The sequence below is a fragment of the Vombatus ursinus genome, unplaced genomic scaffold (assembly GCF_900497805.2).
Source record: "Vombatus ursinus unplaced genomic scaffold, bare-nosed wombat genome assembly UNPS02014807.1, whole genome shotgun sequence".
Taxonomy (NCBI): Eukaryota; Metazoa; Chordata; class Mammalia; order Diprotodontia; family Vombatidae; genus Vombatus; species Vombatus ursinus.
Genome location: NW_020954585.1, coordinates 37,299,711 through 37,420,757, shown reverse-complemented (window position 1 = coordinate 37,420,757; position 121,047 = coordinate 37,299,711). Strand labels below are relative to the sequence as shown.

Here is a 121,047-nt window from a genome sequence, read left to right as displayed (position 1 = left end):
GGAAAGTGATTTGCCCAGGATCACAGAGGTGGTAACAATCAGAGCTGTTATTACAACCCAGACCCTCTGACTTCAAAAGCAAAACCCTTTCCTCTATATTGCCACTATGTGCTGCCTTTCTTCCTATTCATAAAATTAAAACTAGGCACCTTTACTTTTCCTTGAATCATGTTGTTTAGGAAATTTGCGCATTTTGTTCTTGATCTTCACATTTCCCCAAATTATTATTTAATCAGACAATTGCAAAGAGGGAGAAAAATCAAGATATTCCTTTTGACTAGATGAACCACTTTTGCTTATCATTAAATTTATGTTCCACAGAAAGAGGGTTAATTTTTATTATATTTCCTCCAATGAAGCTGTAGAAAATACACATAAAGGAATATGTCAAAATAAATATGAAAAAGGTGACTGCCAAATCCTTTGTTAATTATACATTTTCCCTATCTTACCCTGACACACCATGAAGACCTTTCCCATCAACTAATGATATCAGTGCCTTCATCCATAAAATATACAAATCTAAATATAATAATGTAAGATAACTCATAATTTTTTTAACCATTTTATGATGTCTTCAAAAGGAAAGGTAGAAATTAGTGTCTTTGGTGAGAAAAGGTCCCAAGTATGAAGCCCAGAATAATAAAGCAGCTAGGTGGCACAATCAATAGCATGTCAAGCCTATAGTTAGGAAGACCAGATTTCAAATCACAGACACTTACTAGGTATGTAACCTTAGCCTCTGTTCACTCATCTGTTAAATGGAGCTATGAAAAGCTTCTTTCTCCCAGTGTTGTTGTGAATAAATGAGATAATATATGTAAAACACAATACAGTGCCTGGCACATAGTAAACATTATATAAATGTTAGCTGTTTATTATTACAGTTACATGTATGCACTTACATAGAATTTTAAAATTTGCAAAGCACTTTACATATGCTATTTTTCACGATCTTTGGGTGGGGGGCAGCCTGTGAATTATGTGCTATTATCCTCATTTTACAGGTGATGAAACTGAGAAGTTCAGTGAAGAATTCAAGAAATAGAATTGGGTGATTTGTTAATGGTAATGCGCAAAACAGCATATTAGTCAGAATTCCAACTTAGATCTTCTTGACCCCTAAGCTAGCACTCAATCTATAGCACTACCTTGCTACTTAGAATGATCCAATGTAGCCACATAAGACAGAAATTTTATAGGAAAAAAAACTTTTACAGGTAGGTAATAAGAGGCATGTTGTGTTAGACAAAATAAATTATTTTAATAATACCTTACTGTCCTTCATATATAAAGATGTTATCTCTGGCATATTTAATGAATTTTGAAATGCTTTTCTAATAGTGGTAATAGGTTTGCTGTAAGCATTAATAGTGAAAAAGGCCTCATTTTTTAGATGACTACCTCAATTTTGAAGTACAATGATCGCAGAACCAAATGTCTTCTATACCAGAAACAGATAGCAGAATTCTGCGCTCATGGGGTTCCATAAACAAGAAGTGCACCAGTAGCAACTGCTGCTTGAATCATATATGCTCAGCATCAATGAATGATTTATGGGGTTTTTTTAAGTTTTATTGATGCCTTTTGTTTTTCTGTCATTTCTACATCTAACCAGATACTTTTAAATGAAGCAACAACTCCTAAACACCCCAGAGTGTTTACAAAATTGCTTTTTTGAAAAAATAGCTAACGCATATAGGAGCAACAGCGTGTGATAGGCTTGAAACTAGGAAGAATTGAGTTCAGACAGCACATGCGCACACGTGCACGCATACACACACATACACACACAAGCACACACAATTAACTATATGATCCTGAACAAATCACTTAACCTCTCTGCATCTAAAGCTATGGCCCAAGACTTATCTACAAAGATGTAAATAAGTTGTGTTTTGAGTTGTTGGAGGGAATTCACTAAACTGACAAAATCATTGATGGTATCTGTATTCACATAAGTTACTAATGTCCCACCACACAAACACAGAACAGAACAGGTGTTTATTATTCCCTTCTTGATTTTGAAGTAAAATGAGTGAACTGAAAGTGAAAATGAAGAATGACAAATGACAAAGAGTTGTTCAAGAAACAATTATTAAGCAATTATTACTGGGCACAGTGCTAAGCACTGGGGATATAAAGAAAAAGCAAAGTTCTTAGTTTTTGAAAACGTTCTGAAGAATAATACCCTTGATATTGATATCCATGCTAGGTTGTCAGTATCATATTATGTGTCCCCAGGCAACTGGGGTGGGGGATGATCTTAGAACGTGGTACTGTCTGCCCTGGATGAATGCTTCATCAAAATGAACCAGAAATGAAGGTTAATATTTAGTTATCTAGACCTGGAAAAAATATATAACTCTCTGTGCAAAAACTTCTCAGGCTTATTAATACTTTGAAAATGAGTTTGCTTACCAATAATTTGAGGTAATCATTTTGAATGACTGTGAGGAACTGAAAATTCCAGAGAATAAGCCTCAACAAACATTAAAACTTAGTTTAAAAATAATTTATATACTGGGAATCCAAAAAATTTCAGTGCACATTTTTAAATTTCTGGATTGCTCCATACCCCTCACGACACATGGAAGTCCCCAGTGGCTCCATTGGTCAGCGCTGGAATTCATCTTGACCAAAAGGATGAATTGTTGAATGCAGCTAATTATGAGCTGACCTAGCTGGACCCCAGAGCCAAGAACTGCTTGAAGAACAAACTGCCTGAGGAACTATTTCTGTTATTTCTTTGGGCACTCCCTGTTGCTACACCTGAGGACTGCTATTCCAGAGAATGTTCACACCTGCAGCTGCACTGTTCCAAGAATTGTACCCCAGTCTTCCTGCTCTGGTATTCTATAAGAACCCCATGTCCAACCCCCTCCTCAGGCAATCAAGTACTTTGATGCTGTGCGGTGGCCCCAAATTGCACTTTCCTTGCTTCCATTAAAGATCCTACTTTTCGTTACTTTGGTACTCTTCTTTATTTTAGGTTGACATTTGCAAAGCACCTTACAAATATTACCTTATTCTATCCTCACAACAACCCTGGAAGAAAACTCTTGTTATTATTATTATTGCAGATTAGGAAACTAAAGCACACAGAGGTTAAGTGACTTGCCCAGGGTCACACAGGAATTTAAGTGTTTTAGGCAAGGTTTGTCCTCAGGTCTAAGTGACTCTAAGTTCACGTGCTTTATCTTGTTTGCTACCAAGTTGCTTTTCATGAGGGAGTTCCTGAATTTGCAGTGGTGTGTTTGCATCCAGGGTGAGGTGGGACCCTGAGGGCTTCCCAGACTCTACGTGAGGTCCCTCACAACCATCATCACCACCGCTGAATTTGCCTCAGGGTCTAGAAGTCCAGGTTACTTTCAGTCATTAATATGCTTGTAATTTACTTCAGCATCTAAAAGTGAACTTGCACACAAAATCAAATGGTCTGAATCACTTCCCAATTAAATTCCTTAAGGCACCTAACTGTTCACTTAACATTCAGAGCTCTTCTTGTAGTTTTCACCCTTCAGGGACAGTCTAACAACTCATTTAGAAAGAGCAATTGGCTGCCTTTGCGCACAAAGGTTTGTCTTCTGTCCAACAATTTTTCAGACCAATGTGCAATGATCACTACTATTATCTACATTCTGCATTGCCTAGTGAAATATATCAATTTGGTGAATGACATAGTCATTGGAAACGTAATATTCTGGAAGTGACTCTTTAGATAATGTGCCAAAAAGTTTTAGGAATTTAATTTGTGTGTAGAGTAGAGCTCGCAAAAGCCTATATACTTACCATTCAAGGTTTGTTTTGTTTCTAAAGTAGCTGAAGGCAGGGTGGAAATAATAAAGCATAAACCCAGATGTGGGTGGAAACATCTTTTCAGTTCAGTGCTTCCTTCAGATCATATTTCCTAATCCTGAAGGCAGTTTATAGTAACACTGTATGACTCCACTTTCTTAACTCATAATCATCAAGATTTAAAGTGAACACTCATAAAAAAAAGTAAGTACCCATTAAAAATGCTTGTATTAGGTGTAAAAGAAGTGAGTAAATGTGGTTCCATAACCTGCTTCTTGTAAGTGTTCATATTTATTTCAATTTTACCTGCTTTGAGAATTCATTTTTAATATCTTAATAGCTTGACATTTATCTCTTCAATGTTAGCATTTTGTGGCTTTACAAATGCCTTATTTCTCAATTCTAAATGGAAACTAAGATAATACTGAAAACTATATGCAATGTGGTTGATGCAAGAAAATATTAGAAATCAAGATTAATAAGAGTTAAACTGCTGTAGTGATATAGAAAGGAAACTAGACTGAGTTAAATGAATTGGGGCAAGTCACTTAACTGATAGAGCATATGAGTCTCCCCATTTTAAAGCTAAGGTAATACATGTCAAACTCCCATAGACTGACAGATAAATAAACTAATAGATGTGAATGTGCTCAGGAAATACGAAGAATGTTGTAAATGTAAGGTGGCATTGATGAGTAATGTCTGACCATGTCACCTCCCCTATCTCCCCTTTACTCAATAAACTCCAGTGGCTCCCTATCTTCCCCAAGATCAATTATTTAGTCCTCTGTTTAGTGTTCCATGGCCTTCATATCTTTACCCCACAACCTGTCCTTAAAAAAAAAAGACACTCCATCTTCAGACTCCTCCTCCAGACTCTTTGTATGTGTATTCCAAGCTCCTAGAACAATACTTGGCAAAAAATGGTGCTTAATAAAAAATTGTGGAGTGATTGGTTAATTAATAATGAAGAATTTGTGTTGCTAGAATCTATTATTATTTATTATGTCCCTTTGAAAAACTCAGCAAAATTATGCCATTAGCAGGCTTCGCAATGCTTTAACAAATATTAAATATAACAACATGCAATACTAAAAGTATAATAGTTAAAAAAGAGTAAAATTCAATGCAAACATATAATGCAAACACCTTTGTGTGTCAGATTTTTCAAAGCTGACATTCAACATTATGCCTCAGTTTTTGTTTTGTTTTGTTTTTAATCTACAATGATGTGTTATGCTCATGTATCAAGTAGAAGTTAGCTAGTGAACTTTCCATGCTCCAATAACATATAGGCACAACTATCTGCCCCTAATATTGCTCTATATTGTTTATTTAAATTCCTGCTGAAAGTTGTTGACTCAGAATAAGATGAAAATGAATCTGTACCCTTGAGTCTCAGATTGGAGATGTGAAAGAATGAATCTTTTTGGTTTTTGGTTTTATTTTGTTTTGGGGTTTTTCTTTTTTAATGGGCCATGCAGGTGACACCATGGAATGACAGATAGTTAGAAATCTGGAAAACAAGAATTGTCAGTGTAATTCAACTCAGCTAGAATGCAGAAGAGAAGAATCTGAAATGATATTCTGATCTAAAATTACTTATTAAGTGAAGGAGAGGCAGAGTTTGAGCATAGAGGTTGGAAGATCAGCTAAGTGCTAGTCTAAAACCTGCTTCTAAAAAGCAAATGGAGGAAAGTTGTTCTCAAGACATGCCCAACTTCCAGCATACACAGATAGCTTCACTTTCCAGTTTAATGAGCCTGATAGTTGAAGATTTGATGGAAATTATCTTTAAGTTTCCCCAAGGATTTAAAATAACCCTAGCAACACTGAAACTACCTGATAACTAGTAAAGGAACCCAGCCAAGGTGAACCACAGATATGAGAGTAAAGAAATAGGGATGTATAGACATGGGGCTTATTTGGGGGATCTAGTTTCTATTTTGATAAAATGCAAAAAGGAATAAAATGTACAAATGAACCAAAATGAATGAGTATTGAAAAGCAACAAACACTTATTTAGCACCAAGTATGTGTAAAGTCATTACTCTACTAGGTTCTTGGGAAATACAAACAGGAAATTTTTTAAAAATCAGCAGGAAGATCAAAATCAAATATTAAGAATATGAAATAAAGTTAAATTCAGATTTAAATAGAATGTCTTTGGGGAAGGAGAGGAGAGAAAAAGAAGAGGAGGGAATGTTCATGGATTTCTGTTTTTATTATTTAAATCATTTAGGATGGGCCACTGATGAAAGTTTTACCACTAGCAAAAGGAAATCAATTATGAATGTTTTAGGAATTCTGAATACTCTTTGCTGTTAAGTCATTGGGACACTACAATTCCCAGAATGGCATTATGTCATGCTCCCTGCCTATCTACCTATTCCACATATGTGACATTTTCTGATATTTTCCCATTCATTTTCTGGAAATCTTTGCAAATATGTTTCAGAATGATTGAGAAATTGGATTTGACCACTTTTTGGATCCTATCCAACACTTATCTATATAGTTGTTCTGACATGACTTGGGTGCATAGTTCAAGTCACATCAAATACCATGCAATGTCATAAAACCCTCTTTTTCTACGTAGAAAAGAATTGGCTTTGTTTATTTCTCCTGGCCATTTCAGAACAATATTTTTCTGATATGCTATGGGTTTTTTTCCTTTTTATTTGTTTTAGATGGAAAGTTTTTTCTCATATATAAGACATCAACATGTTAGGGTTTATGGCCAAATCAGTCCTGTAAATTATCTCCATGTATAAAACTTTGAAAATTTTCTCATTAAAGAGTGAACCAGTTTCCTTCCATCACATAAAGGATTATTTAGAATTATATTAAATTTGTGATCCATGAAAGGCATATGCAATAATTCATATTGTACCTTATTTTTCCTGTGGCTAAATGACTTCTTGTATATAATCCAGGCAGAATTCTTGAACATTTTTAGGTCACTGGACAGTTTTCTAAATTTGGGAAGAGGAATTGATTATATTTGGTTATGTTGATTTTAAAGTGAAATAGCAGAATTTGTAGCATTTTAGAGCTGGAAGGGAACTTGGAAATTGGAGAATATCAGAACTAAAAGAGACCTTAGAAATCCTGTAATTTTATGCCTTTATTTTATAGCTAAGGAAGCTGAGACCCAGAAAGGTTGTGACTTGTCCAACATTATACAGTTAGGTAGAGGCAGAGTCAATAGTTTGAATTTACAGCCACAGTGAGAAAAGGTACACATAAACCTAATATGATAAGGGGAAAATTGAACCGGGACTCTTACAGGCTTCCTGCCACAGTATATGGCGCATATTTTTAAATTTGGAGATTGGTCCATCCACCTCACTACACACAGACCAGACCATGTCCAATTCTTATGGCAAGTATTTTGAATTATGAATAAAATAGATGATTTGTCAAGTAGATAAGATAATGTTATTATGGGATTCAACCAGAGTTTTGCCCCCAAGAAATGTAACAAAGATGCCTGGATATAGAGCAAGAGAATTGACAAAAGCCAGAACACTTTAAACATTTAAAAATAAAGACCTCATTGTATGAATAAGATATTAAATGATTATATAGATAATCTCTTTTACATTTACATATATTAAGCCTGTAAACATACTTTTGGTCATATGATGACAAATTTTGTAATTATAAATATTATAAATTCTAGTACATAGAATTTAGCAATTTCCTATTTCCAACTTTGGAGAAAATTTGTGAAAGAATCTTTCTTATGATAGCCCAAATCCACCTATGTTTCTTCTTCCCACTGCCCATATTGTAATAAATTATTTTAGGATAAGAAACTTAATATCATAAGAGACTTTGGTGAGATCATATAGCCTAACTACCTCATAATGCAAATAGTGAAAAAGAGTCTCAAAGAGTTAAGTGAGCTGCCCAAAAGTTCCCCACAGATTATAAATGATATAAGTGGGATTTTAATTCAGATCCTCTTTCTTTAAATTCAGTATTCTTCCTGCTGAATCACACTGCCTTCCCTAATTTCATCCTTTTTATTTAGCTTAACATTAACAATAATAACGTAAGATAACCATGTGAAAAATTCCTATGAATCACTAATAATAAATGCAAATCAAGATTACTCTGAGGTTTCATCTTACATGTAGAAAACTCGTTTAAAAATGACAAAAATAAAATAAGAATAATCAGTCTTGGAGAAGGAAATGTCAAACCACTCTAGTGACTTTGCCAAGAAAACCCAAAATGGGATCATGAAGAGTCAGAAAGGACTCAAAACAACTCAACAACAACTGTGGAAGCAATGTAGAAAAAGTTGCACAGTAATGCATTGTTGTTGTCATTGTGCATTGTTCCAATAACTCTTAAAAAGAATTTGTATTTATGCTAAGAAAGTGACTAAAATACCCATGACTTTTGACTCAGAGATTCTACTGCTAGGTACATCACACAAGACGATCAAAGACAGACAAATCCCATAAATACCAAAATATTTATAATAACTTTTTTTGTCCTAAAAAAGAACTGGAAATAAAATAGATGCCTACTGATTGGGAAATAGCTCAATAAATTATGGCACATGAATATAATGAAATATTACTGTGAAGCAAGAAATGTCAAATATGGTGAATAGAGAAGCACAGAATTATATGAACTGATGCAAGGTAACATAAGCAAAATCAAGAAGACAATATGCACAACAAATTCACCAATAAAAAAGAAAACAACTACAACAATATAGTCAAAGTTGGACAGTGTGTCATTATACTGAGCAAGCTTAGCCTCAAAGAAGAGATAGAGGGTGAAAGTGGACCTCATTCTCCTGGGTCTTTGGAGATAAAATACAAAATAATAATGGTAGATTTGATTGATGTATTGGTTAGTTTTTCTGAACTGCTTTTTTTCTCATTCTTTTTTATTCTGTGTTATAAGGAATGCCTCTCTAGGTAGGGGAGGAGAAATATATATTGAAGGTGACAAGAATAATAAAACCTAATGACAATAAAAACCTAATTATAATAATATTAATGCCTTATATGTATGTAATACTTTATGGTTGTGAAGCTATTTGATATAAATTTTATATCATTTGATTTTATAAATTCAACATTTATCAAGCACCTACTCTACACAAGGCATCATGTTAGGAGGTAAGGGCACAAAAATAAAATACAGCACAGTTTAGGGCTTCAAGATTTTATAACAACTATCCAATGAATTAGGTAGCTGATGCAAATTTTGATATCTCCAATTTGTAGATGAGGAAACTAAGGCTCCAAGAAATTATCTTGCTGCTCAGAATATTTAAAATTCTATAAAAAGACTAAACAAAACCATATAGGATAGTTTCATGATTATAATATTAATAATAGTATTAATAAGTAGCATTTATATAGCACTTTAAGGATTACAGAGAACTTTCAAGATTTTATCTCATTTTATCTTCACAAAAACCTGGGAGGAGGTGCTATAATTATCCTCATTACATAGATGAGGAAACTGAGGCAGAATAGCTTAAGTGACTTGCCTAGAGTCACTCAGGTAGTAAGTATCAGAGTCTGGATTTGAACTCAGGTCTTTCTGACTCCACCTTCAAGCTCTATCCACTGTACTACCTCATTGTAAACCATATCTGAGATTTTCAGAGACTTGTGACAAAAACAGTAGAACTTAATGGAAAATTTGACATATAAGATCCAGGAGAAATATAAGGTAAATATTAAAGAACAATTATCAGGGACTCAATAAGGTCAAACTGTTTACTTCTTGTATGTGAAAATGTTATCAGTACTCTTCTGACTGTCATCATTATTTGGGTATTTGAAAGAAAGGCTTAGACTGAACTATGAATAATGAGGTGATTCTTTTAAAAAAACTGTATAGGCAGAGACAAAAAGGAGTAATTATCTCATACAAATGAAGCATAAAAGGAAGAATTGATGCAGAAGATGCTGGTAGAAGGGAGGGCTGGTAGTGCTAGAACCTTATTCTCATTGGGAATGGGTTAAAGAGGGAACAACATATATGTCTAGAAGGGTATAAAAGTCTTCTAAATTCAGAAAGAAATAAGAGGGCAAGGGGATAGTGTGAGGGGACTCCTAGAGGGGTGGGTAATTTAAGGAATAGGAGGGCAAGGTAGCTGGTAGAAGTAAAGCAGAGGAGTAAGGAGGGATAGGGTAAACAGGGTGTTCTTTACCCAAGAGAACCAAAGCAAATAGATCTGTAGGAATGAAGATCTCCCTGACCCCAGGGAGCTCTTCTCACTATGCCAATTGCAAAATAAGGTGTTACTACCTAATGGCCAAAGTGCTTTACTTGAGGCCATGACTCTGAAGGTTATGGCTGTCACAATTATGTTTTAGCCCATTCTCACCCTACAACCCCAATCTGAGCTATCACAATATCATCCTGTTCTAGGTGTGATTCCAGACGCATCTTATAGTAAACCCTTTTTTGATCTCTAGAGGTGCTGGCTTCTTTCTGGTTTGGGCACCAGCCCCTTTGCCTCACAAATTGAAACCTTTGTCTGGGGAGCCAGGTTTCTCATCAACTTTATTCATATTTCCTTGCGTACTTTTCTTAAAAATCAACCAAGCAACTGCCAAGCATTTAATAATTATTTACTGTGTATTACACACTGTGCTAAGTGCTGGAATACAGAGAAACAATGTGGAAAGAGGTCTAGACTTGGAGATAGCATATCTGGATTCAAATTCCAGGTGTCCATTTACTACCTCTATGATCTTGGTTAAGTCATTTAGACTCTGCATAATCTCATTTGTTCTGGTCCAAGCTCTGCCATTTCTATTTCAATTCAATTCAGCAAGCATCCATCAAGCAAATATACTGAAACCATCCTCCAGCATGCAGAACCAGCATTCCAATTGACCATGAGGGAAATTGGGAGATAGGTCAGAGATGACTTACTCTTTGAGAGTCCCCGGAGTGGCTGCTGAGCCATAAGAGTTGATGAACTCAGGTGCCACAGCAGGTGAAATAAGAGGTAGCTTCTGGCTGGGGACCTCTTTCATGCAGGTCTCGAGGTGATAAGATTTTATTTCAATGACTAATGGCACAGAACAGACCTTCTCTACCCTGAAAAAAAAAATGGTTGTCAAGCATCACATCTCCCCACAGGGAATGTCAATTCAATTAACTAGGCTTGTACTCAGCCCAAAGCTATTTTTTTCCTCTCTTGAATGTTTTCTTCCTTTACCATTGAATTTGTGAGCAATGACAGGTCTTACTCAAGTACCAGGGAAATAGTGACTAAGTAGGGCAAGAAGGGACAGGAACCAAGAGAAGAATTGTTATTGGAGAAAGGTCATTAGAAAAATCAATTATGGCTGTTTGATCTAACAATACCAACAGAGAAGAAATGTAACATAGCTCATTAGCCGTCTTGCTAAAAAGCAATTATATATCCCACTGAGACTTGTCTATCAACAATCTGTTTGAAGCAGCTAAGATACTGAATACTATTTAAATTATTCTGTGAATGTACGCTGGGATTCTCTTTGCCTAAAGGTAGATAGGCACTATGGTTGATAGAGCCCTGGGCCTGGAGTCATAAAGACCTAAATTAAAATCCAGACTCAGAAACTAGCTACCCTGTGCAGGTCATTTAGCTGCTATCTCCTTCAGTTTCCTCAATTGTAAAATGTGTGTCATAATAATATCTACTTGTGAGGAAGCAACCTCAGAAGTCATTTAGTCCAGCATGACCTTAGACAAGAATTTCTCCAACATCCTAAGCAAATGTTATACAGCCTTTCCTTGATGACTTCCAGTTATAGACAGGTCATGGTCTCCAAAGGCAGCTCCTTTTATTCTTGCACACCTATAATTTTTTGGAAGTTTTTCCTTATATCAAGCTATGATTTGCCTCTCTGTTACTAAGGGCTTCTTATAGAATTTAGACCTTGAAACTCAGAACTTATCAGAAATAGATGAATATTTACAAAAATATTAATTACCCAGGTTAACAAAAGAAGAGAAAACTATTTAAATAACCTAACAAGAGAAAAAGAAATGGCACAAACCAGAAATGAACTCCCTTAAATGGTAAAAAAAAATTTCTAAGACCAAAGAGATTTACTAGTGAATTCTGTCAAACATTCACAAACAATTAAGTCTAACACTGCATGTATTGTTTACAAAAATGAGAAAAGAAAGTACCCATCTAGGGGCAGCTAGGTGGTGCAGTGGATAGAGCTCCATTCTTAGAGTCAGGAGAACCTGAGCTCAAATTCAGCCTCAGACACTTGATACTTATTAGCTGTGTGACCCTGGGCAAGTCACTTAACCCCGAGTGCCTCACCAAAAAATGGAAATATATATATACATATATATATATGCATATGTACATATATACATATATATGTATATATATAAAGAAAGAACTCTTTTAATTTCTTTCTACAATAGAAAACATGACTTTGTTACCCAACCCAGTGAGAGGCAATATCCCTAATATTCCTATATCCCAATATCCCTAATAAAAATTTTTAAATAAAATATTAGCAAGTAGGATACAACAACATATTAGAATGATTTACACTATGGTCAGGTTGGATTTATACAAGAAATATAAGGTTGGTTCAACATAAGGAAGACTATAAATATAATAAAACATGTTAATAACATAAATTATAAAACTGATTATATCAACAGATATTTAAAAGATTTTTATAAATAACTTTATTAAAAAATACTAGAAATAATAGGAATAAATTGTTTTATTAATAAAACAATTTTATTTTAAATAAAATTCAATATAGTAATGTTATTTTAATAATATACTATTCATCTAAATATAAGAGCTAATATAACATGTAGTGGGGGAAATTAAAATCTTTTTCAATCAGAGCAGGGGTAAAGCAAGGATGTCAATCATTATTATAACTATTTTACATAGTGCTAGAAATGCTAGTTATAGCAATTAGACAAAAAAAATAGTTGAGGAATAAGCATTAGCAGAGAAGACACAAAATTATCTGGTTTTGCAGATGGTAACAATAGTATACTTGACAAACCCCAGAAAATCAACCCCCAAAAGAGAATAATTAATAACCAATAAAATTACAAGATAAATCCACATAAGTCATCAGCATTCTTATATATAACCAATGGAACCGAGCAAGAAGAATTAAAAAGAGAAATTCCATTTAACAACAAAAGCTATAAAATATTTGGGAGTGTATCTACCAAGATTCCCCCAGGGACTACATGAATCTAACTAAAAACATTCCTTGCACAAGTAAAGACAGACCTAAATAATTGGAGAAATATTAATTGGTCATGGTTAAGGTGAGCTAATATAATAAAAATAACACCACCACCTAAGTCAATTAAGTTATTCAGTGCTATACCAAGCAGATTCCTAAAAGAATATTTTTGGTACTTAGAAAAATAATAATTTAATTCACATGAAGGAATAAAGGGTTATGAATTTCAAGAATAGTAATGGGAAAAAGTGTGAGGGAAAGAGGTCCATCAGTACCAATCTCTAACTGTACTGTAAAGCACTTATCATTAGAGAGATATAGTACCGGTTTAACAAAAGGACGGGGGGGACGGGGAGGGGAGGTGGGTTGAACACTGGAACAGATTAAACATACAACATGCAGAAGCAGACAAGCACAGAAGCCTACTGTTGAATAAGCGCAAACACCCTAGTTACTGAGAGAAAGGCTCACTATTTGACAAAAACTGCTGGGAAACTGTACAGCAGTTTGGCAGAAATGAAGTTCAGACCAACATATCACACTATCACCAGGATGACCTCCAAATGGATAAATGTCTTAATCATAAATAAATTGGAAGAGCAAGAAAGAAATTATCCTTTAAATCTATGGATAAGGGAAGAACTCACAAATAAATGATAGAGAGGATCACATAAAAGAAAATGAACAATTTTGATTATTTTTAAATATTTTTTAAGTTTTAAAATTTTGCAAAATAAATCTAATAAAGTTAAAAACATAAGGGAAATGGGTAATTGGGGAAAATCTTTCCAGTGTTTCTCTGATAAAAATCTCATATCTGAGATATATGAAGAACTTGTTCAAGTTTAGAAGACTAAGAATCATCCTCAATAGAATGAACAGCTGTTTTTCAAAGGCAGAAATTCAGGCTATCAACAATCATTTAAAATTGTTCTAAATCACTAATAATCAGAAATAAGCAAATTAAGGTAACTGAGGTTCTGAGTCACATCCATCAGATTAGCAAAGATGACAAAAAAAGAAAAATGTTGGAAGGTGTGTGGGATAAGAGGTATATTAATTCAATATCAGTGAAGCTCTAAACTGGTCTAATCATTCTGGAAAGTACTTTGGAACTATGCAAAAAAAAAGTTATTATACTGTGCATACACTTTAGTTCAGGTACACTACATCTAAGCCTACACAGAGGGGGAAAAAGAGGGAAAGGATGTACAAAAATACTTGTAGCAGTTCTTCTCATGCTTCTCAAAAATTTGAAAGTAAGGCTACATCCTCATCTTGGGGATGGGCTAAACAAATTATGGTATATGAAAATAATAGAATATTGTTGTGCCATAAGAAATTATGAAATGAACAGTTTCGTAGGAAACTAGGAACTTTGTGGACTAATGCAGAGTAAAGTGAACAGAGCTAGAACAATTTATGCAATGCAAACAGAGAAAAACAGCTGTGACTTTAGAACTCTAACACGTTGGTAAGACATAGGCCCAGAAGAATGAATAAATGAATAATAATAACTAGCATTTATGTGATGCTTTAAGACCTGCAAAGTGCTTTAAAAATATTATCTCATTGTATCCTCACAACAATCTTGGAAGGTACGTGCTATTAGGATCCCTATTTTAAGATGAAGAAACTGAGGCAGGCATCCATTAAATGAATTGCCCTAGTGAGTAAGTTTCTGAGGCTGAATTTGAACTGAGGTCTTCCTGATACCATTTCTCTTGCTCTATCCACTATGCCACCTAGTTGGTTATTAAAAGATGAAATACACCAACCATCTCCTATTGGAGTGTCAATTATTTTAAAATATAATAAGAACATATTTTCAGATTTGGCCAATGTGAGATTTTGTTTTGTGGGCCTCTGCAGCTTTATATTGTGGACTTTCTTTTTCTTTTCTTTTCTTCTTCTTCTTTTTTTTTTTAATATTCTCAGTGAGGAATGGAGGGAGGTATAATGGGCAGGACAGAATAATAAAAGAAAATGACTATACAAGACAACATTCTCCAAGAGAAGGATAGGGATATACATAAGGAAATTTTGGGTGACAAAATCAAAATTTATCAATAAAATTTATTTTATGAAAAAGAATTCAGAGCATGAAGGGACATAGGATTTAGTTCAACCCCTTCACTTTAGAGATGAAGAAAGTGAATTTTTCTGCCCTCCTCCCCCAAATCCCATAATTTCCTCTCCAGCAACCATTTTCTTGTTATTCGTGAGAATCAGAGAGCCTGACATAGTGGTACACACTTGTACCATCTTGCTAAGGAGGCTGAAGCTGGTGTATCCCTTGACTTCAGGAGTTCTGAACTTCAGTAGGACTAAAGTCAGTCAATAGTTGGTTCACACTAAATCTGGCACCAATATTGTGAGTTCCCAAGAGCAGAGGGCCACCAGACTGCCCAAGGAGGGGTGACCCATCCCAGGTCAAATAAACAGAATAGGTTAAAACTTCTGGGGGCAGCTAGGTGGTGCAGTGGATAGAGCACTGGTCTTAGAGTCAGGAGGACCTGAATTCAAATCCGGCCTCAGACACATAACATATAACACTCTGTGTGACTCTGGGCCAGTCACTTAACCCCAATTGCCTCACAAAATTTTTAAAAAAAAAAGATATAATTTCTTCCCCTCTCTGTCTCCTCTGCTCTGCTGGCAGCTCTTCAGCTTTACCCCTCACCCCCTGAGAATGTGCTCCTGGGTCAAGTTCATCTCTACCCCTTGTGATAAGCAGCTCTCAGCTGCTGAGTAGACTGTTATCTACAGTGATGCTAACACAGCCAGAGGTTCGGACAGATGAGAACCTCAGCATGTTGGCAGCATCAGGTCCCTTGACCTCACTTGGCCCCAAATATGGATTCCAAACTAACACCATCTCAAGGGACATTGACACAGCAGCCAAGTTCATCAGGGTTGGGGCTGTCACTGTTGGGATGGCTGGCTCTGAAGCTGGGATTGAGACTGTGCTTGGAAGTCTCGTCATTGGTTATGCCAGGAAACCCTCTCTGAAGCAGCAGCTCTTTTCCTATACCATCCTAGGCTTTGCCCTTTCTGAAGCCATGGGGGTTCTTTTGCCTGATGGTGGCCTTCCTCATCCTCTTCGACATGTGATGGAGTCATTTCTATTCCCCCAATGTTTCTGAACGTTCCTCCTCCTCATCCTGGTCCTTCTATGTCTCTTCCAACCTGTGTATATCTCCCCCTCCATATTACCAGGCAGCCCTGGGGAAAGTCATGGGTCAGGGTTTGACAGAGGGAAGACAAATAAATACTGTATTAATTTTAAAAAAATGCACTAATCAATACTTAGGATCAAACCATGAATAGCGACTGAACTGTCAGCCTAGGTAAGATAGAGAGATCCAGTCTAAAAAAAAAATAGAACATCAGGTACAAGAAAAAATGTCCTTCCATTGGTTCTTAATAATAACAGTACGTATTAACATTTACACAGTGGTGCAATGAATGAGCACTGAGCCTGGAGTCAGAGTTGTTGTTTGTTGTTGTTGTTGTTGTTCAGTCATTTCAGTCATGCCCAACCTGAGCTCAAATGTGGCTGCAATTACTTCCTAGCTTTTCCTGGTCCCAGTAGAATCTCTTAGCTGATGAAATCTGTTCATTCAAATCACCATTGCCTGGAAAATAAGGAACTACTCGTTACTCTTTGAGGAGGGCCTCATCTTTTGTTGTTGCTGTTGTCATTGTGTGTGTGTATGTATGTTTGCTTTTACAAGACTCCAATGTAAAACAGGCCTTCTTTTCCCCTTTCTTTTTCTGTAATGACCACAGTCAATGAAATAGAGCTGAATCCTCAGCAATGGGTACTGAACCAAGGGGATTAGAGCAAAAGTCTCTCTGTGAAGGAATTCTAAGGCATTGAAGACATTGCTTCTTTCCAGTAGATTATATAGGCATCATCATGAAAGCTTGCCAACACTCATTTGACATTCAGTGTAAGACTCATAGGGCCTAATCTTGCGTTGGCCTCAATGAAATGCATGAAGTTCTGTATCTCGCTTTTCCTCTAAAGCTAAGCAAAAACTTCACAAGCACAGAATGTTTCTTCACAAATAGACACAATTCCATAAAAAGTAAAAATATCTGCTGTTATTCAGGGCACTTATTTGACTTCCTAGATCCTCACTATTACCTTCATTGTATAAATCCAATTGAGGTTCCATCACATTTGGTTCGCCCATAAGGGGTTCTTCACTTTCTCACAGAAAATCCTTTCTGCCAATTGAGGGAAAAAGAAAGGTCTTAACTGGACCCCAAATGCTAGAAACTCAGCAGTCTATGCCTATTGCAATGTATTAAATCAATTAAATTTAAAAGAAAAAAGTCTTGAGGAAATACAATCTTTTTCATGAAATGATTTACCTTCTAAGAAAACGTTTCTCCTTGTAGCCACTAGAGGGAACCATTGATTCACCAGCACAAATTGAAAAGGAACTAAAACAACATAGAATGTGCTTCATACCATTCTTCCAACACTCAAACAAAAAGTTCTTGTTCCTCATTCTAATGCAAATGAAATATTGAATTCCATCTTTTATTTTATTCTCTTGAATATGTTTATTCTTTGAAAGAATATGTTCTTCATTCAAACTGATTTGCTCTGATACTCTTGTGTAAAGAACTTTGAATTCCCTTATTTGGTTCTCTTTGCTTACTCTGTAATGACCATAGTCAATGAAATAGAGCTGAACCCTCAGCAATGGATACTGAATCATGAGGATTAGAGCAAAAGTCTCTCTGTGAAGGAATATTCCAAGGCACTGAAGACATTGCTTCTTTCTGGTAGACTACATAGGTATCATCATGAAAGCTTGCCAACCCTTGTTTAAAAAGCCACCTTTTGACATCCCAGTATAAGACTCCTAGGGTCCAATGTTGCCTTGGCCTCAATGGAAATGAATGGGATTTCAGTATGCTGCTTTCTTCTAAAGCTCAGCAAAAGCTTTACAAGCACAAGATGTTTCTTCACTAATGGACACAATTCCGTAGAAAGCTAGAATATCTGTTGTTATTCAGGGCGCCTATTTTACTTTCTGGATCCTATTCTCATTGTATCTGTCCAATTGAGGTTCCATCAGATTTGGTCTGCCCAAAAAGGGTTCTTCACTTCCAATAAATTTTCTACCAAAGAAAATTTTTTCTGCCCATTGATGGAAAGAAAAAAGAATTAACTGGATTGAAAAGGATAGAAACTCCACAGTATAGGCCTATTGCAATGTATTCAATCAATGAAATAAAATAAGTCTTAAGGAAATAACAATCTTTTTCAATCAGTAATTTACTAAGAAAATGTTTCTCCTCTTAGTCACTAGAGAGAGCCATTGATCCACCAGCACAAAGCAAAAAGGGACTAAGCAGCAAATGTGCTTCATACCATTCTTCCTCCTAACGCTAGTCTTAAACACAAACTTCTAGTTCCTCATTCCATTGCAAATGAAACATTGAATTCAATGACTTTTACTTTATTCTGTCTTGAATATGCTTATCCTTTGAAAGAATGTGTTCTTTATACAAATCAATCTATTTACTCTAGCTCTGTTTAGTAAAGAACGTTGAACACCCTCTTTGGATCTCTTTCCTTCACAGTCAATGGAATAGAGTTGAATCCTCCGCAATGAGTATTGAACAATAGGGATTAGAGCAAAAGTCCCTTTGTGAAAGAATACTCCAAGGCACTGAAGACATTGCTTCATTCCAGTATATTATATAAGGATATTTGTGAAAGCTTTCCAATGCCGTTTTAAAAGGCTGGTTGTGATATCCAGTGTAAGACTCATGGAGTCCAAGGTTGCATTGGCCTCAACATAAATGTATGAAGTTCAGTATCTCGCTTTCTTCTAAAGCTAAGCAAAAGCTTTACAAGCGCAGAATGTTTCCTTACAAATGGACACAATTCCACAGAAAGCTAGAGCATCTACTGTCAGTCAGGGCACTTATCTACTTCCTAGTTCCTCGCTATTCTCTTCATTGTATCAAGTCAGTTAAGGTTCCGTCCAATTTGATTTGCCCAACAAGGGCTCTTCTCTTTTAGTAAATGTTCTACCAAAGAAAATCTTGTCTGCCAATTGATGTAAGGAGAAAATTCTGAACTGAACCACAAATACTTGAAACTCCAAAGTCTAGACCTATTGCAATGTATTCAATTCAATGAAAGAAAACAAGTCTTAAGGAAATACCATCTTTCCCACTCAGTGATTTATCACCTAAGAAAAAGTTTTCCCTTGTAGCCAGTAGAGATAGTCATTAATTGACAAGCACAAATTGAAAAGGAACTCAAAATATAGCACTATGCTTCGTACCATTCTTCCTACTAACACTAGTCTTAAACATCAAGTTCTTGTTTCTCATTACAAAGCTAATGAAACATTGAATTCAATGACTTTTACTTTATTCTGTCTTGAATATGCTTATCCTTTGAAAGAAGTATTCTTCATTCAAATTTATCAAATTGAATTGCTTTGGTTCAATTTATTAAAGAACCCTGAACCTCCTCTGGATCTCTTTGCTTTCTCTCTAATGGAATAGAGCTGAATCCTAAGTGATCCATATTGAACCGTGGGGATTAGAGCAAAAATCCCTTGGTGAAGGAATATTCCAAGGCATTGAAGACATAGCTTCATTCCAGTAGATTTGGGCTATCTTTCAACTTCCAATGTTGCCTTGGCCTCAATGGAAATGAGTGGTAATTCAGTATCTTGCTTTGCTCTAAAGCTAGGCAAAAACTTTACAAAAACAGAATGTTTCCTTACAAACGGACACAATTCCACAACAAGTTAGAACATCTGATGACATTCAGGGCATTTATTTGACTTCCTAAATTCTCACTATTCTCTTCATTATAACAATCCTGTTAAGGTTCCATGAAATTTCATTGGTGTAAAAAGGGTTCTTCTCTTTCAGTTAATGTTCTACCAAAGAAAATTCCTTTGGCCAATTGAGGGAAAGAGAAAAAGTCTTAAAAAAAAGAGAGAAAAGTCTTAACTGGACCTAAAAAGGAAGAATCTCCACAGTCTAGGCCTATTGCAATGTATTGAATCCAATGAAACAAAACAAGTCTTAAGGAAATATAGTCTTTCCCATTCAATGGCTTACCTTCTAAGAAAAGATTTCACTTGTTGCAACAATATATAGTCATTGATTCCCCAGCACAAATTGAAAAGGCCCTCAAATAACATAGGATGTGCCTCATAACATTCTTCCTCCTAATACTAATCCTAAAGATCAAATTCTTGTTCCTCATACCAATGGAAATGAAACATTAAATTCAATTACTTTTACTTTATTCTTTTTTTAACTATGTTTATCCTTTAAAAGAATGTGTTCTTCATTCAAACTGATTTGTTTACTCTGGCTCTACTGGTAAAGAATTATGAAAGCCCTTGTTTAGATCACTTTGCTTTCTCTGTAATGACCTCAGTCAATGGAATAGAGCTGAATGCTAAGTAATCAGTACTGAAACGTGTGGATTAGCACAAAAGTCCCTTTGTGAAGGAATGTTCCAAGACATTGAAGACCTTGATTCTTTCTAGTAGATTACATAAGGATCTTCTTGACAGCTTTCCAACACTATTTTGAAAGGCTGCCTTGTGAGATTGTAAGATTCATAGGGTCCAATGTTGCCTTGGTCTCAATATAAATTAATTGGAACTCATTTTCTTGCTTTCCTCTAAAGCCAAGCAAAAGCTTTACAAGTGGTGAATATTTCCTTACAAATGGACATAATTCCACAGAAAGTTAGAACACCTACTGTCAGTCAGGGTACTTATTTGACTTCCTAGATCCTCACTATTGTCATCAAATGATCAAGTCAACTAAGGTTGTATTAGATTTGGTTGATCCAACAAGAGTTCTTCTTTTTAGTAAATGTTCTACCAAAGAAAACTCTTTCCATCATTTGATGAAAAGAGAAAAATTTTAACTGGACCCCAAATACCTGAAACTCCACAATTGAGGCCCATTACAATGTATTCAATCCAATGAAACAAAACAGGTCTTGAGGAAATAGAATCTTTCCCATTCAATGGTTTGCTTTCTAAAAGGTTTCCCCTTGTAGTCAATAGAGATAGCGATTGGTTCACCAGCACAAACTGAAAATGGAGGCAAACACATAGGATGTGCTTCACAACATTCTTTCTCCTAAAACTAGTCTTACACATCAAGTCATTGTTCGCCATTCCAATGCAAATGAAACATTGAATTCTGTGTTTTTACTTTATTCTATATTGAATATACTTATTCTTTGAAAGAATGTGTTCTTCATTCCTACAGATCTATTTGGTTTGATTCTCTTGCGTAAAGAACTTTGAATGCCCTTGTTTGGATCTTATTCTTTCTCTGTAATGACCACAGTCCATGGAATAGAGCTGAATCCTCAACAATGAGTACTGAACCATGGGGATTAGGGCAAAAGTCCCTTTGTGAAGGAATATTCCAAAGCACTGAAGATATTGCTTCACTTCAGTAGATTATATAGGAATCTTCTTGAAAGCTTTCCAACACTGTTTTGAATGACTGCCTTTTGAAATCCAGTGTAAGACTCATAGGGCCCAATGTTGCCTTGGTCTCAATGTAAATGCATGAAGTTCAGTATCTTGCTTTCTTCTGAAGTTAGGCAACAGCTTTACAAGCAGAGAATGTTTCCTTACAAATGGAGAACATGTCACACATACATGTGCTGTCATTTAGGGTACTTATTTGACTTCCCAGACCTAGACCCTCATTAATCTCTTCATTTGATCAAATCTATTAAGGTTCCATTAGATTTGGTTGTCCCAAAAAGGGTTCTTATCTTTCAGTAAATGTTCTACCAAAGAAAATCCTTTTTGTCAATTGAGGGAGAGAGAATAGTCTTAACTGGACCTCAAATGCTAGAAACTTCATAGTCTAGACCTATTGCAATGTATTGACTCCAATGAAAAGCCTAAACTATGAAAATTTTTAGCATTTGGGTTCTCTTAAGACTTTTCTCTTTCCTTTATTGGCAGAAAAGATTTTCTTGGGTGGAACATTTACTGAATCAGAAGAATCCTTTTATAGGCAAACAAAATCTAATGGACCTTGAATAACCTTGATACAATGAAGATAATAGTGGGAATCTAGAAAATCAAGTAAGTGCCCTGAATGAAAGCAGATATTCTGCCTTTCTGCGGAATTTTGTATATTTATAAGGAAACATTTTCTCCCAGTAAAGCTTTCTGCTAGCTTTAGAGGAAGGCAAGATACTGAACTCCCATTCATGTACATTAAAGTCAAGAAAACATTGTGCCATAGGAGTCTTACCCTAGATATCTAAATGAAGCTTTAAAACCATTAGAAACATTTCAAGAAGATCCTTACATAACCTACTGGAACCAAGCAATGTTTTCAGAGCTTTGGAATATTCCTTCAGAAAGTGATATTCCTATAATCCCCATGCTTCAGTACCAAATGCTTGGGCTTCAGCTCTATTCTGTACACAAACTTTCAAGGTTCTATAGCCAATAGAAACAAATAGCAAATCAACAAGTTTTAGTGAAAAATGCATTCTGTAAAAGGATAAGTATATTTAAAATGGAATAAGTAATAAACATTGAATTCAATGTTTCATTTGTATTGGAATGAGGAACAACCAGTGGAATTTTAAGACTGGTGTTAGGAGGAAGAATGCCATGGGGCACTTTCTATTTTGTTGGAGTATTGTTTTAATTTGTGTTGATTTATCATTTCTTATAAGATATACCACTGAATGGAAAAGATTTTATTTCATTGAGACCTGTTTTATTTTGTTGGTTTCAATACATTACAATAGGCCTAGATTGTGCCAGTTTTGAGCATTTTGAGTACAGTTAAGATATTTCTCTTCTCCTTAATTGGCAGTAAGGATTTCTTTGGTAGAATATTTGGTGAAAGAGAAGAACCCTTTCTTAGGCAAATAAAATCTAATGGAAGCTTTATAAGATTGATACAATGAAGATAATAAAAAAAGATTTAGAAAATGAAATAACTGCCCAGAATGACAGCAGATGTTCTGTCTTTCTGTGGAATAGTGTCCATTTATAAGGAAACATTCTCTCCCTATAAAGCCATCATTTAACTTTAGAAGAAGGCAGCTCCCATTCATTTACATTGAGGCCAAGGCAACATTGAGTTACATGAGTCTTAACACAGCATGTGCAAACACAGCCTTTCAGATGAATATAGAAAAGCTTTCAAGATGATCCCTATATAATTTAGTATAACCAAACAATATCTTCAGTGCCTTGGAATATTCCTACACAAAGGGACTTTTGCTCTAATCTCCATGGTTTGGTACAGTTTGCTTGGAATTCAGTTCTATTCCATGGACTTGATGGGGTTATGTGCCCATCATTCAGTTTCAGAAGCTGAGACCTTTGCCCCTTTTTGCTAAAAGGAATTTGGCTCCCATTTGTAGAAAAACCTTAAACTTTTAGATTCCTTATAGACGCCCTTTATCTCCCTTCCAAAGCCTTAACCTCCAGCCTTTTGATCTTATTCAGATGCGCCTTCCTCCTTAGCCCTAAAAGAATCTGGCTCCCCTTTGTCTCAACTTGTAGATTCCTTATAGACTCCCCTTATCTCCCTTTTAAAGCTTTAGCCTTACCTTCTAATCTTATTCAAATGCACCTTTTCCCCTAGCCCTAAAAAGAAGTTTGTCTATCCCTCCAGAAAACCCTCAAACTTGTAGGTTCCTTATCTACTCTCTTTATCTCCCTTTGAAAGCAAACCTCTACCTTTCAGTTCCCTTCATTATCTATTCTCATTGTTTATTCAAATCTCTCAGACCTTCCAAACAGAATTCTCACCTAAACCCTTTTCCCAACCAACCCCCCTTCCTCTGGCCACCCAAGGTTACTTTAGTGTATTTAAGATCCACCTTAGCCCCCATTTAGATGCTGAGATTTTCTCATGCCCAAAAGGCTGAGACTCTCATGCCTGCTCCTCCCTACAGGCATTACTAATCTTCGGGTTCCTTGGGAGTCTGGCCTATATGTTTTATCTCTAATAAACTTTTTCTCTGGCTGGAAGAAGATTTGAGTTGAATTCTTTCAGGCAGTGCCTTGCGCCACAATCTTGGGGTGCTTCTGTGCATCTAGGAGCACCGCAAACCTCTACACATCTTCAGACTGTGGTCATTGCAGACAAAGTAAAGACTTCTTCACAGGGGGTTCAAGGTTCTTTACCCAATAGAAAAATAGCAAATGAATCAATTTTAATGAAGAACACATTCTTTAAAAGGATAAGCATATTCAAAATGGAATAAAGTAATTGACATTGAATTCAATTTTTCAGTTGCATTGGAATGAGGAACAAAAACTTGACATTTAAGACTTATGTCAGGAGGAAGAAAGTTATGGGGCACTTACTATTTTGTTGGAGTATCTTTTCAATTTGTTCTGATGAATCAATGAATATTTATTGCCAATATAAGAGGAAGCCATTTCTTATAAGATACACCATTGAATGGCAAAGACTGTATTTCCATCTAGACTTCTTTTGTTTTGTTGGATTCAATACATTACAATGGGCCTAGATTAATACAGTTTTAAGCATTTTGGGTCCAGTTAAGACTTTTCTCTTTCCCTTAATTGGCAGTAAATATATCCTTTGGTACAACATTCACTGAAAGAGAACCTTTTCATGGGCAAATAAAATCTAATGGAACTTTAATAGGTCTGGTACAATGAAGATAATACTGAGGATCTAGAAAGTCAAGTAAGTGGCCTGAATGACAGCAGATGTGGTTTTTTTTCCTGTGGATTAGTGTCCATTTTTAAGGAAATATTCTCTCTCTGTAACGCCATAATCTAGCTTTAGAAGAAGGCAAGATATTGAACTCCCAAGGGAACAAAGGGCCATATCAGGTGTTTTTTTGGGGGGGGGGAGGGTGTTGGTATTTTTTTAATTCTGAACTTATGAAATAAAACAAGCATTTCCATAACAAAGTGAAATTTTTTTTAAAAAAGATGATTGCACCTGAAACTGCAGATCTATTGCATATATCTTGCTATTCTTTTTAAATATACAACAAAGTTATCATGTAACTTTCTTTTTTCCCTTCTCCTCTCCAACTTAGAGCTACCATTAAACACAAATATGTGTGTATACATACATACATACGTACATATATATATATTATATATATACATACACATATATGTCAGTTCTTGCTCTGGATGCAAACAGCATCTTCCTTCATAGGACCTTTGCAGTTAATTTGGGTATTTATAATAGAATTGATGTGGTCTATAGGTTAGGGGTCCTGGCACCCCAAAAATCAAGATACCTGGGTCCTGCCCAAAAGAATTCGACCCAAGCCTTCCTGTAGCCAAAAGCAAAGTTTATTGAAGATTCGCTATATTAGCTAGACTCTTAAGGAATCTGAGCATCTCTGGGCTATTGGCTAGATTGTAAAATCTGAGCATCTTAATGGAGACAAGATGGACCTTATATACAGAAAGACTGTGGGAGAGTGGCCAAGTAGTCCATGAGGAAATAGAATTCTCAAGGGTGGGAAATGGAGCCTAGGTGGGACCAAGGGTGGGAAGTGGCCTGGGGCCATAGGGAGGCAAGACAATAGAGGGGAGATTGAGTGTAGCCACAATGAAAGACCAGTTGATGGGACCATAGCCCCCAGAGATTTGGCCATGTGGGAAAGTTCAGAGTCCATAAGGTAATAGAATTAACAAGGGTGGGAAATGTTCTGGGGCCAGAGTTTTTCCTTTCTGGGGCTCAGATTCCAACTCCATCAGAATGACTTAGTCACTCAAAGTTTTTCTTAAAACAATATTGCCATTACTGTATGCTATGTTTTCCTGGTTCTGCTCATTTTGTTTTTCATTATTTTGTGCATGTCTTTCCATGTTTTTTTTTTCTAACATTATTGAGCTCATCATTTCTTTTTGTTTTTAGCTCACCAAATAATTTTTAATTAAGATTTAATTTATTCACCTATTGTTTTGGGGAACAAATTATTAAGGAAACCAATGTACATAAGCACTCATACCCTGTGTGTATGGCTTAGTGACACCTGATCTGCTTTTGATACTTTTTTGGGGGGGGTGCCAGGGGGGAAGCTTCGTGACTGTATTTCAACACTCCAAGAAAAATTTCCTGAGGTCAGACTTTTTGTAAACTGTTAGGAGAAAATGAGCAGCTAATAGCGACTACAAGGAAGCATGAAGAATAAGAGTAATGATCCTTAAGAAATTATGGCCAAATCTGGTCATGGCTTTGTACACCAGATGTGAAGTTAGCAACTGATCTGAGCAGAGCAAAATGGAGCACTGGACATGATGGCAGATTTTACTGGAGAAAGAAGGGTAGCACATGGCTGATGTTTGGGTAGTATCAGGTAGCCCTTTCATATGCCAGATTATAGTGGAATTTCTAGACAACAAAACAAGTATACCTCTATCTTATCCTACTTGGTTACTTCTTCCTCCAGTTTAATAGTTTTGATTAGTTTGGTCCCAGCTCCTGTTGAAGTAGTCATGCATATATTTGTTTTACAGTGGTTTCTTTCCTTAGAGTGTGGGAGCTTAGAAGAAGAAAGGGAGAACTGTTAATGAGTCTTAAGCCTTACGGTAGTCCAAGTGGGCAAGAGAGATTTCCATGAGAGATTGCTGCTTCTCTTTTTTTGCAGGCCTTTTAGGAGAGATCCAGATGTCATCAACAGCTTTTAATGCTACTGGGATATTTGGGGAATGAATGAAAGGAAAAAGGATGATTTCTCTAAAACCTTATGATTACTGGTTAGGCAATGGAGAATATGGCTTGTGGTACAAGTTACTGGCTAAGCTAGTTCCCTTTCCTATAACCTCTTGCAGGGAGTGGGAGGTGGGGGTTGAATATTTGTAGCAGACAAACCAGACATCAGCTGGGTAAGGCTTCTGCAGCTACCAATGGGTTCTAATCTACTGATTAAGAATCCCTGATTTAGACTCTCAGAGGATTTCATAATCACTGATTCAAGGCAGGTGGTATGACTGCAAAGTGGTTCCAAATGCAGGCCAAGGACCATGATGTGACTTAGTTTCCCTTTATAGCTCCAAAACTTAATAATGTAAGATTTTTGGCTTCAAATTATTCCATTTATTCCTTAATTCAGATTTGGTGCTGCTGGAAGCAAAAATATAATTGATAGAGTCATAGGAGAGGTCCCACATCTGTGTCTGGGTCAAACAGAATGTCTCAGCAGCTACCTGGTACTCCTGAGAAAGGTGTGTTGCAAAAACACCCTTATTCTCAGTACAAATTACAGAAGGGTGGGCTATGCCATACCAGAATCCAAAGTGATGCTGATCATACAAAAGTACTGTCTGACTTTTGATGTTTGAAGTTAAACAGAGTTCTAATGGTATACGGTGCTGTTTAACAAACTCCACCAGATTCAGTGACCCTCCTACACACGAACTAAGAAATGTCCCATGGCCAATTCGGTCAGGCGGCAGCCCCAGGAGGACTTGGGTTTCTTTTTCTTGGTTTGGAATCTCTGAAAGATACAATGCCAGTTTCAGACCTGCTTTTTTTGCTTCCAAAAGAGGTTCCAAAAAGTCTTTCCCATGTCCTGCAGAGGGGTCTCCACTCAAGTCAAGGCCAAGGACAGTATCCTCAAAGGAAAGGATGAATTTTTTGGCAAGTTTAATAGTCTCTTTCGCTACTGAAGGTCCACCTCTTCTGTCTATTGCTATTAAATATCTCACCTCAATATCCAAATTTTCTTGTTTAGACTGTTTTATGCCTTCTAGAACAGCTTCCACATATGACTTTTTGGTCATACCTGCTGCATTTTCTTCTCTAGGTGTACTCCTCAGTTCTAGATACTTGACACCATCAACAGCAAATTCTTTAATAACATCTTTTGTGACTATTAATCTATCTTCAGGGCTAGTGTTAATCTGATGAATGAACTGAAACACCTGGAAACATTCTTGTAAAGTTCTTTTCTTTCCTTTATCAATCATAGTCATCTGATCATGAATTTTAAGGTCTGGCTTTTTGGCTATTAGCTTCTTCATAGTAGCAGAACTAATAGATCCATTCAAGTGCTCATAAAGTTCCACTTTGGGTAATTCCAAGTAAAAATTATTCTTCTGTGGCTGCTGCTGCTCTTTCATTGCCATCATGATTCTTATGGAAAAAAGGTCTTCCTTCAAGCAAAAGAAATATGTCCGCAGATTCCAAACACTGCTACTCTTGTTGTGAACCGCAAAGTATAATTCTATTCAGCATGTTCTATAGTCTGGAACCTCTCTTGAGTAGGCTTGCTTCCATAAATTCTTCCACTCTCAAAAACTTCACATCTTTACAAATAAAATGAGGAGAAATCGCTTTTTCCTCTTACTTCGAAAGATACAAGAAAAAGGTTTATGCCACATGGCCGGCGTCCGAGCTCATCATTTCTTAAGGCAGAGTAATATTCCATCATTAACATATACCACAATTTGTTTAGCCAATCCCTAATTGATAGGCATCCCACAATTTCCAGGTCTTTGCTACCACAAAGAGAGCTACTATAAATATTTTAGAACACATAGGTTCCTTTCCTTTTTCCCAAATCATTTTGGTGAACAGACCTAATAGTGGTCTTGCTGGGCCAAAGGGTATAGGCAGTTCAATAACTCTTTGAACATAATTCCAGATCCCTCTCTAATATGGTTGAATCAGCTCACAGATCTACCAACAATGAATTAAGGTCCCAATTTTTCCACATCTCCTCCAATATTTGTCACTTTCCCCTTATATCATTTTAGCCACTCTGACAGATGTAAAATGACATCTTAATGTTGTTTTAATTTGTATTTCTCTATTCAGTAATGATTTAGAGCATTTTTTCATATGACTAAAATTGTTTTGATTTCTTCATTGGAAAACTGACTTCATATCTTTTGATCATTTGTCAATTGGGGAATGCCTTGTATTCTTATGGATTTGACAAAATTCTTTATATATCTGAGTAGCAAAGGATGGCCCAAACCATGCAGTCAGTTGAGGGGGCCTAGGTGAAGGTTGGGTTTGGGGGGGACAGGATGGAGCCAAGCCAGATGGAAAAGAAGATTTTGTAGCTTAGTGAGTCTCAGCACAGCAAGGACCATTCGCTGTTCAAGGTCCCTTTTCTTCACAAGAGCCACAGCGGAGGCTGATGACAATGATGAACCAAGATACTTTGACACCATCTTGCAGGCATCCTCCTTTTGGCAAACGACCTCATGGAGAACAAATCCATCTAGAAATGGGAGCAAAGAGGGAGTTGTTGAACATGCTGAGAAAAACTCTTAAAGGAAGTGAAAGTAAAGAATTGGGTATAGCACATGATGTACCATCTTTGGTTCTATTTGGAGATGTGTCTGGCTGCCTAACTATTCATACAAAGAAATGCAGATATTTTTCACCCAGAATCAAATAACTATTACACAAATTTATTTATTCACATCACTTTAAATAAGATCATGAAATGTACTAAAGCTCATTCTGTGAATTTTAAGAATAATTAGAAGAAGAAACCATCAGTTAAATTTGGAGAAGTTAAATACTTCACTGTACGGGTTCCAAGATGTCAAGATTATGAAAGGAATATGATGTATTTGGAACTTAGGTAATTTGATGTTTTGAAAGCATCCCCTGTACTGTTGGGAAATTTTAGCTTACATCTTTATGAAGTAATTCAGAAAGTATGCTTCAATGAATAATTTTATATCCGTGTTTATATCCATGGATATAAGCTATCCATGTTTATGCATATTCCCCTACCTATAGAAGGAACAGACCCTCTAACAAATATTATCACACTGCAGTTAATAGATTATCCAGCATTCCTATCACCAGACTTGAATGCTATAGTTGGGACTCAACAAAAACAAAGTCATTCACCATCTCCCTTATGTTTTAAAAAACTTCAGAAACAATCTTGAGACTGGCTTGACAGAACAAAGAAAGAACATAGAAATTGAAAACGTGGGAAGAAAAATCTAATTATTTAGACTGAATTCTTCACATGAAATCAGAAACAAAAGAATTTCCTGATTCTAAGGACACAATGGCAATGATGTCCCATTTATAAAGCATGATCCTCCACTCCTAGCAAGTTTCTCTCAGTCATCATAATTCTCATTTAAAAAGCAAGAGGATAGGGGCAGCTAGGTGGAGCAGTAGATAGAGCTCTGGCCTTGGAATCAGGAGGACCTAAGTTCAAATCCAGCCTCAGACACATGACACTAGCTGTGTGACCCTGGGCAAGTCACTTAACGTCAGTTGCCTCACCAAAAGGGAAAAAAAAATGTAAGCTTGGGTAAGCTAGGTGACACACCAGCCTTAGAGTGAAGAGGACCTGAGTTCATATCCAGCCTCAGACACTAACTAGCTGGGCATGGGCAAGTCACTCAACCCTGATTGCCTTCAAAACAAAAACAAAATTCTGTGAAATAAAAAGCAAGATGATAAACGTTTCCCATCTGAGGCTTGCCTGTTTCCTTTTCTACTGCCTACCCAACCAGGATGATTCTATTCCCAAGTCCAGAAGTAGAACAAAATAGTCTCTCCACTTCCCCCAACTATCCCTGAAGCCAAGCACACAACTTTTTTGAGTTGCCTGTGAAAACACCTAAAATTAAGAAAAGCCTGTCACTGGTAGAAATAGAAGTAGAGTCTCCAGATTTATGTTTGGTTATTCAAAAAAATGCTGAAACAAAAAATGAAAGCCTTCCTCCTAAGGAAAGTACCCCTTTACCTCCTGTTTCATTAAAGGAGAAAGGTATTTCTGTAGAATCTATAGATGGAAGAAATGATAAACTAATATGTGAAAACACTGAACCTGAAGGAGTCAGTAAAACAAATCACATACTCAACTTCACCAGAAATAAAGCCAAAACAGAGCCATACTAGCCTAGAAGGAATAAATTAAAGTCAATCAGAAACAAAGTTGAAAAGTATCATTTTAAGCTCAGATAGAAGAAAGAAAAGCACAGATGAATCTGGATTAGAAACAAAAAGGCAAATTTTAAAGCAAGAAAGCAAAAGGACAAAGCTCTATCATCTTTGACATTATTCTTTTAATATTTCACATGAAACTATAGAATTACCCTGAAATGCAAATGTAATTAAAAAAAAAAGATGAGATTGAAGAACATATTAGCTTAGGTGAAGAAAAAGAAAAGCACAAAGGAAAGGAAAAGTATGAGGAAGGAGTATATAAGAATGAAACAGATGACGAAGAGAATAAACATCCCCCAGAGGGCACCAGATATCACAGCATACAGGGAACTTGGACTTGGAGGAGACCCTGTAGACACCAGCCAGGACTCTTCAGAAACTAAAAAGGAAGATTTACATTTGTCCTCATTTAAGCATCTTGAAAAAGCAAAAGCAAGAGTAAAGTCTGATTTAGGAAGAGGACCAGATGATAACCAATATACACTTTAAAAATATCTACATTTTGGGCAGCTAGGTGGTGCAGTGGATAGAGCACTGGCCCTGGAGTCAGGAGGACCTGAGTTCAAATTTGACCTCAGACACTTGACACTTACTAGCTGTATGACCCTAGGCAAGTCATTTAACCCCGATTGCCTAGTCCCCCCCCAAAAAATATATATGTATATATATTTATACATATATAAATATATATATATGTATATGTATACACACACATACATACATTTGCAAGACCAAATACCATTCCAGAGTTTAAAAAATGATTGAAAGAAAGCTTTGGGAAATTTACAAACTCACAGGTGGTTTTAGCAGGCTTATTTCATATAAATGTTAAAAACCTAGGTCTAGAGGAATATAATCAGAAAAAAGACCTAAAAGATCTTGAAAAAGTTCAATCATTAGTGATATTCTACAGTTGTTAAACAGTTCACATGTGAAATGCAAGTATAAGGATGCTTATTAAGCACATCGTGAATCTCCTCTGAATGAAATGTGCATAGGTTAGTTCTCTTATTTAGCAGCTCACTACAAAATTTCATCTTGTTAGTGTCATTGTTTTCACTAGAAATAAACATTTATGATACATATTTTATAAAAGGGAAATATGAGACCTTTATCTGAGGAAAAATCTATACAAAAATTTTTTCCCAGTTTTCTGTTTTCCTTCTGATCTTGGCTACATTGGCTTTATTTGTATAAAATCTTTTTAATTTAATGTAATCAAAATTATCCATTTTACATCTCACAACATTCTCTGTTATGTATTCATAAATTGTTCACCTATCCATAAGTCTGATAGGTAATATGTTCCATGTTCTTCCATTTTTCTTTTTTTTCTGTTTTATTTATTTATTTTTAGTTTCCAACACTCGCTTTTACAAGATTTTGAGTTCTAAATTTTCTCCCCTTCCTCCTCTCCCCCTCCCCAAGATGGCATGCAATATGATATAGGGTATAAATGTATGATCATATTAAACATATTTCCACATTAGTCATGTTGGGAAAGAAGAATCAGAACAAAAGAGAAAAAACATGAGAAAGAAAAAAACAAAAAACAACAAAAGAAAGAGGAAATAGTATGCTTCAATCTGCATTCAGATTCCATAGTTCTTTCTCTGGGTGTATATAGCATCTTCCATCATTAGTCTTTTGGAATTCTCTTAGATTCATTACTGAGAAGGGCTAAGTCTAACAAAGTCAGTCATAGCACAATGTAGCTGTTGCTGTGTACCGTGTTCTCCTGGTTCTGCTCACTTCACTCAGCATCAGTTCATGCAAGTCTTTCCAGGTTTTTCTGAAATCCAACTGCTCACCATTTCTTATGAAACAATAGTATTCCATTACATTCATATACACTTGTTCAGCTATTCCCCAATTGATAGGCATCCTTTCAATTTCCAATTCTTGACCACCACAAAAAGAGCTGCTATGAATATTTTTGTACATGTGAGTCCTTTTCCTTTTTTTGTTACCTCTTTGGGATACAGACCTAGTAGTGCTATGAGGAAAGATGGTATGGAACACTTTGTGATTTGTTGGAGGACTTTTTCAATTTGTCCTGATTATTAAATGAATATTCATTGTGGATACAGGGGGAAACCATTTATTATGAGATAAGCTATTCAGTAGGTAAGATTGTAGTTCAACAAGACTTATTTTCTTTCTTTGAATTCAAAGGATTACAATGAGACTCAACTCTGCCAGTTGTGAGTATTTCCAAACCAATTGCTTTTTTTCTCTCTCTCTCTCTCTCCATTAATTGGCAAGGAAGATTTTCTTTGGGTAGAATATTTACTGAAGGAGAAAGACTCTTTCCTGGGCAAAAATATCCTAATAGAACCTTAATGAAATTGATGATTTGTTGACAATGGCAGGATATGTGAAGTCAAATAAATGCCCTGAATCACAGTTTCTCTATTACTCCATGGAGTCATTTCCATTGACTCCTGTCAAAGAGAACATTTTTTCCTTGTAAAGTCCAGTTTTACAGGGAAGTAAGATACAGAACCACCATTTATTTTCATTGAACCAAAAGAATATTGGGGCAGGTGAGTCTTACCCTGTATGACACAATACAGTCTTAAAGAACAGTGTTGGAAAGCTTTCAAGAAGATCTCTATAGGGGCAGCAATGTGGTGCAGTGGATAGGGCACTGGCCCTTAAGTCAGAAGGACCTGAGTTCAAATCCTGCCTCAGACTACACACTTGATACTTACTAGCTGTGTGACCCTGGACAAGTCACTTAACCCCAATAGCCAAAAAAAAAAAGAAAGAAAGAAAGAAAAAGAAAATCTCTGTGTAGTCTACTGGAATCAAGCAATGGCTTAAGTGTCTTGGCACATTCCTTGACATAGGAACTTTTACTATAATCTTTCAGTATTTGTGTTATTGTCGTTGAGTCATTTCAGTTATGTCTGACTCTTCATGACCCCATTTTTGAGTTATTTTTGGCAAAGATACTGGAGTTATTTGCCATTTCCTTCTCCAGATAATTTGACAGATAAGGAGGAAACTGAGGCAAAAAGAGTTAAGTGACTTACCCAGGAACACACAGATAGTAAGTGTCTGAGACTGGATTTGAATTCCAGAAAATAAGTCTTCCTGATTTTAGGTCCATCACTTTATCTTGTTGCACCACCTAGCTCCATTGCTTGTGTCTCAACTCAATTCAATGGACTGTGGTCATTACATAGAAAGCAAGGAGGGGCAGAGCCAAGATCATGGAGAAAAGGCAGGAGGTTGCCTGAGATTTTCTAAATTTTCCTCAAAACAACATTAAATCAAGCCTCAAAACAAATTCTAGAGAGACAGAACCCACAAAAGGATAGGAAGAAACAATTCTCCTGACCAAGATAACTTAGAAGGACTGCAGGAAATTCCTGTCTCACTTTCGTAAAAAAAAAAAAAAAAAAGGAGCATAGCCCAGCACAGGCAAATCAGAGGGAGGTCTCCAACCCCAGCATAGGTCAGCATTTGAGGACTCATGGTCCTGACTTGACAAGTCAGTGGCATAGCAGGCCAGCTGTGAGGCCTCCAGCCCCAGCACAGTAGATTAGTCACTAGCCCTGGATCCCCCAGCACAATTGGCAAGCTGCCAGCCCTGGAAGCCCCATGCAGCAAGCCAGTGACCAGGCCCTCAGCCCCCAGTGCAAGAAGTTTGGCACAGTGCCTCCTGAATGCCAGGAACAGAGCTCAACTTTAAAAGTCATGAAATAGGCTGGAAAAATTAGCAAAAAACAAACCCAAAAAAGCCCTGACCATAGAAAGCTACTATGGCAACAGGGAAGATCAAAACACAAACTCAAAAGAGGACAACAATGTCAAAATATATACATCTGAAGCCTCAAAGAGAAATATGAATTGGTCTCAAACCCAAAAAGTTCTCCTGAAAGAGATCAAAAAGGATTTTAAAAATCAGAGAGAAAGAAGAAACCTGGGCAGGGGGAGGAGAGAAATGGGAGTTATGCAAGAGAATCATGGAAAAAAAGAGTCAACAGCTTGGTAAAGGAAGCACAACAAATGAAAAACAATGTACAAAAATTCACTGAAGAAAACAACTCCTTAAAAAGTAGGATTGGCCAAAAGGAAAAGGAGGTACAAAAGCTAAATCTTAAAGAAAATAATTTCTTAAAAATTGGAATGGGGCAAGTGGAAGCTAATGACCCTTTGAGACATCAAGAATCAATCTTTAAAAAAAAAAGAAAATAGAAGAAAATGTAAAATTGGAAAAGTAAATGACCTGGAAAATAGATTCATGAGAGATCATTTAAGAAATATTGGACTACCTGAAAGCCATGATCAATACAAAAGAGCCTGGACAGCATGTTTCAATAAATTATCATTTACCCTGATAACCTAAAACCAGAGGATAAAAGAGTAATTGAAAGAATCCTTTGCCTTGATCACCTCCTGAAAGAGATCCCAAAATGAATACTCCAAGGAATATTACAGCCAAATTTCAGAACCCTTAGGCCAAGGAGAAAATACTGTAAGCAGCCAGAAAGAAAGAATTTAAATTCAAGGAGTCACAGTTAGGATTACATAAGATTTAGCAGCTTCTACATGAAAGGATCTGAGGGCTTAGAATATGATATTCTAGAAGGCAAAGGAGATTGGATTTCAACCAGGAATCAACTACTCCGCAAAACTAAGCATAATCTTTCAGAAGGAAAAAATGGATAGTCAATGAAATAGGGGACTTTCAAACATTCCTGATGAAAAATCAGAGCTAAACAGAAAAATGTGATTTTCAAATACAAGACTCAAGAGAAGCATAAAAAGGTAAAACAGGAAGAAAAAAAATAAGTTATTCAATAAACTCTAACTGTTTACATCCCTACATGGGAAGATGATATTTAGAACTCTTAAAACTGTATTCCCAGATTATTAGAATCAGAGCCAAGATGGCAGAGAAAAGCCAGCAACTTGCCTGAGCTCTCCCCAATTTTCCTCAAAACAACATTAAATCAAGCCTCTAAATAAATTCTGGAGTGACAGAACTCACAAAAAGATGAGGTGAAACAATTTTCCAACTGAATAACTTAGAAGGACTGCAGGAAATGTCTGTCTCAGTAGGGCAAAAGGGGAATGAAGTCCAGCACAGGTGGAATCTAGACAACCTAGTGAGAGACTCTTAGTCACAGCACAGATCAGCAACCAAGGCCCCATGGTCCTGGCTCACCAGGCCATCAGCAGGCCAGTTTTGAGGCCTCCACCCCTAAGGTAGCAGACAAACTGTCAGCCCCAGGACCTCCAGCACAACAGTCCAGACTAAACTGGGCCATCAAAACACAGTGGGCAAGATGCCAGCCCTGGAGACCCCAGTGCAGAAAGCCAGCGGCCAGGCTCCTGGCCCTCAGTGCAAAAAAGTGTCCCTCCTATTCCCCAGGAGCAGAGCTCAACTTTAAAATTCATAAAATTAGCTGAAAATGGGGGGGGGGGGAGGGGGGAAGAGCCTTGACCATAGAAAGCTGCTATAGCAACAGGGAAGATCAAAACACAAACTCAGAAGGGTACAATGTCAAAATGCCTGTATGTGAAGTCTCAAAGAGGAATATGAATTGGTCTCAAGCCCAGAAAGTCCTCTTGGAAGAGCCTAAAAAGGATTTTAAAAATCAAATAAGAAAGGTAGAAGAAAAATTGGGAAAATAAATGAGTTATGCAAGAGAATCATGAAAGAGTAGTCAACAGTTTGGTGAAGGAAGCACAAAAATTGACTGAAGAAAACAACTCCTTAAAAAGTAAAATTGGCCAAATGGAAAAGGAGGTACAAAGACTAACTGAAAAAAATAATTCCTTAAAAACTAGAATTGGGCAAGTGGAACCTAATGACTCTATGAGCCATCAAAAATCAGTCCAACAAAATCAAAAGAATGAAAAAGAAATAGAAGAAAATGTAAAATACCTCATTGGAAAAACAATTGACCTAGAAAATAGATCCAGGAGAGAAATTTTAAAAATTATTTGACTACTGGAAAGACATGATAAAAAAAAAAAGAGGCTGGACAGCATCTTTCAAGGAATTATCAAGGAAAACTGATTTGCTAGATTTGCTAGAACCACAGAGTAAAATAATGATTGAAAGAGTCCACCAATCACCTCCTGAAAGAGATCTGAAAATGAAAACTCTAAGGAATAGTATAGCCAAATTCCAGAATTATCAGATCAAAGGGAAAATGCTGCAAATAGCCAGAAAGAAACAATTCAAATATCAAGGAGCCACAGTCAGGATTACATAGAATTTATCAGCTTCTATATTAAAGGATCTAAGGGCTTAGAATATGATATTCCAGAAGGCAGAGGATCCTGGATTACTGTCAAGAATCAACTACTCAGCAAAACTGAGCATAATCTTTCAAGGGAAAAAATTAACATTCAATAAAATATGGGACTTTCAAGCTTTTCTGATGAAAAGACCAAAGCTGAACAGAAAATTTGATTTTCATATATAAGACTCAAGAAAAGCATAAAAAGATAAACAGCAAAGAAAAACAAACATGTTATTTTATGGTTAAACTGTTTGCATCCATACACAGGAGGATGATATGCGTAACTCTTAAGAACTGTATCTCTATTTTGGGCAGTTACAAGGAGTATACAAAGACAGAGTGTGTGGGTATAAGTTGACCTTGATATGATGATATAAAAAAAATTAAAGGGTGAAAAAAAGTATTGTACTGGGAGAAGAGGAAAGGGGGAGGCAGAATGGGGTAAATTATATCACATGAAGAAGTATGAAAGACCTATTACAGTAGAGGGAAAGAAGGAGGGATAAGCATTGTTGAACCTTACTGTCATCAGATTTGACTCAAAGGGGGAATAACATACACATTCAGTTAGGTATAGAAATCTGGAAGAAGAAAAGAAAAAGAAGTGGCTAATAGGAGGGAGGGCAGGTTGAGGGAGGTGGTAGTCAGAAGTAAAACATTGGTGAGTATAGGGTGAAAGGAAAGAGAGAGAAAAGTGTAAACCAAGGGGAAAATGGGATGGAGGGAAATATACAGTTAGTAATCATAACTGTGAATGTGAACAGAATGAATTCTCCCATAAAATGAAAGCAGATAGCAGGGTAAATTAAAAATCAGAATCCTATAATACATTATTTACAAGAAACACATTTGAAGCAGAAAGATACGCACAGAGTAAAGGTAAAAAGCTGGGTCAGAACATATTATGCTTCTGCTGAAGTTAAAAAAAAAAGGAGCAGTCCTGATCTCAGACAAAACGAAAGCAAAAAATAGATCTAATTAAAAGAGACAAGGTAGGAAACTATATCTTGCTAAAACATACCATAGACAATGAGGTAATATCAATACTAAATATATATGCACCAAATGATACCATTCAAATTTCTAAAGAAGTTAAATGTGTCACAAGAGGAAATAGACAGTAAAACTATTCTAGTGGGGGACCTCAACCTCCCCCTTTCAGAATTAGATAAATTTAATCACAAAATAAACAAGAAAGAAGTCAAGGAGGTAAACAGAATTTTAGAAAAGTTAGATATGAAATACCTCTGGAGAAAACTGAATGGTGATGGAAAGAAATATACCTTTTTCTCAGTGGTACATGGCACCTACACAAAAACTGACCATGTGTTGGGGCATAAAAACCTCACAGTCAATTGCAGAAAGGCAGAAATATTAAATGCATTCCTTTCAGATCATGATGCAACAAAAATTACATATAGTAAAGGGCCATGGAAAGATAGTTTAAAATTTTATTGGAAACTAAATACCCTAATCCTAAAGAATGAGTGGGAGAGCAGTGCAGCCTTTACGGGGCAGCTAGGTGGCACAGTGGATAGAGCACTGGCCCTGGAGTCAGGAGGACCTGAGTTCAAATCTGGCCTCAGACACTTGACACTTACTAGCTGCATGACCCTGGGCAAGTCATTTAACTCCATTGTCTAGGGGGGGGAAAAAAAGAATGAGTGGGTCAAAAAACAAATCATAGAAATAATAAATAATTTTATCAAAAAGAATGACAATAATGAGACAACATATCAAAACTGGTGAGATACAGACAAAACAGTACTTACTGGAAATTTTATATCTCTAAATGCTTACATAATAAAATAGAGAAAGATCAAATCAATGAATTCGGCATGCAAGTAAAAAAACTAGAAAAGGAACAAATTTAAAATGCCCAATTAAACACTAAATTAGAAATCCTGAAAATCAAAGGAGACATTAATAAAATTGAAAGTAAGAAAACTATTGAACTAATAAATGAAAACTAAGAGCTGGTTTTATGAAAAAAAAACAAAACATAAACTTTTTGTCAATTTGATGAAAAAAGAAGAAAACCAAATTATCAGTATCAAAAATGAAATGGGTGAAGTCACCACCAATGAAGAGGAAATAAAAGCGATAATTAAGAGTTATTTTGTCCAAGTGTATGCCAATAAATCTGGCAATCTAAGTGAAATTGATGAATATTTATAAAAATATAAATTGCCCAGATTAACAGAAGAAGAAATAAAATACTTAACTCTATTTTAGAAAAAGAAATTGAAAAAGACATCAATGACTTCCCTAAGAAAAATATTTCCAGGGCCAGATGGATGTATCAGTAAATTCTAACAAACATTTAAAGAACAATTAATTGCAATACTATAAAAACTATTTGGAAAAATAGGAAAGAAGGATTTCTACCAAATTCTTTTAATGACACAAATATGGTGCTGATACCTAAACCAGAAAGAGCCAAAACAAAGAAATAAAATTATAGACCAATTTCCCTAGTGAATATTGATGCAAAAAAAAAAAATTAAAGAAAATGCTAGCAAGGAGATTATAGCAATACATCACCAGGATAATACACTATGACTAGGTGGGATTTATAACAGGAATACAGGGCTGGTTCAATATTAGGAAAACTATCAGCATGATTGACTGTATCAGTAATAAAACCAACATATATCATATGATTGTCTTAATAGATGCAGAAAAAGCTTTTGACAAATTTCAAGACCCATTCCTATAAAAAACATAAGAGAACATAGATATAAATGGAGCTTTCCTTAAAATGATAAGTAGTATCTGTGTAAAAATCATCAGCAAGCATTATCTGTAATGGGGATAAGCTGAAAGCCTTTCTAATAAGATCAAGGGTAAAACAAGGATGACCATTATCACTTCTATTATTCAATATTGTACTAGAAATGTTACCTTTAGCAATAAAAGAAGAGAAAGGAAATTGAAGGAATTCTTGAAGGCAAGTCAGAAAAAAAACTATGGCTTTTTGCAGATGATATGATGGTATACTTGGAGAATCCTAGAGAACCAACTTAAAAACTACTTGAAATAATTAACAACTTTAGCAAAGTTGCAGGATATAAATTAAACCTACATAAATCATCAGTATTTCTATATATTACCAACAACTCCCAGCAGCAAGAGATAAAAAGAGAAATTCCATTTAAAATAACTGTAGACAATATAAAATACTTCAGAGTCTACCTGCTAAGACAAACTCGGGAGCTATGTGAACACAATTACAAAATATTTTTCACATAAATAAAGTCAGATCTAAACAATTGGAAAAATATCAATTGCTTATGGGTAGGATGAGCCACTATAATAAAAATGACAATTCTACCTAAATTAGTTTATTTATTCAGTGCCATACCAATCAAACTCCCCCCAAAATATTTCATAGAGCTAGAAAAAAATAATAACAAAAGGTCAAGAATACTAAGGGAATTAATGAAAAAATGCAAAGGAATGTGGCCTAGCCATACCAAACCCAAAACTATATTTTAAAGTTGCAATCATCAAAATTATCTAGTTCTGGCTAAGAAATATAGTAATGGGTCAGTGGAATGGATTAGGAACACAAGACACTGTAGTTAGTGGCCATAGTAATCTAGTGTTTGATAAACCCAAAGACTCCAGCTTCTGGGTAAAGAATTCACTATTTGACAAAAAACTGCTGGGAAATCTGGAAAAAAGCATGGCAGAAACTAGGTATAGAACAACATTTTATATCATATACCAAAAAAAGTCAAAATGGGTACATGATTAAGAAATAAAGGGTAATATCATAAGCAAATCAGAAGAGCAAGGAATAGTTTACCTGACAGATCTACAGTGAAGGGAAGAATTTATGACCAAGCAAGTGATAGAGAGCATTACAAGATGTGAAATGGATAATTTTGATTATATTAAAGTTAAAAGGTTTTGTAAAAACAAAATCAATGCAACCAAGATTAGAAGGAAAGTAGAAGGCTGGGAAACAATTTTTAAAGCAACTATAAAAGGCCTCATTTCTCAGATATAATGAGAACTGAGTCAAACTTATAAGAATTCAAATGATTCCCTAATTTTTAAATGGTCAAAGGATATGAACAGGCAGTTTTCAGATGAAGAAATCAAAGCTATCTATAGTCATTTGAAAAAAAGTTCTAAATCTTATTGATTAGAGAAATACAAATGAAAATAATTCTGAAGTACCACGTCACACCTATCAGATTGTCTAATAAGACAGAAAAGGAAAATGATAAATGTTGAGGAAGATGTGGAAAAATTGGAACACACTAATGCATTGTTGGTGGAGTTGTGAACTGATCCAGACATTCTGGAGAATAATTAGGCACTATGCCCAAAGGGCTACAAAACTGTGCATACCCTTTGATCCAGCAATACCACTACTATAGCCATATCCCGAAGACATATTAGAAAAAATGTTAAAGGGAAAAGGGCCTACATGTATAAAAATATGTTTGTGGTGGCAAGGAATTGGAAACAGAGGGAATGTCCATCAATTGGGGAATGACTGAACAAGTTCAGAACACTCTTGTGCTACAAGAAATGACAAGCAGACTGATTTCAGAAAAACTTGGAAAGACTTACATGAACTGATAAAAAATGAAATGAGTAGAACCAGGAGAACGTTGTACACAATAATAGTAACATTGTGTCATGATCAACTCTGATTGACTTAGCTCTTCTCAGCAATACACTGTTCCAAGACAATTCCAAAGGACTCATGACAGAAAATTCTATCCACATCCCAAGAAAATACTAATGGAATCCAAATGTAGATCAAAGCATACTATTTTCACTTTATTTTTTATGTTTTTTTTGTTCTATTTCTTCTACCACAACATGACTAATATTGAAACATATTTTAAGTGATTGTACATATATAACCTATATCATATTGCTTACCATCTTAGGGAGGGGGAGGGAAAGGAGGAAGGGAGAAAATTTGGAACTTAAAATTTTATTAAAAATATATGTTTAAATTGTTCTTACCTGTAATTGGAAAAAATAAAATACCATTTATAGAAAGCAAGAAGATTTAACATAAGCATTCATGATTCTTTAACCAGCAGAACCATCACAAATCTTTACTAAAGAACACATTCTTGAAAAGGATGAGCACTTTCAGGCTGAAATAAAGTAATTGACATGGAACTTAATATTTCATTTCAATCTGAATAAGGAATATCAACTCCATGGATAAGACTAGTGTTACAAGGAAGGGTGGTACAAGGCACATCCTCTTTTGTTGGAGTATTTTTTTTTTCATTTTGTCCTGAGTAGTAAATGAATATCTATTGCAGATATAAAGAGAAACCATTATGTTATGAGAGAAGTCATTTAATGGACAAGATTTTATGTCACTCATACTTGTTTTCTTTCATTGAGTTCAACACAATATAATTGGCCTAGACTGTTCTAGTTTTTAGTATTTTGGTTCCAATTAAGACTTTTCTCTTTCTCTTAGCTGGCAAGAATGATTTCATTTTGTAGAACATCTACTCAATGGTATGTGTGATCTCTTGTTTTCTTGGAGGACCTTTACAATTTGTCCTGATTAATGAATAAATATCTATTGTGGATACAAGGGGAAATTGTGATAATGAGATGAGCCATTTAATGAGTAAGATTGTGTTTCATTAAGACATTTTCTTCCTTTAAATTCAATACATTACATTTGGCCTAGACTCTTCCAGTTTTGAATATTTCTGGTCTAGTTAAGACTTTTCTTTCTCCGTTAATAGGCAGGAAGGATTTCCTTTGTATAGAATGCTTCCTCAAGAAGAACTTTTCTTGGGAAAAGAAACACTAACAAAACTTTAAAAGACTTGATGCATGGGGATATGTGAAGTTAAATAAATTCCTTGAATCACAGCAGATTCTCTGCCTCTCTGTGGAATGGTTTCCATTTACATATCCATGTAGAGCCCTGGCCTAGCTTTAGAGGAAATTTGTTTACACTGGGCCCAATGGAATATTGGGGCAGGCAAATCTTACCTGTATGTCACAACACAACCTTTAAGGAGAATGCTGGAAAGCTTTCAAGAAGACCCCTATGTAGTCTATTGGAATAAAGCAATGGCTTCAGTGCCTTGGAACATTCCTTGACAAAGGGACTTTTGCTATTATTCTCATATTTTGGTACATATTCCTTGTGACTCAATTCAATAGACGGTGGTCATTACAAAGAAAGGAAGGAGATTTAACATTGGTATTCATGATACTTTACCCAATAGAACCATCACAAATCTGTTTTTATTGAGGAGCACATTCTTTTTTTTATTAATTTATTTTGAATTATCAACAATCACTTCCATAAGCCTTTGAGTTTTAAATTTTTCTCCACTTCCCTCTCCACCTCCCTCTCCTAGATGGCATGCAATCTGTTACAGGCTATACATATACATTCCTATTAAACATATTTTCACATTAGTGATGTTGTAAGTAAGAATTAGAACAAATAGGAGGAACCACCAGAAAGAGGAAACAAAACAAAACAGAAGAAAAAAATAGCACATAGTAAGCTTCGATCTGCATTCAAACACAGCTCTTTCTTCTTTGTGGATAGCATTTTTGAGGAGCACATTCTTGAAGAGGATAAGCATATTCAGTGTATGTATAAATTCCACCTCAGATTAGGAAGAGAGAAGGGAATTGAGAAGCTGCAGGGGTTGAGGGAGCGCCAAACCTGCAAACATAAAGCGATACATGGCAGCAAGGCAGAGGAAGAGTCTGACACGTCAGCACCCCAGTACTTTCCAATTTCCTCCTCCAAGAGGAAAAAAAAGCCCTCAAATTTAGCCCTCCCCCCAGCGAAGCTCCTCTTCCTACTACAGTAAATAAATAAAGTAATTGACATGGAACTCAATCATTCCATTACAATTGAAATAAGGACATCAACCCCACGGACAAAACTAATGCTACAAGGAAGAATGGTATTGGATCCCTCTGGGGTTTGTCTTTTTTTTTTTTTTTGAGGACGTTTTCAATTTATCCTGATTAATAAATGAATTTATATTGTGGGTAGATATTTTTTCACTACTTCAATGTCCCAAGTACCATATGGAATACCCACATAGTACATGCACAGCCTACATTTAGGTCACATAAAAAGGAAAACTCTCATTCACTCATGAGCTTACATCCTACTAGCTGATTCTATCTGACATATATAAAGACTGCTGATTTCAGCAGATTGTATCATGATATTATAGAAAGAATCCCTTTGACAATGAGAAGACTGGAGTTTTAGATTCAGTTGTTGAATCCTGGACAAGTCACTTTGTCTCCCTGGATCTTGGTTTCCTCTTTTGTAAAATTCAGGGAAGGGGACAGGTTGAACTGAGTATTCTCCTAGTGTCCTTCTAGTGTTTTAGTTTTTATGTGTATACTATATAAATATACTGTATATATTTGAAGATGACTAGCATAAACAAGGTGCTTAAGTGCTCTCAAAATGTTCTTGGTTAAAAAGCAGGATTCCCAAGGAGATGTTTTGGATAAATCTATATATTCAAGTGTTCAGGGTTGTTTTTTTAACTTGCTGCAAAGGCCTATTACTCCTTATGACAGCCAAGTAAACTCAACTATGTTCATTCACTTATATTCAAAGCAATATCCTATGGGAGCACACAGAAACAATGAAGCACGATCTACTTTAACTGTTCTTAACGTTTTAGTCTTGAAAGGATACATTTTCCTAGAGAAATTGTAAGGGATGCTGGAAGCCTCCTCCCTCTGTTTCGAATCTCCCCCCCTAAAAAAAAATTCCTTACTTTATATCACGTTAGTGCAAGAAGACAACTCTCAGCCTCTAAACTATCACCCTCCAAACATACACAAAGCTCATTTCGTCCTGTCTCTTCCACCCCAGTAAGAAGAGGTTCTTTAAACTTGTCTTCCCAGACTTTGTCTCGCTGTCTCAGTCCCTCACTAAACAGGGTTTTGGAAAGGTCTGTTCCCACCAGGACCAATTACAGACTTCCGAAGATGCCCACTGGCCTATGTTCCCCAGTGGTCTTACAAGCAACGACCCCCAGGGAAGGGCAGATCTTATGGCTATTCGCTCTTCAAGAGAAAATCTGTCCTGTGGCTTGGCTGCTAGGCTGGTGCCCCCATCTTTAAGAAAAGACAGCTGCTGTGTGGGCATCCGGACTGGGTGTGGTGTTTGCAGCAATAAGGGTGGGGATGAAGGGGGGAGGGGGAGGAGAAAGAAGGGAGGTGTGTGTTGCCAAGAGGTTGGGGGAGGAGAGCTGACGCTTCCTCTCTCTGGTGACGCTGCTTGAGCTGCTTTCTGCTTTTGCAGCTGCCACCCGCCACCCCCACGCCACCACCCCTCTTGGGTTAGCTAGTTTGCAAGGAGCCGCCAGACTCTTGGGGCCTCAGCACCAGAAGCTGCAGCAAACCCCAAGGAAGAAAAGGAACGGACTGGGAGTCTGCGGAGCTGGAAAGAGCCTGAGCCCAGTGGGGTGTGCGCCATGTCGGCAAATATGAGGGAGAGGTTCGACCAGTTCCTGCACCAGAAGAACTGCATGACCGACCTTCTGGCTAAGATCGAGGGCAAGACTGGGGTGAACAGATCCTACATAGCGCTTGGTGCGTCCTTCTCAGCGGAGAACTGTTCCTCCACCCTGCCCATATGCTTATAGCTAATTATTTAAAATACTAATTCAAAGACTGGCTCTGGCCAGCTCAGCACCTGCTGCTAATGTGTGAGCCATTGTGCAATTTGGGAATAAGGTACAAGAGGGAACAGGAGGAATGGGTCGAGCATAGGATGTATTTGGACCGGAGCCGGGCAGGGGGAGGGGAGTGCTGCTGCTGCTGCTGCTATCCAGGGGCTTGTTGGTGACTGCTGATGTTGAGAAATCGCCTCTAGTAGAGACCGACTAGAAGCCTTAGCTCCGGGGTTACTACAACCCAGCCCGCGCCCTTCTGGCCTCCTTAGTTAGGCTTGAGTTACGTGTGGTTCTGGGGATCTGAAAGAGGGTGAGTCACTCCCCACCAGGGCCTGGTGGAGCCCTGAAGCTGGGGAAAACCACTGCGAAGTGCTCCTCTGCTCTCAGATTTCCGCCTAGGGGAACGTGTGACTGAAGAAAAAAAACTGTAGTAGGAAGAGGAGCTTCGCTGGGGGGAGGGCTAAATTTGAGGGCTTTTTTTTCCTCTTGGAGGAGGAAATTGGAAAGTACTGGGGTGCTGACGTGTCAGACTCTTCCTCTGCCTTGCTGCCATGTATCGCTTTATGTTTGCAGGTTTGGCGCTCCCTCAACCCCTGCAGCTTCTCAATTCCCTTCTCTCTTCCTAATCTGAGGTGGGGGCTGGGGTTCACTGACTGATCAGTCTCCCCAGACTCCACCCCTTAAATCTCACTGAATTGAGGTTCTGAACCAATCACTTACTCTGTTTACTTTTCTTTCTCCTTTTATACCTTGAGGAAAATTCCTAGAACTCAAGATTTTGCTTCTTGTGAATGCTGGTGTGAGGAAAGCATGAGCAAAGAGTGACCCCCAGTAATTCTTATCCTTGACATCTTTTCGTTTTGTTTCTCTTCTTCAGGTATCATCAGCTTGGTGGCTTTGTACCTTGTGTTTGGCTATGGAGCCTCTCTCCTCTGCAACCTGATAGGATTTGGCTATCCAGCCTATATCTCGTAAGTGGCTTCACCCTCTTCTCTTCTAGCTCTTCCCCTTCTCTGCGGGGTGTGTGGGAGAGTATCCATCAATCTCTAGGGACCTGCACCCCTTCAATTGAATAGAGGCCTTCGAGAGGCCCGCTCTTGGACAGCAAAAGATCCCCCTCACTTTGTAGTACTAGCACTTTGCATTTATGCTCATCTTTATTATCTTACTTTTTCCTCACAACAATGATGGGCCTAAATTAAATTTTACAGGCAGAAAAACTAAAGCACCTTGTAAATCTGTGACTCATCTAACATTTTACACGGTGAAGCATGAATTCAAACTTAGGCCTTCTGATTCTAGTAGTGCTTCCCACTAGGTTTGAGTGACAAGTTATAGATTTCATTCTTACGAGTGGCTGGGTAGCAAAGCAGAGTAGCACTCTAACAGTTTTTAAACTTTTGCTAGGAAAGAGATCTGAGCCGGCATAGAAAGCTCCCGCAATTATTTTAGTGTATTTTGTCTCTCAGCCTCGGTTTTCTCCTCTGTGAAAGAAAGTGTTGGAATAGCCTCTGAACTCTCTTCCAATTCAAGATCTGTGATCCTGTGATATGAGTGTTTTGGTACAGATGGGAACTTTGCTACACTTGATATCCATATACAGTAAAATCACCTTCTATTAATTCAGAACTAAGAGGTACTGACTGGATTGAAGGTCTTATTTGAACTATGAAAGCAGTTTGCATATTAATAGTATAAGTTAGGAGAATGCTAAAATTAAAATATGGTGTTCAAAAGCTTTGAAAAACACTTTACTAGCAAACTATGCAGTTAGCTAATGTGCCAATTACAAATGATTCTTATTAAAATAGATCCTGAAATTACTTTTTGCTAATATTTTTTTAACCTAGGTTGTCTTCCTATGTATTAACATGGAATAAAACTATAACTTTCTAGAAAATGTTCTACATTTACATGACTTAACACTAATTCAGATGGTAATGACATTCTCTCTCTTTCAAGTTAATTGTACAATCTTTCCCAAAAGAACAAAAAAGGCTTCATCAATTTTGTTAATTGTATCTTCACAATATCTCATAAATGTGAAGAAGGATAGTAACTAAAGACACAGATAAGTTAAAGAACTTGCCCAGATTGTACATTGTGTCACTGTTAAAGCTGGAAATAGAATGAAGACATTTGGACTAGAGTTGCATTAGACCGCTGGGAGTCTACTAGCCAGCACTGAGACAAAAACAGCCTGTGCTTTGCTTTAAGTAGTTTCCAATTCAAACAGGAAGAGTAATTACATTAATAGTAATTGTGTTAATTTAGTAGAGGCTTCTGGATCTTTATAGACACCTAGGTCCCTGAATCAGAAAGTAAACTTGAGCTCTGGAAAACTGCTATGGGATATTGCATCATATATGGAATTTGTGATATTAGTTTTCTGGGATGCCAGCAGCCTTCTTCACCCCCTTCTGTGGTGCCTACTGTAATAAGAATCCATGGAGCTCTGGAGTATGTTTCAAAGGATTTTAAGCTATAAACCAGGGTAAGAAAATGGGTTTGGATTTCTAACCAATGGGAAGATGCTGGAATATTAGCCCCCAATAAAATGTACTGTGTTAACTGAAGTATGCAGATAGCTGTGATTCAGAATAGCCTAGGAAAGCTTTGAATATCTTTGTCAGTGATCTAGACCTCAAGTCCAGTAACATTTCTTCCTTGTAGTCATACTTTTGCTTGTTTATACTACTTTCTCCTTATCAAAAAGGCAATATGGAAATAGTACTGGTCTTGTGACCAGTGGTTCAAATGTCACCTCTGACTAGATATGTTGCCATTAGCAAATCACTTACCCTCTCTGAGACTCACTTTCCTTATTTGAAAAATGAGAATAATAAAACTTGTAGTACCATCATCATGGGATTGTTGTAAAGAGCAAATGTATGTAATGTACTTTGCCAACCTTAGAGTATTATAAAAGTATTAGTTATTATTATTGTTATTTCTCAATCATTTACCTCCTTTTCTTCATGTATCTACATGCTGAATTCCCCATAAATAGATGACTTCATTGAAATGACATCCCTTTGCAAAAAAATACATAGGTTAAAACTGAATAAATTTATAATCCATACTTAGGTTTTATACAAATTAGATTGGGGGGGAGGGGTATGACCTATGTTTGCACCAATGTAAATACTTAACCTTTTTAAATGGAAGAAAATTAAAGAAGGGAAATAATCCTGGTTTCTAAAAGTTCCTAAAGCTGGCTTTTAAAGCTCCAAATTTATTGCCTGACTTGGCCATTAATCCATATCCAGGATTCCTTTTTTTTTTTTAATGGAAGGCAGTTAGCATTTATATAGCATCTACTATTGATAGGCACTTTACAAATATTTCATTTGATCATCACAACAACCCAGAAAGGTAGGTACCATTATTTTAACAAATTTTTACAAATGAGGAAACTGAGGCAAACAGAGGTTAAGTGATTTTCCCAGAGTCACATAGCTAGTAAGTGTCTGGGGTCAAATTTGAACTAGGGTTTTCCTGACTTGAGGCCCAACACCCTATCTGCTGCAAGGACATAGCTGCCTCAAAAACTGTATGTATCACTAAAATAGAAAGAAGAACAAGAAGTATCCTTACTACTAATATCGACATGTTTATTGGAAGTGGTCAATACCAGGTTGCATGAAGAGTGGTCTATTTTGTTTAAATTTGCATTCACTTTTAAAAAATGATAATGTAAATTAACAAGTTATTTGGGACTTAACACTTTATTGAAATATTTTACGATCACGACGAAGCAAATCTAAAAATTACATTTGTGGATTTTAAAAATGTAAACAGAAAGGTGATGGCAAAAGCCACATTCTTTCCCCTTGGGAACTGCAGGACTATGAAGATAGGATAGTCTGCATATCTACAAGGTCCCAGCTGCATAAGCAAATTTCTCAGCCTGGCACAGATTGTCTGAAGCCTGTCTTGACTCAAGGACACACAGGGAGTCCAGTTTGGGATGCAAACAACAAATTATGTCAGCTGTGGGGGGGAACCCTTTATCCTTAAACCATTCAGGGCCTCCTGCATGCTCTGAATAAACAGACAAGTTCAGGGGGCCCCTTAACAGTACCCGAAACTTTACTATGCTTGTGTGTGTGTGTGGTTTTTTTTAATGAGCTTTGAATCACAGATTTCTGTTACTAATAGTGGGAACCGTTAAGGACTGTTAAAGGGCCCCTGAACTTGTCTTTTTCGGTTGCCATATTTTCCAGAAATATTGGACCCAGAGTATGCAGGACACCCTGAATGTGTCAAGGATGAAGGCCCCCTGACACAGCTGACATAATTTGTTGTTTGCATCCCAAACTGGACTCCCTGTATGTCCTTGGGAGTCAAGACAAGTGCCAGATAGTCTGCACTAGGCTTGTGCAACTGGGCCCTTATAAATAAGGAGACCACCAAATCTTCACAGTCTAGTAGCTCCTAAGGGAAAAGAACTTGGTTTTTGCTGTTGCCTTGCTCCTTTCCTTTGGGTGGGGTTTTGTCCTTTTCCCACCTTTGCTGCACCTCCTCCTTCCTTTGTCTTGCTGTCATAAATATGCAAACTTCTGTACTAATTACAAACTCTTTGGGTTCCACATGCATGTTCATTTCTCTTGTAATAAACCTAGCTTTCATGTAAGTTTTCTGAAGTTGTGGTTACCAATGACAACATATTGCTGAGATACTAGCTGCCTCCATGCTTACTTTTGTGATCGTTCTTACCAAGAAAACTGAGATAAATCAGTTGTATGGTTGATGTCACACTAATGTGGACAAGAGTAACAAGCAACCTTGTAAACAATGTTGACAATATTCTTAGTGTTTTCCTGAAATTCCAAAATCTATCTACATTTCTATGGTGTTCATTATTGAACAGAGTTCTACTTTTATTTGATCTTGATAGAATTAAAATATAAAGCAGTTGAAATAGGAGTGAATTATTGTATGCAATGAATAAGAGAATATGATGAGAATTTCCTTGGTGACAGGAGCTTTTTTCATTCCCTTTCTACATTTTTCTGTGAGCCTATTTATTTTAAATTATCTTTTTCATAATGAGTATAACAGTCATCAATAAATACAAATATTTCAATATGCAGAGAACAAGAAATAAGATTGTTTAAGAAACTGAACTTATGTTAGTTTTAAATATATATATATATATACATATATAATTTACTTTGTCAAGGGCCTTTTTCTGAATTTATTGAGATATTATGTGATTTTGGGCATTTTTGTTTTTAATATGATTAATTATGTTTCATTTCCCCGCCTAATATTGAACCAGCATTTCATCCTAGATGTAAATCCAACTTGATCATAATGAATGATTTTTTGGATGAATTACTATAGTTTGATAGGATTTTGTTTAAAATTTTAAAAACCTTTATTTACTAATGAGATTAGTTTATATTTTTCCTGTGTTTTATCTTTCCCTAGTTTAAGTATTAGGACTAATTTGTCTCATAAAATGAGTCTAATAGAAGGCTTTCTCAATTCTCAAATCTCAGTTCTCAAGAAAATTTCTCAATTTTTGAGAATAATTTGTATTATGTAGACACTAATTTTTTTAGATGTTTGATAGAATACTCCCGCAAATCCATTAGGATCAGGAAGTTTTTCTTTGGCACTTTCTTTACATCTAATTCTATTTCTTTGTTTTCTGTTTTGGTGGCATATGACTGAACCGTAGGTTCTGATAATTCTTTTTATTTCTTCTGGCTTTGTTGTGATTTCATTTTGTTAATTTGCTTTTTTGTTTATTTAATTTTCTGTCCTTTTTAAAAATCAGATTGGCTAAAAGTTCATTAATTTTATTAGTCTTTTACAAGAACCAGATTTTATTTTTATTTATCATTTCTTTAGTTTTCTGGTGTCTAGTTTATCTGTTTCTGTTATTTTCACTATCTCCTCTTCTGTGCTTATTTTAGGTTTCTTTATTTGTTGACTTTATAATTTTTAAAAATGATTATTAGTTTATCAATCCTCTATTTTTCTATTTTATAATGTATGTTTTTAGGGATATAAATTTTCCCCTGAGTAAAGCTGTAGCTATAATTCTAAATTTTGCTATGTAGTTTCATCATTATCATTTTTTTTCACATAATTATTAATTGTTTCTGTGATTTTTTCTTTGATTCCCACATTATTTAGGATTTCCTTGTTAAGTCTTTATTTGGGTCTCTGTCTTTTGTGTCTGTTACCTGAACAGATTACCATTTTTATCACAGTGTGGTCCATAAAAGATAGGTTTATTATTTAGGCCATCTAATATTTATTTGCAATATCTCTGTACTCTAAAATATGATCAATTTTTTTAAAAAAAACTTCCATGTAGTGCTGAGAAATATACATATATAATCTTTGGCAGTTCCTTTTTGAAGATTCTTTAAGTTTTCAGCAATTTGTTAAATTCTAACTTTTCCCTTTTGTTCTTCCCTTAAGTTATATTTGTCCAAAACTGAGAGAAAGGCATTAAAATCTCCAGCCTCTATTGAAATATTGTCTTTGTCTTCTTGAAATCCAGTTAATTTTCCCATAATGAATTTAGATGCCAAGATATTTGGAACACATAAGTTTAATGGATTGGTTTGCTATCTGTGGCTCCTTTCATTATAATACAGTTTCCTTGTTCATCTCTTTTTCTGCTATGAATTTTTGTTTTTGCTTTAATTGCATGATTGTAACTCCTGCTTTTTAAAATTCACTTGATGCATGGTAAATTTTGTTCCAATCACTCATTTTTATTTTATGTATGGCCTTATAGTTTAGGTATATTTCCTGTAAGCAATTAATTGTAAGTGATTTCCTTAACCACTCCCTCACTTTTTTTAATTTTATTGGATTGTCTAATCCATTTACATTTAAAGTTATGAGAGTTGGGGTTATATTTTCCTTCATTTGCTTCTGATATTGTTTTCCTACAAAATTAGTATTTTCTCTCTTTCCCTCTGTAAACACAGTATTTTGTCTCCAGTTGTTTTTGTTAATCTATTTTTAAAGCACCCCATTCCCCCAGACTCTTTTCCCCTCACCTGCAAGCTCCACCCCACCTCCTGTTTGTTTTGCATTTCTCTGGTCTGGAATTTTGCTTGTCTTATTAATTCCTTTTTCCTTCTTCCTTCTAACTAGTTATCTAATTCTTACCCTCTATTTTTTTCTCTCTGTTAAGTAGTTAAGTAAAATCCTCTTTTCTCTTCTTCTCAACATGTTTTATTTGTTAGTTTTAAATTTCATTTTCTGTACCTTTTTTCTAAAAAGTATTTCTTTTTTACTTTTTTACTTTACTGTCTGAAAAAACATACATTATATAAAGAAGAATTTGAGCTCAGGTCTTCCTGACTTAAGTGCAGCACCAGATTCTCTATGTTATGTTGCAACTATAAATATTTCCTAAATCAGATTGTTCATAGGTGTTTGTGATATCGCACAAAAGTAGCAAGATTCCTTAAGCACACAGTGGATAAAGAGAGGCACTGATCATGATGAAAAGAATACTGGATATTGAGTCTGGGGGCCTGGATTTGAATGTTGCCTTTGTTATGAAAATGAAAATAAGACATACAAAGAAAATATTTTAATTAGGATAATAAAGAGAATAGTTTAGAAAAATCTAACTCCCAAATTTCCCCTTCTTTATTACCTCCAAAAAAAATTATCGTTAAAAGAGAAGTATTAGTTACCCAGCTCAAACTTTTCATGGTTAGCTATAACTATTTCATTTGTTTTTTTTTTAATCTTTTTCATGTAAATACTACCTAATGCTTTAAGAAAATAATCTTGTCCAAGGTGGAGGAATTTGAACCACAGAGACTGAGCTTTCAAAGTAGTGTTTTCTATTCTTCAGTATCAAGAAAATGTTATATTGGTTGAACATGTTTTATATTAAAAACAAGATCCAGCATTTTTACAATCTCACAATTCTGGACTTTAAATGCATTTTTCTTTTTTTTTTTTCTTCCTTCCTTCTTCTTCTAAATAATGTATGTCATTATCTACTATTTTCCAGAAATTTTTTTTAAGGATAGAAAAAGCGTTAAAAGAGTGAAACTATTGCTGTCCCCAAATGCCTCAAGCCATTTGGTCTGTAAGGTGTTCTATGTACAATCTGAAGAACTCTCAGGGAAGCTTCTTTTTCATACTTCCAAACTCATTAGGTGGCATGTGGCAAATTGTGAAAGTAGTATGTTGGTTTGTAGAGATATTATTAGTTTCTTTCCCTGTAGGGATGTTAAATGATGGTATCTGGAAGTGTTTTCTTTTGTTTAGTACTTAATGAAGCCCTAAAGAGAAAAGGACCTAGTCTTCTGGGAAGAAGTAATTAATTATCTTCAGGCAACTGTCTTTTTTTAAAAAATACATTTCTGCAACCTTTTGCATTAAAGATTTAGATGGATTTTATTACAGACCTTTCCCTAAATCACTCTTTAAAAAAAAAAAACCACTAATTCTCATTTATCTGTGCTTGACCTATCCCATTTCTAGGGTTCTTCACGCCTCTTTGTGTTCGGTTGGTTGTTTTTTTGGTGAGACAATGGGGGTTAAGTGACTTGCCCAGGGTCACACAGCAAGTGTCAAGTATCTGGTCTGAGGTCTGATTTGAACTCAGGTCCTACTGACTCTAGGCCCAGTGCTCTATCCACTGCGCCACCCAGCTGCCCCCACTCCTCTTTTTTTTTGGCATGGTCCCAACTACTTCCTTTGCTCAGTCTAATAAATATAATACAGACTACGTTTAAATTTGCCTTCACCCAACTGAATTAGATGGAAAAAAGCCATCTTAGAGTTTCGTTTAATTATAAGGTTTGAAAATATTACCCCTTTTCATAGGTAAGAGAAAAACTGAGAAACCAAAGTTATGAGGTCATATGTGAATCAATGATAGAATTTTGAATAAAGTCTAGATCTCTCTGTACCTCATACAATGTATAGTACCTACTAAAGCACTACTATTCTCAGTCATTCATTTTTGTAATCTTCAAACTATTCTATTGATCCTTCCCTTTCAATACCCCTTCCTCAAATAAATTATCAGTCACTTATAAAGCCCTTTTCATTTCTACTTCAGAAATTTCTAACATTCAGCTCTTCTTTTCTATTACTTTTGTTAACACCCTATTTCATATTCTCATTACCTTGTCTGGATTATCATAATAACTCTCTCTCTTGTCTTCTTGCCCCTCCAGTCTCCTATTCACTCTACTATCCCCCCCAATCCATCTTACACACCACTGTCAGATTAATTGTTCCAATGTACAGCTCTGATCTTGCCACTCTCTGCTCAAAAAATATGCAAGGGAGCTTACTAAATATAAATCAGTAATTCAGTTCATTGACAATGGCATAGTATGTTAGGCACCTATTATGTGCCAGGCATTGTACAATACTACACTATGCTATGCTTTGAGGAAGCAAAGTCAAAAAATGAAACAGGCCCTGCCTTCAGGGAGGTTACTTTGTATGGAGGGTTGTTTTGGGATGAGGAAATGTACACATATGAGAACAAAATACATACAAAGTGTGTTGGCAGTAATTTCCTAACCCTAACCAGCTTCCTTATCCTATGCAAGTTATGTTAGTTTTTCCTAAAAAGGTATTAAAATTGTCGAGATTTGATTGGATCAAAGGATTAAAGGCTCAGGCTGTTGATATCAGATCTTCAGTTTCCTAAGTACAAAAGAACCAGAGGAGCTCCAGTCTATCTCTGAAGTTTAGCTTGTAGACCATAATGGGCAACTCAGAGGCAGGGGAGTTTTGCATAGTAGGATCACCACCCAGTATCTTAATGCATGTCCTTGTTAACTATCCTTCTGCTGCTTTGGCTAGTAACTCCCCTTTGGTTGACTGTTATAAGAGTTATAAGAGTTTAATTTCATTCCAGAATCAAACCTAATCTACCAAGGGACTGGCCTGAGTCAAGCCTCACTCAGAACAGGAAAGGATAGATGAAAATAGGTAGACAAGCCACAGGATCTCTTAGCAGTGGGCAGAAATAGCAAAAGTATGAGAAAAGTGTCTTTGTGTAACTCCTTCAGCATTTTAATTTAGATGCTCAAGGTCCAATCCAAAGAGGAAAGAAATTAGGCTGTTGGTGGATTTTATAATTTTGTACTTCAAAGTTATTATACACTCATACATATAAACTTATGTAGATAAATTACAACTACACTTATTGAACATTGTTAAGATACTGATACAAAATGTGATTTTTGTTAAATGATTTGTGTGTAGATATATGTGTGCCAGGCATAAGTGATAAGTTAATATGCAGTTGTGCCAAGTGAAATTAGCACTAGACTTGGAATCAAGCCATGATTCTGACACATACCAGTTGACTGATTATGAGTAGGTCATTTGTCCTTTTTTGACCCTTAGTCTCATTACATGCAAAATGGGATAATACTCTATCACAGGGATGTTGTCAGTGAAGTGCTTTGTAAATTATAAAGAACCATACAAATAACATGAAAAGCAGAAAAAGAAAACTGAATAGAAAATTGTAACTATTATGTATGGCTTGTTTTTTTTTTTTTTAAAGAATACATTTAAGGGGGTAGCTAGGTGGTGCAGTGGATAGAGGACTGGCCCTGGATTCAGGAGGACCTGAGTTCAAATCCACCTCAGACACATAACACTTACTAGCTGTGTGACCCTGGGCAAGTCACTTAACCCCATTGTCTAACCAAAAAAAAAAAGAATATGTTTAAAAGATAAAAATAAAAGAAAGAAAAGAGGGTTATTGAGACTTTTTTTTTTAAATGCACAGAGGAGAACAGAAGGAAGGCCAGAAGGAACCACAGACATGCAGGACAGCTTTGAAAGCTACAGGTTAAATTTATTACATAATTTAAAAGAAGAGCAAACTGTACATAATAGAGATCTGCAGTTTGATATACAATCTTCTTTTTTCTGTTCTACTATATATATGGAACTACACACTTTATTTGGTGTCTATTGAGTTCCAAATAAAAATAAAATTAAAAGAAACTAAGTGTGAGCTAGTATAAATAATTTGTACCATAAATTTGTTTGATTAGAGCATATATTCTTTTGTTACTGAGACCTGTCAACAAAACTATGACCACTCATCTCCTGGGAAAGCACATAAATGAAGCCATTCATGAGAGGCAATTTTATTGTAGATAGCTTTCAAAATTGAAGAGTATCTAAAGACACAAACAGGTTGCATTGTTTTCACTTAATGTGATGGTCACTAAAATGTCACCAAATAATTGTCTGACTGAAACAATTACATATTTTTAAAACTCAGAATGGTAAGATAGAATTAGCACTGCCTATGGAGTACAGCTTGTTCAGATTCTAGCTCTGTACTGTGTGACCTTAAGTAAGTCATTTACCTTTCTGGGCCTTAATTTCCTCATATGTATAATGACAAGGTTGGATTAGATGATCTCTGAGGGTTCTTTCTAGCTCTAAATCCTAATATCCTATTTTAGCTTTAATCTTTTCATCTTAAACTCTAGGGTAATTAAAGGGTATGTGTATATTCTTATTAATTAATATTATTATAATAACTTTCTCATTAATCAGTTAGCCTGAGCAGCCTCTACACCATTTCATCAAATATTATTTACTTAGTAAACTAGAGAAGTTTCTTTTCCTAAAGGCTTAAATAAAAAAATAAATATTAAAATTTTAAAATTATTTAAATAAATATTAAAGCTATTGAATATAAATTTAACAATGAAATAAGTAATGAAACAATGACATAGATAATAATTTACAACATTCTAGTTGTGAGAACAATTACAGCCAGTCAACCCAAAATCTTTCCTACAATAACAGATGACTTAGTCTTCAATTGTTCATTTAATTCACTCAGGATAACAAATAAGTCTCTTTGCTAGAATTGTTTTCCTTTTGTTTGCAAGATAAAGGTTATAGTAGTTTCATAATGGAAGAAAGAAGATATCTTCCTCTTTTTCTTTTCTTTCTAAATTTCTCTCCATAATTTACAATAAAACAGTAGCTTTAGTTTCTCAAAAGGTAATCTCTCTCCAGATTCACTCCTTTTAAAAGTCTTATTATAATGTTTCTTCATAAAATAAGTTTACAATTCTAGCCAGGAAAAAGTTTCTCATTTTTTTTCCTCTCTGTCTTGTCTACAGACTCCTAAAAAATCCACGGATCAAAGTCAAAACCACAGACATTCTCCCTGACTCCATAGAGAGAAACATCTCTTTGAATGACAGTAACATCTGTAACTTTAGTTTCTACGTTCTTAAGGACATAGTAATAGTAACAGACATAGTAACATAGTAATGAAGTCTTGAGATTTTTCAAGTAGGTGCTTTGCTGCGATTTTATGAAACTGTTGAAATGATCAGAACCAATTTTTTTTTCTAGACAGGCCTAAAACTGTTCATAGACAAGGCCTAGATCCCCTCTTTGCATCATGTTCATATATATCCTCAAACCTGTCCTTCCCTTAATTTCTCTGTTTCTCTTGATGTCACTCAGAGTCATGACCCTCCCTCTTCCTCATCTCTATGTAGCCAACTGCCCAGTCTGGTCTTTTCTATCTCCGCAATTGCTCTCACATCTGGTCTTTCTTCTCAACTCCCAGTGTTATGTCGCAAGTTCAGATTTTATTTCTTTTTACTTAGACTATTGTAAGAACTTCTGTTTTGGGTCATGTCTGAATCAGGCCAATCTAGTGGTTCAGGTTTACAACTAAAATGAAATGAGACACTTGTAAGAAAAGGTAATTTTTATTCAGCCATAGCATGAAATAGATATTCAACAAAGATACACTGGCTACCTTGCTTCAGCTGCATATGGAAACACGTCTGTTCTGCAGAGTATATAGGATCAGAAGGGTATGGTGACTCACATGGGATATTTGATAAGTCTGAAGGGCGCTGAATCCATGTGAGCCGGACTTTTTCTGCTCTGGGCAATTAGAAATTCATAGACTGAAGCCTTAGCCCCCTGGACCAAACAAGTCTCAGCAAAAGCTTCCTTATTATTTTTAGGGAAAATTAGACCACAGCCATACATCATGGAGAGTGAAGTCAAGTGGTCCTTGGGAAGCAATGCTAACCATCAGGCTTGTAGAAGTGACAGAATTTCAAGTGAACTGTTTAAAATTCTAAAATATGATAGATACCATTAGGGTGGTACAGTTAATATGGCAGCAGCTTTGGAAAACTCAATAGTGGTCACTGGTTTGGAAAAGGTCAGTTTACATCCCAATTCTAAAGAAGGGCAATGACAAAGAATGTTCAAACTATCCAACAATTGTGCACATTTCACACACCAGCAATGTTGTGATTAAGATTCTACAAGCTAGGCTTCAGCAATATGTGAACTGATAATTACCAGAAGTACAGGCTGGTTTTCTTTTCTTTTCTTTTTTATAGTCTATGTATACTTTATTTAAAAAACAACAACAAAATTTCCCAGAATTTCCCAGATTAATTTTATGAATTGGCAAGGTGTTTTATTTTTATTATTTTTTTCAAAATCTTCTTATAATGTTTATCACAAAATCTGCTTATAATATTTATCTGCAGGCATATTTGAATGAATTTAATAACAAAACACCTTTATAGTTATTTTCCTCTAAGAAAGATTTTATATATGAGAATTTGATGCAACTTTTTAGCTCTACTGTTGAACTCTATTTTTTCAATTTAATAATTTAATATTTTATTTTTCCCCAATTACATGTAAAAAAACAATTTTAACATTCTTTTTTTAGTTCCAAATTCCCTTCCTTCCCTCTCCCTCATTGAGGAGGAAAAACAATTTGATATAGGTTATACATGTGCAATCATGCAAAACATAGTTCCATGTTAACCATGTTGTGAAAGAAAACACAAACCAAAAAAAGAAAAAAAACCAAGAAAAATAAAGTTTAAAAAGTGTGCTTTGATAGGCATTTAGACTCTATCAGTTCTTTCTCTGGAGATGGATAGTATTTTTCATCATAAGTCCTTCAGAATTGTCTTGGATCATTGTATTGCTGAGAATAGCTAAGTCATTTACAGTTGATCATAGTATAATATTGCCGTTATGTTCTACAGTGTTCTTCTGGTTCTGCTCATTTTATTTGGCATGAGTTCATGTAAGACTTTCCATGTTTTTCTGAAAGCATCCTGCTCTTCATTTTTTATAGCTTAGTAGTATTCCATCACAATCATATACAATTTGTTCAGCTATTCCCCAGTTGATGGACATCCCCTCAATTTCCAGTTTTTTGCCATCATTAAAAGAGCTGCTATAAATATTGTTGCTATAAATATAAATATTGTAGGTCCTCTTCCTTTTTGTTTTTTTATCTCTTGGGAATATAGACCTAGTAGTGGTGTTGCTTGGTCAAAGGATATGCATGGTTTTATAGCCCTGTGGGCATAATTCCAAATTGCTCTGCAAAATATACAACTTCACCAACAGTGCATTAGTGTCTCAATTTTCCCGCATCCACTCCAACATTTGTCATTTTCCTTTTCTGTCATATTAGCCAATTTGATAGGTCTAGGGTGGTTGCTCAGCATTGTTTTAATTTACATTTCTTTAACCTATAGTGATTTAGTGCATTTTTTCATATGACTATAGATAGCTTTGATTTCTTAGTCTGAGGGTCCTTTGACCATTTTTCAATTGAAGAATGGCTCTTATTTTTCGAAATTTGACTTAGTTCTCTATATATTTGAGAAATAACTTCTTTATAAAAAAAAACTTGCTATAAATTTTTTTCACAGTTCTGATTACTGTGTATTTCCCTCCATCCTATTACCCTTCCCTTCCTACTCTCTCTCTCCTTTCACTCTGTCCATCCTCAAAAGTGTTTTGCTTCTTTTGTCTACCCCAATCTGCCCTCTCTTCTTTCACCCTCCCTTCTTTTAACCCCTTGCCTTCCTACTTTCTTGTACGGTGAGGGAGATTTCTATACCCAATTGAGTGTGAATGTTATTCCCTCTGAGCCAATTCTGATGAAAGTAAGGTCCACTCACTCCCCTCCATTTCCTTCATAGTGCCCTTCACTATGAAAGCTCTTTCATGCCTCTTTTATGTGAGATAATTTATCCCATTCTGCCACTGCCTGCCTTTTCTCCACTATTTTGGCTCCACTCTGCAGGCTGGTTTTCAAAGAGGCAGAGGAGCTAGAGACCAAAATGCCAACATTTACTGGGTTATGGAGAAAGCAAGGTAATTCCACAAATCTTCTACTTTTGCTTGATTGACTATACTAAAACCTTTGACTGTGTGGATCTCAACAAAATGTGGCAAGTCCTCAAAGAGATGGGAATACCAGATCATTTTATCTTGTCTCCTGAGGAACCTGTATGCAGGCCAAGAAGCAACAGTTAGAACCAAACATGGAACAACTGATTGGTTCAAGAAAGGAGCATGACAAGACTGTATAATACCACCTTTTTTATTTAACTTACATGCAGAGTATATCATGCAGAATGCCAGGCTGGATGAATCAAAAGTCAGAATTAAGGTTGCGGGGATAACCTCAGATCAACAACCTCAGGTGTGTAGATGATACCACTCTGATGGCAGAAAGTGAAGAAGAATTAAGACACTTCTTGATGAGGGTGAAAAAGAAGAGCTTAAAAGTTGGCTTGAAGCTTAATATTAAAAAACTAAGCTCATAGCATCTGGTCCCATCACTTAGTGGCAAATAGAGAGAAAAGAATTGGAAGTAGTGTCAGATTTTATATTCTTAGACTCAAAAATCATTGTAGACAATGACTGCAGCCATGAAATTAAAAGATGTTTGCTCCTTAGAAGGAAAGCTATGGTAAATCTGGGTAGCATACTAAAAAGCAGTGACATCACCTTGCTGACAAAGGTCTGTGTAGTCAAAGCTATGGTTTTTTCCAATAGTAATGTATGACTGTGGGAGTTGCACTATAAGGAGAGCTGAGTGCTATAGAACTGACACTTTCAAATTGGTCTGCAGAAGACTTTTAAGAGTGCCTGGACATTAAGGAGGTCAAATCAGTCCATACTTAAATTAACTCCGACTCTTTATGGGAGGGACAAATACTGAGGCTGAACTTTAAATACTTTGGCCACATAATTTTCCAATGTTCATGGGAAAAGACTCTGATGCTGGGAAAGGTTGAAGGCAAAAAGAGAAGGGGACAGCAGGATAAGATGGGTGGATAGTGTCATGGAAGCAATAAACATGAGCTTGGACAGACCTTGGTAGATAGGGGAAGGCAGAAGGGCCTGTCATGCTATGGTGCACGACTGAATGACTGACAACAACAAATATGGCTGGGCCTTAGGAGAAGCTAGCATATTCCTACCCAGCTTCCTAATTGAACTTCTTGCCTCCAGTTTATGCTCTCTTCAATCCATCTTCTATTGTTTAGATAATATTCTTAACATACCTTGGTTCAAATTCTGCTTTGGATACTGCACACATTCTTAAAGTAAAAGTTGTCAGATAATAATCAAATAATCTTCAGTCCACAGCTGTCACTATTCTCTGCTGTGGGAAGGATTGGGGAAGGGGTTGTGTTACATTCATTGAATTGTTTTCTTCCCTTAGGTAACTATCTCTGCTCCTGGCTAGATGTATTTTATCTTACTAGTCCAGTATCTTTGATGACCATTGACCATGGGGAGTGGAGAGGGGGATGGATGTAGAGAATAATCCCCCTCCCCACCTTGCTGCTCTATAGTAACAGGTGAAGGGTTCTGCTTCCACCAATGGCTTCCAAGTGCTAGATTATCAACTGCCAAATGGCTGGATGTTTTTACATAGAGACCCAAGGAGTATGACTGATTCTCTCAGCCAATTACAGTTTACTTCTTGATCTAATTAGAGCAGAGTTCAAACTTGATAAATGTTACAAGGTATAGATAGATTCACTTTCTTATAATGTGTGACTACATTCAGAGGTGAGAAATAGACATCTTATTTTCACAGTAAATCCTCACTATGCATGATTATATCAACTATGATTACATCATCTGAGCTTGGGGGGGGGGGGGTGGGGAGGCAATGGTCTGGAATCCCTTCCTCCCTTCTTGTAAAATGTTGGTGATAATGATGTACCTACTATTCGGTAAAATCTACCACATAAATATTTTGTGAAGCTTATGAAATAATATATATAAAGTACTTTTCATATTTTAAATACCCAAATGGATCTTTCATCTCTTTGATGTGAAGCCTCCAGTGATGCAGACTGCAATTATCGGTGCCTTCCAGTCCTATACAATTCCTATTCATGTTTTCTGATGAGTTTACCACAGGGGATCCACCCAACATGCTAGAGTTCTTCTTTGCTTTCTCTTGACATTATAAAACTATCAGTGAAGCTCAGTCACATCAGTTGTCCTTCTCTTTCACCATTTGACTAGCTCATCTTTTTTGACAATATATTTCTTTGATGATAATCTTTACTCTGATCTTTTTTTCATTGCTACTTATTTTTCATGTGTTGCACACTATTCACACACATTATGTGCTTCTCCATTTCCCTCTGATATCCGTCCCATTTTTAATTCTTTTAAGATTGATTTATTCCTTCACTCAGATATACAAAACAAATAGTAGAATAATGGCATTAAAAAAGATGGGACTGTTTCATGGAGAAGTTTGGAGTCATTAAAAGAGGTTCCCAGTTCCCCAAACGCAATCCAGCCTACCCTTTTCTTCCTATTCAATTTTGTGTACTTCTTAATGTCTTTCTAATATCTATGCTGATGGACAAGTACTTTAAGTTGTACATTGAATTGCATGTCACAGTCTGGACAAAAGGCATTCTTCATCCATTTGGATTTTCTTATGTGGATCATTAAGTGGTTATGGATCTCTTCTAGAAAACTCTAAAATATTCTAGTACTTGATACACCTAGCAGAATATCATCTGCAAATAGGAGCATATGGAAGAACTTACTATACATGAGGAGGCATTCCTCCACTGGATCTTTTCAGTAACAGCAGCAAACATTTTGGCAAACACGTGTCTTCTTGTTTTATGCCTCATTTGATTTCAATGATAAGAGCGTCACTAAGCAACCTTATCTTTGTTGTCAAATCTTTTAAGAAAACTTTCACAATTTTGATAATGCATGTCTTGTTGGAGGAAAAAAGCCTAAAGGCTTTTAGGGGCAATGTTTTGCCATGCCAAATCTAGTTGTTATTTTTTTTGTTTGTTTGTTTATTTGTTTTTTAAAAGACAACAAATAATAAGTACAGTAAGATCTTGTATTCTCTATGTCTCTCAGTCAAATTGTTGTCTACTGTGGAATGCTGCTTGCAAAGCCTTCCTGTTTCCCCTGAACACTTCCCTCAAGGATGTTCTAAATATGTGTATAGATTATTTTCATTAAAAATATTATATCAATGGGAAGTAAGCATATATATTGATAATTATTGATGTTCTCTTAATTGACTTTTTTGATGTTAGTAAGGACTGAGATCTTTTCCCCCATACATTTGCTATCTTCTTTCCTTCAGATGTTTCATGAACTGATGCCTCAATACCCATAAAATTGTGTCACCTCTGGCATGGATTTCCTCTAAGTACTATTGGTCCATTCCAGCTGCTTTTCCCATCTTTGTTTTCATTTCTGTCTTTTTCTTTGTTCCATTCTCTCTTTTTCATTGTTCCATTTCTCTCTTCCATTACTTTTCTGTAAGGACATTCTACAACTGTGATGTCAGAGTCCAAATATGATGGTTCCACTTTTCTTGATGGTGAAAAAAAATCTTATATTAAAAAATGCATATCTTTCTATATTTATTCTGTTTGTTGCTCTCATTCCAGTTTCATTCTTATATGCTTTTGACTTAAATGACTCTGCTCAGTTGGGTCTCTTGCCTAGTTTTCTTTAAACAGGTTTTATCTACCATTGTTTCTCCCTGTTGTGTGATATGAAGCATGATATAATGGACAGAGAACTGGCCTCAGACCCAGAACTTGAACCTCAAATCCTACCTTAGTCATATAGTGGCTATGTGGCCCTGAACAAATCATTTAACTGCCAATGCCTTATTGAACTTTAAAATTGTAAGTTGCAGAGAAGGTGTTGACTTGCATCAATAGGAGTTTTCTCACCAAAGAGTTTTCTATATCAGTTTTAAAACTGATCTATATCAATTTTAAAAATCTAGTCTCTATGTTTTTTCCTATGCATAATCTTTTATCATCCTGGAATCTTGATGCCAATCTGAAATACCCTGGGGCATCCTGCCTAATGGGAGATGTCCTCCTCAGGATTTGAAGGTTGGGGTGCCCCAGGGAACAAAATGACCTTTTTTCAATGAATTTTGGCTCTTTTTAATATAGTATTTAATTTCAGTTTGGGTTTCTTTCCCCACCCTGGTTCCTGATTCATCAAGAGCTGGATATCTCTCAGGGACAGCTATCTTCCTCCTCTTCTTCATGGGACCATGGTGAGGTGGAAAGGAGGAGATCCACTCCACTCTTCCCTTAGAGATTGAGATTTTCAAGAATTCTAATTAATTCAAGGCTTACTGATAGAAGTCCTGGTTTACCCACTTCATCTACAAAGGGCTAATACTTTCTAGCCATGCCTCCAGGGGATTGACCACTTGAAAAAGAAAGCACTGGTGGATTCTTGTATAATTTTATATCTTTATATCTATTTATATCTTAAATCAATGTTGTTCTTAGATTCCATATCTGTCTGATGGGTAATTAAGTCAATTTTGCTAATTAAGGTACTGTTTAGGTTCTTTTGTTTTTCTTTTATGGCCATTGATTTATATTTGTTAAAATTCTGCAGGAAATTTTGTAATCTATGTCTGTCCATTCTTCCATCCATTATCCATTTTTTTTTGCCATCGATAACATATTTAAAGGGATAATTGTTTAAAATAGATCAAGTTGTAGATGTTTTAATCATGTCATACATTTTCCTCATTTTTGTTCCAGTTTTTTACTAATTTGGATCTTTGCTGTAAGTCAGTACTTTGACAGTAAATAGACAGCTGGTTCAGCAGTGATTCAGATCAGTAATAAGCCATTTCCTGTCTGTTCAAATATAATCAAATTTTTTTGTTATATTATTTGATACTCGTTACTTCTAGCATTTTTTTATTCTTTTCTTGAAGATGGAATTCATAACATATAGGAGTGAATCTCCTGTGTAAGCTACAGATCCTTGGCTTTGTTCATTCTTTATTTCTGGTTCCTATTTTCTAATTGCATTAAAAGTTATTGAAGATCATAATACATGTTGATTGTATCTGGTGGTATTTATAGAATTTCTCTATCTCTTCTTCCTTTGAAACCCATAAGTTGCAATTGTTTTCATGTTGGTCTTTTTTTGCAAATATTTGTCATAAGCACTGCAATATGAAATGATCAAAAATACTAACTTTTTAGAGATTTTTGAGTTGGTGGTTGTCCTTGAAGAGGACCAAAATGACATCATGATGTTGGAGTCAAGGTACAATGTGTCCAACTGTGGCTGATCAAACCAATACGAGTTCGGGAGGCTCTATCACAAGTCAGCAGCAAATAGGCCATATGAACATTTAGAGTGGAGATGTGCCTAAATTTGCATCTCACATTTCTTTTGAACTACTGAAGTTCTGTTTTGCTTATAGAGCACAGTGCCTTCTTTGATGTGGGCATGCCATGCTTGGTGGTCCTGTGCCAGTGTTTTTCATGTCTTTAATTCTTCAGAGAGACCTTGAGAATGGCCTTGTATGACTTCTTCTGACCTCCGTATGAGTACTTGCTTTCTGTGAGAACTCCATAAAATAGCCTTTCAGGCAAACATAAATTGGACATTTGAACCATGTGGCCAGCCCATCAGAGTTGTGCTCTGTGCAGTAGAGTTTGAATGCTTGGCAATTCAGTTCAATAAAGGACCTTAGTGTCTGGTACCTTATCTTGCCAAGCGATCGTCAGAATCTTCCTAAAACAATTCAAATGAAAGCAATTCAGTTTCCTGGCATGGCACTGCTATACTGCCCAGGTTTCAGAGGCATACAACAATGAGGTCAGCACAATGACTCTGTAGACCTTCCATTTGATAGTCAGTATAATACCTCTTCTCTCCCACACTTTGCTTTGGAGCCTCCAAACACTGAACTAGCTCTGAATGTGTGTGTGAACCGCATTATCAATGTCTTCATCCCTGGAAAGTATGCTGCCAAGGTACGTGAACTTATCCACAGCATTCAAAACTTCTCCATTTGCTATAACCAATGGTTCTACATATGATGGTGAGATTCTGGCTGGAGAACCTGTTTTCTTGGTGTTAACTGTCAGGCCAAAATTAGCACAAGCAGCGGAGAATCAATCTATATTCTGCTGCATCTCAGTCTCACAGGCTGTACTAAGTGCACAGTCTGTGAACAAAAAGTGGTGCACCAACTCTCCCTCCCTTTATCTTTGGCTTGTGGCCTTTTCAAGTTAAATAATTTGCCATCAGTGCAATAGTTGACCTTGATTCTGTCTTTGTCCTTGCTGAAGGCATCTAATAACATCACTGAAAACATCATGCTAAAAAGCATGGGAGCAAGCACATAGCCGTGCTTCACTCCACTGATGAATAGGAAAGCATGACAGCATCATCCAACATCCAGAACCTGTGCAAGCATGCTCTTGTAGAACTGGCAAACTGATGAACGTTGTCAGGCAGCCAAATTTTGCCATGATCTTCCATAAGCCCTTACAAATGACAGTATCAAAAGCCTTGGTCAGATTGACAAACCTTGTATATAGACCTCTGTTCTGCTCCTGGCTTTTCTCTTGGAGTTGTTGGGCAGCAAAAGCCATTTTGACTGTTCCTTGGCCCTTTCTGAAGCCACACTAGCTGTCAGGTAGAAGGTCACCTTCCAGGTGAAGGATCAGCCTGTTAAGAAGGACTCTAGGGGCAGCTAGGTGGCGCAGTAGATAGAGCTCCAGCCTTGGATTCAGGAGGACCTGAGTTCAAATCCACCTCAGACACATAACACTTACTAGCTGTGTGACCCTGGGCAAGTCACTTAACCCTGATTGCCTCACCAAAAAAAAAAAAAAAAAGGACTCTGGCAAGAATCTTGCCAAGAATGACTAAGAAAGAGGACCCTCCCCCCCAGTTGTCACAGGATGATCTATTTTCTTTACTTTTATAGAAATGGATAGTAGAAACATTCTTAAACTCCTGGGGGATAATTTCCTCTTGCCATGTAACCTAGAAGATTTCAGTCAGCTTTTGCATGAATAGTGGACCCCCTGCCTTGTAAATCTCAGCTGGAATAGAATTAGTCCAGGTGCTTTGTCACATGAGAGGAGCCCAACGGCATTCAAAACCTATTTTTCAGTGGTAAGTTTGACTAGAGAAGGATTGACTTCAACCTGAGGAATTTGGTCAGTGGTTTCAGCATTGGTTGATGATGGTCTATTGAGAACACTATGGAAGTGGTCAGCCCATCTCTCTAGGATCATGTCCTTTTCACTAGTCAATGAGGCTCCATCAGTAGTTGAGATGTACCATAGGTCTTTAGCCCATAAATAGTCTTCAGAATATTAAAGCTCTTTGGTTTGTTACTATAATTATAAAACTGAATTTCATCTGCCTTCTTACTGAGCCAAGAATCCTGCAGCTCTCTAAGCTTCATTTGCACCTTATTTTGATGGAGTTAAATACTGCCTTCCAAGATAGCAACAAACTGCATATGGAGAAGTGCTCTCATCTGTTGACATTAAATTTTCTGGTAGTTGTCTTGCCTTGGGACTGCCACTTTTACTAAATGTGTATATTTAGCTTGGAGAGGATAAGCCTATGATTGGTCTAGCCCTCTGTGCCACACATCACCTTCATCATTCTAACATCCTGTCTGTCTCTTCTCCTTATAATGACATAGTCTGTTAAATGCCACTGTTTGCTGTGAGTGTGCATCCAGGAAGTTTTAATGCATTTAAGTTAATGTTGGTGATAAGAAGATGGTGAGACTCACAAGTTTTCAGTAGTAAGTGACCATTGCTGTTGCTGTTTCAGACTCTATTCCTCCTAAGCTCCCTGCCACATCTGATAGTCTATGCCTACTCTGGCATTAAAGTCACCCAGAATTACCAGCTTGTCCTTTTTCAGCACATTAATGATGAGGGTCTCAAGGTCTTCATAAAATTTTTATTTGATCTTATTAGCGTTTGTCATAGTGGGAGCATATGCATTGATGATGGTGGTGTGGTACTTTCTTGCAAGTGGCAATCACATTGACATGAGCCTGTCATTCACTCCTTTTGGGAGGCATACAAGTCTTAGTTGCATAGCCTATGCCAGCTTCATGGCACTCCCCATCACTGTGGCCACTCCAGAAAAAGTGTATCCAGCTCCAACTTCAGTAAGCCGGCCTTCATATGCCAGCCTCGTTTTACTTGTGGCTGCTATTTGGGTGTGACACCTGGTGAATTCTCTTGCAACAAGAGCTGTTGGTTTTTCAGGTCTACTGGATTTCATGTTGTCCATAAATGTGTGTACATTCCATGTGCCAATGTTGAATGGAATCATCTTTGCAAAAATTTTTGTATATTTTTTTGTGTTTTGACCACAGGGTAGGATCCCTGCCTGCCATGGTAAGCAGGCCAGGGTTAGGTTAAGAGAAGCAGACAATTTTTAGGGCACCTTTTTTAGGCCCTTCCTCATGCCAGGAGGTGAGCAATGCAATCTTTTAAAAAGGCTTCTCAAGGGGCAGCTAGGTGGCGCAGTGGATAGAGTACCAGCCCTGAAGTCAGGAAGACCTGAGTTCAAATCCAGCCTCAGACCAAACACTTGTTACTTACTAGCTGGGTGACCCTGGGCAAGTCACTTAACCCCAATTGCCTAAAAAAAAAATAATAAATTTTAAAAAATAAATAAAAAGGCTGTTCAGACACCCTCAGGGCTGTCAAATTCCACTGCTGCTTCAGTCCAGTGAGAATATGACCCTATGCCCTGGGTCATCTGTGTATAGGGCTGTGACTACAACTCCCAGTGTATCCTCACCTGCTGCTTCATTGCTTGCTGGTCTCCACAGGACTATGGGGTAGGTAAAAATGGTAAAATGGTATGATGATGTCTTTTGACTCACATAAAATTTGTGAGGTAGAGTTGTGTGAAGTTGTTGGCCTCACTCTCTTTCAGAGTCATCTGAGTCTAGTGGCAAGACAAAAATTAAGACAACTGGTGATGGCTCGGGATGCAGTGGATGGCCTTGGCGTTTTTCATGACTAACCAAGCTCTAAGCTCTCCCTGGCACTTGCTTCTGCTGCCTTTACAGACCATCGGAACAAATTATTCGCATTTACCTGTTCTGTCAGGGAAGTCTTCACCTGCATGGGGTAGATACCCCACTAATTCACTGATGGGTTTGAGGCCCATCAGTTACACTCAACCTGGGGTAGCCCATCTCTCAAAACAGTTTACCAGGTGTAGCTGCTGCACATGCTACAGCTTCTTAGAGCCACAAGTGAAACTTGGCAGAATCAGATGGACACCAAAGGTGGAAAGCAGCCCTGAAAAGGGCTTGGTAGCCATCACATTAGAGGAACTGGTCTTCCTTAAAAACTCCAGGTAGTAGTCTAATGTTGTGTAGCTGGAAGTGTGGAATCCGCAATCATGGAGAAATTCCTGTGGTCCAAAGGCAGGGGAAGACAATATGCCATTGCTCCTCCTGATTATTTCCATGTATGTGTAGCATGAATCTTGTTATCTACACATATGATGTGACATACCTGACTCAGTGATAAATACTACTGGGAAAGCCTGGCTGAGCTACAATATTTGTTTGGGTGAAGGAGATTAACATGGTGGCTGTCCAAACAAGAAAGACAGAATCAGGATTAAATAGACATCATGAAGTAAGCATACCCACATTGCCAGGAAATCCTTCAAGACTACTGCTAAAATAACATTGCTCTTTGCGTACAAAGTTAGTACTACAAACTCACCATTAGCAAAGCATGTGCTTTGACTTTATTTTTTTCCTGTAGAGATGAATTTGCACTGATCTAACCACTGATTTTTCTCCTAGCCTCCTCATATGACCAGCAGCACTTAGTTATGTGATAAGCAGCCTTAACAGTTAAGGATTGTCTGATTATGGAAAATGACAAAAAGCTAACTATCTTAGGCAAGAATTGAATGTGAAACCTTGGTCTTTCTGTGTTTACTGCCTTACTTTACTGCTGTTTTTAGGGAATATACTGATGTGGATAATGGCCAATGACAAGTAGGAAATTAGACTAAGGAAAATACTGAAATGTCAGAAATCTGTTCAAAGAAAAGTAAATAGAACTACTTCTATATTAAAGTCCAGGTCATTTCTTGACAATAACTTTCAGCTTAGTCATCTGAAAGTTGTTTGTTTTTTTATTTCTTGTTATTCCTGTGGGATGACATCTTGTATTTTTAGTGGAAATCGGTAGGAATAGGACTCACTTTATAAACATTTACTCTGCAGCTAACACTAGATGATGGCAAGTAGGAGGCAATTAATATTGTAGAAAGAGCAATGATTCTGGAATCAGGATTTGACTCCCACCTTGGACATTTACTACCCTGTGTAACCTTGGACAAGCAACTTAAAGGGCCTCAGGTTTAACATTTTTTAAAATGAGGGGGATAGACTGGATAATTTTTAGGGTTCCTTCCAGATCTTGAATTTTGATCCTATGATCCATAAAGTGAGGAATACCTTTAAGTCTTTTCTTCCTTTTTTCTCAAAGGAAAGCACCAAGAAGTTTTAAATAAAGTTAATGTTTCATCTGCTCTTTCTTTGAGGTAAATTTCCAGGTTAGGGGACATAGTCTACAGCCCAGATTTCCCAGCACCATCTTAATTAAAATAACAAAAATAATTGTACTCTGAGACTTTGCAAAAGAAATAGCCTTGTCAGACCAAGGTGTCCTGCTTGGAAATAAGGCCACCTTAAATATGGCATTATTGACACCATCATGACAAAAAGGCTAAGATGTGAGAAAACAACCCTTGTGAGTTTGGGTGAATGTTTTGATGAAGTAAAGAACTTTTAGTTCTCTATTTCATAACTGCATTTAGTCACAAGAATAATATAGGGTTATGCCAAGAAATATGGGGAATGCAAAAACAAAACCCTTCATAAAAACTGCTTGTTAACCTCAATGATAATTTGTCCTAGGATCCATGGCTGATCCACTATAAACCTTTTTCACTGAATGGCTTTTCCAGTAGTTATGACAGGTTGCACCGATCTATTTATGTTTACTTGCTTCATGATAATTATGTGTCACACACATTTGTAAAATTTCTGACCAGTTTGGAGCTCAAGCTATGGAAAAAGAGTGTTGAGAACATAATATAGAGACTCATCAAGTCACATATTGTGTATTTCCTTTCAGAATCAAAGCTATTGAGAGTCCCAACAAAGATGATGATACACAATGGTTGACCTACTGGGTCGTATATGGTGTCTTCAGTATAGTTGAATTCTTCTCTGACCTCTTCCTGTCATGGTTCCCTTTCTACTACATGCTGAAGGTATGTTGGTTTTTACTTCTTTGCTCAGTCTTCACACGAATTAAATACTTTATTTGATTTGTTGCACTAAAATAAAACATTGACCATGAACCCTGAAGCAATATGATATAACTACTTACTTGTCTAAGAAATACTTGCTTGCAAATCTCTTTGTAAACTCGTACAGATAAGCGCCTCTAAGACCTTTTTACAAAACCTTAGGACTGAGGCACCCATAAGAAGATACATTTAAATGTTTATTGAATGTAAAATTCTATAACATGGTTTAAATTATGTTCTGTATTTGCCATGATCCAGTTTTAGATATTATTGCCTAGCTACCTAAGAATGACTTTAATGTTTTGATACACTATCTTAGTAAGACATTGAGGTGTAGTACACCTATTATTCCCAGTGGGGAGTGAAAGTCAAGTCAATAAGCTACTACTTCTGAACAGTGCAGTGTTTATATTATGTAGTACATAAGTTTGGAAAAAGAAAGTATGTGCTACTTGTAACAGGAAACTCATTACCATTCCCTTTTGCCTCAGTCAGAAGCTGTGTTGTTTCTTTTTTTCCAAGCTCTCTCATTTACCAAGTATAGCAAATTGCCACATTTCTAAGTAAAGAATGATCTATTTAGGATAAGAACAAAATCTGTGATTTCATTGATTATAGGCTTATGTAAGTTGGTGTTTACTCATTATTTCTACCACCAAGTAAAATAAATTTAATGCTAAAAAGCACCTTAAAAACAGTTTTGAATATTCAAAAGTATTTTAAGGATTGTGATATGAATGCAAAATTGGACCCTACAGGATATTTGAAAATCCCCTTCCTAACTAATTTTCTGACTTCATTGTATTTGTCTTGTTTGAAAATGGGGAATATCCATTAAGTTTAAAAATAAGACAATACCTGTATAAATTGACAAGTCTATTGTTTTATTATTAATTCATTCTTTAAAAATTTTTATCAATATCCTTTGTTTTTATATTACTTTCATTTATGAATATATTCCATCCCCTTTCCCTTGCAGAGAGCTATCCCTTATGATGAAGCATTTTTTTTAAAAAGGGAAAAAATAGCAGTTCAGCAAAACTAACTAAAATATCAGCTGAGTCTGATATCATTTGAAATATTCCACAGTCATAATCCTCTCCACATCTGCTGGAAAGGGAGGAGGAGGAATATTTTCTAATTTCTTTTTGAGGGAATAAACTTATAATTAATTATATGTTTGGTTTCTTTTTTTCATTTTGTTTTTGTTTTCTATTTATATAGATGTAGTCATTGCAAATACTGTTTTCCTGGTTCTACCTACTTCACTTTGTGATAGTTCATATATGTCTTTCCATGCTTCTCTTCATTATTTTTTATGATGCGCTAATATTTCATTACATTGATTGCCTCATTTTATTTAGCCATTCCTCAATCAATGGGCAGTTACTCTGTTTACAATTCTTTGTTATTACAAAAAGTACTATGAATATTTTGGTGTATAAGGAATCTTCTTTCTATCTTTGACCTCCTTGGTATATATGCCTAGCAGTGGAATCTCTTAGTTGAAGAATACGGACATTTTAGTCATTTTTTTAGGACAATTCCAAATTGTCTTTCAAAATGGCTGTACCAATGCACAGCTCTACCAATATCACTGTGTCCATATTTCTCTGGCCCTTTTAACATTAACTGTTTCCATCTTTTGTCAACTTTGCCAGTTTGCTGGGCGTGGAGTGAAACTTAAGGTTTGTTTTGATTTGGGTTTCTTTTAATGGTGTAGGGCAATGTTTCATATGGTTATTAACCATTTATAGTTCTTTGAGAACTATTTGTTCATCTCCTTTGACCACTTATCCATTGTGGAATGACAAATAGTCTTAAAAGCTTGTATATTAACTTATTTCCCTATATATCTTATTTATCAGACTCTTATCAGAGATAACTGACACAAAGATTCCCATCCCCCTCAATTGCCAGCTTTCCATATTATCTCAGTTACCTTGATTTTGTTAATGCAAAACTTTTTCAATTTCATGTAATCTAAATTTTCTCTTTGTTATCTTCTCTGCCCTTTGTTTAAGAACTTCTCTCCCTCTTCCATCCCTTCCCCCATAGATGTTAAAGTACCTGATCTCTTCTAATTTTTAATAGTATGACCTTTAATATTCATATTACATATCCATTTTGAGCTTAAGTGGTATATGATATTGATCTAAATCTATTTTCTGCTAAACTACTTTGAAAGTTGTCCTTGCAGTTCTTGTCATTTAGGGAATTCTTCCCCAAGTAATTTATATTCTCAGGTATATCAAACATCAGGTTATCAGTTGTTTCTGATTCTTTATCTCATCCATTCATTCTTAAAGGGAAGATTTGAGGTTGGCTTACATAGAGGCCTGGGACAGAGCTCTAGTCTATAAAGTTAGGAGCAGCATGATACAGTGGAAGGAATACAGAACTAGAATTAGAGGATCTCACAATTAGCTTCAGTTCTGCCATTTACTAGCTGGATAATGTTGGGCAGATCATCTTACTTTTTTTGGTCTCATTTTCTTCATCTTTACACTATGCGGGGCTGGATAAGATGGTCTGTGGGGCCCAAAAATCTTCAGTTTCTATAATTCTGTAGGGTTCACTTCTGTTTTTCAATAAAATCTTGGTAACCCCACCCTCGATGCCACAGAAAGAGAAGAAATTTCTATGTCTGTTAACCTGCAGCATTAAACATAAACTCATCTCTTTGACATTTCAAGATCTTTTTTGGGGGGGAGAGGGTAAGGTAATTGGGGTTAAGTGACTTGAACAGGGTCACATAGCTAGTAAGTATCTGAGGCCAGATTTGAACTCAGGTCCTCCTGAATCCAGGGCCAGTGTTCTATCTATTGCATAACTAGCTGCCCCAATATTTCAACTTCTTAATAACCTGGACCCTGCCTGCCTTTCCAGTCTTCTTACACTTTACTTTCCTCCACACATTCTATAGTCCAGCCAAACTGACCTACTTGCTGTTCTTTACTCATGACAGCAATTTCCTCTCTCCATGCCTTTGCCCTGCTCCTTCATTTTTGCTTCTTAAACCTTCTTCAAGACTCAGCTCAAATCCTACCTTATGCAGGACACCTTTTACAGTCCCTCCCCATCCCCCAACCACTAGCACTTTCCTCTCTGAAATTACATCCAATCTATACTATGTCTTGGATATGCCTATTTATATGTAATCCCTCCAATTAGAATGTGAGCTCCATGAGGGCAAGGATTGTTTCTGCTTTTGATGGTATGCTTAGTGTTTAGCACCTGGCATGTATTAAGTGTTATTAAGCACAAACCTTTCTTGACCAGTTGTCTGACCACATAAACCAGCTTTGATTCATGTAGGATTTCTCCTATAGATTCCAGAAGCAAATAATTCAACTTCTGCTTCTGGAGAGTTGAAGTGGAAAATTACATTTAAATAAGCCTTTTAAGCTCATCCAACTTGAAATAAGTATCTCTAAGTGGTTATTCTCTTCTTCATTTTCAAAACCATTATGTAGTCTTTAAACTAAAGTAAACATTAAAGAATTCTCTTTGGTTCCCTCCCAGTCCAATTCTGTAAATCTAGAGAAGTTGGGATTTGAGATAGAGGAATTCTGCTCTCTTGTCTTAGATGTAAATGACTTGCTACTTCAATGATCCTGTAAGGTTTTAAAGAATAAAATTTATGGAAAAGGGGCTTCCTTTCTTCTTTTGAAGAGTTGAAGGACTATGGATGCAGAATGTTGCATAAGCTCTCAGAAATGATTGCTGTTAGCTGGTTTTATTTAACTGTTTTTCTTTGTTATTGAAGAAAGCTCATTGATTGAATGAGTACTTATGGAGGGAGATACATCTGGAAATGGCTGGAATGTAAAAACAAAAAAAATCACTAAAACTTCTTTAAAAACAAAAATAAAGTAAGCCATTTCTGGCAGCCAGCCAAAGAGGCTAAGTCAGATTCCAGTGAATGTCTCATGTAAAGAGAGGTAATAATACTAATACTAATACTACTACTACTACTAATAATAATAATAATAATAATAATTTAAATAGAGCTTACTATGTGCCAGGCACTGTACTAAGCACTTTGCAATTATCTCATTTGATCCTCACAACAGTGAGGTACATAGGTATTATTGCCCCCATTTTACAAAGGTTAAGTGACTTGCCTTGTAAGGATCATTCAGCTAGTAAGTGTCTTAAGCTGGATTTGAACTCAAGTCTTCTTGACACCAGCCTCAGTGCTGTATCACTGATGCTGGCAAAAAAAAATTTTTTTTCTGGGATTGAGTCATGGTCAAGACACTTCTTGACAGTTAACTTGACGCTCAAGATTATTGACACTTTGACCAATAATCATATTTTCTATTTGTGTAGTGTTTTAAAATTTGGAAAGTGCTTTATATACATTATTTCATTTGAAGTAAGATTCCAATTATTATTATCCTCATTTTACAGGTGGGGAAAATGAGGCTCAGAGAAGCTGAATTATTAGCCCACCTTCTAAGTATCAAAGACAAGATTCAAACCTGGATCTTCCTGACTCCAGCACACTCTATCCATGGGTTTGCACTGTCTCTGGAGTAGGTGGCCATTACTGTCACTTGTGGACATTGCAGTGACTAGACCCCTAACTTTTAACAGTCATAGAGTGATGACAGATTGCAATTTTTTCATATCCCTCTTGCTGCCTTCAGTGGTATTAAGAAAAAAAAGCCTCTTTTTTTTCTTTATTTTTAATTTTTAGGCAATTGGGGTTAAGTGACTTGCCAAGGGTCACACAGCTAGTAAGCTAGTAAGTTAACAAATGTTTGATCTGAGGCCAGATTTGAACTCAGGTCCTCTTGACTTCAGGGCTGGTGCTCTATCCACTGCACCACCTAGCTGCCCCAAAAGAAGTCCTTTTAAAAAAAATTAAAGAAATATCATCAGATTTCTTAGAATTTATTTCCTCTAAAAACTGATAAAGTTTCTGTCTGAGATTCAGGAACTTTGCTTCTTTCACCTTGTTAAAATTAATTTAACAATAATGCAAAAGAAACCATAAACCTGTATTTCTAACCTCCTATATTGTGTAATATGTGAAGCACTTCAAATAATTTTGGATAAAACAGAAGCCCTTAAGGAGTGTCTTTGATGGTAGCGACTTTAATTTGTTTTCCATAATGAAAACAAACTTGGCTCTTTTCACAAAGGCCTTTTTCATATTCTGTAGGACATGACGTCCTTTCATCAGAACCAAAAGCACTTACCCTTGACTCAAACCACTATTTCTGAAATAGAACACTTTAGATATAATGCTGGCTATCTGCCCAAATATAAAGTACACTGAGGTCTAGCTTTATCTGTACTAATGGAGAGTAGAAGTGGTATAAATATAATCCAAAACAAGATTGTCCTTGTATCATTTGTATCTTGCTTTGGGATGCATTAAATGACTGTTTTACAAAAGACTTAACTTCTAATGATGCTAGTTTATCCTAATAGTAAAATCATTTTATATTCCATTAGCACATAGCAACTGATAGGTGGTAATGGCAGTGTAGTCTATCAGCCTAGAAACATTCTTTGTGGTAGAAAGAAGACAGCATTACAGTAAAGTGAAAAGGGGACTAAAGTTGGAGTCAGGTGGCCTGGGTTCAAATCCTAGCTCTTGTATTTATTGCCTATGTCCTTGGTCAAATTACCTTTCTGGACCTCAGTTTCCTTATCTGTAAAATGTGGATAATGATGTTTGTATTTCCAAATCCAAAGGGTTATTATAATTTAAGTGTTTGATAAACCTTAAAACTACTGTATTAATATAAGATTGTTATCATTTTCTAGATAGTCCACATACATATCACTGAAAGAGTATGGTGAATCTAGAATAATTCTCTCCATACTAATAGTTTATCAGAACTTCCAAACCTCAAACTAAATTATAGAGCAACTGTCATTAAAACATTTGATGTGGGTTAAAAAATAGAAAGATAAATCAATGGAACAAACTAAATAAGGGAAAATCAGAAATAATTGGACTCAATACCTAAGTGTTTGATAAATCCTAAATTACCCAGAAAAGAACTCCATATTTAATAAGAACTGCTGAGACACTGATTGGTCTCATCTGGAACCTAGAAAACAGTCTTAAGTTCCAAATGAATATGTGATTTGAATATTAGGTCATAGATCTAGGGCTAGAACCTCAGAGGTCATTAAAGATCATACAATTAAACAAATCAGAAGAAAAGCAGATCTCATACCTTTCATAGATAATGAGTTTGTGATGAAATATTAACCAAATAAATATTTGGTTTCAAATTCAGATAAAAATTAACCAAGTAAACAAAGGCAATTAAAAAAGATAAAATAGACAATTTTGATTATATGAAACTGAAAATTAATACATCTTGGATAAGAAGGGAAGTGGCAGATTGGGGGAAAACCTTTGTATTAAATATCTCTAACAAAGATTTGATACCCAAGACATATAGACATGTAACAGAAATATGTAAGATCAAAGTATATGAACAAACAGCTCTCAAAGGAAGAATTACAATTAACAACCATATGAAAGAATGCTCCAAATCATTAATAATAAGAGAAATGCAAATCAAAATAACACTGAGATTTTACCTCACATTAGCAAATTGGCAAGGAAGGCAAAAGATGGGAATAGTCAGTGTTGGAGGGACTGTGGAAAGAAAGGCATACCGCTGCATTTTTAGTGGCAACGGAAAGATTTCTCACTGCAGTATTTCCTTAGGTTTCCCAATCACAATTCATTCTGTTAGTCTTAGATCTTTGTTGGACTAATTCTAATCTGTTCTGATACTTATACAGGCAGACTAGTTTATGTTCCTTGTTTTAAAAATATGAAAGTGTTAAAGTTTGAGTATTTTAACATAAAATACATGCTGTTAGGTTTATAAGATTATGAGGAAAAAGCATACTTTTCACCAGATGACAAAATTGACTTTTTAATAGATACAGGATATAAATCCACTGAAAGTATTTATTCAAGTTCAACTTTGCCTGAAGATGTTCTTGTATGATAGCACTTTTGAAAACTTAATGACTCCAATTGCATCTAGAATTCTGTTAAACTTTTTTGAAGTACATAAATGTTTTCATGAATTTGCTTGTGGTAGGTTAAGATCTTTTATGCAATGCATTGTCAGTTTCACATTGCACAGAACATTGTACATAGTAGGTACATTGCAGAGCAGATAGGAGCACTGAACTTGAGTCAGCAAGACCTGGATTTGAATTCTGCCTCAGATACTCACTACCTGTGTGATCATGGGCAAGTCATTTAACCTCTTATTTATCTACAAAATAAGATATGGGATAAAGGAATAAAGAAGAAAATGTCCAATGCATTGGCCTTTTGTGTGGATGCAAAGGGAAATTAAATATGGTACAATTGCTTGACAGGGATAATCAAAGGACAAGGTAATTTATAGCAAGTACACTGACTTGGTTCCCAAAGAAATTATGAATGCAGGTGACCCACACCTGGAAAGACTTGATGAAGAAGTCATTAAAGAGATTACAGAAAAGACATGGGTAGCCATAGACAAATCTATGTCTCAGAAGGTTGCTGAAGCTATGCCAGTTCGAGATGCAGATAAACTAGCTCAGTATATCTGGTACATACCATCTCAGTAAGGAATAGCTTTCAGTTCTGGAGCTAAGCAAAGAGTTATTTGGGTGGTAGAAATACAAAAAAGATCAAATGAGACAATATATGTAAAGCGCTATCTCATTCTTATATTTTTTATGGTATTCATATAGAAATCCTGGGACTATTTTGCTCTTATTCTTTCAGGCTCAATATTCTAAAAATATGCGCAGGCATATAAAATAACCTTTTTGCAGCTGAATGGGCTGCAAGTTCATCCTTTGGAGGCTCATTGCAAGCACTCTTCCTCCCACATGATTTAAGCTTCTCTGCTAGGCCTTGATATTTCAAAAACTTTTTGTTCTACATAAGTTAGAAATTGAATATTTTATGTTGCCATGTCTATTATATCATTGCTTTTAGATTTTTATGGATTGATGTAATCCCTGGGCAATAGTTTGGTCTGTGATAAAAATCTGATTCTAGTATTAGTTGAATTCTCTAGGATATTTCCAGTATGGGGATTTGTTGTCTTTCAGCCCATGGAAGGTAGCAAGCTAATGGTGTAGAATTCTAGAAACCATGACTGGAATTCATATCTTGCCAGGCATCCTATAAGTGATGAATTTTCATACCAACGGGGATGTGTTGCACAGTTTCTTCCATTTCCTTGCATATTCACTAAGCCTAGGCTTCTTGAGAAACCTTGTAATTACTTTCAAAGATTTAAGAATTTAATCAACCATGATTCCAGAGGACTGATGACAAAGCACATTACTCATCTCCTAACAAAGAAGTGATGGCCTGAGGGTGAAGAATGAGACAAATATTTTTTGGACATAGCCATTGCTAGAATTTGTTTTGCCTGGTTAAACATATTTGCTGCAAGGTTCCACTCCCCTACTCCAAATTGTCGAGGAGGCAAGAGAGAGAGAAAATTGATTTTTGTTAATGGAAAACAGTAACATTTAACTTTTTTTTAAAAGAAGCATTCTTTGGTTTCCACAAATAGTTCTTGCATAATTCAGCAATCTGTTCAATGTGTCATTGTCCAAATATTATTCACTGAGCTCATGTGGATGTCCCTAATGGAGCATTTTTTTATTACCCTCCTGGATCTCAGCCACTTCATAGCCTCCAAGATGGATATGGGGGTGGGAAGAATGAGAGAATTGAGAATGACACGGAGGTTGAGAGCCTGAGTGACAGAAAGTATGGTAGTACCCTAGAATAATGAGTTACATTTTGGACATATTAAGAGTAGAATGTCTATATCCTAGATTGAGATATCTAATAATCAGTTGGAGATGGGAAACTGGAGACAGGTTAGGGCTAGAAATATAGATCTGAGAATCATTTGCATAGAAATAATAACTGAAACTATGAGAGCTCATGAGATCACCAACTGAAATGGGATAGAGGGAGAACACAAAGGGGACATGGCTAGTGGGCATGACTTAGTTGAAGATTCTACAAAAGAGGCTGAATAATAGTCAGAAAGGTAGAGAAGAGCAATGTCACAAAACCTAGAGTCAGGCTTATCAAATTGGGGTACAAGCCAGCAGCCTGGTGGCTCTGCCACCAGCAGCCCCCAAAAAGGCTACAGAGGGCTGGAAGGTAGGGCTCTGCAGACACACACACACACACACACACACACACGCATAGAAGGAAGGTGTTTCTTCCCAGTCCCCCATCAATACCTCACTCCTAGTATTGGTAGGCAGAGGGGGGTGGTGTTATAAGAAACAGTGGCAGGAGGAGGAGGAGGTGGGCACAAAGGTGGCAGCTGAGAATAGCTCAATTTCCAGGCCTTTGCCAACTTGTGCAGGAAATGGGGCATAAAAGTTGTGTAGCTCAACCTTAGTAAACCAGTCAAGGAGCAGAGCCTACTGGATGTGATCATACACAAACTGACTGACGTTATCCTGGAAGCTGATCAGAATGATAGGCAATCCTTGGAGCTGGTTCACAGATTCTGGGATTATACTGATGCTCACCCTGAGACCATCATCCTGGATCCCCTCCCTGCCATTAAGAGCCTTCTAGATCAATCCAAGTCCTACAAACTTATTCAAAAGATTGAAACCCCCATGAAAGATAAACAGATCTGTTCCCTACCCTTCCTAGAGTTCACAAGCTTATGAGGAGAAGATACTATGCAGCTTCTAGTGAAGAAAGGACTGGCCTTCCCATTCATTTGCAAAATCAGAATGGCCCTCAGCACCAATTCTCATGAGATGGCCATCATCTTTAGCCAGGAAGGCCTCAGTGCCATCATGATTCCCTTAGCGATTCAGAATTTCGTCGGTAACAACTCTGGCCTGTACCGAGTATTTGTGGTGGGTGAGTCCTGCATCCTGGTACAGAGAGATCTCTGAAGAACTTTTCTGCAGGAATGTCAGACAGAAAATCAATATTCTTCAACAGCCATAACATGCTAAAATCAGTCATTTTCCATCCTGCCCGCATTGGACAAAATAGGAGTGTTTGAGAGGCCCTCTGAAGATGTCAGGGAGATTTCCAAGGCCCTGGAGCAATTGCTTGGTGTGTTGCTGTTTGGGATAGACATCATTATCAACAATCAGACTGGATAGCATGCAGTCATTGATGTCAACACATTTCCAGGCTGTGAGGGTGTGACTGGGTTCTTCACTGACCTCTTGAACCCCATAACCACTGTCCTGAAAGGCCAGAACCCGGAAGTGATTCCATTCAATCACAAGCTCCTGGCTGACCAGTCTGATGGCCTAGCAGGCAGGTGGGCACATGGCACCAGTATAGGTGCTGCAGCAGCATGATGGGCAAAGATTCCTCCTGGAATGAAGAGAGGAAGACCAAAAAAAGCTCAGGAAACTGCAGCACCAGAGACAAAGATGCAACACTGCTGTGTTCCCAAGCTTCCAACAGCACTGGGTGGCACTGCTGGCCAAGGTGTCCTTCCAATAGCCAATGGCACCATAGACCAGGGCGCAAGCAAAGGGCCCAACTAGAAGCATGGTAATAAAGTGAACAGCTTACAAGAGTTCCACCTACTACTACAAATTTCCATTGATTGTTTTTAAACCTCATTTCCTGATGCAGTGATCTAAAAGGAGGAAAAAAGAAAAAAACAAACAAACACACACACACACACACAGTGATCAGAGCAGGAGAAAATGGGATATTTCACCCAATTCCATTTCCAAATCTTTTGACAAGTTTATATACACATATTTTGAACACTCGACCTTTAATGTGTGGGATGGTTGGTTTTTGCTTTTGGTGATTTATTTTGTGGTTTTAGATCTGGAAATGGATCATTGGTAACTTTGGAAAAAGCAGTTTCAGTTGAAGGGTGAGGTCCATTTTATAGTTCTGAAGGTATAGATTAAGACTGATATGACACAGGATTTGATTATTTGTTACTAAGATTATTATTACTATTGTTAATTCATATATAAGCTAGGGTGTGATTTTAATTATTCTAGCAAAAGGAAAAAGTCAGCAAAATTACTTTATTGAAAACAAATTTCTCTTATCAATCAAGGTTATACTGCTTACCTTGCAGCTGGGTCACATCTAATTCTGTTCTGACATGGGTAAAGAAAAAGGAAAGTGACTTTAAAGATTTATTAGGAGAATAAGAAATCAACTGAAGAACCGTGAATCCAATGCCCAATCCAAGATGACTAGTTTACGTTCTATTACAGGTGTGGGGAACCTGCGGGCCTCGAGGCCACATTGGTCGCCGCAGTCTCCCCACCCCTCTCTGTCTCTGAAATAATCCTCTCCATCCACTTTTCCTTGGGTTGATTTCTTTTCATCTGTGTAATGAATCAGAAAAATCACACTAGGGGTATTAGGAAGAGAATAACTACACAGCCTTTAATAAACCCCTTGAGGACTGGAAACAGTCTTTCTAGTTCTGGATATTTTTGCAGCTGACTTCAGTGATTTGAAAGTAATGATAATTGCTATTGTCATTATTAGAAATGTAATCTACATTAAAAGTTAGGTCAGCAGCTGGATTTTAATTTCTCTTTCTTTTCTGAACAAATTTTTATCCTTGTTTTCACACTTCAACTTTCTGTTCATAATAATATATATATATTTTTAGAAACACTAGAAATATATTTCTACAAATGCAAGTACTAGGGAAATTATGTGAAAAGTGCTGGACAGCAGGAGGTACACGTTCTTATTGTGCTGGCCTAACTTTGTCACTAATTTTGATTCTTGGCTCTATACAGTGTGGCTTCCTGTTGTGGTGTATGGCCCCCAGCCCTTCAAATGGTGCTGAGATGCTGTACAAGCGTATCATCCGCCCTTTCTTCCTGAAGCATGAATCCCAAATGGACAGTGTGGTGAAGGATCTGAAAGACAAAGCCAAAGAGACTGCAGATGCCATCACTAAAGAAGGTAAGAAAGAGTTATTTAAATAGATAAGGAGTTGTACAGAAATTAGCCCATATAACCCTCAAACAGAAGTTTTTCCTCATCCTTTAATCAATAATACCCAAGGCTGCTCAGGGTAGCTATCTGGACCTCTTCTTTATAGTATTTTTTAAAATATAATATTTTCCCCCCAATTACATGTTAAAACAATTTTTAACATTTGGGGTTATGTTTTGAGTTTCAAATTCTATCCCTCCCTCCCTTTCCCCCTCCCTGAAATGGTAAGCAGTCCGATATAGGTTATACATGTACAATGTAAAGCATTTCCATATTAATCATTTTGTACAAAAAGACCTGAAAAAGGAAGAAGGAAAGAGACAGATAGCATGCTTCAGTCTGTATTCAGACAATATCAGTTCTTTCTCTGGAGGCAGATAGTATGTTTCATCATTAGTGCTTTGGGACTGTCTTGGTCATTGCATTGCTGAGAATAGCTAAGTCATTCACAATTCTTCATCATACAATATTGCTGTTACTGCATATGATGTTCTCCTGGTTTTGCTCACTTTGCATCAGCTCATCTAAAATTTTCCAGGTTTTTCTGAAATCATTCCGCTTGTTATTTCTTATAGCACAATAGTATTCCATTACAATCATATATTACAGCTTGTTTAGCCATTCCCTAATTGATGGGCATCCCTTTGATTTCCAATTCTTAGCCACTACAAAAAGAGCTGCTATTAACATTTTTGTACAAACAGGTCCTTTTACCTCTTTAAAAAAATCTCTTTGGGGGGCAGCTAGGTGACACATTGGATACAGCACTGGCCCTGGACTCAGGAGGACCTGAGTTCAAATCTGGCCTCAGACACAAAACACTCACTAGCTGTGTGACCCTAGGCAAGTCACTTACCCCCATTGCCTAGCCCCCCTCAAAAAAAATTTTTTTTAAATCTCTTTGGGATATAGACCTATGAGTAGTATTGCTAGATCAAAGTGTATGCAGTTTTACAGCCCTTTGGGCATAGTTCCAAATTGCTCCCAGAATGGTTGGATCAGTTCACAATTCTACCAACATTGCATTAGTGTCCCAGTTTTCCCACATCCTCTCCAACATTTATCATTTTCCTTTTCTGTCATATTAGCCAATCTGATAGGTGTGAGGTGATACCTCAGAGTAGTTTTAATGTGTATTTCTCTAATCAACGATGTTTTAGAGCATTTTTTCATATACATAACTTTGGCTTCTTTGAGACCTTCTACTCGTAGAGACCTTTAAAGATAAGATTAAAAGTAGTCTTGTATGGTTTCAAAGCTGGCTTCCCTAAAAGAAGTGGGCTGAAGAAGATCACCTTCATGTCTCTTCTAGTCCTTAAATTCTTTATAACGTGTTATTAGGGTTGTTTAGAACTAGATGAATTTTATCAATGTCCTTGGTTTTTGCAAGACATCTTAGCCCTAACTACATACTGTTGTGTCTTGCTATACTTGCAATATAATCATCTAAGTTTTATTATCTAACTAAGGCGCATATCCTGTGTGGCAAAGTCATTTACTGTTCTCTCCTTTTCACTCTACAACAGCCAAGAAAGCTACCGTGAACTTATTGGGTGATGAAAAGAAAAGTACCTAAACAGCACACTGGATGAAAGCCCTCTTCTGTTATACACTTTACTCTCCTATTACAGCTCTGTTATGCTGGGGATTGTGGTACAGTAATAATAATAATAACATTGCCTTGGAAACCTTTTTGATCTATTAAAAAGGAATGTGTTGTAAGTTTTTTGCTTACTTTCTTGCTGCTGTCTGTATAAGCAGTGAGCATTTTAATTTAATTTCATTCAGTGCAGTGGACAGTGTTCAAAGTTTCTTGAGAATATATTCTTCTCCTCTCTGAGCTAGGAAAGACATCTGTCATACCACAGTGAATACAAATGAAATTAAATATCTCACAGGCTCTATGCTTTACTGGCTTCTCTGTGCATGTATCTTCTGTATTTACGGTTTGTGGGTTTTCATGTAATGTATGATTTTTATACTAGAATTCTTAACGTTTTAAACCTTTTTGTTTGTGCACATGCAGAAAAATGTTTCAAAGGGTAGATTTAAACTATTATCCTTGAGAAGATACAACTTAGCAATATGAATTTTGTAGCAATGATGTTACTCAGTGATTGCCTATGCTAATTGTAACTGTTCTGTGCAAAAAACGAGAGCACTTATTTGGATAATTATGACAGCATGATGTCACTGGTTAGTTTTTTCCTAGGATGACCTCTACTAAGAATGATGACATAGAAAGTGATAGAAAAAATGGACAATAATGTAAGTAAATTATACAGTATAATGAAGTTTGTATAGCTTTGTCAACTTATTTGTAATTATGATGTCTAGCTTTTTCTTCCCAGAATTATAGATGCTGAATGCCAAGAAACCAAGAATAAGAATAGTGTGTTACTCATGGCAAGAGTGGGAAAATTTACATGCATATCAATAACTAAGGGTCTGCTACTTCAGGATGCCTAGGGTTTTCTGTATGTTTTCAAGTCTATTCTAGTTTGTTGGAATTTCACCTACTGCCATGTCTAGCCTTCCCTCAAGTTTGATAAGATTGTTTCTTAAGCTTTTCTCAGAAACTCTATCCCTATTTTTTAATTATTCTTTAATTCTGACCAAATGCTGTATTCCTGCGTACAACTGAAATACCATATTCATTAGATCTAAGACCAATGATGGAGAGAATGGAACAAGCAGGAATTGACTCCTGCCAACTGAGCTTTGATTTTAATTATAGGTCTTCTCAAAACTTCCCTCCACTTTATTCCTCTGGCTTTTTAAATCAGATACAAGAAGCAACCTTATCCTATAAATCATATTCCTGTTAGCTTCCCATTAAATGCCTTAATTTCTCTTTTCTGTTGAAAGTATTTCCTGATATCAGTTCAGGCACAGACCAGAAATTTAAAAAAATTAAGTCACATGATTATTGCAGGCCAAATATATTACTGACACATTGACAGCTTTTGTGGCTATAGCAAGAAGGGCTGCAAGAAAACTGAAACTCGAAAGCTTTACAGGTCCATTTTGGCTTGGATAATGAGAAATTAACTACTCCTAAAACACAAATCAGTAAATTATTTTAAAAGTTATTGTGCTTAAGATTATATATATATATATATATACATATATATGTACATATATATTATGACAGATAATCAGATATGACCAAAATATCTCATAATGAGAAACTATAAAATTGGGAAGCAAGATCATCCTAAGTAATGTTATGCTGTAATAATCAAAGTCTAACACATTAATATTTTGATATGCAATAAATAGAATTTGAGCATTTTGGGAAGACAGTAGTAATTGTGAAACTGGTTAAATTTCCTACAAAGTATCAGGGTGAATTATTTCTTTAAAAAATAACAACCAAGTAAACCATATCACCAAATCAAAGGAAAGCAAAAATAATTACTTGGGAAAAAAATCAATTCCTGTAGCCAAAATTAAAGTATTTCTAAATATTCAAATCTTTCTCCTTGGAGAGAGAAATCATACTTTTCTGACTTTGTAAAAACAGAACTAGCATAATATTTGACATATGGAACATATTTTCATTAGACAAGTTGGGGGATCCTAACTTTCTCTGTTGATTTTAAATTACTTACAAGCTACCAATAAATAACTGCTGTTAAGTGTATAGTAAAGTAACTGTTCTAAAATGTACAACCACTTGAATTATGTACCTTCTTTCAAAAAATATTACTTTCTCAGTTCATTGGTTTCAGCAGCTGATATACTGTTGTAATTAATAGAAATTGTGTTGAAAAATTACCTCTGTCAGGCTTTCATGAAATAAAGCTCTTCTAGAAAAACTCCTTGGGTGGAATTTGGATAAAAAAAAAGTTTCAACTTCTGTGTCTGGCAATGAGCAAGCTTACATTTATCATGTGAAAGTGTTTGAGGGTTGCAAGCGGCTGTCTAATATCAATTTGTACCACACTGTTTTCAGAAAGGAAGGAAAGAACTCAAGCTTTTCTTTTACTTGAAAGTGACAAGTCATCATCCTTCAGACTAGTGTAGTTACTGATGGTATGTAAAATGTCTTGTTGGAACAGCCCGTTGAAAATAAGTATTGCTAGCCCTTAGTCCTAATTTATCACTTGTACTGAAGATGTACTGTATTGAAAAGTAGACCCAAATAAAAGGCTGTTCTTAATTTACTGGGTATTTTTTTTTCAACATTTGTTCCAACCAAATATTTGAAGCAAATGAAAAAGAATGAGGAAATCTGATTTTTAAAAAAAAATATAATGAATTACTACCACATAAGCTAATCCCAATACTTTAAATGAGTGAGGAAAGTCCCTCCACTAAGTTAAATGATTGGTCCATTGTCTTCCTGCAAGTCAGAGGGGAGATTTTTTTTTACCACAAATCTTCCTTGTTCTATATCCACTATTAAGTTATGTCATGCTCATACCATCTCATGTCATCACCATTCCAGTAAAATGAATCATTATCATTTATTTTAAAACACTTTAAATAAAATTAAATAAAAACATTTATTTAAAAAAGCCACTTATTGAGCATGTAACAACACACCTGCATAACAGAATTTCATATTTAAAGATCTCTCTTTTTACACAATGGCTGGGTAAGCTTTGAACATTCAAGAAGGGATGACCAAAGAAGGAAAAAAAGGCATCAACTGCTTGAGTAAATACTGTCAAATCTTTCTGAAACTATCTTTCTTTGATGTAAGAAATAATATGGGAAATTCACAAAGATGAAAAAATACAAAAACAATCTTTAAAAAAGCTTAACTGTTGAACATTCATTCAAACAAAGGTATCCTCAATTTTTGCACTGAAATCATATAAGTAAGTATCAAAGACAAAAGAGTGAAATAAGATCATTAGGGATTTACTTCTAAAAGGCAACCATGGGGCAGCACATTTTCTGGCAAACCCTATAACTAGAGTAGTTCAGTAATCCCTACTCTTCAAATATTATGACAGAAATTTCTTTAGACATAAAGAAATGACTTTTGCCCTATTGTACTTATTGAGGCAGTAAAGTAGACTAATGTTTTATAGTTTCAAAAACAGTTCAAATGAAAGGTTTTCTGATTGGCCCTATGCATTAAAACTCACCAAACATGTAGCTTCATATTTACAATAATACTACAGGTTTCCTTAGGCACCACTTAGAGCTGTGTGACGCTGGGAAGCTCATTTCATCACCCATCCTGAGCTCAATATTATATATTTACCTACCTCAGAGGAATAAATGAATACATGTGTGAATGAATGAATGAATGAAAAAAATATCGTGCTAAATACTGGGGATACAAATTAAAGAAAAAAAAAGGAAGTTGATCCCTACTCTCAAGGACTTCCCATTCTAATGAAGAAGATAACATATGGAAGATTGCAACTGCAAATCAAATGGAAAGATCTCATGGTCCTTAGAGTATGTCAGTAATATCTCTTCTTAAATGACATTTCCACTGACAAAATCACATCATTTTCCTATATTGAGTTGTAAATTTTGAAATGGATAACTTAAGGTCACATTATACCTTAAGTTCTCAGTTACCTTAAGTGCTCAGGCAATGGAAATTTAGTCATTTCTGTTTTATTCAAGGCTAATAAACCTTTTCTGTTGCAATCCTTGGGACTTATTATAACCTTTGTAAAATATTGTCTACTTTATAAAATAAACATTATTTTACCATCACAATAATTATGTGAGAGAAGGGAGACGCTGTTATACCTATTTTCCAGAAGAGGAAATTCAAACAAAATGGTGAAATAACATCAAAAGATATATATAGCTAATGGGACAAGAACAGGCAAGTAAAAGAAATGGAAAAAAAAGGCAAAATTCCATTTATCATGTGTTTCATGAAATTCATAGTCTTACCACATAGAATAGGCTAGTCTTTTTTTTGTTTGTTTTGTTGTTGGTTTTTTTTTTCTTTTACATTTAAGCACAATAAGTACAGTCTCTTTGGGTGATTACTTAGCTAAATTGTAAAAGATGATGTTAATTAAGGCAAGGATCTGAGAATGACCCTAATCTGCTTGTCTCAGTTTCCTCAACTGTGAGGATCAAATGAGATAATATTTGTAAACTGCTTTACACAGTGCCTGGCACATATGAGGCACTATACGCTAGTGACAGCTAGCCTATTATATTGCTAGCTGTTAGCTGTTTAAGGTTTGCAAAGGACTTTACAAAGAGTTTATTTTATCCTCCCCAAACCTCTGGGTTATAGGTGCTGTTATTATTCTCAGAGGTTACTTGGTAACCTAGAGATCAGGTAGGCAGCTTAGTGTGCTGGATATGTAGCTATACTTGAAGACACAAAAACCTACAAGCAAATCTTGCCTCTTGACATATCAATTGTGTGACCGTGGACATATCATTTAACATCTTGAGCCTTAGGTAACTGTCTAGGACTAAAATGATAGAAAATTTGGGATCTTCTTTGGTAGAGAGAGGTGCCACTAAACAAAAGCATTGTATGTGGAGAATGCTACATTTTTTTTTTTAGGCAATTGGGGTTAAGTGACTTGCCCAGGGTCACACATCTAGTAAGTGTCGTGTTTGGTCTGAGGCCAGAAGAGAATGCTACATTTTCAAAATTATGATGTCAACTGTTACCACATTCCATCCTAACATTACACAGGGTAACTAGAGAAATAAGACATATTCCTATTTCATGTGTCATTGCAATAAAGAGAATCACAGAATCCTAGAGTTGGAAGGGATCTAACTCTTGCCCAAAAAAGAATCCTCATTATAACATAACTGACAACTAGTCATCTGGCATCTGCTTTAGACTTCTGATGGGGGAGGGGGGAAGACAGAGAAAACCCTCCTAAAGCAACCCGTTTCACTCTTGGATAGCTTGAAATGCTAAGAATTTTTTCCTGACAATAAATCAAAATTTGCCTCTTTGCCACCATCGCTCCTGGGTGCTGCCCTCTATGAACAAACAAAACAAGTCTCCTTCCTTTGCCTCATGAAAGTCCTTTAATCAACTGTCATCTCCCTGCTGAGTCTTTTCCACATTAAATATTGCCAGCTTTTTCTATTGATCCTCATATGACATGGACTCAAGGTCCTTAGAAATTCTGGATTGCCCTCCTCTGCACACACTCCAAATTATCAAGGTCTTTCTTAAACTGTGGTTTCCCAGAACTAAATACAATATTCTAGGTGTGGTAGTGACCATTATCTCATTTCCTGAACATAGATAACCTGATATTTATTAGCCTTGAAGTCAAGCTTTGAGTTTTGAGATGTCAGAGCTCTTTAGTGAAGGAATTTCCTACAATGGAAAGGGTGACCACTAACAGGAAGAGGAACCCAAGGTATGGACTGATTGGATAGAATCAATTGGAGATGATTCTTGGAAATGCCTGAGCCATACCATGTGGCATGGTTCCTGACTTCATCAACAATGGTGAACTAGCCTGGGGCAGTGCCACTCTGGGCTGCAGCATCCAGGAAGGCATGGCAGGGAGGGCAGAGCCAGCAACAGCAATACTATCACAGTGCTCCGCTTCAGCACAGGGGGCACTAGTGGCACAGGGACATGGCAAGGCTCTGCCCCAGGACACTCCCGCACAAGATAGCACTCCGGTTGGGCCCCAGTAGCGTCAGGCACAACATAGCTCAAGTCCAAGGCAATGTTTTAGCCAAGTTTGAGGCAATGTTTGGCCAATGCTAAAGCAACAGAGCTCAGGCCCCAACAATGGCAGGACATCACTCAGTCTTGTAGCAAGGCTCCACCCTGGCATGGGGAGCAGAGTCAGTTCCTAGGAGTGGTGATTTTCCTGTGCCAGCACAGGCAGAGCCTGGGGGTGGGGTGAGAGCACCTGATACAGTGCTTAGGCCCCAGTAACCAGGGAAAGGTGCAACAATTGGTCTGGCAGAGTGGGCAGTGGAATAACAGGCAGTGGAATACACAGTCCAAGTGGGAAGAGATGCTTGGACCTAGCAACTGGCGAATGGGCAGAGACACAGGCTCCAGCAGAATAAGCACTGGCATGAGTGGTGGCAAACGCAGGTCCACTGTAGCCTTCTGCTTATTGACTGGCCCCTGCCATACTGCTGTTCCTACAAAGCCAGCAATAATTGGATAACTCCTTTATAGTGAGGGCTTTGAGAAACAAGGAGCAGCATTGCCGCATAGAGGCTTGCTTTCTGGCAACAAGGGAAAGGTGGAAGTGTCTACTCAGCCCCTGCAGAAAGATGGCATTCCCTCAGAGGCCTCTAATGGGACAGATCTGGTACTCTATTGCTCTTTTCATAGGCATCCCAAGGAAGGAGAGGTCTTGGCTTGAGGATCGGGAAACACCAGGAAATACCACTGAATAGTGGAATGGGATAGTTCTATGATGGGGATCTATGACTATTCAGGAATTGTTATTGTCATTTTCCTTGTAGATCAGATGTTCCTGGTGCTACTCCTGCTCACATTCACCTCTTTATATTGAGATATCCATTATTAATTACAAAAATTTCACATTAGCCACCACCTGGACCAGATGTTTTAGATCCAAGATGAGATCCTTCTGAAAGGAAGTGAAGCTTGGGATTTCTGATCTTCATTTTCTCATCAGGGTGGTGTTACATTCTTTTGTGTCATCCTATGCTCTTTATTCCCACTCACCCCCATATACAATCTGTCGTCAAATCCTGTTGATTCTACCTTCTTGTATACATCCCCTTCTCTCTTCTGATATAGTTACCACTTTATTGGAGGCCCTCATCAACTCACACCTGGACTGTCACAACAGCATTCTGGCTGATCCCCCTGCCTCAATGTTTCTTTCTGCTCTAATCTATTTTTCGCTCAGCTGCTAAAAAACAATCTTCCTCAAGTGCAGGTCTGACCATGTCACTCTGCTACTCAATAAACTCTAGTTTATTGGAGTTTATTGCTGCTCTTTATCTTCGGGTTCAAATATAAAATCCTCTGGCTTTTAAAGGCCATCATAACCTGGCCCCTTCTTACCTTTCCAGTTTTCTTATATTTTATTCTCCTCTATATACTCTATGACGCAGTGATACAGGCCTTCTTTGTGTTCCTTGAACAGGACACTCTATCTCCCAACTTTGGACCTTTCACTGGTTCTCCAAGTCTGGAATGCTCTTTCCCCTGGTCTCTAGATCCCATCTTCCTTCAAGTCTCAGCTCATATCTTACCTTCTACAGGAGGCCTTTTCTAGACCTTCTTAATGCTAGTATTTTCCCTCTGAGATTACCTCCAATTCATCTTGGTATAAACTTTATATTTACATACATTTGCATAGTGTATCTCTCATTACAATGTGAATTCCTCGAGGACAGACTGTTTTTGCCTTACTTCGATATCCCTATGCATATTAAACTAGTTTTTCTTAAAAGGAACTAAAATAGTCCTTAAAATTTGACTAGCTTAGGGTACTAAGGCTCAGGCCATTGACACAGTTTGCTGGTCATCTGGGTACAAATTAGACAGGAAGAGGGAGTAGAGTCTCAGAGCCCTAGCAGTATGAACAAGACTTCGAAGCTGCACTCAATTGTCATATTGCCATATCCCCCCCTTTGAATGAGTTTTCCCTCAGTACTCTTCCCCTAGGCCTTCCCCTACACTCTCAATTGGTGACTTCATTAGTTTCCATAGATTATCATCTCTCTTAACTCCAAGATTCATACACCTAAGCCTAGCATTTCTCCACAGCTTCAATCTTGTATTGCCAATTGCCTACTGGCCATTTCTTTTTTTATGTAAATTAAATTTTAATTTTTCAATCAACAAATACCTTCCTTCTCTGCCTCTTCCCCCACTTTGAGAAATAACAACAATAAGTTAGCATTTAAATAGCACTTGTGCAAAGCATTTTACAAATATTATTGCATTCTATCTTCACAATAACACTGGGAGGTAGAACTTGTATTATCTTCATTTTAAAGATGAAGAAACTGAGGTAGACAGAGGCTATGTGACTTACCCAGGGTCACAGAGGTAGTAAGTGTTTGAGGCCAGATTTGAACTCTAGATCCAGCACTCTAACCACTGAATCACATGTATACTCAAGAAAACAAATTCCCAGATTGAAGTGATGACAAAACACAGAAGGCTGTCGAGATTTCAAGTCATTGTGAAGTTAGGAAGGAGCAAGCAATAGGGTATGATTGAAAAAAAGGAAACTGATTTGATAGGTGGCACAGTGAAAAGAGTCCCAGGCCTGAAGTCAAGAAGACCCAAGTTCAAATCTGGCCTCAGATTAGTTATGTGATCCTGGGCAAGTCACTTAACCCGTTTTGCCTGTTTCCTCATGTGCAAGATAGCCTTTAAGGCAACATTTTGCTCTTTTTATAATTAAATAATAAACAGAGTAGGACCTTGAATTTTCTACATTATTTATGCTACTTCTGAAAGTCTGTTTCCTAAGAATGCATTGGAAATGACCTCAATGTGCGCATGGATTATTTTTGTAGCAATTTTATATAAATGAGAAAGTGGGCAGATAGGCCAGGAGTTGTTAATGGTCTCTTGGTTACCTTTTTCCAGCCATAACAAACTTCTTAAAATAAAAGATTTTTTTTTACTTAATAGTACTTTATTTTTTTCCAATCACATGTAAAAATAGTTTTCAACATTCATCTTTGTAAGATTTCAAGTTCCAAATTTTTCTCCTTCCCTCCCTTCCCTTCCCCCTCCCCAAGACAGCAAGCAATCTGACATAGGTTATACATGTACAATCATGTTAAACATATTTCCACATTAGTCATGTTGTGAAAGAAGACTCAGAACAAAAGGGAAAAACCATAAGAAAAAAAAAAAGAGTGAAAATAGTATGCTTTGATCTGCATTCAGATTCCATAGTTCTTTCTCCGATGTGGTCAGCAATTTCCATCCTGAGTCTCTTGAAATTGTCTTGGATCATTGCACTGCTTAAAAGAGCTAAGTCTATCATAGTTGATCATCGCATAGGGTTGCTGTTACTCTGTACAATGTTATCCTGGTTCTGCTCACTTCACTCAGCATCAGCTCATGTCTTTCAGGTTTTTCTGAAATCTGCCTGCTCACCGTTTCTTATAGAACAATAGTATTCCATCACATTCATGTACCACAACTTGTTCAGCCATTCCCCAACTGATGGGCATCCCCTCAATTTCCAATTCTTTGCTGTCACACAAAAAAAGCTGCTACAAATATTTTTATACGTGGGTCTTTTTCCTATTTTTATGATCTCTTTGGGATACAGACCTAGTAGTGGTATTGCTTGATCAAAGGTTATGCATAGTTTTATAGCCCTTTAGGCATAATTCCAAATTACTCTCCAGAATGGCTGGATCAATTCACAACTCCACTAACAATGCATTAGTGTTCCAATTTTCCTACATCTTCTCCAACATTTATCATTTTCACTTTCTGTCAATCTGAGAGGTGTGAGATGGTACCTTAGAGTTATTTTAATCTGCATTTCTCTCATCAATAGTGATTCAGAGCATTTTTTCATATGATTATAGATAGCTTTAATTTCTTCCTCTGAAAACTGCCTGTTCATATCTTTTGACTATTTATCACCTGGGGAATGACTTATATTCTTAAAAATTTGATTCAATTCTCTATATACTTTAGAAATGAAGCCTTTATCAGAAACACTGGGTGTAAAAACTGTTTCCCAGCTTTCTCCTTTCCTTCTAATCTTTGTTGCATTGGTTTTGTTTGTGCAAAAACTTTTTAATTTAATATAATCAAAATTATCCATTTTACATTTCATAATGTTCTATTTTGTTTAGTCATAAATTCTTCCCTTCTCCACAGATCTGACAGGTAAACTATTCCTTGCTCTCCTAATTTGCTTGTGGCATCACCCTTTATATTTAAATTATGTACCCATTTCGACCTTATCTTGGTATAGGGTATGAGATGTTGGTCTATGCCTAGTTTCTGCCATACTATTTTCCAGTTTTCCCAGCAGTTTCTGTCAGTGAGTTCTTATCCCAAAAGCTGGGGTTTTTGGGTTTATCAAACAGTAGATTACTAGTCATTTACTATGTCTTGTTTACCTCACCTATTCCACTGATGCACCACTCTATTTCTTAGCCAATATCAAATAGTGTTGATGATTGCCACTTTATAATATAGTTTTAAATCTGGTACAGCCAGATCACCTTCCTTTGCATTTTTTTTTCATTAATCCCCTTTTCTTGACCTTTTGTTTTTCCAGATGAACTGTTATTTTTTCTAGCTCTATAAAATAATTTTTGGTAGCTTGTTATGGCACTGGATAAGTAAACTTAAGCAGAACTGTCATTTTTATTATATTAGCTCTGCCTACCCATGAAGTTTTTTTTTTAAGTGCCTTTATCTTCTCCTTCAGATCCCTTATGAATCTATCCTTCAACGTTTGTCCTCCTGTGTTGCCTCCAGCAGGGAGTTCCTATTTATGGACACTTGGTCTATTTAGCTACTTTTCCCATTCTTGTCTTCTTTAGTGTTATGTACACCTTTTATAAGCATATCCAGGACTGTGATGTTAGCAAGTGTGGTAGCACTACTGCCTTTCCTTGACGGTTAACAAGTTTGTTATAAAAACTGTTATGCTCTTTTCCATTTTTATTCTGAAATTCTTGCATTTTCATCCTGAACTATCCCTTTAAATGACTTGACTTAGTTGGGTCTCTCACCATTCTTTGTTTAAGCTGATTATATCCTCTAATGAAGCTGTTTTATTAGACAGAACAGCTCAACTTCCATTATCATTGTCTTAAGATTTTACAAATGAGTTTGTATTATAAAGTGATGTAGGTTCTGGTTGCTCTTATATTTTGTGAATACTTTTCTTCAAGAAGCGAAATAGATGTGGGACATAATGAACACATAACATCACAAAAAAAATCATTACATTTTAAGTGATGGGAAACTATTCCTTATTAATGTAATTCCTTAGTTGTCTGGGTACAGTAAAACCACTGACCTGTTAGAGCAGAGGTTACAATACATAGTTAGAATAAAAATGAGGAAAATGTATGGCACATAATTAAACTGTGACCTATTCAGGTTACTGAAAATGGAAAGTGTTTAAAAGGACAGAAGGTTATAATTACCTATAAAAGTTTAATTGATATAAATCAACTGCCATGAAAAACTATCTTTTGCTTCTTTATATCCCTAGAACTTAACACAGGGGCTGGCACAAAGTAGGTGCTTAATGCTAGTGGATAACCAAAAGAACCTAGAAAGCACTTCAGTTAGCAAACACTTGATTCTCCTGGTGAGAAAATTGTATCCATTGCTCCAGATGGGCTATTGCTGTGAATGGTGTCCTAGAGCAGTCTGGAGCACTAAAAGGTTAGAGCCCCAGGACTGTATCACAGATCACAGATGTAGGACTTAAACTCAGGTCTTTCTGACTAGCCAGCTCTCTGAAAACTTTGCCACAGCTACCTACATGAAAATAAATAAAACACACATATTAGCAAATGTATAGAAATGTCCATGTATATATGTATACATCTTTCTGTATATTTGGACTCTGCTAAAATGACATAAATAGAATGGAAAGCCTGGGTTATTATTAGGGACACAACTGAACTTTGTGATTTTTATATAGATGGGTCTTTAGATAGCTACTTTTTCCTAGGAAGTGCCACTGCATTTGCATGTTTCTGACACAAAGAACTAATCCTGAATGATTTCAGATTGAGTCAAATACTTGATCCTTAACAACAAACACAATCTACAGACACCGACAGACACAGGTACAAGACACAATCACAATGTTTGTTTTTTTTAACATTTTTATTGATATCTTTTGTTTTTCATATCATCTTCATTTCTAAATATATCACTCCTTTCAGTTATTCCTTGTTAAAAAAAACAGGAAAACTGAACAACACATCTACACATTCACAGTTTCTATGCATGTTAAACTAATTGATTTGCTTTATTTAAAACTGAAAGACATTTAGCAAACTACCATAACATTAAAAGGTCATTTATCACCAAAGAAACATCCACTCTGATCAGTTTCAATTCAGTTTCAGTATATATTAGGGTCTAATATTACTGATTAGAGAAAATACAGAAAATCCCCAAATAACCTATCTAACCAGAATCAATTCACTTTGGGGGGAGGAAAGGGGTGTGGAATGAAGCCCAGGATGATAAGACAAGCTCTTATCAGATATTTAATTTTAAAATTTCGGTAGAAATTTGGTGTCTGCCACCTTCTAGATTTAACTCTATAGTACAATGATCACTGATATTCAGAAAAGTGACTTTGAATTGCATAAGATCGTGTAACTGTGTTAAGGGAGAAAAACATAACACAATTTAGAAAGATGTTCTAAAACAATTGAAAAGTTTTTCTGGTTCATCCTGAAATAGCTGGAAAATTCAATTAGTCAGATCTTCTGCTCCCTCCACCCTCATTTTCTAAACACTGCAGTTAATGTTACTATTACTTTACTATTCAATCATCAAGAAGTCCTACAAAAACATATAACCAAGAAGTTGAACTCATGGTCTTTAGGATCATTAAATTATATAGAAGTAGATAACCAAGAACTATGCATAAAGTCAATCATGGGAACTTCTGTCTCTTGCATATATACCACTACTTATTGCCTAAGTTCTTTGAAATGAGAAAGTATTCAGTCCTGAACAATTCTACTTGGCTCTAAGTGTGCTCAAAAACTGACCCTTATTAAACTTCATTTACTTTTCTAAAAGTCGTATGATCAATGCATTAAATATACTTGGGGCCTAATCTATAGCATTCTCAGCTTGGTGATGGCTGGAAGGGAACAAATACAGGTTGTCTGAAATAGTTGCAGAGCACAAATGTTAACTCCAAGACAAAGATTTATGTCAGAAAACTTGTTAATTTAATCAAGGGTATTTAAAGGATTCCTATATAAAACACTGTCTTCATAGAAAGTAACTTCACGGGCAGCTAGGTGGCACAGTGGATAGGGCACCAGTCCTGGAGTCAGGAGGACCTGAGTTCAAATCCAGCCTCAGACACATAACACTTAAGCAAGTCACTTAACCTCACTGACCAGCAAAAAAAAGAAAGTAACTTTGGCTAAGCCCTCTGTGCTTCAACTGTATTTTATGCATATCATAATAATTTTTAGAGAAAAAAATCTAAGATCATATACTTAGAACTGGAAGGAAACTTAGAATTCATTTTTTATAAATGAGAAAACTAAGGCCCTAAGAGGTGATAGGCGTGTTCATGTAGTAAGAAGATCAAGGATTTGAACCCAGGTGCTCAGACCACAATCCTGTTCTTTCTTCACAGTACCATTCTGCCTCTATTGGGTTAAGTGAAAATCAGCATCTGAATACAGAAAACCCACAAAGAATTTTAATGAGAATAATTCTTTGATCTGCTAAGTAGGTCATGGTAAAAGAAATGGAAAGTAAGTAAGTAAGAACCTAAAAACCATCTTTTTTCTTTCTCTTTCTGCAGGAGCAACATTTATTTTGCACCCAACAAAGACAAGGGAATGCTGAAATTTTTGATTTGGGAAGAACAGGAGGACTCGATTCTAAATACTTCACTGCTGTGGATGGATAAGGTTTTTCAACCTCAGTTCTAGAAACTTCCACCAAAAAACAAAACAAACAAAAAATGAGTTTTGGATTTGTGGCCCTTACACTACATTCCCCAAACCAAACTGTGTTAAGTCAGAAAGAGACCCTGCTTAATCAGTTCTGACATTTTAACCCACTATGACTAAATGATTATACAGAGTGGTTGATTTTTAAAAATACTACATAAGAATGAATTATGAACATTTATAGCAATGATTCTCAAACGTTTTCCATCTTAGGCCCCAAGTTATCCCTCTACCAAAACAAAGCAAGAAAAGAACCACAGTTGGTCTCTTAGTGCATTATAGTAGGTGTAAAGGTGGAGGTGGCCAATTTGACGCATCCATTTAACTTGAAGCAATTTCTATATTACAAGGGGAAGCATCAAGTTCTGCAACTTTGGTCTCTATGAACCTCAGAATAAATTCTCTTCAAGTGGAATTTGTACGACATTCTGATTTATTGTTACTTCAGAAGCACAGGCAACATAGCATTATGAAAAGAATACTGTAGCTGCCATCAGAGGACCTGGTATCAGAACCCATCTCTGCTACTCCTTTAGTAGCTTGGTCCCTTCCTAAATGCACAGTTAAATTCTTTGGCTCTCAGTTTCATTAGTAAAACAAAGCTGGACTAGTTAATATCTAAATACCACCTACCTAGTCAATTGAAATAATCTAACTCAAAAGAGTAAAACAACAAGTGAGGTCAAAACACTAATGAATTGGTGTAATTTGTTTCTATTCACAGAAAACCAATCAACACAAAGTTTATATTTTTCCTGTGTATCACAGAACTAGAACATAATACATTATATCTCAATTCTATTGTAGCAGCAGGAAAAGAGAAAGCTATCTACATAAACCCCAAAGCTGTTTTATGTAACCATCTTCTATTCACTTTGATTTTCACTCTGGCTGTTCTACCATTGTCCATTTTCTTTTACTATTCAACTAATCTCTATAGAATTTAAATAATTCCTTCATAACAGAAAGCTTCAAAAATCAATTTCAAATCCTTTATTTCATGAACTTAAACATTAACAAAAGTTGAGCAGTCTATAAATTAAAGATGGATGAATCTGTTTAATTCAAACAGAATATATTCAGAAAGTATAACTTTTTTTCTAATCTAAGACACTTATAGTGTGACAAACAGCACAGGAGAGCAAATGACTTAAAAGTTGTGTAGTCCACTGAGTAATGACTTTTATAAAGATACATACATATTCCCCCAACAATTCAGTGCTGGTCTGCAGAGGACTTCTGCTGGCTTTGTGCTATATGAAGGCTAGACGCAACTTTCCAATGCCAATTTTTTTATTTCATGAACTCAAGTTGGTTGACTGTTCTGTTGAAGTTGAGAGGCACAAACATACATATTCCAGTTAAGTGAAGGTAACAAATCATACAACTTCTTCAGTTTCCTTTTTCATCATTCACTTCGGGAGCAAATCATCAATGTTCATTCTTATCTCGTGTAGTACTGGCATATATTCAGCAATCAGGTATCACTGGATCACTTCTTCTTCTTCCCTTTTCCTTTTTTACCTCCCTCTCCTTGTTGAAGACTTTGGTCACCACCTCCTGTTTTTTGTGTCCTTGTTTTTAGTTTGGGTATCATTTCAGCTGCATACAACATTACTGACTTACCTAGAAATCAGAAGTTAGATTTAGCTTGTGTTTGTGAGTGAAGGATGCAATCAAGTAACTCCTAAGTTATAAAATCACCAGGCCATCAAATCAACAAAATAGTTTGCATTAAAAAAAAAAAAAATCAAATGAACTGTAGATGGTAAAGTCTGGCATAAACGGATCATCTACTGGAGACACAGAAGTACTGAGTCTATAACAGGTCCAAAGTGACATTAAAATGACAAAGAACTCTGAAACAAGTTTGTATACTTAAATTTCAGCTTTGTAAGACTAAAGGATTATTGAATTTATGCTCCATTATCATGAGTTACAAACAGAATCTGGGAGAGAATGTTATACCAGAGACCTATTATGCAAGTGCCCTACAATGGGTAATTGTGGTTTTTCAAGACTTGTAAATTACAGAAATCACTGGTTATTATCTATAGCTCACTCTGGATTACCCAAATCATCCATCTGTCTGGCTGTCAATCTGTGCTTTACTCCTAAACTGAGCTGCTCTTACAGTCAGGATGACCTGGATTCAAGTCCTGTCTCTAGAACTTACTAGCTGTGTCATCCTAGATAAGACAACATCTCATTAACCTATGCAACCATAATGTGTGGAAGAGTTGGTAAAGGGGACACCTCCTCATCAGGAGTTACCTATCCACCAATAATAAAATCACATATTTGGACCAAAAAAATAAAATCCTAAAGCCAGTTTTAAGAAAAATGTAAGTACTACCTCTTACTCTCTTTAATATTTAATGGATATAACCTCACACTTATCAGATTGGCTAATATGACAGAAAAGGAAAATGAAAATGTTGGAGGGAAGAGGAAAATTGGGACACTAACACACTGTTGGTGGAGTTGTGAACTGATCCAACCATTCTGGAATAATTTGGAACTAAACTAAAAGCCTACAAAAAACTCTTTGACCCAGCAATACCACTACTAGCCATATTTCAAAGAGATTAAAAAAAAGGGGCGAGAGGTAGAAGGACCTATCTGTACTAAAATATTTATATTAGCTCTTTTTTGTGGTGGCTAAGAATTAGCTATGGAGGGAAAATTTATCAATTGGGAAATGGCTAAACAAGTTGTGGTATATGACTGTGATGTAATACTATTATGGTATGAGAAACGACAAGCAGGATGCTCTCAGAAAAACCTGAAAAGACTTACGTGAACTGATGCAAAATGAAATGAGCAGAACCAGAAGTGGGACACAGTAACAGCAATATTGTACTATGATCAACTCTGAATGACTTAACTATCAGCTACAGAATGATCCAAGACAATTTCAAAGGACTCAGAGAAAGAACTCATGGAGTCTGAATAAAGACCAAAACATATTTCTCTTTCTCTCTCCCTCCCCCTTTCTCTCTTTCTCTAAGTTTTCTTCCACAAAATGACTAACATGGAAATTATTTACACGACTGCACATGTATAACCCATATCAAATTTTGTACCATCTCAGGGAAAGGGGAGGGGTGGGTGAGTAAGATTTCGGAATTCAAAATTAAAAAGAAAAAAAAAACATGAACATTAAAAAAAAAACTCTTTACATGTAACTGGGAAAAATGCTATTTAAAAAAAACACATCTAATGAGTATAATTCCTCCTCTTTGAAGAGTCAGATCATGTAAAACTTTTTATATGATTTCAAAAAGAAGTCTTACATTAATGCTTAGTAAAAATAGAGACAATAAGGTCATAAGACTAGTAAGGCAACAATACACTCAAACTTTACTCTAGTCTTACTAGTATTCATCAAAAATAACCCTCTGACTTACGTGATGGAAACTGTACAAGGCACAGGCTGCCATCTTCCTGCTTTAGCTGAACCCGTACTCTGCCCCTATACTGTAAATCACGATTCCACTCTCTGGAGTACATTTTATTTTTCTAGGATCCAAAACAGAAAAGCACTTATTTTGTTTCAAATGACAGACAATGTGAAATCTATCACTGAAATGAGTAAATTAAGTATTAAGGAATTTCACTGTACCTCAATGTGCACATTAAGTCCAACTGCCAGGCATACATCTTGGATCTCTGTAGCTGTAGGATTCTCAACAGCCTGAAACAGTTTTTGTATTAAAAAAAAAAAAGTTTATCCTTTAGCTGAAGAATGTTACATACATCCAACCATGGCACAAAGCTTACTAACAACAAACACCGCATTACATCCACCATATATAGTTCTCCCTGTCGATTTTGCATTCTACTAAACACTAATGGGGAAGTCACACAACTGTGCTGCATGGGTTGATTACAAATGTTAATCTAATTTCAACTGGTCCTTTACTGCTCCACAGCAATCCTTAAGTACCATGAGTGACTCCCACAATGGCTGTTGTAAACTTTCTCTTCCCTCAAGTCCCCTACACCACTCACTTTCCTCTTAACAGATAACCTTCCTACCAACTTACCAACATCTTCCTCATTTAAAAAAATCTATACTTTATAGACAAACGCCTATCTCTCACTTCTCAACCCCTCTCAATTTGGCTTCAACCTTACCACTTGACTGAAATGGTTCTCTTCAAGAACACCCAAAGTTCTCATGAGCTAAGTTCAATGGTTTTCCTCCCACCACCTAAGTCCTCATCTTCTTTGACTTCCCAGAAGCTGTTCAATAATTAACTACCCCCTTCTCATCAATATACTCTATTCCCTTGAATAGAGTTTTCTATTGATTCTCTAACCACTCCTTCAGTCTCTTCCACTGGATCATCATCCATGCCCAGTCTCCTGATGGTGGTTGTCCCCCAAGGCTGAGCCATCCTTTTTTTCTACAATTTTCTACAATTCTCTCAGTAACCTCATCAGCTCTAATAGGTTCAATTACCATCTTTAGGAAAATGACTTGCAAATCTATATTAACTCTTTCTTCTGAACTAGTTCGGTGTCAGTAAGTGCCTGCTGAGATCTCTATCTGGATTCCCATAAGCATCAACATGTTCCAAATGGAACAAATCTTCCCCTGCTAAACCTATCCTTCCACCAAATTTTCCTATTTCTGTTTAGAGGACCACTAATTAGCATTAGTCAACCAAGTTCATAATCTCAGAATCATCCTCAACTCATCCCCACTCCCTAATTTCCCATATGCAAATTAGTTGACTAGTCCTGTAACTTCTGCCTCCATATCTCTTTCACATCAACCTCCTGTGCCCTCATACAACTAGTAACCTAGGGTTAACCAACTAATTTAGATATGAGATTATCACCTCAGTGGAACTAATGCAATACCCCACTGACTTTTTCCCTACACTTTTCCCACTTCCAGTGTCTCTCTTTTCCATGCCATCCTTCCCATAGCTGACAAAATGGTGGAATGGAAAGAATATCATTTCTGCAATCACAAGACCAGGGTTCAAATTCCACTTCTGATGTGCACTATCTGTGTGACCCTGAGCAAGTCATGTAACCTTTCTGAGCCTCAATTTCCTCAACTGAAAAAAAAGGGTATAACTAGATTAGGTACCTTCCTTTGAGGTCCCATCGAATTCTCTGATCCTCCTTTATAAAGCACAGGTTTGGCATGTAATTCCTTGGTTCAAAAATTGCTAGAAGTTTCATATTCTCTCTAGGATCAAATGCATTCTCAACCAGGCACTTAAAGCCCTTTCATGGCAACCTTTCATGACTTATTTCACATTGCTCCCCCTTCATTTCACACCTCATATTCTAGCCAACCTAATCCATTTGCTATTCACCTAAACTAACATTCCATTTCTCGCTTCTATTCTCCATACTTTAAATACACTTCCCTTCTCAATATGGTGTCTTGGAATCCTTACATGGAAGGTGGAGTAGGGCAGGCAGTTAGATGGTACAGTAGATAAGCCCAAGGCCTGGAGTTAGGAAAACCTGAGTTCAAATCCAGCCTCAGATACTTACTAGTTATGTGGTCCTGGGCAAGTCATCTAACCCCTGGTGTCTCAGTTTTCTCATCTATAAAATGAGGATCATAATAGCACTTATCTCCCAAGGTGGTTGTGAAGATCAAATGAGGTAACTGTAAAGCACTTAACACAGTGCATAGCACATAGTAAGCACTATATAAATATTCTCAATATTATTATTTTCAAGCCTCAGCGTATATGGAAGCTTCCATAAAGCCTTTCCCAATCCCCTTAGTTTTACTATGTGTACCTCTTTATCCCCAGTAAACTTAAGATCTACTTACATTGAAGGCAGAGCCTTCAATACAATTTTTGCATCCCTAGTGCCTAACACAATGTCTTGCTCTACATTATAGGATCGCTGAATTGATTTGAATCACAGATTGGCTGCACCAGTCACAATGGATTTACATTCTTTTTAATAATTTTAACTTATTTATTTAAATTCAATTTTATTTTCATTCCCAAATTCATTACTTCCTCCCTTCTCCCCTACTCACTGAGAAGGTAAGAAAAACAAAATCCATTACAAATAGGTATAGTCATACAAAACAAATTTCCACATTAGCCATATCCAAAATGAAAAAAAAAAAGAGAAGGAAATCTACTTCAATCTGCTCTCTGAGACAATAACCTCTCTATCTGGAAGGGGATAGCATTTTTCATCATGAGTCCTTGTGGTTGGTCACTGTATTCATCAGTTACTATTATCTTTCAAAGTTGATTAACTTTATAATATTAAGGGTTATTACATAAATTGTTCTCTTGGTTTGGCTCACTTCACTTTGCATAAGTTATACAAGCTTTTCATGTTTTCCTGAAACCATCTCCTTCATACTTTTTTACAGCACAACAGTATTCCATCACATTTATAAACCCTAATTTGTTCAGCCGTTCCCTATTGATGGACTTCTTCTCAATTTCCAATTTTTTGCCAACACAAAAAGAGCGGCTATGACTATTTTTTTTTTAAACATATGGATTCTTTCCCCTTTCTTTGATCTCTCTGGGATACAGACCTAGTAACGTAATTGCTGGGTCAAATGATATGTCATAGTCCCAAACAGTTTTCCAGAATGGATGACTAGTTAACAGCTCTACCATTAGTCTACCTGTTCTCTCATACTTCTGCCATTACTTATCATTTTCCTTTTTTGTCAGCCTTGCAAACTTAATAGGCATGAGGGTGGTACCACAGAGTTTTAATTTGCATTTCTCTAATTATTAGTGATTTAAAGCATTTTTTTTTTCACATGACTGTTGAGAGCTTGGATTTCTACCTCTGCAATGTGCCTAGTCATATTCTGTGACCATCTGTCAACTGGAAAATAGATCTTTTTCTGATAATCTGATTCAGTTCCTCATATATCTCAGAAATTAGACCTTTATCAAAGAAACGTGCTGTTAGTTTACTGCTTTTCTTCGAATTTTAGCCGCACTAGTTTTGCCTGTGCAAAATTTTTTTATATTTTATGTAATCAAAATTATCCATTTTACTTCCTGTGAACCTCTCTCTCGTTTGGTCATGAACTCTTCCTTTAAACACAGATCTGACAGGCAATTTCTTCCATACATCACTAATTTGCTTATGATTTTAGACCCTTTATATCTAAATAATATACCCATCTGGGGCTTGTCTTGGCATAAGAATCTATATACCTAGTTTCTAGTTTTCCTGACAGTTTTTTGTTTAATATTAAGTTTTTGCCCCAATAGATGGGCTCCTTGGGTTTATCAAACACAAGGCCGCAGTATTTATTTGCTTCTGTATATTGTGTACTTAATCCCTTGATCAACCACTCTATTTTTCACACAGTAACAAATTGTTTCGCCAATTACAGCTTTGGAGTGTAGGGTGAGGTCTGGTACTGCCAGGCCCCCTTCCTTCCCATTTTTTCCCACTGATTCCCTTGATAATCTTCTTCTTTTTTTTTTCTAGCTCTATAAAGTAATTCTTTGGTAATTTAAATGGCATGGCGTTAAGTAAGTAGGTAGTATTGTCATTTTAAAAATATTGGGTTGGTCTACCCATGATCAACTAATATTTCTCCAATTATTTAGATGTGTCTTTATCTGTGTGAAAAATATTTTGTAATTGTGTTCATATAGTTTCAGTGTGTGTCATGGTAGGTAGACTCCCAAGTTTTTTATACTGTCCATAGTTAGTGTAAATAGAATTTCACTTTCTTCATCTTCCTGATGGGATTTTGTTGGTTAACATATAGAAATGCAGATGATTTGTATTGGCTTACTTTATATCTTGCAATTGTGCTGAAGCTGTAAATCAGGCCTGCACAACTTGTGATCCGCAGGATTTGGAAGGGCTCACGAAAAATGTAGAGGAAAACATCCTCTACATTTTTTGAAGGCTGTCCAAAATCCTTTGGTATGCCCACAAGCTGCTTACAGTAGGTTGTGAAGGCCTGCTGTAAATTGTTTCAATTAATTTTTCAACTGACTCTCTGGGGAAGCTTGCTGGTAGAGTGGATACAGTTCTGGGCCTAGAGTCAGGAAGACTTAAAACTCAAATCAGGCCTCAGACATTTAATAGCCGTGTGACCCTAGGCCCTAATGCCTCAATTTCCTTTTCTGTCAAATGGAAATTAAAGCACCTACCTTCCAAGGTTCTGAGAATCAAATAAGATGTCTGGCACATAGTAAGTGCTATATACATGTTAGCTATTATTATTATTAGGTTCTCTAAGTAAACTATACCATCTGCAAAAACTGATGGTTTTGTTTCCTCTCTGCCTATTGCCATCAATATCTTTTTCTTGACTAAAGTACTGAAGAGTAATGGGGATAATGGGGATAATTTTTCCTTTACTTATGATCTTACGGCAAAAGCTTTAGCTTACCTCCACTTGAGATAATTCTTACTCTTGGTTTTAGATAAGATACTATTTATCATTATGAATAAAGCTCTAGGAATAAACCTAGATTTTCTAGTGTTATTAACAGGAATGGTTATTAGATTTTGTCAAAAGCCTTTTCTGAATCTATTGACATAAGTATATGATTTTTGTTAGTTTTGTTATTAATATGATCAGTTATGTTTATAGTTATTTAATATTGAACCAGCTCTGCATCCTTGGTTACATCCAGCCTGGTTATAATATATTGCTATAGTCTAATATCTTATTTAAATTTTTGTATCACTGATTCACTAGGGAAATTGCCCTATTAAGTATTCTGTGTCCCCCCTCCCCAGTTTAGATATCAAGACTAAATTCATATCAAAGAAGGAATTTAGTAGGATCCTTTCTTTAACTATTTTTCAAACCTTGTATAAAGTAACAGAATTGGTCTTTAAATGTTTGGTAGAATTCATTTGTAGATCCATCTGGATTTTGCCTTAAGGTGTTCATTTATGCCTTGTTCCATTTCTTTTTCTAAGATAAGTTTATTAAAGTATTTATTTCCCATTCTGGTATTCTGGGCAATTTATAATTTTGTAAACATTAATCCATTTTATTTAGACTGTCAATTTTATTGGCACATGGGAGAAACAACTCCTAATAAATGCTTTTATTTCTTATTTTTTCTTATTTATTTATTGGTTATGAATTCACCTTTTTTTCAATTTTGATACTAGCAATTTGGTTTTCTCTTTTTAAAAAAAATCCAATTATGGCTCACCTATTTTATTTTCCCCCAAAAAATTTACATTCCAGATATGAATTATTCAATGGCAATTAAAAAGAACCCTGGTTATGTTAGAATCTTAGTTGAGTTACAGGAAAAATTTAACAATACTAGGAAGTTTTAGAAACAGGTATTGCAGGCTTAACTTTATAACTACCAATTAGCAAGTTCAATTCTCCTAAATCATCTTAAGGGATAATAGCATTACCTTTATTTCTCTGTATTCTATAATTCAGAAATGTGCATATCTCTAAATTTACAACTTATTTAGCAATGTAAAATAACTTTATTCTAAGCTCTGGAAGCTATAGTATTCCAAAACATGTATTACTGTCAAATTCATTTTCTCAAAAGAAACACTAGTTCCTGGATAAACCTGGATAAGTCTATGAGGCAGCTTAGGTGGCCAGTAGAAAGACATCAGGTCTGGAGTCAGAGAGACTAAATTCAAATCTAGTCTCAGACTCTTACTAGCTGTGTGACCCTGGGCAAGTCACTTAACCTCTGCCTCAGCTTCCTCCTCTGTAAAATAAGGGTAATGACAACACCTACCTCAGTAGTGTTTTAAAGAGTGCCTGGAATACAGTAGACACTAAATAAAAGTTAGCTATTATTATTTTAGCTTTGTCATCTTCTGTATTATAATCCCTTTAACAATTTCAAGCTTTTAATATCACATATATATAGCTCTATTACACTTTCCAATTTCTCAAATATCAACCCTTTTAGCTGCTGTTTTCGAATTCGGAAGCTTGGGAAAGCAAAGAAAAAGTCGTCTGAACAGCTTTCACAAAATGGACATCCCACCTTTAAGCTCCATTTGCCCTTACTTTGTCTATTGGGATCCGTCTTCCCTCAGCAATGGTCTTCTTGTTATTTAAATATGCAGGATAAATGCAAATGAACCTAAGAGAAACAAAGAAGTAGGTTTTATAACACAGGATTTAGAGTGGAAAGAAATCTTTGAGATTATGCAGTCCAACCCAATCTTTTTAGAAATGAGGAGATTGAGAAACAGATGTTAAACTGTTGGCCCAAATCCTCGAAGTCAGAGTTAGGATTAGAACCCAGACCCCTGGGATTGCATGCTCCTCCCACTGCAACGTTAATGCGACTGAACCAAACAAGCCCAGCGGAGGAAGGGGCTTTGTCCCCACGGCCGGGGTTCTCTCCACGAATTTCAGGGGTGATTCCTGGAAGGAGGCTGGGAGGTGGTCCAGGGCTCAGTCTGCGGTTCATTTCACAGCTACTGCCCCGGAAAGAGTCCAGAGCAAGGTTCCCTCGCTGGACGAGCGAAAACCCTCCTCCCCCTCCTCCGCCCCCTCTCCCCTCTGCACCCCCCGACCCCCCTCCCCTCTGCGCCCTCCGGCCCCTCCTCTTCCCCGCGGCTTCCCAGAAGCCAGAGCCCAGAGGCTTCCGCGCCGTCCGGGCAACTTTAGCCAGGGAGAGTAGCCAGGCCACTCACACCGGCCCCGTCCCCCGCTCCCTCTTCCCACCGAAGGCCTTTACCTGTCCTTGTCCGCCGGAGACCGATCGGCGTACGCCATCTCCCGAGGGACTCACGCTCCTCGAATCCAGGAGGCGAGGAAATCTCGCCCAGCCGGCGCCGTTGCTGACTTCACGGTTGTCCCTTCCAGCGGAAATCCCTCCTACCACACAGTGGCAATTTCCGCCATCTCCCTCGGCCTGTTCGTTCTGGGAGCTGTCACTCAAAGACTTGGCGCTAGGAGAACTGTGAAACGAGCCCGCCTCCTCCGAGAATCACGCATGCGTAGTTCAATTAAGGCCGTAGTGGACGGAAGCAGAAAGTTAACACTGACATCAAGGAAGTAGTTTGAGATGTAGTCCACACCTGGTTTCCTGGTTCGTGTTGGCTCGTCTTGAGCTTTTTTGGGGGGGGAGCGCGAAGGAAAGTGGGGAGGGGAAGCGGGGAAGGAGGAGAGAGCGCTGGAGGCGAGCGCCATCTTAGGACGGTAGATCTGTAACTGCGAGAGCCACCCGCTTCGGTCCGGGAGGTGGGTGTCAGCTACTGCTGGCGGCCGACATTTGCATATATAATATTTATTTTTATTTATTTTAATCAGCCAGGATCTGCCTTCTCACCCTCCCATCCCCTTGAGAACACACACACACACATTGCAAACATGTACTTTAGTCAAAAACAACTTTACTCATTGGCCTTGTCCAAAAGTAAAAATAAAAAATTTGCCTCATTCTGCACTGAATCCTTGACCTCTCAGGAGGTGGGCAGCATGTTGGTCTTTCGGCTGATAAGAATTCAGCACCAGAATACTGCAGTGGGAGAGCTGGTTGGGAGTCGGTCAGAATGCCAAGTCCAGAGTCCTCCCAAGCAGGGCTTCACTGTCGTAAAAGCAAAGGGAACCGAGCAGCTCAGGATGCTGGGTGGGTGGGTACAAGGCAATGGGGACTTGCTTAGATCAGAGCTGAAGGGGGAGTAACTTAGGGAAATTTGCCATGGCATAGTCTACGTGCTATGCAAGCAAGAAAAAAAAAAAAGACGCGCCTACGCTGTACTGGGTCTTCGGGTGGCTATCTGGAAATATCCTCTACTTTCACTTTCGAGAGTCCGTCATTACCATATTCATAACATGTAAATAGAGGCTTTGCCCTCACCTAAGTTACTGTTGGGCATTGAAGAGTCTTCTTCCCTTGACCACAAGGTCGCTGGTGATAGGGTGGGCTACGGAGTGGTGAGGTTGCGGGGGAAGTAGTTGTTTCTCAGCAAAAATGGCTAAGAATATAGGGGAAAGGGTTGCCTAATCAGGATATAGGGAAAGGATGGCTCACTGCTCTGGGGGAAAAATAAGACTTTGCTGTTCCTACTCCAAAATTCCATCCCATTTCTATACAATAACATGTTCAGCCATTCCCTAATTTATATAAGGTCACTCCCTCAGATTCCCAACTGTCAAGTCTGAAAGCAAATGACCAGAGAGCCACAGAGATTATGTACCTGCTGTTTACTCATGCAATACGAAAGAGCTCACACACAACCACAGTTATCACAACCACAGTTAATTCTAAGAAATAATATAAAATAGAACCAAAGAGCTAACAGCAGTCATAAGCAAAAAGCTTTCTTTATTCTGTTGGCTTAGACACATGTGGCAGGTCTTCCTTTAGGAGGAGACCCTGCTTTAGTGAGGCCAGACCTGCATACATTGAGCAGTGGCTGCAGGTGGGCTGTAGCCGGGACAGACAATGTTGGGTCCTAGCAGGGCTTCTTGACCAGAACATGGTTCCTGCAGTTGTTCAAACAAGCCCAGGGACCACCTGGGGCTGGTGTGAAACAATTCTGAGATTTTGCTGTGACTGAGTTCAGAGGGTGAGCACAAAGGACACACTTGTTTTCTGGGCCTGTGGTCTTGGCATGGGGATCCTGACACGTCCTTTGCTGTCTCAAAAAAGAGGTATTTTTGTACATCCTTAAAGTTTGTTTTCATAGGACTCATCCCTGTAGATCTTTGTTGTTCAGTTGTGTCCAACTCTTCATGACCCTATGAACAATAGCAAGCCAATACTGTCCATAAGGACAAAGATACTGGATACTTGGTAAAGATGCTGGAGTGGTTTGCCGCTTCCTTTTCCAGTAGATTAAGGTAAGTAGAAGTTAAATGACTTGCTCAGGTCACACAGCTAGTAAGTATCTGAGGCAGGATTTGAACCCAGGTCTTCCTGACTCCAGACAAGCTCTCTCCACTGCCCCACCTAGCTGCCCCTGTTAATCTACCTTCCCACTAATTCCCCTTGTGCCATCACTAGTTCTCCTGATCTGTGTGTTGCCACTGGATTCCATTAATTCTGGAGGAGAGAGTGAGGCTGATGACTTTGCACAGCTCTGCCTCACTGAAATCCAATTCACTTGCAAGTCAAGATGTCATTGATCCTCTTCGAATATGAAGGATGAGGGGGCAGCTAGGTGGTGTAGTGGATAGAGCACCGGCCCTGAAGTCAGGAGGGCCTGAGTTCAAATCCAGCCTCAGACCAAAACACTTGACTCGTACTAGCTGTGTGACCTTGGGCAAGTCACTTAACCCCAATTGCCTAAAAACAAAAATTAAATTAAAAAAAAAAGCTTCCATTAAAAAAGAAAAAGGACAAACAACAATTCCCCTTGCTCCCTTCTCCCCCTTTCCTCCTATTTCCCTGTTGAATAAAATGGATTTTTATACCCAACTCTGTGTGTGTGTGTGTGTGTGTGTGTGTGTGTGTGTATTCTTCTTTTGATCAGTTCAGATGAGAGTTGGGTTCAAATGTCAGCTGCTCCCCCTCCCTATTTGTATAGATAACTACTTATGCATTGTGAGAAATTATCTCTCTCATATTAATAACCAACTATTAATTGAGATTAAGGTTTTTTAAAATTTCTATTTCCTGATTCAGAAATAAATTCCTGTAAGCTGAACAGCCAATCTTTGAAGGATGTTACTGACCTTGCCCAAAATTTGCCTAGACCTAGACCATCTTATCCAGGTGGAATTGTTACTCCACTCAACTAGAAAACCTTACAAAGAGAATCTAATCTAGGTGAATTCTGTCCCTTTGTGTTTTATTCAGACAAGCTTGGGTGAGGGGGTAGATCTCTTTGTCTAGATTGCCCAAGGCAGGAGGTGATCTGGGAGTAAGAATAATATAATTAAAGTCTTGCCCCGCCACCAGGCCCCTCATTAGAATAGACCCACCTCTCATAGTATTCATTCTCTCATTAATTGTTAATCAGTCAGAGTTGATTGCTGCCTGTTGGGAACACCCACTCTTCCAAGGGCATATAAGCATTTAGAGGTCTCTATGATTTGTCTTTGGTTTAGGAGAGAAAGCCAAATGACCATTCTTTTATTAATTATTTGCTAATCATAATTGATTAAATAATTAATTACCCAGAAATTATGTCTCTTAAACTTGTCATTCATCACAGCACTTTAATTATGTGAGATAATTTTCCCTAACCCTTTCTTTGTCATCCCCTCTAGTGTTTTCCTCTTCTATTTTCCATTATTTTCTTAAGATTATTAAGACATAATAGAACCATTCCCAGACCTTTTCTAATTGGACTCCCTTTGTGAAATGATAATGATAGGGTTTAGAGCAGACAAATTTATCATCTTTATTTAAATGTAAGCAATTTATCCTTGTTTAATCCTTTATCATTATTCATTCCTATTTACCTTTTTATGTTTCTCTTCTTTCATGTGTTTGAACTTCAGCCTTTCTCTGAAGCCCTGGTCTTATCATCAGGAATGCTTAGAAGTCCTCTATTTCATTTTGCTGGAATATTGTATTCCAAATTCTCCACTGCTTCATAGTGGTGGCTGCTAAGATCATGTATGATCCTGACTATAGCTCCTGGTTACTTTAATTCTTTCTGGCTGCTTGCAGTATTTTTACTTTGATCTGGAAGCTCTAAATTTTGGCTAGATGTTCCTATAAGTTTTCAGTTTGGGATTTCTTTTAGGAAAAGACCAGTGAATTCTATTTTGATTTTGCTCTCTGGTTCTAGCAATTAAGATTTCTTGAAATATGATGTCTAGGCACTTTTTTTGGCCATAGAATTAAGATAATCTGAGGGTTATTTTCTCCTCAATCAGTTTTCCAGGTCAGTTGTTGTTACTACGAAGTACCTTTCATTTTCTTCTCTTTCTCTCTCTTCTCTCCCTCCCCCTCCATGACGTTATTTCATGATTTCTTATTGGCTTCTAAATGATCAGTTCTAATTTTGGGGGAGCTTGTTACTTGGGCAAGGTTTTGTATTTCTTGTGCCAAGCTGTTAATTCCCTTTTCAATGTTTTCTTCCATGTCTCTCTTTTCCATTTTTCCTCTCAAGCATCCTCATTTCATTAATAAAAACATTTTTAAATTTAATTAATTAATTTTTAGTTTTCAACAATCACTTCCATAAGCTTTTGAGTTTTAAATTTTCTCCCCCTCCCTTTCTACCTCCCTCCCCAATACAGTGTGCAATCTGATATAGGCTCTTATACATTCCTATTAAACATATTTTCACATTAGTCTTGTAAAGAAGAATTGGAACCAGTAGGAGGAACCACAAGAAAGAAGAAACTAAACAAAACAGACAAAAAAATAAAAAGAGCAAATAATGTGCTTTGATCTGCATTCAGACTCCATGGTTCTTTCTCTGAATGTGGATAGCATTTTCCATCATGAGATTTTTTTGGCAATGTCTTAGATCCTTGCATTGCTGAGAAGAGCTAAGGCTATCAAAGTTAGTCATTGCACAATATGGCTGTTGCTGTGTGCACCGTTCTCCTGGTTCTGCTCACTTCACTCAGCATCAGTCCATACAAGTCTTTCCAGGTTTTTCTGAATTCTACTTGCAATGAAAACATTTTTTATCTCTTTTTAAGAAATCTTGATTTATCTCTTCCAGGAATTCCAGGTGAGTTTTTTCCCAAGCTGAATTCTTCTCTGAGGCTTGGCTTTCAGATGTTGTGGAGTCATTCCCCTCATCTGCATTTGCTAGGGTCCCTACCATCATAATGGCTCTTTATTGTGAGATTCTTTTGTTTGCTTTTGTTATTTTAGTCTACTTCTTGACTTCAGGCTATTCTTTGCTACATGGAAGTGTGTATTTCTGGAGGGAAGGTCGGGGTTGGTCCTGTTGCTCCTTTCTTGGGTGTTGTATGTTGTGTTATTCTAGGATCTCAAGGACAGGCTAGAGACTTGCAAGCTTTCAGTGTTTCCAGAAGGATCTGATTTAGGAGATAGTCTGATTGGGTTTGGGTGCCTGTTAGGACATAGCATTCTGTTAGACTCTGTCCCTATCTGCCAACTGGAAAGCTCTGTTGCTTAAAGTGGCAGACTCCCGTGGTTAAGTTTTTCCAGATATCAAGCCTAAATTCACTTCTTTGCAACCCCATTACCCCTGGTTCTGCCTTTTAGAACAAAGTAGAACAAGTCTAATTCCTCCTCCATGGAACATCCCTTCAAATAGTTGAAGGGAGTTTTCACATCCTCCATCAGATAATCCCTACCCCTCAAACACACACACACACACACACACACACACTTCTTCAGGCTAAACATACCTAGTTTCTTCAAATAATCCTCATGACATGGACTCTAGAGTCCTTCAGCATCCTTTAGCATCCAGGTTGCCCCCTGAAAGCTCTCTAGCTTGTCAATGTCATTCAAATCATGTTGCCCAAAACAGAACATAATACTCCAGATGAGGTCTATCAAAGGCAGATTTTGGTGAACTATCACCTTCTAATAATGCAATTCAAGATAACATTAGGTTTTTTGGCTGTCACATCCCATTGCTGACTCATATTGAGCTTATAGTCCAGTAAAATCCCTAGATCCTTTTCAGAACTGCTATCTTTCCACACCATTTCCTCGACTTATACTTTCACAGTTTGATGGGGTATGGGCCCAAGGCAAGACCTTTGCCCCTTGCCCCAAAAAGAATTTGGGTCCCTTTTGTCTATGGACCCCAGAAAACCCTTAAACTCACTCTGGTCTCAGATGGTTACCTGAGGCTATACTCAATGGCTTTTCCTTATCCTGTCTCCCTATCTCCCTTTGAAAATCTAGTGAAGATATTTCCCACCTCTGGTCTTATCCAGACCCCATTCAAACTCTTCCTTCCAGTTCCCTTCATTATCTATTCCCATTGTCTATTCAACCTCCCAGACATTCTGATAGGAATTCTTCCTAAATTCACCCCAGTTTCAGGATCCTTCTCCCAGCCCCTCCTCCAAACACTCAAAATTATTTGAGTGTATATAAGATCCACCCTAGCCCTCATTTAAACGCTGAGACTTCCTCCTGCCTGCTCATCCTTAAGGGCATGACTAATGTTCAGATTCCATTAGAGTCTGGCCTGTATGATTTCTCCATAGTAAACTCTGTCTCTGACTAAAAGAAGATTTGGGTTGAATTCTTTCGGGCAGGACCTGCTGTACTGTTTCAGGGTCCCAGAACCCCAAGAATCTAGACCTTGTTAGGTTGATTTTTTTTGTACTCAAGTATAAGACTTGACATTTTATTTTGCTGTTGAATTTCATCTTAATTAGGACTAGCCTCATGCTCTAGAGTCTGTCAGTATCCTTTGACATCCTGACTGTCATCCAGTGTGTTAGTTATCCTCAAATGTGTTGATGATAATCACCTGTGGAGGCCCAAGGATGAAGAACATTGCAGATATTTTCAGACCTTTTAAATATCTTGATCTATTTTGCTAATTTTTTTCTCTTCCTCTTTTTTTTCTTTTTCTTTAAAAATATTCTTTCATACATATTTTTAAATTTTATAAGCATTTATCCTCCTTACCCTGAATCCTTCCCAGGCCTTGCCTATCTCCTACCCATGTAGGGTTTTTAGGGTGTGATCTTTTCTTTGCCACTGCTTTATTCCTATTCCCCCTTCTCTCTTTTGATTGATCAGTCACTTCCTTTTAAAATAATTAGCTCCCCTTTTAGTTTAAGAGCAAAATGGTGATCTTTAGCTCCATGTGACCATCTCCTCTACTAGTTTATGGTATTGATATAAGATGAAAAGTTAGCAGTAATACATTCACAATAGCCAAAGACCCCAGTTAGGAAAATTCCTAACATTCAGATAGACATTTGATTCTTTGGCCCAATTTATTTGTTTGTGTATCTCCAGATAAGCCTCTCTATACTTGAGACCAGGTATCATGATACAAGAAATATTTCATAATAATAATAATAGCCAGCATTTATATAGCACTTTAAGACTTGCAAAACACATTACAAATATTATCTCATTAGATTTCCCCCAACAACCTGGTGAGGTATGTGTAATTATTATTCTCATTTTATAGTTGAGGCAACTGAGGCAGTAGAGGTTGTGGTTTGCCCAGGATCACACAGCTAGTAAATGTCTGAAGCTGGATTTGAACTCAGATGAATCAGGTCTTCGTAACTCCAGGTCCAACATTCTATGTAGTAATCAAAGTATGCTATAGTGTCTTTTGTTGGCCAGGAATAGGGAGAATAAATCAGAGAAAGATCAGATCCTTTTGGAGAAATTCCCTCAGTCTTTAAAGAGGTGAGGAAAACCAGTAGCTTCAGGCCAGGTCCTCTGTTCTAAGATTCTTACAAAATTCAAATAGCATACCTTGATCTCTCAGTTCTCAACTGTATCTCTGCCTTTCTTTCATTTTCTTCTTTTGTTGGTTGTTACCCCTTTGCCACTGATACTTTCTAGTTCTATTCAAGTCCCTGGGGAATTGGGGACACAGCCTCCCTATTCCTTCTTTTTAGTCTTTTGTCTTGCAGACCATGTGCCTCCTAAAACTCTTAAAGGGGACTCAAGTCTATCTTCTGGCTTAAGGATTACCCTGGTCCAAATTGTCCAGGGCAGTGATTTTTAATCTTGGGTCAATGAATGTTTTTAAAAAATATTTTGGATCTTAATTGTGATTACAGTTTTTTAAAATAATGTGTTATTCTTCCACCAATTACATGTTAAAACAATTTTTGACATTTGGTTTTTTTTTTTTCAGTTTCAAAATTTTTCCTCCTTCCCTCTTTCTCCTCCCTCCTCCCTGAGATGGTAAGCAATCTGATGTAGGTTATACATGTGCAGTCAAGTAAAACATTTCAATATTAGTTATTTTGTATAAAAATACTATAAGAAAAAAGGATGGAAGGGAATAGAAAGAAAAAAAAGAAAGAAAAGTATGTTTCAGTCTGTATTTGGACAACATCAGGTTTTACTCTGGAGGCAGATGGCATTTTTCTTCATGATTCCTTTAGGATTATTTTAGATCATTGTATTGCTGAAAATAGCAATGTCATTAACACTTCTTCATCGTGCAATATTGCTGTTACTGTGTACAACATTCTCCTGGTTCTACTTACTTCATGTAAGTCTTTTCAGGTTTTTTCTGAAATCAGCTTGTCATTTCTTACAGCACAATAATATTCAATTACAATCATGTATCACGATTTGTTCAGCCATTCCCAATTGATGGGCATTCCCTTGATTTCCAATTATTAGCCATGACAAAAAGAGCTGCTATAAATATTTTTGTAAAAGTAGGTTCTTTTCCCTTTTAAAAAAAATCTCTTTGGGATATAGACAGTAGGGGTATTGTTGGATCAAAGGATATACACAGGTATTTTTGGGCATAGTTCCTAATCACTCTCCAGAATTGTTGGATCAGTTCACAACTCCACCAACAGTGCATTAGTGTTCCAGTTTTCCCACATCTTCTCCAACATTTATCATTTTCCTGTTTTGTCACGTTGGTCAATGTGATAGGTGTGATGTGGTACCTCAGAGTTGTTTTGATTTGCATTTCCCTAATCAATGGTGATTTAGAGCATTTTTTTACATAGATAACTTTGGTTTCTTCATCTAAAAACTGCCTGTTTATATCCTTTGACCATTTACTAGTTGGGGAACGACTTGTATTCTTATAAATTTGATTCAATTTTCTATGTAGTTGAGAAGTGAAGCCTTTGTCGGAAAATTCCTCCCCAGTTTTCTGCTTCATTTCAATTTTGGTTTCATTATTTTGTTTGTGCAAAACCCTTTTAATTTAATACAATCAAAATTATCCATTTTATATTTTATAATGCTCTCTATATCTTGTTTGGTCCTAAATTCTTCCCTTATCAATAGATCTGACATGTAAATTATTCCATGCTTTTCTAATTTGTTTATGGTTTCAACCTGTATGTGTAAATCATGTATCCATTTTGACCTTATTTTGGTATATGGTGTGAGATGTTGGTCTATACCTAGTTTCGGCAAAACTGTTTTCCAGTTCTCCCAGCCGTTTTTATCAAATAATGAGTTTTTGTCCCCAAAGCTTGGATCTTTGGTTTATCAAACAGTAGATTACTATAGTCATTTGAAACTGTGTATTATGTAATATATTCCACTGATCCACCACTCCATTTCCTAACCAGTACCATTGGATCTGGTATGGCTTGGCTACTTTCCTTTGCCTTTTTTTTTTTTTCATTGATTCCCTTGATATTCCTGACCTTTTGTTCTTTTGGATGAATTTTGTTATTATTTTTTCTAGCTCCATAAAACTATTTTTGGTAGTTTGATTGGTATGGCACTGAATAGATAGATTAATTTAAGTAGAATTGTTATTTTTATTGTGTTAGCTTGGTGTACCCATGAAAAATTAATATTTTTCTAATTGTTTATATCTGGCTTTATTTACGTGAAAAGTGTTTTGTAATTGTGTTCATTTAGTTCCTAGGTTTGTCTTGGCAGGTAGACTCCCAAGTATTTTATATTTTCTACAGTTATTTTAAGTGGAATTTCTCTTTCTATCTCTTGCTAGTGGAATTTGTTGGTGATATATAGAAATGCTTATGATTTATGTGGGTTTATTTAGTATTCTACAACTTTGTTTAAGTTGTTAATTATTTCAAGTAGTTTTTTGGTTGATTCTCTAGGATTATCTAAGTATATCATAATGTCATCTGCAAAGTCTGATAGTTTTGTTTCCTCATTGCTTATTCTAATTCTTTCAATTTCTTTTTCTTCTCTTATCACTATAGCTAGCATTTCCAGTACAACATTGAATAATAGCAGTGATAATGGGCATTCTTGCTTCATCCCGATTGTATTGGGAAGGCTTCTAGCTTATCCCCATGTAATGGGTTAATTTTAGAAATCCATCTCTGCTGCTAATCTCAGATCTATTCTTTCCTCAAGGAATCTGGCTGACCTTGGGGGATGTGTGTGCACACAAAGAGAGTTAGGTTATCCTTCCAGCATGTCTGGTTTGCTGGTCAAAAATCTGGGCTACTATCTTACACCTGGACTCAAACTTCTTAGTCTCATGAAAAAAGAAGGTTGGGAGTCAGGAGAGATTACCAGCCCCTGTTACCAAACTTTCAACCAATTGTG

General features: G+C 36.7%; 2 protein-coding genes and 4 pseudogenes across 3 annotated transcripts; 4 read left to right on the top strand and 2 right to left on the bottom strand.

Annotated features, from left to right (window-relative positions):
- Positions 1–15,655: 15,655 nt before the first annotated feature.
- Positions 15,656–16,136, top strand: LOC114051979 (annotated as a pseudogene).
- Positions 16,137–27,233: 11,097 nt separating this feature from the next.
- Positions 27,234–28,168, bottom strand: LOC114052494 (annotated as a pseudogene).
- A 903-nt stretch (positions 28,169–29,071) lies between these two features.
- On the top strand, positions 29,072–45,522 carry LOC114052146 (annotated as a pseudogene).
- Positions 45,523–45,532: 10 nt separating this feature from the next.
- LOC114052279 (receptor expression-enhancing protein 5) lies at positions 45,533–88,569 on the top strand. 2 transcript variants are annotated; one of them, XM_027874817.1, is made up of 5 exons: positions 45,533–45,832; positions 46,793–46,886; positions 72,228–72,366; positions 84,199–84,367; positions 85,927–88,569. In XM_027874817.1, exons 1-5 carry the CDS (start codon positions 45,715–45,717, stop codon positions 85,974–85,976), a joined length of 570 nt encoding a protein of 189 aa, XP_027730618.1. In that variant the 5' UTR covers positions 45,533–45,714; the 3' UTR covers positions 85,977–88,569. The 2 variants fall into 2 exon arrangements, with proteins under 2 accessions (XP_027730618.1, XP_027730620.1); XM_027874819.1 differs by lacking the exon at positions 45,533–45,832 and adding an exon at positions 46,401–46,488.
- On the top strand, positions 81,626–83,344 carry LOC114052278 (annotated as a pseudogene).
- Positions 88,570–101,244: 12,675 nt separating the features above from the next.
- Positions 101,245–110,805, bottom strand: SRP19 (signal recognition particle 19). The gene is made up of 5 exons (XM_027874793.1): positions 110,674–110,805; positions 109,995–110,070; positions 103,617–103,688; positions 103,402–103,513; positions 101,245–101,617 (listed from the first exon to the last, which is right to left on the bottom strand). Exons 1-5 carry the CDS (start codon positions 110,709–110,711, stop codon positions 101,484–101,486), a joined length of 432 nt encoding a protein of 143 aa, XP_027730594.1. The 5' UTR covers positions 110,712–110,805; the 3' UTR covers positions 101,245–101,483.
- Between the last annotated feature and the right edge of the window lie 10,242 nt (positions 110,806–121,047).

Excerpts from the sequence above, each read along its gene's own strand:
- LOC114052279 (XM_027874817.1), top strand. The coding sequence starts at position 45,715 with ATGTCGGCAAATATGAGGGAGAGGTTCGACCAGTTCCTGCACCAGAAG. Across the intron at positions 45,833-46,792 it reads CAGATCCTACATAGCGCTTG|GTATCATCAGCTTGGTGGCT; the intron begins GTGCGTCCTTCT and ends TCTCTTCTTCAG. Across the intron at positions 46,887-72,227 it reads GGCTATCCAGCCTATATCTC|AATCAAAGCTATTGAGAGTC; the intron begins GTAAGTGGCTTC and ends ATTTCCTTTCAG.
- SRP19 (XM_027874793.1), bottom strand. The coding sequence starts at position 110,711 with ATGGCGTACGCCGATCGGTCTCCGGCGGACAAGGACAG. Across the intron at positions 110,071-110,673 it reads TCTCCGGCGGACAAGGACAG|GTTCATTTGCATTTATCCTG; the intron begins GTAAAGGCCTTC and ends TGTTTCTCTTAG. Across the intron at positions 103,514-103,616 it reads GACTTAATGTGCACATTGAG|AAAAATAAAATGTACTCCAG; the intron begins GTACAGTGAAAT and ends TTTGGATCCTAG.